The sequence below is a fragment of the Terrapene carolina genome, unplaced genomic scaffold (genome assembly GCF_002925995.2).
Source record: "Terrapene carolina triunguis isolate 2854851 unplaced genomic scaffold, T_m_triunguis-2.0 Scaffold96, whole genome shotgun sequence".
Taxonomy (NCBI): Eukaryota; Metazoa; Chordata; order Testudines; family Emydidae; genus Terrapene; species Terrapene triunguis.
Window position 1 is genome coordinate 36,609,070 of NW_020664447.1, and position 144,179 is coordinate 36,753,248.

The window sequence follows — 144,179 nt, forward strand, 5'->3', positions numbered from 1 at the left end:
AGCCCTGCTTAAACTACAGTAATATTTGTTCAGCTCAACATTCACTCCAGCGCTTTCACTAAAGTCTGCAAACTCCCTAAAATGATGATGTCAACTTACCAGCCAGCAGCGAGAACTTCCAAGCAAACCTATCATTATACAATCAATTAGGTTTCTGCTAAGCACAGGGGGTGCTTTACTGAGATTGCTTTTCTCCACTTCCCTTATTGTAGCGGGGTGGATACCTGCTCCTGCCCTGAGGGGTTTGGAACAGCCCTGGGAGAAGGCTGTTGCAGGGAGAAGCAGCTACTGGGCTGATTGGGGAAGTAGCTGCAGCTGGGCCATGCCCCAATCAGGCCCCAGCTGGCCTGTATAAAGAGGCTGGGAGCCAAAAGCTCAGAAGACTTTCTCTGTGTTCAGAGAGAGAAGGGCCTGGCTGCAGGGAGCTTAAGACAGGGTACCTGAGTGAAGCAGGGCTGGGGAAAGGCTGGGGAGCTCCAGCCTGGAAAGCCCCAGGCTGCGGCCTAGCATTGGGCCAAGGGTACTGGGGGTTGCAGAGGGCAGCCCAGAGGTAGGCCAAGGCAGCAGGTCCAAACCCTCCTTGCCAGTGATGAGTAGGCTGATACTGCAGTCTGCCCCAGGTGTGGGGCTAGATGATGACTGGCAGTAGCCTTACACTGAGGCAAGGTGGGATTAGTGGGTGAGGGTTCCCCTGGGAGGGGAGACCCAGTGTGTGTGGGTACTGCCAGGGGGCAGCACCCAGAGCAAGGGACACTGGGGTCCTGGTAGGGACATGGGGGCCAGTGTGAGGGATAAGGCGGATCACCGGCCTGCAGAGGTGCTCCAGGCTGGCTTGAGCCGATTCCCCAGACGACCAGCAGGAGGCACCGCAGGGGTGAGTCCGACCCCTTACACTTATGTTTAAGAACTGAGCAAGTCTCCATTTAATTAAAAAAGCAGGAGATTAATGTTATTTTATTAGCTGAAGCTGGATCAGATGGAGAAGTCTGGGCTCTTTCTCCTTAATCTGCTTAGAAAGCTGCTAGGAGTTTCCTCAAAGAAATATATTCTTCTCAAAAAAATTAAATGAGCTGTTCTAGCATGTGCCATCTGCTGGCTGCTCTGATGCTTTAGTAAATCAAAGCCTCCAAGGGAACTGGGTAAAGTACATGTTCACCTCTACACCTGATCTTGTATAAAGCACAGAGATCACATAAGAAGCTGTACTCCAGAATGTGTCCACCTTCCTTTTATAAGCAGAAAAATAATTACTCAGTCATAAAGTAACTCCCCAGGGTCCTTTTTCTGTGTATAACTCAGCCTTAGTGCCCCCACTCACGCTGCCTCTTAATCTAAGGTGCATACTCAGTAACAGATCATCCCCTCAAGGACCCTTCATCTACTAGAGCTGGTCAGAAAATGGACGCCAACACCAAGGAATTTTGAGTTTTTGCTGCTGCTGTGACTCATGTACCCATTCTTCTCTATAGGCTGTGTTCCCTCATCCGAATGCTTCTGCTATGCTGCGCCATGGCCTTGCCTCTTGGTGAGGGGAAGTGGTGGTTCCTGGCAGTCGCATTGCCATTGTGCATCATGGGAGATTATGGAGCAGGCTGCCCAGATGGACTTTGTGGGGAATGGGAGCATAAGGTACCCGAGCTACAACTCCCATGAGGCACCCCATAGCAGCATTTTAAAATGGAAATATTTGGGGGTTTGGGCATTCACATTTTTGATGAAAAACATCGTTTCCACAGGACACCTTTTTGTGAAAAATTTCATTTATCTGAACTGATTTAGAATTTTGTTTCAATTTTAGATGAAATTCAATTTTCCATCTAAACTCAACAGAAAACTTTCAACTAGCCCTACTCCATGCATTCTTGGGCTATATAACATCCCCTCGACTCCTCATGCATCACTCAACCACCCAGCATTTCTTTTTACTTTTGATGGAGAGATCCACCCAGTTTTATCCCCTTTCTGGCACACCCTAATGTTATAAAATCCTCCTTCTCAAAAGGGAGCTGGGTAACTTGCCTGCCCATAGGACCATCAGTGCAGCTCCATTAATTTACTAGAGAGGGCTGCCTGACAGTTGTATGAGATGCCTCCTTTCTCTAGGAGAAGAGTATGCTGCTAGGATTGAAACTCCGATCCCTACACATTTCCATCTGCCATCATAAGAGCAGAGTAAAGATTCTGAAAAGGCCTCTGCCACACAGCAGTCTGATGGGTTCAGTGAAATGATAGGAAGACCAAAGAAAGTTGTCATTAAAATTTAAAAAGTCATCTGCTAAATGTCACGATTCATGAACCAAGTGGGTTACTGCATTAGCCTTTTGACTCTGGACAGCTGTAGTCACGTTTTTGCTTTGTCATATGTAGAATAAGTAGAAGGATAGTCTTAGCTAATTCTTATATGAACATTAGCCTTAATAAAAAACAATATACAATTAAGCAGTCTGTTCAAAGGCGGTCCAGGATTAGGTTAGCAGATGGTCTTGAAGGTCAGAATTGAGCGGCAAAGGCAAAGCTGTACTGAGTACCAGGAATGGAACAGCAGTGGTGCTACATGTCAGCACGGAGGTGGATTTGCAGAATTATGTGGAGGTCCAAGACTGGAACAGCAGGGATGCTGCAGGTTTGAACTGAGGTGCACTGGCAGAGCTACATAGGGAGAGACTGTAGAGGCATACCCTGCTTTAGAAAAGTATCAGTTTTCTGCAGTCATTGTCAGAATTATGAGAGCCTGCTCAAAAATACTTGAAAAATGGAACAAAAACTCAAAACCTAAAGTCGATGATTCAACAGTTTTATTCAAGTCTCTGTGCTCTGTGTTGAGACAAGGCCTAGATCAGCATTACACTGTAATACAATAATTTTAGCCATTGAACCAAGCCTGCTTGGCATCCTTGGTTTACAATTTACAGTACATCCAAAAAAAGCAGAGAAACGAACAAAAAACTTGACAACATTAATTAGCTCTTTGCATCATTTAAATATTATTCTACAACAAAAGAACTTAATACAAAAAATAACTGAAATCCAAGATACACACAATACATTGAGATGGAACTGAGGAAAGAGATACAGTAGATTATACACAAGGGTAATCAGTTGATGTGTTAGCTACAGTGAAACAAACCAGACTGATATAATTTAACTACTTTTTTAAGCCCCAATGGGTCAGAGGCAACAGCTGTGTCACAAAGCTTTTTTTTTAAAATGAATTCAGTCTTATTTTCCCCATAGGCTTGCTGCTGAAAAGAAGTAAAGGAAGGCTCCAGTAAATCACTTCATTTAACAATAAGTCATCACACACACAAATAAGGAAAGAGTGGCCTCAATTATTTTATTTAAACTTTCAGGAGGAAATTAGCATTTGCAGTTTTGACCACTTTGCTGCTGACAAATATACTGTGTACTTTGGGCAAAGAACACCTTCCAGTAATGCTCCCTATAATGACAAATTTGTGAAGACCCTAGATAGGAGAGAGAAGCCACACTGCAAACTGAGGTAATTAGCAGGTCATAATAAAGGCCCAATCCTGCAGGGTGCATGGTGCTTATGAGGTGTCTAGCACCCTTTACTCTTAACTGACTTCAACAGGAGCAGAAAGAGTTCTGCACCTCAAAAGACTGAGCATAAGGGCATGATCGTACAACACTGAAATCTGTTTGCCTGATTCTGTTCTAGTTACTCCAGTTTAATGGTGTTAATCCATACTTACAGCATTGTAATACAGCAGAATCAGGTCAATGGGATTTTTGCCTTTGACTTAAATGAGAGCAAGATCAGCTTCACAGCTAGTAGATAAGGCAAACAGAGGAGAAATATACTGCATAAAAAGAGCAGAAAATATATCCCTGGCTGAGAAGATAATGACCTTTCAAATACACAGAACAGTTAGTATTTAAAAGGACAGTGATTTCCCTGGCCTACTCCTTAGATATAAACCACTCAACACATCACTCAGGCAAAACATCTCGGCTGCACCAGAAACATCCCCACATTTACAGTGAACAAATTATACACATCAGCAAATACTGTGCTGGACCAGCAGCAAGTAGCTGAAGGTGGCACAAGAGATTGATTAGCATCAGACCAAGAGGGTATTGACTGTTGCTGGGCTTGGCAACTGTAGCCAAGACAGAACTCTATCCTGAGTGTGTATTCTGCCAGGGGGTGGGGGAAATAAATCTGAGAAAAGGCATCAGGGTTACTGACACTTCTGTCCCCTCACCCACCCATGCCCCTTCACAGCTCACAACCAGCCCACACGGAAACAGCGCCTCCACTTGTGGCAAGAGAAACCACCACTTCCAAAAGTGCCTAGTCAAAGTAGTAAGAGCTAGCATCACAGCAGCAGTCAGCAGATACAAGCACACACAAGCTGGCGTTTTCTTAAAGCCTTGTTGAGGAACTGGAGGAAGGAGTCACCTGTCAAGTGACAGTCATACACAGCTATTCCTCTAAGGTTATGTCTACCCTGCAATTCAAAACCCACATCTGGCCCAGGCCAGCTGACTCAGGGTAAGGAGCTGTTTAACTGCAGTGTAGACATTCAGGCTGGGGTGCGGACCCTAGAACCCTATGAGGTGGGAAGGTCCGAAAGCTCATCTCAGGCTGCAGCTGGAGCATCTACATCGCAATTAAACAGCTCCACAGCCTGAGTCCTGTGAGCCTGAGTCAGCTGGCACGGGCCAGCCACAGGTATCTAATTGCAGTTTACACTTATCCTAAGAACAGCAGCCTGGTTAGAACATATAGGAGCACAACCCTCCACTTTAGCACAGAAGATCTCTAAGGCCGCACTTCAGTTCCATTGACTTCACAGGAAGTGGTTTGCTGAATGGGAATGGATGTATGTGCTCAAGAGTTTTGCAGGAACAGGGCCTAAAAGGGTCCACTCATTTCCTTATTGTGTGTATAGCCAATAGGTGGCAGAACCAGAGGAACATCTTTTCTACCTAGATGCTCCCCACTTAAATGATTTGCCATTGGGATGGTTCCTCTCTGAATTAAACAATGGCCTGCTCTCACCCTAAACTAAACTGATCCACTGGTGAATCTGCTTTGGAGTTCCAGGTGCTCAGGCAAAATAACCCTTGCATTAGAAAACTCATCCTCCAACCCCAAGATTTAAAACATTTTAGAGTTCGGATTAAATAGACCTTTAGTGCATTTTCAACTTCTAAATAAGGTGCCCAATCCTGAGATGCAGAGACATCTATTGACTTCAATGGGAGCTGCAGGTGCTCAACATCCTTTTTCCATGCAGCACCCTAACCTCTCCCCCAGATGGATCCATTTTAAAGAGGAACACCTTTCAATCTCTGCAAAGCAGAGGTCAAATTCAACTGGTACATGACAGTATGCAATACTGGAACCTCTGTCATGCTGCTGTTTTATTCTCCAGAGTCTAAGATTTAAAAAGGGGAAATGTCTACCTGTTAAGGTTGCTGAGACAGCCTTGAAAATGTGACCAGAGCATTACTGATGCAGCAACATCTGCTTGTGTTTAAGAGCCCGAAACAACGGTTCTGGGAGGCATTAACTATCCCATGCAAATACTCAGTGGTAACAGTGCTTAAAACTGGCTATTTCATGTCTCAAAGCATGTGGGAAAGGAGAAGAACCATATTATGAAGATCTCCACAATTTACTGTGTGATAGTTCATTCTGCTGCCACGAATGACTGGACTTGAGCTACTGCCATGCTTTCCCACCTCCATCAAGAAGCCAAACCCAAGATGCTCACTAGAGCATCTAAGATCCCCCTAAATGGAGAATCAAGTTCAAGAAGCCCAGTAGGGATAGGAGCCTTATCGAGGAGAAGTCAAGAACAAAGACATGGGTGTTTTTGGACTCAAGTGAGGAGCAGCCAAGCCCAAGGATCTCAGGGAACATAAGTGATCATATTCTGATCATCTGGTATGCGTGGCATTTCATTTGAGCTGAGTTTGGAATAGTTCTGTCACTTCACCCCCAACCCCATTTTCTTCCTTTACTGCAAAGACGCAGATTTTGGAAGGCAAAAGGATATGGTTGGGGCAGGCCTGTACCCACACTTCAGCTCTCTCTCCTACTACCTTAAGATGGGAAGCAGTTAAATCTTCCCAGACTTCATAATCTGCTCTTGGGAAGGTCCCAACCAGGAGATTAGGACATCTGCAGGTAAGCAAGCTGCACAAAGGGAGGAGAGGTTTAAACTACTCCCAACTGGGATACACAAAACACTTAGCCTGGTCTATGCTGGCATGTTGGCCATCAGTGTAAATATATCCCCTTAAAACTGGGATAAAGCTGCATCAGTGAAAATCGTGTTGCACTGGTATATATTGTGTACAGTAGGAGTTTGATCTATTGCAGCTACAGCGGTGGCTAAAATCCCAAAGTAGGCAAGGCCTTACAAAAGCATTTCTAGATGGTGAGGGGAGTATTTGTCCCAACATGAGACTGTATCTCGCAAAGAATTAAAATAAGCATGCCCCACTGGTTATCCTTAAACTTACATCAGATCCCCATTTGCTATTTGTTTGTCCAGCTGAATCATCAACTCCGGAGCTAACAGCGTAATTAAGCAAGAGTCCACATCTAGCCAACATTATAATTCCCATGAGGCACTGTGGCAGCATTTCAAAATGGAAATATTTTGGGGTTTGGGCATTCAAATTTTTGATGAAAAACGTCAACAGTTTCCACAGGAAGTCTTTTTGCGAAAAATGTCTTTATCTGGACTAATTTAGTATTTCGTTTCAATTTTAGATGAAACAATTTTCCATCCAAAAATTGTTTCAACAGAAAATTTTCAATCAGCCCTACTCGGCAATATAACATCCCCTTGACTCCTCATGTGTTACTCAACCACCCAGCATTTCTTTTTATTTTTGGTGGAGAGGTGAAGCTTTTTATAATATCCACTGCTTTGGGCACTAAGAATACATCATGCTTTCCTAATAGTTGCTGCCCTGGACTCTAACTGCTAGATACTGACACTCAGATGTTATGGTGATGAGTGCATTAGATATAGATAGATTAAAGGACCAGTATTGTAACTAGAGAAGTGCATCATGGTAATGTGCAGTTCTGCTTTAAAATACATTATATGGCATTTTTTTAATCTGCATGTTTATGTATCTGTATTATTAACAGCAGTAAAAGCCAATGACTGGTTGGACTGAGGGCAAACAACTATGCAGGTCATAAACTGCCAAGAAACATGCTGATTATTTTGGGACTCCAGCAATGGAAAAATAAGCAGAATCTTTTAAATAAAGCACATACATTCTATCTTATTTTACATCATATATCTGAATATCTGAGACCCAACACAATAAGTGTTATCAAGCTGATTTCTATCTTTGCTGTGCCAGCTCATAGCTCACTAGTCCAGTGTTCACTCAAAAAAAATCTTTGTGCCTTCCCCCCATTCTGATCCCTATGAATGGGTGGAGCTTCCTGTAAAAAGCACAAAGCCACTACACTGTCCTCCTTCAAATTCCTCCTTTTATACTCCCCTTTGCTGTGATGCCTACAAACCTCTCAACAACGATTAGGCATGTGGTATCTTGTGACTGCTTCTTACTGTACTAAACATAAATCATTTCACTATTGCCTGGTCCATCCCCGCCCCGTCCCCACACACAGCCTCCATGTTTGTTTTTCTCCATTTGTTGACTCTTTTTTATGCCTAAATTATAAGCTCCTTTAGGAGCTGGCACTATTATGTGTGTGCAATTTCCTGACCCTAAGGCACTACCACATTTCAAATAAATAGATAATATTAATAATAAATAATAAACTGATGAAGATGGGGGGGATGGAGCAAGCCATTGAAAGCAGAGATTTAGAACAATAATTGAGAGAAGGTAACTGCTTGCTTATTTTTACCCCAGTAACAGACGATTCTGTGCATGTTTCAGTTAATGGGAAGGTATAAACTCTGCAAGTCAGGTATTTGCTCTGACATGCTATGAAGCATACTACAGTACTGAAAGCCACAGTGGTGGTCCTTTCAAAAGAAACAAAACCCCAGAGAGTGGACATGTGAAATATAAAGGAACCTAGGATGCCAAAAAACTTCCTAATTATAAAAAAAGTTTAACTCTGGACTAGGCTTCCAAAGGAGGTTGTGCAGTCCCCATCATTGGAGGTTTTTAAGGACAGGTGAGACAGTCAGAGATGGTCCAGATATACTTGGTCCTGCCGCAGAGCACGAGCTGGATTGATGACCTCTTGATGTCCCTACATTTCTATGATTCTTTATACCTAAACCACACAGCATTTGTTCTATGCAGCTCACAAATCAATCCAAGGAACCTACATTGAGTAGGACAATGATGCTCCCAGGCATTTGGAACCAAAACAGTGAGAAATCTCTTCCTCATTCTTGGCAGGAGTTGAACTTCTCCATGTAGAGAGCTGCTGTGGCAGAGAAGCTTCCTTAGAAGGGAAAAGAACAAATCTTATTCTTTATTCTAAGGAAGCAGTATGGTTTTCAGGTGTCTGCAGCTGCCCCACCCGATCAGTGGCAAAAATTTACCTTGAAACCTCATATACGTGTTTTCAGACTGGGAGGGATCATTTAAAACCATAACCCGCTGTAGTTCATTTTCTAAAAAGCTATATTCATCTCTCAAAGGAATGGCAAGAAGGCTAAAAACAGATGATCACAAGATAAAGCAGAAGCTAAATAAATGCACATCATGGTTGCAGCAGATTTGTATCACTGTGCAATAATATTTTAATGCTGGTCGTTATATTTCCTAAAAAAAAGGGTATGCGTTTTTAGATTATCTCCAAAATTTATGAGCAGGTAGTGAGCATCTTTTTCTGGAAAAAGCAGCTCTAAAAAACCCAGGAAACATCAAGATTTCAGAGCTGGTCTTGATTATTCAAGAAGGTGGTAGGATGTCATGTGAGACTTGGGATGCAGTACTAGGCTTGATTCCTGAATCTTTGTCATGTATCTAATGTTGACTCTGACTACAAATATAAATACTAACACCGGGGGGGGGGGGGGGGGGGAGGCGGAAATCACACTACAAATGGAAGCTAGGTAATGCAAATAAGTCTTCAAAAGGACTTTTTAAAAAAATAAAATGTTCTAAATGGCAATGAACTTTGAGTTCAATTTTTATTCTTTCAACTACCTTAAGATGGCAAACAGTAAACACTTTGATAGAGTGAGAGGTTATCCAGTTTCTCTGTATGTTCTTTACGGGTCTCAACAACAGACTGAGATCTCCACTGTGAATGCTATACTGCCCCTATTGATCACAAGAAGATCCCGCAACAACTGTACCATGGGGGAGAAGGCAACTACTCCTAGGCCTGGTCTACACTAACCCCCCAAGTCGAAGTAAGGTACGCAACTTCAGCTACGTGAATAACGTAGCTGAAGTCGACATACCTTACTTCGAACTTACCGCGGTTCAGACGCGGTCCACACGGGGCAGGCAGGCTCCCCTGTCGACTCCGCGGTACTCCTCTCGTTGAGATGGAGTACCGCAGTCGACGGCGAGCACTTCCTGGTTCGATTTATCGCGTCCAGACCAGACGCGATAAATCGAACCCGGAAGTTCGATCCCCAGCCGCCAAACTAGCGGCTAAGTATAGACCAGCCCCTACACTTCTACTTCTATGGCCTGGTCTACACAGGGGCGGGGGGGACGGGATCAATCTAAGATACGCAACTTCAGCTACGAGAATAGCGTAGCTGAAGTTGACGTATCTTAGATTGACTTATAATCACTTACTTCACATCCTCGCGGCCACCGCTCCCCCGTCGACTCCGCTTCCGCCTCTCACCGTGGTGGAGTTCCGGAGTCGACGGCAGAGCGATTGGGGATCCATTTATTGTGTCTACACTAGATGCGATAAATCGATCCCCGATAGATCGATCACTACCCGCCGATCCGGCAGGTAGTGTAGACGTACCCTATAGCAATGAAAGGACATAGCCATCACAAAGTTTTGTTAAATCAGAACACTTTTCCCCCCCCACACAATGATGCCAATAGATTCATCTCTTAAAAGTGCTAATCTGCATGGTCAGCTAGTCTCAAAAGAATCTATCCACTGAGACTCCCTGTCCCATACACAGGAACCACCCGAGGCAACAACAGTATACTGAAAAAAAAATACCCTAAGAAAAATAATATTGTACTACTGATGTGGAACTCAGGGAGATGGGATGGGATCTCTTTGATGGCAGAGCAGGATCATCTAGCTGGTCTGGGAAGAGGCTGCAGCTACTACCATTCTGGTTTCTTACATAAAGGTCATCTCTCCAATAAAGTGTTTCAGTTTACCAGAGATTAAGCAAAAGAGACCTGTGGTTCTTAGGTTTTGGTTGTTCTGGTTGTACAGGATGAACAAGGAGAACAAAGGACAACCAAAATCTTCAAGGCACCATATTATAAGGGCCCAAGGGAGTTTTTTGATTTCCTAATTCAGCATCTCACTTTGTGAATTAAAGTAACAGAAAAGAGAATGAACTGATGCCACTGGGTAAGAACAGAAACAAAAAAAGAAGAGATCCGCAAAGACAAATGTGGGCGTTACTTTGAAAATGTTATTTATTCAATTCAATTCCTAGATAGCAGTTTTTTAAAAGAGTGGAGTTTCTCAAATGTAAATATATTCTCTCTTACTACCACTCTATTTGCTGCTGTTATAGCAGATACCAACATTTGCCATTCTTCCCCCCCCCCCCGCCCCTTCTTGGAAACTATTTTTAAACCTTAACACCTTTTACCCCAGTCTTTTGCCATTATTTTTGGACAACTCAAGTGAAACTCCAGCTTTCCCTTCCTTGCTTGGCAAATGGCACATGAATTATTCAGATGCCAAAGAACTAATATATTTACCTGAATGGTGGTTTTCCCATAATGAATTTACACTGCCCACCTTCCCCTCCTCAAGAATGATTGGTTAGAACGACACATTAATCCATTATTACATTGAATACTGGGACTGATCTGAGATTTCTCCATTTGGCAACATGTGGTCAAAAGTAGCAATGGGGATTTGTGCTCTTCCAATTGGCTCTCAGCTTCCTAGCACCTAGCGAATTGTACCTAAGAACTCTATTGGAGATTTGGAGCATCCCAGCTACTGACAAAAGGGCAGAAGAAAAGAGATTAAAGTAGGAAAGACATTAACCCAGGATAAAAGATCTAGGAGTAGGAAAAGGATAGGATAAAGAATGGAACTGGTTACGACTTTAGCTTAATCCAGATACATGTTTTCTACATGATATGAGGCCTCAGTGCCAGATCTGGCTCCCACGGATTTCGATGGAAGCAGGCCATTAGGATTACATACCTGATTTTCCTAGCATTGACAGGGTGAGGAAGAACCTCACTAATGAATACACTGAGTTCTTTCTGCAAGCCAAACATACTGTCTGGTTCCTAATGCTGATGGCTTTGTTATACATCATCAGTGTGGAGAGCTTGCTTTTGAGGTCACACAGAACTCAACAGAAAGAGTGAATTACTGTTCTAGCTACAGGTCCACTCACACAAAGGGACTACATTATAGTATATAAATTAGATTAGATGGAATGTGTCAGAGTTCCAGAAGAAAACTGCATCTGAGGAGCATTTAACAAAGAATTTATTAGAGACTATAAAATCCAAGCATGTGTAGGCCAGGTGCTTCTGCCGGGTAGATGCCAGACCAACCCTGCCATAAGAATGGGATTCAGTGAAGCAAATCTCCAAATATTTGCTATTTCTCCCACTTGGACAGCCTTGGGAAAATACCAAACACCAGTGCCTGATATAGTGTAATACTTGGGATCTCAGGATCCAGGTTAATACTGGGATATATACCAATATACAACATTTGTCAAGCTCTGTGAGGTCAAATACAGAGACTTTGATATGATCATTTTTGCTTATTGCCATTTCAAACTGCAACAACAAGATAAGGAAGACTACAGAAAATCCCCACAGCAAAAGTCAGCAGCTTTGAGTTGCCCAGTTACATCCAACTGCAGACAAAAATCAGACAGTCAGACAACACATTTTCAATAGAGGCAGCACCATTATATGATCTCAGTAGCATCGCTCCATTTTATCTGTCTTCAAAGTGCATTCTCAGTGCAAGTAGTATGATTGACTCTAAAGGGGCTTACTGCCCCCTAATGGATTTCATGCTAAGACCAGAACTCTTGTTTCAGTTCATACGCTGCAGGTTTGGTTGTTTTAAGTTCAGTTCTGCATAGCGGAACCGTGCTGTCCTGGCTCTGCCCCTCAACATCTATGTCCAATAGCATCCGCTCCTCTACAGGAATACCCACCTGGAAAGGAAGCAGAGCAGGAAGTCCTGGCCTCTCCTCTACGGTGCTGCTGCTACTAGCAAAGCAGGAGTCCAGATTGCTTGGGGTGTCGGTACTTGAACTGTTGGCAGAGGATTCACCCCTGGCTTGGCTGGGTGACACAAACCACCAGGGATCAAGCCGCTGCCGATTGGCTGAAGGGCGTGGCCTTGGCAAGAACTCCAAGGTCTTGGGTCTTTCCAGTGTGGAGTCCTGCTGTGCATTCCAGCGTCTTGGGGTTGGAGGAAAGACAAGGTTGGGGTCTGGCAGGCGAGGGACCTCATTTGGATCTTGGCTTGGGCTGGGAGTTTTTAATACACCTATCCAAAAAGAGACAGAAAGAGAGAGAAAAAAGACATCACTTAGATAGATACCTTAAATAGCTCCAACTTGACTTTAATGCCCAGATACACTAAAGGCATGTGCAAAAATAAGATAATATATCCAAAATTCAGAACCCCTCAGTTTTCATCTGAAACACTATATGTGAGGTAGACCACTGGGAGCTTGGGGGAGCTTTGACCCTTTCCCCCAGAAAATTTTGGTATTGCATTAATAAATATAGGAAACACTGAGTTGAGAATAGAAGTTCCAGTGTGGACAAATTATTAAAAGGGGACAAACATAGTTTTCCAAACAACAAAGAAGTCTATGCCCCTGTTGTATTGATTTGAGATAAGGGACTGGTCCACTGGCTCCTGGACTATTCTGGACACACTAGTGAGATACAGCTGCTCCAATGCTATATAATCAGATCACTTAAAGCTCGAGTAGGAAACCTTAATCTTGTCACTCAGTGGTTCTGGGATGCTTCACTCTATCATCTTAATGTTCATTTAATGTATTTTAATAGAATATACATAATAAGCATAATGTCTCATCATATGAATTTGTATATGGTGAAGAATTCCAAAGCAGAATTTATTGTTCAGTAAATGAAGTTTTAAGTTTTCACTAAAGCTATTTTAATGAGCATAAATGACTATGTTAACTTGTATCTCACTACAGACCCTGATACAATAGGCCATTGTCCTGGCAGGCTGCAGTTGTTCTAAGCAGCTACAGCCCCTTAGATCAGAGAACAATTCCAGTGTTTCTCCCCCCCGTAGCGGTAAGGAATTTGGGATGTTGTGGAGGCTCAGTCCCTGGTAAAGGTTTGGCGGCAGAGCACACCTTGTACTCCCCAACACGAACCCTCTTGCCAATGAACAAAAAGTGGCACCGGCTCAGTCCAGAAGGCCTCACGTCCATTTTTTTGTTGGCTTTCAGAATAGAAGTTGCCTTGAAAGCATAAGGGGAACTTAAGGAAGGGTAAAGCATGAAGGTGGAATCCTCAGGAACGAACAACGGAAGTGACATTATACTTGGATAATGCCTTCTGTCCAAGAAACTAATGTAGTAAGCCTCACAATACCCTTTGATGAGGAAAGAGAGAGAGAAAGGTTATGTGACTTGCCCAAAGTTGCACAGTGAATCAGTGGTGACACCAGGCCTAAACTGTTTAGAGCAGGGGTTCTCAAACTTCATTGCACCACAACTCCCTTCTGACAATCCCAGGAGGGGGAACCGAAGCCTGAGTCTGCTTGAGCTCTGCTGCCCCAGGTGGGGTAGGGGGGCCAAAGCCCCAGGGTTTCAGCCCTAGACAAGGGGCCTGTAACCTGAGCCCTGCCAGCCAGGGCCCCCTCAGATTTTGGCTTCAGCCCCAGGCAGTGGGGCTTGGGCTTTGGTTTCGGTTTCAGCACTGTGCCCGAGCAAGTCTAAGCCAGCCCTGGCGACCCCATTAAAGCAGGGTCATGACCCACTTTGGGGTCCCAACCCACAGTTTGAGAACCGCTGGATTAGAGTATTATTTTATTTATTAGTAGTATAAAGGTAATGCCTAGGAGCCTTTGCCACAGACCACTGTGCTAGGCGCTATATAAATACAGAGTATTCACTCTCTCAGTGAACAAAGGCACAAGAGGGAGGGATAGGAGAACCACTGCACTAACTGTCTGGCCTTCATTCTGAAGACTGAGAAAGAGAAGGAGGAGGAGAAACTTACCTGCGCCCAGTGCACCAGTTAAACAGTTACTGGAAGTGCACCCACTGGGAGAGCACCCATTGGCAACCAGTCCAGCCGCTTTGATGGCCCCATCAGAAGGGGTTCGCCTGTGCCTCCTTTGCTGGGCATGGGAAGAGAGAGTCACATGTGTGGGAGTCAGGGATTGGTTGGGGTCCTGCTTGAACCTCTCAATGCGTACATTGACCAGCGGGTTGGTAACTACTGTCAAGGGAGCCTTGACTGTCACAGGGCTGACGGGCATCTCATACACCACAATCTCATCACTGTCTGAGCGCAGCAGGGAACGGGTGGAGTTACATTCAGAAATGGAAGACAGGGAGAGGAGGGTCAGTGAGGTGGATGGCTCGCCCAGCAGCAACAGGGGGTCCTCTTTCTTGAAGAGCTTCCGGGAAGGTGGGCTGGTGCTTCTGCGTGGGCGCCCAGCCCGCTGGAAAATACTGTCGCGCTTCTTCTTCTCCTCCTTGGGTGGTTCCAGCTCATCCTGGATCAGCAACTGGCACTTGCCTACCTCCAACAGATCAAAGCCCAGGCCTGCAGCAGCCAGCACTGCTCCACAACCAAGCAAGGCAACCTCCCACCGCTTATGCTGGGAGCCACCCCGCTTAAGGCTATTGGTCGGGGTGAGCTGAGGGGTGCTTGTAGCAGAATTCATGGGGGTGGACTCCTCATTGGCATCACTGGGTGGGCCATCCAAGTCTCCGCTCTTCTGAAATGGGATGCAGAGGTACGATGGGGTGCGCCCAGGTGAAGGGTGCGCTTCGTCTCCATTAAAACACTCGCTGTCCTCATCCTCTGCAAAGCAAATGAAAAATACTTTGTGTTGGCATAACATTTTCACCAGAGAATCACAACATGCCTCACAAACATGAATGGATTAAGCTTCACAAAGCATGCAAAGGAGGAAATGCCTTCATCTAAGCACTAACTATTTAACCATAGTCAAATGTGAATAGGCTCTTCTGTCCAAGCTAGGCAATCCAAGACTGCACAAAAAGCTGGCCCTTGTGGATGTGAATCCAGCTCGCAAAGCTGGTGCAGGCTGGGAGCACTGAAAAGGTGCTGACCAAGAGTAGCATTTCTGAAAAGAGCTCCTCAGCCCTCCCAGCAGTAGATTTACACATAAGGACATGTTTAGAAAGGTAGGGAAGGAGACAAGAACCACTCCCACAGTACTTCCTGTAAGTGATCTATCCCTATATTGCAGCACCCAAATATCCTTTCCCAACAGCATTATTAACAAGAAAGATCACAAAGTTTCTAAGGAGTGCAGAGCTACCACAGAGGACAGAGAGCTGGACAGTGGTTTTGAGAGGTTTGGGGTAAGAACTGGTGAGCTGCAGAGTGTGGAGAGATGGGAAGGGAGTGAACACACAGAAAATCCAAAAGGCGAGATGAGAAAGAGGGCATTCCTTGTGGACATTAAGGTGAAATAGTGAGCCACCAAAGTGAAGACATTGGAGTAAGATGCCTTGGATGAAAAGAATTGCTTACGCAGGGATGTGTGCATGTGCGTGAAATAAAGTACGTGGTCTGCCCTTACCCATCTCTGCTAGGCTGGTGAATCCTGGCAAGGCAGGTGTAGTTCTCTGGACCTTCCTTAGGTTTGGAGCACTAGATGACCATTGTTTGTATCCATCTACCAGAGACTTCAGGCTGGAGGAGGAAAAGACAGGGAAAAAATATGTATTACACAAGACTAATATAACTGAGTTCAAAAAAAGAATTAAATAAGTTAATGAAGGATCGCTAATAGCCATTGATGAACCTAAGATAATCAGGGATGCAACCCCATGCTCTAGGCATCCCTGAACCTCTGACTGCTAGAACCTGAGACTGGGGATGGATCACTTGATGAATTGGTTCTGTTCACTCCCTCTGAAGCATCTGGCACTGATCACTGTCAGAAGACAGGCTACTAAGCTAGATGGACCATTGGTCTGACCCAGTATGGCCATTCTTATGATTCTTCTCCCCTACATTTCCAAATACTATTCTATTTAGGACTGCAAGCCTGGGCCAATTCATCTCCACATAGACAGAGCTAATGCCCTCCTGAAGTAAGACATTTTGAAACAATGACATGTTTCCACCACTAAAGAAAAAAAAATGAAAAAGCATCTCTCCTACTGTACTGACAGTGTGGCAAGTACAGGGATGTCTGCTGAGAGTCAATGATGTGTGGGGGTGCAGGACTTTACAAAATACCATTTTAGCAGAACATGCAGAGGCAATTATAGAAGATACAGAAACTAAGCAAAACTCAGTTCTTTTACCAAAATGTTGCAACTCCCATCTTAAGGCAGGTGCAACAATATATATCAAGCAAAGAAAATTAATTAATCTCCAAGAATATTTCAGCATAAAACAAAGCAATAATGAAAGCTGAAAATCACTGCAGGGAATGGGATGTGCCAAGGTCATGCCTTGTATATTTAACCCTTTCCAAAAAAACAATTTTAGAGCAACCAGTTAACAGTGATTATAGTCAAACGTGTAATACCAGTGCACCTTGGAATGACTATATTATAGACCCAACAGTCAATGCACCCATATACTGTATAATTGTATCATTCATTTTCTTCTAAATATGGGCCAGAACTAAAAGCTCTAATCCAAACTCAAACTTTAGGGGAGTTAGGATCTGCAGCCAAACTTTTTGTGGCCCAGATGGATCTTTATTTTCTATCCACACAAGCTTGTTACCATCACATTGTTTACTTCCTAGGGCCACTGTCAAGCCACTGAGAATGTTGGAACTTTCAGTGGTGCAACTTTTTGGCACATCAGCAAGGATATCAGCACCCATTAATTGTCTTGTACTATCTGGACTTGTAGATTTGAAATGACTCCCTTCAAACTTCTAAAGTTATACACGTCACAGCTTAGGTGAAAAGCTAAGACCCAGCTAAGAAAGTCAGAAGCTGAGAGAGAGGAGATCTAACCATGCCAGTAAGTCAAGGTCAGCAATCTCACTGTACTATGGATGTGTACAAATTAACTCAATGGGCTGGGAAAGAGCATGTTTAATGGTCAGAGAATGAGAATGCAGATCAGGAGATCTGGGTTATATTCCTAGCTGTGTTGTTAACTTGTGTGATCTTGGGGAAGTCACACAATTCTCCTGTGCTTGTTTCACAAATCTATAAAATGGGAATGATACTGACCTCCTTCCGGGGTTCTCATGAAGCTTAATTCATTACTGGAGGCACTCTGCACTTTTTAGTGCCTTTCACCTAGGATCTGGATCTCAAAGTATTATTATTACAGATTTCATTGTGGGAGTATGGATTTCCTTTACTCTCTAGTTAATTAAGGTGCTCCTGTAGTTCACTGGACAGAGGACTATCTTTTTGGAGCAAGATTGCAAAGTCTACACTTGATTTTGCACACGATCAGTTGGGTGATGACTGTTGTATTACCTTAGAACCACAAATATTTCCAATTTAGAGGCATAGTTTTAAATTACATTAAAAACATTCTGTTCTCATCGGTCTTGAGATGTTATCATTCTTCCACATTAATCACTCCCACTAGAGTGTGTGCAATATCCTGCCATGAGTTTGAATCCAGTCAGCGCAAAGTTGATCTTATGCCCCAATGGAAGGCGTCCATGTGACTTAGCAACAAGAGTGTGACTGATGGGGTGACCTACACAAGGACAAAATTCTATGTCATGATTTATTCATCCCAAGATGTGCTGTAACTATGTGATAAAACAACCTGGTAGCTTTAGTTATATTTAAGCATCCCATCTATATATACACCTGGATAAATAAACACAGAGAAGGAGACATTAAGGAATGGATAGATGGTGAATGCAAGCAAAAAGAAGAGGGAGCACTATGCTCACCCCAAGGGTAAATGCCAAGGTCTTTTATAAGGTATATAGACAATTAGTATGGAGTCTTTCTCCATGGAGTTGGAAGGGTATGTACTAGGTTCTCAATGTATACAGACAGTAAACAGCAAAACAGTGAATAATGCACAACTATTGTCAGTCTAGCCTTCACCTTCATCCTGATATCCCTGAAGATTACAGGGGTGTTCTGGGCTGCCCTTTGTGGCACAGCACGACACATCAACTTCTTCTGCTTCTCTATGCCTCCTTCTAGACACAGCTTCCTTCATAAAAAAGCAGAGGTCGAAGATTCATTGGCACTGAAAGTGAGCCTTACTTTGAATATGAAGACTAGGAGTGATCAGAATAATTCCAAGACTTTGCTGAAGTTGAGTAATTATTATTTTCACCTCATTCTTACATTCTTTTACCATTTCACTCCCATCCAAATTACAAACATTGCTACCCACAGTCCCTGCAGGCCTGACAAGGAGACTGCTGCACAACATACACGCCACTAGGGTGCGCTTGAAAGCAGTTCAATATATATATTCCACTTGCTAAAGCACATCACCTCTGGAACAGTACTAGTTGACAGCACTAGCAGCCAAACTACCTACTCCCCCCCCCCCCACCCATCCTGGCACCTTTTGCGCGGGGGTGGGGGGAAAATCTAGGTTTAGATTTTTTCAGTAGCCTATTTGGGTGGGAAAGTTGATAGGGTATTCATATATTTATGTTATGAGAAAGTAGTAACTACATTTGTCCTCCTCAGCCTCCCTTCCCACTAGAAAACCCATTATCCCTCTCCTTGGGAATTCCTACAAGCTCCTTCTTTAGCCTGTGAGTTGATTAGATCTCATTTGGTCAGTAAATTGCCAAACATGTAATGGGATCCTTAATAATGTCTCATCTGAAAGAGAGAGTCTCCAACAGTACACTGTCCTTTAAACACCATGCTGGGGCATTGGTACAGTCCTGACACAGGAAAGTGTGTCTGCTACTGAATTTCCAACACCACTTTTTGCAGGAAAAGGATTTTCTTTGAAAGTCCCTCATCTATGTATTGATCAGGTTATGTCCTGCTTGGCTTGCGAGATCTGAAAGGGATCACAGCTCAAGGGCCTATAGCTACCATAAATCCATAAATGTCACCTTCAGTCCAACAGAACATTAAAATCACACAAACACTAACAACCCAACTGCGGGTGTGAAAACCTGAAAGTGTCTATCCCTAGACAGAACAAAAATCTCCCATGTCACAACAGCAGGCTGAGGCCAGGTCACTATCAGCTGACTTGATGAGGTGGGGCTCAGAATTAGAAGACTAAGGGTTTCCATCAGACACCCTAAAGTAAATATCACAAACTCACAATGTAAATGTCATGACGCTGTTCCAAGTTATGTTCAGCCTTAATCAGTCCCTGCCAGTTCAGCATATCAGCCTGTTATCAGGTATGCATATCTCTGCAGTTCATAGACAAGCTTTAAAAGGATAAAAATAATCACTGTCATTTTTCAGTGACTGGCTTTATATAAACCTGAATTTAGAGTGCAGGTTTTTGTTTTTTTCCTTCCCCCAAGAGCTCTGGCTACCAGCCCCAGGTAGGTGGGGCTCGTGCAAAAGGAACATGCACACCCGGGAGGTGGGGATAAAAAGGACAGCCAGAGCCTCACCACCCAGGCTCAGGTTCTCCTTCCCCTTCCCTCAATCTCACAGGGAGGCAACCTGGGCTCTCCTTCTTCCCCCCAGCCAATCCCTCACCTGGAGGTGGCGGGGCTCCAGCTGTCAGCCCTGGGGTGGCAGCAGCAGCACAGAAGTAAGGGTGGCAATGAGGCACTAAGTCTGCTGTGAAAAGTGATATTGACAAATATCACTTTTCACATTGCCACCCTTACTTCTCTGCTGCTGCTGGCATGGCGCTGCCTTCAGAGCTGAGCACCAGTGAGCAGCTGATGCTCTCCGCTCTGCCTTCAGAGCTGGGTGGCGGTAAATGTATTTGTGTTGGGGGGGGGGAAGAGAGGGAGTCTAGCTTCAACTTCCAGCCATTGATATCTTTCACTGATAAATTGAAGAGCTCATTATCAAACATTTGATCACCATGTAAGTACTTATATGGTAATCAAGTCATCCCATAACCTTCTCTTTATTAAGCTAAAGAGATTGAGCTCCTTGAGTCCATCATTATAATACGGGTCTTTTAATCCTTTAATCATTCTCGTGGCTCTTCCCTGAACCCTCTACAATTTATCAACTTGTTACTGTGACTTGTTTTTTTTTTTAAATCCCTGTTGGAAAAGATATGGCAAAGGATAAAGGAGATAAGGATTCAAAGATGCCTTGGCAGAGAGCTATGTAGGCAACTGAAATGACAAGAATGTTGCTAGCCAGGATTAAAGAGCACTGGCACAGCTCTGTGGGAAAAGCTTCAAGGGAATTTTTCACCTATGTCTGGCACTTAAGTGAGTGAGCCTTAAAATTTACCTTTAACTAACCAAAAAGAAAATAAAAATGGGGAGTGTGCCTCAGAGTGACTGCAGCTTATTGCAGCTCTGTTTGCTTTAAAGAGCCTCTCAGTCTGGCATGATTTCAATGAGCAGCAAGGGTTCATCATATATTCACTTCATTGCCCATTCAGCAAAACAGTCACCATGTTCCAGATGCTGCTCTGTACAATGCTGTAACCTTACTGAGTTCCTCTGTAAGAGATGAGCAGTCAGTCACAGAGATAGCATCTCAGTTTTGCAGGGAACAGGATTAAGTTAATTTCAACCACTTTTAGCAAACTGGCAAATCCCATCCTCCTAGCTCCCTGTGCACAATAGATGCTTCACCCTTTCCAGCTGTTTTGCAGGGGAAGAAGTGGAAGAGAAGAAGAGGTTTTAGAATCATAGAATATCAAGGTTGGAAGAGACCTCAGGAGGTCATCTAGTCCAATCCCCTGCTCAAAGCAGGACCAACACCAACTAAATCAGAGTTCCAACTCTCTCAGGGTTCCAACAAAAGGCTTCTGGACTTCAAGGCAGAAGCATTTTTCTACCATCAACATTTTTTCCTCCACCTTTTAAATGTAATGCTGGTGAAAGACATGGGACTATGTGATAAATAAAGGAATTAATTCTCAAGAGTTATCTACAGAACAAATACAGCCTGAGCAGTGGCCATGCAAGCTCTCTCCACACTGCCCTGCTAATTTGCCTCAAAAGCCTGGGCTAGAAAGACCACCGTTTAAGGGAGATTGTAATTTAATTTCCATGGACCATTCAATCCTTGGCTTTTCTGCAGGGGGCAATCAATGCCAATTTTGGTGGGCAGGTTTGTTATATGGACACTTGTCTTCCAGGAATTTGGCAAACTAACAGACACCAGACTCATTTCAGATAGGCTACTGACCAGCTATCAGATTTTTTCCCCACTACAAATCTGGGCTGCGTCCAGACTAGCAACCTAGGGGTGAAAGGCTCTATATCCAAACTTCAAACCTAGGAGGCATCAAGTCACCTCAGATTTTTTAATCATATCATTAAAAATAAATACTAATCTTTTAAGCAGCATCACAAAAATGCTGAGGTTTGAATCCTGGTATACAGTCTTCACATAAGACTGGAACCACAGAGTAGAAATCAACAGCAGCAGACTTGGCACAACATCTCTACAAGTATACATATACTTTTTAAAAAGGCTGAAAAAATATCTACCTGGCTCCTCTAGTCCCAGCTTAATACTACTACACAAGAGAAGGAAAATATGTATTCAAAGGGTGTAAATATGAAGGATGGAGAAGAATATTTCAGGGTAGTCCAAAGGGGGTATAATTAGAAGCTGGAGGATATCGAGCTACAGAAAATTTAGACTAAATATCAGGAAAAGACAAACTACCCTGGACAAAGTACTGGAAAGCACACTGAAAAGAACACCGCTGCACTGGACCTCTGAGGATGGATTAGATGTGACTTTACCTGTTTCTTCTATCTCTAATGTCTGTGAGACAATGGATAAATAATTATTTCAGCTGAAAATTGTGGCAGATCTGCAGGACAGAGATGGAGTTTTACCAGGCAGCCCTTCTGAGAACCAAGTGCACATAAGCAGCTTTAAAGTTCAGAAAACTTTGGCCATTCACACTTCCCCCGGACCCAGTCCTATTTGTTCTTACCCATCTTCTCCTGCAGCTAACTCCTTATGACAAAGAGAACTTGGTCCCCAGGTACGCCCTTTCTTCTTCTGGCTTCTCTTCTCTTCCTCCTCTCCTTCCTCCTTCTGTAAGACTGAGTTGCATCCCCATGCTTTGCTGCTTTCGCCAGGTGTCACTATGGAAACCAATAAGGGGGGGGGGAGGAGAAAGGATGGGCACATAGGGCAGGAAAAACAAAAAATGCTGCCTGCACCTCTTGAGTGGCAATGTAGCACTCTTCAGCACTGGTGAAAAGAGAAGCAAGGCACAATGCTATAGACCCTGAAGGAAATGTATTAACACTACTTAACCAACCACCTGAAGAGTGTGAAGTGCTCACCAACATCAAACAATTTAGCCACACAACACCCACATGACACAGATAGATTTGTTTTAATCCTTATTTTAGAGATGGAGAAACTGGCACAGAGGTTAAGTAGCTTGCCTAGGGGTCACACAGGAAATCAGTGGCAAAGTAGGGAATAGAACACAAACCCAAAAGAGGTTTGGCAAAGGCAATGGCTGTGTAATCCTCCCTCATCATGCCTCAACTCTGAGCTGGAAAGAGCACCTGGAGAGGCCTTCAGAGCCTATTTAATCCTTGGATCCTCTTCTAAAACTGCCAACAAGAGAACAGAAATCCAACTCTCATGATGCTGAGACCCACACTAATCACTAGGCAACACTGCCTTCATATTGCCCCTGTAAGGTCTCCACTTCCTGGCTGCTTGTTATGACAGGGCCACATTCCCACACCAATTGCTTTCATTTTTCTTGAAATGTTTTTACCAAACAATTTCCATTCCTTTGCCACACACTTCTCTTTCAGCCTATCCAGCTGATCCACCTCAAAAATACATTCTGAACTTGCAAATATATTCCATACATTCAGTTATAGCAAACAGGCTGTATCCCCGAGAAATATACTTTCAATCAATCAGCAAGTGCCCAGAAACACAAACAAGTGAAGTTCAATTTCTGGGAGAAGGAACATTCCCCACCCTCACTCTCCACAGTTAGGCTTAATTCAGGAACGTTTATAATCCTTTCCTAAACAAGGCTCACAACACCCCACTGCAGCGCCTGCTAGACATATTATATTCTTCCCAAGTTCAATGTTATAGCAAGCTCCTTACACTGTATGGCCCTGAGTCTGGGAATGATGGTAGGACTTGCAGGAGGACTGGAACAACTACTGATCAAGCTTTTCCTTTTGTCCATGGTTGGAGATGCTTGTACAGTGAATTTGTGCTGGAAATCTGTTTAAAAAAAAAAAAATCACAATTAAAATACTCATTCATGAACCACAACAAAAAAAGATTATTAATTCTTTCTAGTACCTTTGCAGAATGGCACCAGTGTTTCAGTGCATCTTTGCAAGCACATAAACCCCCAATTTGCACACACACCTAACGCAGCCTGAAGATTAGCGCTTTGCATCTGGACATACAACTGCAAAGGACGCATATAAATGTGTCTAGTGGGGGACTGACATTCCTACCCATATGTACCTGCATAATTTTTCAGGTAAAATCCTTTTCATCTCATTTCCCAAAGAGACTTATGGGGCAAGCAAAAATTCATGAAACAAATGTTTACCATCTTATTAAAGATGGTTATTATTAAAAATATAGTCTACCACCATCACTCTCCCCAACTCTCAGTCTCCCTTCGGAGACAGAGTTAACAGTGCAGTACATGTTAAGAACCATCTATAACAAGGCTGCCGACTCTGGGTGAATTATATAATCAAACACATGCAGCTTTCTGTTTCTCGCCAGTTTGGAACTCCCCAAGCAATTTGCACATTCAGTACTCACTCTTATCACAATGGACTCACTACTCAATTGACAGCCATCCTCATTCTCCCACCCACTTCCCCAACTGTTGACCAACCAAGTGACATTTTCCATCCAGTCTTGAGGGAATAAAGCAGCAGTTTAATTCTGTATTTATGTGCTAAATAGTAGTGTTAAGAAGTTGAGTGCTGTAGTCCTCATAATCTTCCCTTAGCTACCCAACATGACTCTCAGAGTCCCAAGGTCATTTCCCACACCAGCAGTGCAATGGGCTATGGTTGCTGTTCTGATATCAAATATACCCATATCAGTTTTATTTAACAATAAGACGACCCCAGAGTAGACACTTCCACCATTTTCAGGTACTGCCTTCAATGAAAGTGGGCATTTGGGGTATTGTTGAACTAAATGTTGCATTGGTAGTTAAAATTAATATTTTGCTTTAAAGTGAACTTCCTGATACCAGCTGCAGACTAGTGATGTGTGCTATAAACACTCAAACATTCAACAATCCTCTTTAACCACATCCTTACCCTTTGGACAATGTTAGTCATAGTGCATCCTATTGTTACCATTTCCTGTGTTTTTCCCTATAACCACTGACCTTTAATTTCTTGATGCCAAAGAGGTTGGGATTTCTTAAGGCACATCTTGTGACCATCCAATGGGCCTTTCTATGATTGCAGGCACAAAGGAGCTACATTTAACAGAAACTCCTTTGGCACAAGAGGACCCTTCTACCACCCGGCACTACAGCATCACTGACCTGAAGGGAGGCTGATGCGATTGCCATCTTTCAACTTAAGACGGTTCTTCTTGAACTTGCCTATACGCTTCTTCACCCGAGGCTTCTCCTGGCACAGCTGGTGGATGATGATGTTGAGCTCCCTTTCTAGGATGTCAATCTCACGCTCCGCCAACTCCTGCTCCCGCCGCCGCAGCAGCTCCTCATGGTTCTTCTGCTGGAGTGCAGCACGGGTCAGCTCCTCCTCCCACGTGCGCAGCTCCTGCAGGGAGGAAAGAGAGAATTCCGTTTATATCCATTTGTTCTGATGCTAACATTGTCCCTTAACTTCAATAACTCCTCTCTCTCTTGTGTTTATCCCTCTAATGTATATTAACGGAACTGGCACATGAAATTGCCAGTCCTATAGCAAAGGATTTTTAATGAATCCATAAACTCAGGGGATGTAAACTATGCCTGGAATATTGCTAATATAGCACCTATTTTTAAGAAAGGAAACCACAGGCCCATTAGTTTGACCTCAATTTTATGCAAGGTATTGGAACAAATTTTTAAAAACAAAGTAGTTAAGGACAGAGGTAAATGGTAACTGGGATAAAATACAACATTGTTTTACAAAAGGTAGATTGTGACAGACCAACATGATCTCTTTCTTTGAGAAGATCACCAATTTTCTAGACGAAAGAAATGCAGTAGATCTAATTCCACATGCTGGGCTCCTGCTTCCCCCCACCCATTCCTGTATCCCCTTCTGTTCCCCATCCCTTCCTCTCCATGCCTCCCTCCTCCCAACAGGCACTCATGGTTGTAGAGGAAACAGGCTGGCACTAGGACCCAGGAGGTGGCGTTCAGCTGCTGAGGCAAGACCCAGAGCGCAGGGAAAAGCCGCTCTGTCCTGTTCTGTCCACTCACCATGAGCCAAAACATGCCAGTGAGCAGGGTCAGGGCGCATTTTTCCCAGAGTCCCCCAATTGGTCGGGGGCCTGGGGCCTGTCAGCCCAGTGGCTAATCTGCCACTGTGGAGGAGGACCGGAATATCCTACAAGATTACCTTGAAAACTGGAATAATAGAAATGGGATGAAATTTAATAGTGCAGAGTGCAAGGGCATGCCTTTAGGGACTAACTGCAAGAAATTTTACTATAAGCAGGGAATGTATCAGTTGGAAGTGACAGAGGAAGAGAAAGACCTGGGTCTACTGGTCGATCACAAGAGGACTATGAGTCACCAATGTGATGTGGCTGTGAAAAAGGCTAATGCAATCCTAGGATGCAGCAGGCGAGGTATTTCCAATAGGGACAGGGAAGTGATAGTATCATTATACAAAACACTGGTGAGACATCATCTGGAATACTGTTTACACAGTTCTAGTCTCTCACGGTTGAGACAGATGAATTCAAACTGGAACTGGTGCAGAGAAGCGCTACTAGGATGATCAGAGGAATGGAAAACCTATCTTATGAGAGGAGACTCAAGGAGCTTGGTTTGTTTAGCCTAACAAAACAAAGGCTGAGGGGAGATATGGTTGCTCACTACAGATACATTAGAGAGATAAACACAAGAGAGAGAGGAGTTCAACTGGTTTCAAGACTGAGGTCGGTAAGTTTGTGGAGGGGATGGTATGATGAGATAGGCCACATGCCATCATAGACAATCTGCAACTTCTAGAAGTAAGTATCTCCAATGGCCAGAGATGAGACAATAGATAGGGAGAGCTCTGAATTACTACAGTAAATTATTTCCCAGATATCTGGTTGATGGGTCTCGCTGATACATTCAGGGTCTAACTGACTGCCGTATTTGAGGTTGGGAAGGAATTTTCCCCCAGGTCAGGTAGGCAAAAAATCCCCACGGTCTCTGCCATTCTCTGAAGCATGGGGCTTGGGTCACTCTCTATTTGAATTAGAGTAAATGGTGAATTCTCTGTAACGAAGTCTTTAAATCATTATTTGAGGACTTCAGTAACTTATCTGAGATTATGGGTTTATTGCAGGAGTGGGTGAGTGAGGTTCTGCGGCTTATGACGTGCAGGATATCAGACTAGATGATCACCATGGTCTCTTCTGGTCTTAAAGACTGAGTCTATGAGCTCTAACACAAATCTACACAACAACATTCTCAAGAGAGATGAAGTAAGGTTTATTTGTTTCCTTTCAAATGTTCATTATATAGAGGTCATTCCTATCAACTCATGCTAGGGTGCAGCATCCCTGTGAATATGGAGGTCTTTAAAGTTAACTTTTCACCTTGCCCTTTGTTGATGAAACGGATCAACTGGAATTAATTGTTCCTGAGATCTCCAAATCCTTTGCTCTCCCCATCAAATTCCTTCCTTCTCACCACAAGGACAAAAGGTTTCAGAAAAATCACAGAATAATTATCTCCAGTTGGTCAATTTCACTGCAGAGGTAAAAGTTGAAGAGTTCAAGTTTAATTCCTTTTGGTTTGGAAGCATCCTGTTAAATTGTATGGATTTTTAAACTGATTCTCTCTCTCTCTCTCTTTCCTTTTCTTCTTTTTTTTGTAACCTCATTGTTATCTGTAATACCATCCTACAAGCTTGATAATAAGCTTTATTTAAAAAACAAACACTAGTTGTCAAAGTAAGTATTCTTCAAAATGTCCTTTTTTGAATGCTATAGAGGATTCATATTTTTACTTCTATAATAGTAGCACCAGAAGCTCCAATCAGGATTGGGGCCCCCCACAGTGCTATGCACTGTACAAACAGATAGTTCCTGCTCTGAAAAATTTATCAATTTAAGAAAAACTAAACATTTAAATAATTTTAAAATTTAATTCTCATAACTGATGGTTTTGTTTACTGTTTCATTTTCTGCCTCTAAAGCACTAACATAATGCTGTTGTACCACATGTACCAAAGGACACCACCACCAGAGGGAAGTGTTTATATGCAAAAAAAAAGTTCATGTAATTTAAAAAAAAAGTTCTGAACACATTTCTATTCACAGTAAGGGTTTTTTGGTTTTTTTTGCTTGTTTGTTGTTTTGTGTTTTTTAAAGAGCCCTTTCTCCCTCAACCCCTAAATTAACATTTGAGTCTAAAGCAAATTGACCTTTAAGTGACAATTTCATTATAGATAAGCTCATTGTTCCCTTAACCTTGGTTAGGCATATATCCACCAGCCCAACTGGTGGACCTATTAAGTCATTCCATTGTAATACACTGATGGGGACTTCCTCCTCTCTTCTTATACTGACCATAGTAAGCAGATGTTTTACAAGGGCAGTAAAGGAGCTGCTGCAGTTTATGTTCACTTTTCTGACAGTACACGAGAACTCCACCTCCATTCACTGAGCAGCCTTTATTTTTGGTGGCGGACATTGCCCATCCCCTTGTCCTTACTATCCTCCAATGCTGTCTCCACTTAGTCTGCTGCCACACTCAATCACCCAGTGTTTCTCTTACACTTACTAGACAGCTCAATGCCACTATTGGGAAGGGGAAGGAGGAAAAGGGAAGGCAAAGGGACCTGCTGGTGTCTTCCAGGAAAACAGAGAAAACAGGGTAGGGAGTAGCTGGGTGACAGATGCTTCAGTGGCTCCAGTGACTATTTGCAGCAGAGACCATAAAGAAAAGTATAGGAAAGGCAGATAGCTTTTTAGCGAGCCAGCCACCAGCTGTGTTTCTTTTTCCTCTTGCCCTGCATCAGTTCCAGACACTTGGAGAACTCCTGCTATGGGGAGGGGGCAAATCAGGGTACAACACCTCTGTCTACTTGAACTTCTCTTCTCGCTGATCCATCCTCTGAGGCTATTTCCATTTTGTCTTTACTGTTGCTCTTGCCTATTGGCAATCCCTACAGTCTAGAGCCTGGGGAGGACAGAGATTAGAGGCTCCATGTGTGTCACAATCTGGTTACTGATACTGCAGGCCATGTGGTGCAGCCCAAATCCAATACATTTTAAGTGTTCATGTGTATTTGACACCTAGAACAGCACTGCAAAATTTAGTGCCATATCAACTAAATCAGTCAAGTGGGAAACTCATATGATTTGTGAAAGAAAGAGGTCAATACCATTACTAGCATGATTATATCAAGAGACCCCTAAAAATACAGGCATACTGACATTTTTAAAAGCTTCCCGAGTACATGATGAGCTGAGGTAATTCCCTACAAAGAGTCAAATTGGGTTGGCAGATGTACCTTGTGATCCAGTATCTGAAATATAATTTTTTAAAAAAAATGTAAGTCTCTAGCCCTTGTGGTTGTGACCAAAACCTTGAAAAGATGACCATTGTGTAACCAATACTGATGTTTGCTTGAATTTGCAGGCAGCCCGAAAAAACAGCTCTGAGAATGTGAGCTGCCTCTTCCATATTATTTGGGTGTTGACATATAAGCCTAATGATAATGTATTTGTCACGATTGTTAACAATTTCGCTGCCAGGTGACACATGGAAAAATGGAGAGGAACTATCATATTATGGAAAATCTTCAATATTTGTGACTGGAGTCTCATTTTGATGTCACAAGCGGGCAGAGTTTAGGTGTGGACACAGCATGGAAGAGTACTACAACCTAATTTGTTCCCATTCCAACCCCTTTATGTACATATTAAAAATGCCAGTAAAAGAAACTAACACACAAAGATACCACCTGTTTAGGCTGTGAAACTAGACAAGATCACAGTCCAAGATAACATGAGAGTGGAATGTTTTTCCCTTTTTACCTTTTCTTTGGCTCTAAGCTGATCAAACATCTCCTGGATCTCATGCTTCCAGTCTTCCTGCAAGGAGTGGAAGGAATCTTTGGGCATTTCAAAGAAGCCAGACTCCTCTATGGTAGTGAGTTGGTCTAGTATACTGCCGAAAGATGGTCGTGAGTGTGGGTCAGAATTCCAACAGTCTAAAACAGGACAAAGGCAAGCAAGTTGTTAAACATTAGAATAAGTAGGTTAGAGACTAAGCAGGTGGCAAGTTGTGTTTACTCCTTCTGACTGGCTAAGAATCGTGCACTATCGCATTTTTGTTAGCCTGCCTCTCCCATCCCCCAACCTCATCCTCATGTCTTCTCTTGTAGACTAAGCTCTTTGGGGCAGGGACTGTCATTTTAAATATGTCCTGATTTGGTGGCTTCTAAATGCTACTGAAATATAGATGTTAAATACATAAAATAGTTAGAGACTGACTCAATTTATAGATAACTACACTACCAAGCTTGTTAAAAACCACACAGCATAAATATTTCACCCAAATACTTTGCTTTAAACTCTAATTGGTTATGGAGCAGAGACTGATTTTGCTGTCAGAGCATAGTGAAGCAAGGGTTAGTATAAGCTTCTTCTGCACTTCACTGGAGAGTTAATTTGGGTGAATGGTACTTAAGTTAGCCTAGAGTGGGTGTGAGCAGCCACAATACAAAGCCATACCCAAGTTACTGTGTCCTCATTGGTGCTGTGCTCCCCCATGTGTGCTGCTAGGACTTCTGTGAGCATGTCTCATAGCTCTTTGTGCTGCAGTTAGCAGAGCCACTCTATAGATTCTTTTCCAGTGAATTGTAGAAGAACTCATCTGTCCTCCTGCACACAGAAGGAATTGTGAGAAGGCTTGAAGGACTATCAGCACTCCTGTGATTTAGCCTGCAACCTCACTGCAAAGTGGGCAGGTTATCTGTCTGAGTGAAAGCAAAGCTGGGCTCTAACCCATACTCCCAACTATGCCAGCTAGTTGAGGTAAAAAGAACCACTTAACTCAGGTAAGAGGGCTGATTGTGTGGATGAAAGGGAGGTGAGGGGCAACAACTGAGTAAGAACCTGAGCTAACTTTGCAGTGAAGGTATATCCTATCCTATATATCTTCAATTCTGATCTGCAATATACCTTGCTATTCTAGTCCCAGGCAGACACCCAGTTGTGTGGTATGTGTTTGTTTTAGATGAGCAAAGAACAAGTAACTTTTTCCACTTAATCTAAACCAGATTTGAGCTGCTACGTTTCAAAAAGTGAACTCAAAATGCAGTAAATTATTCTATTATATAGCTCCCAAAATACAGAATTTAAGGCATCATCTTACCACAACATGTACAATTCTTAGCCGCTCCAAACAGGCAACAGTATATAAAAGGTGCTCAGGTACTATAGCAATGTGGGCCAGAGATATTAAATAGAGAATGGTGTATAATAAAATCCCAAACTCTTAAATTATCAAGCTCCTGCTTTTAAAAATACCATCATGTTAAGTGGATGATCTGAAACTCTCATGACCAGGAAAATCCCAATCATTCAATCCCCTCACCTCAAATGTAGGCCCCCTTCCTCAGCAAATGTCAGTTTTTCATTCTACAGTTTGTCTCCTAGTGCAGTCTTCATAGATTCCTGCCCGAGTGATACACTTATTCCCTTTAATGCTAGACAACTCCTGCATGCCAAGCCCCAACAGGAATTCAGATAGGAAAGGCCTATCACATGACCATAGTCCCAGAGGTGGCAGAGTAGAACAACCTCAACCCCACAGTTGCAGATACACATGCTGTAATGCAGAGGGCCTTCCCAATGTGTAAATGTAACCATCCCTTCTAACCAATACCTGGAGGGGCTGAAGCACAGGCTTCCCACATGGCCAAGGGAAGTTGTGCAAATTGTGCAAGAAAGTGCAATATTGCTTGCTTTTTTGAAGGAGAAAAAAAAAAGGAAGTTTAGAACATTCTAAGAACATTAATATTCTACTGATGCTTTATAATTTTAAAATTGCCATTTAGATTAGAGGACATCATGAGCCAAATTCATCCCTGCAATAATTCTATTAATTTAACACAGTTGCACCAGGGATTATTCTGAACTCCTATTTCTTATCCCTTTTGACTCTGCTGGGATTCTGATTTTGCATTTTTTTTTTTATTTTGGAATTATTGCAATTCTCCATTTGGGAATTTTGATACTGAGATTTTGTGCATCAGGATGCTGTTCTTTAGGCATCTGGTTGGGTCCCAAAAGCAACACAGGAATGAACATTTTCATGGCTCACAAGATGCTTCTTATATCTATGTGCAGAACCAGGGACATCCAAAACTGCTTTGTAGCCTCCCTGCTGCTGACCAATTAGTGATGATGGGCGATACAGAAAAATTGTCAGGGGCATAATCCCTGCCCCTCTATCCCAGTTTTTAAGCATGGCAAAGCAAACATGACCCAGTGTAAAACAAAGTGCTACAGCCAGCCAAGTGCATGAGTGAGTGAGCTTGATAACTATGCAGGTGGTCCATGGCTTTTATTTTCCCAGGCATAGAGCTGCCATTATCTGCACTAATGAGGACAGCTGTAACTTACGAATCTTTTCTGAAGAGGGCAAGTTCATGTTTGTCATCTCAGTAAAGACCACCAGAGCAGTAATTCAAAAGCAAAATCAGCATTAGGGGAACCAGAGTTCACCAGGAAGGGAAATGGTGTTTTTGACAAACAATTTTGACAAAGAGTGAGGAAAGTGATTGTTTTCTTATTCCCTTCCAGTTGTTCTCCCTGGATATCATGAAGCTAAATGTTCAAAAGTGGAAGTGGTGGTTGCTCTATGGTATTGGGTTGAAATATAGGGCATACAACTTTATTTCACACCCTCCAATATTTTCCACCCCACCAACACCCACGTTTGATTTTAAGAAACTCTGACCCCCTTCTCCTAAGAAACACGGTCAGTAGAAAATGCACTGAAACGATGACTGCTCCATGTTGTCATAAGCTCTTTTAGACTGAGCTTGCTGCACTGGATTCTTTGTGCTGTACTTAAATTCACTGGCATACAATTGGATTCCCATTGTTCCCATAGCATGTCCTGTGTATCTGACATGGGGAATCTCAATGAACAAGTTACATTGTTTCCATCCTCAGTGGCTACTATACTTTCAAGTGTTCATTTACAGTAATTTCTTGGTAACCACATCCACCTGACAAATTGCTCCCAATTTCGTAACCAGACTGTCACGTAAGGTCATAGTTGTAGTAATGCAGATGTATGTACTGTATCTGCAATTCTATTGTTTGTAATCCTATGGCTCATTGTTTTAGCAAAACATTATGCAGAATTCTAGATTTTTAATTGAACTGTTTGTAATCTGTATCCAAGGACAGAGAAAGAAAAGTATTCCAGAAGCAGACAAACCTCCCAGTGACACCTACTTAAGTCAAAGGCAAGTCTAACCCACTAGCAGGGGGAGTCAGATAAGCTGGGTTTATTTCCAGCCCTGCCACTAACTCATTGGGTGACACTTAACAAGTCACTTCACCTCTCTATGTCTCCGTTTTCCCCATCTGTAAAGTGGAGGTAATACTACCAGACTCACAGGAGGTTGTGAGGTTTGATTCTTTAATGGCTGTAAAGCGCTATGAGAGCCTCAGCTATAAGGCACAAAATAGAAGTTCTAAGCATTCTTTTAGAATTCTATATACATATTTTGATAAAAATTAAGAATTGGATTGAGTGGATGGCTCAGGGGACATTTGCAGAGTTAAAATAGCCAGAGAACCCATCTGGGCCATCACCTGAATTGCACCCTACAAAAGACTATTCCTTCCTTTGGTACTATATTCATACTATAACTCACCTCTGGAAACTGATTTTTTTTTTTTTTTTAAACAAGCCTTCAACCACCTGGGGCTTTTCAGCATGTCAAAGTCATGATTAAATCCCCCACAATTTGAGTATGACATTACCAGATTGATGGGGATACAGATGATGTTTAGCACTAGTACTATACAGAACTTTACATTTTGAGAATACTATATACACGTTAAGCTTCACAACCCTCCTTTTCCTTTGTGAGATAAGTGACTCATCAAAAGTCACATACCAGGCCCATTTCACCACCAGTGTACTGCAAGTAGCATTCATTTCAATACTGCAAGCAGATACTATTCCATTGATTACAAAAATACATTAATGTGGCCCACCAAGTCAATGGCACAGCAGGAATAGAATTCTGATCCCCAGCCAAGAGTTCAATTCACTAGACCAGTGGTCCCCAAACTTTTTACCTCGCGCCCCCCTTGCCCCATCTGTGCCCCCTCCCCCTGAGCTGGTAGTGGGGCTGAGGCTCCGGGAGGGGGGACACAGACAGGGGCAAGGGGACAGAGGCTGGGGCCACAGCTGGAGTCGGGAGCGGATCCTCGGCCAGGGCCTGAGGCCTGCAGCTGCAGCTAGGCGCAGAGTCCCGGAACCTTGAGCACGGGGCTGGCAGCCACAGCCGATCCCCAGGCGCGGGGCCAGGGAGGCACTCCCTCCCCACCCCCTGTGGGGGTTGGTGAGGGACCCAGCTGTGCCCCCCCAAATGTTACTCTGCACTCCTCTAGGGGGCACACCCCATAGATTGAAGACCTCTGCACTAGATCATTCTGATTATATATAATAGTGATAATAGTATTAGCTATCAATAGGCTCAAGCTGCAAAATTCAGAAGTAGACTTAGATTTCAAATACTCCAAATGTGGTGGTATTTGGATCTGGGGGTTTGGTGTAAGCTCATCACCCACAATCAAGACTGCAAGATGACAAGAACATCCCCTTCCCCTCTTCACAAAGGCTTTTATTTCTGCAGCCTAGAGGTCTTATGATACAGTAACTGTCATCGCAGACTTAGTATGGCTTCTGTAATAACATGGTCCACTGAGTAAAACCATCTAATTCTGTGGTCTGAGCTACTGAAACCTACAGAAACAGGCACTCATGGAAAGCACTCAAGAAAAATATATAAACACTATCTCTCCCACTACAATTGGCTCTTACCTTCCATGAGTTTGGCAAAAGGTTCTGGACATGTGGATGGGATCGGAAGGGCAAGTTTATTCATGGCAACTCCGTATGCTACTGCTAGACCATCAATTCCTCGGAATGGTACCTCCCCAGTTAGCAGTTCCCAAAGCAGCACACCATAACTATTGGGAGAGAGACAGAAAGTGTGTGTTCGGCTATAACAAACACTTTAATAAACCTCAAGCAAAAACAGGGCATAAGACTCTCTTATTTATCACGACTGCCTCACATATAAAGGATACTAAATAAATACGACATTTACAAACAAACAAAAATTAAATGGACTAGTACGTCTGTACACAGACCACCTGCTTTTGTGGGATGTTTGGCCAGTATTAATCTGTGCAGCTCCCTCTTCCTGAATTTAGTTGTCCTGTTTTGGCAAACTCCCTTTCCCTGAGGATGTGACAGGGCTCCTGATTTGTCAAAGTTACAGAAGCACAGTCAATATAGCAACAATTAGGGTTTTACTCTTTTTAAATGAACAGTTTACCATTTTCATTTTGAGCAGTAAATACTCTTAAGAAACCTTTGCACAATTTTTTTTAATTCTACCATCTAAACTCTCTAAAAATAGAGCATGTAGCAAAATAGTCTATGTGGATCTGTACAGAGACTGGAATTTTTTTCTTTAGACAGAATTTAGTCTTCCAAATATTTTCATTGTGCTCATTACTGTAGTTTTCAAGTACCTTCAATTCTAAATCACACTTTGATGGATTTCTGTACCTCTCCATCCCCCAAAAAGATAGCTTTTATATGCTTGTATTGATTTGGGATGGCTAGGTCAAGAAGTGGCTATGCTTTACTTTTTGCTCTGAAGGCAGAGCGATTTGTCGTCTCTCTGATCATTCTGGTTCACAAGCCTGTAGAAGTAATTTCTGTGGCAATTTAAAGACATGGACTGATCTATGATTAAATGTTGTGCTCCAGAAATAAATATTTTGTTATACCACTCCTGCAAAATACTTGAGTACTGATTATTTGGGGGATGTGTGGGAGGGATGCCAGCTCTTTCCTATAATACTCTACTGAACCTTAAAGAAGGATGTGTAGTGACAATCCACCCAACAGCCTAACGGGGTGGGGGGGTGGGGGGGGGTAATAAGCCTGCCAAATTATATTTTTGCATAAATTTCATATAACTGTATACACTCAGGTACAAAACTTCAGAACCAGATGCCACTCCATTTTAAAGGTTATGCTGTTACAAAAGTGCAACATGGAGAGCTGATTGTGTTTATGGGGAGCAGAGGGCTAACTAGATGTCATGTATATATAAATCTAAAAATAAATATGTACATTGACAAGCCATACTTTAAGTATTAGTCCTATTCTCTTTTTCATGACAATGAGCCCCAAGAAATGGGAAGGAGGAATGCTTATTAGTACTACCCTAGTTTAAGGATTTCATTAACTCTGAAAATGTCAATAAGAAATGCAGAAAGTCAAGCAGTTTTCAACAATACTGTGTTCTTAGACACCAGTAATGACATCTTAAGGACTTAGACTTGAGTCTGGAATTTTAAAAAAGCCATTACATAGAATATCAGGGTTGGAAGGGACCTCAGGAAGTCATCTAGTCCAACCCCCTGCTCAAAGCCCCAGAGAGATTTTTGCCCCAAAACCCTAAATGGCCCCCTCAAGGATTGAACTCACAACCCGGGGTTTAGCAGACCAATGCTCAAACCACTGAGCTATCCCTCCCCCCGTAATAAATTATGATTTATTCCTTCTAAGGAGTGTTTGCTTTCTGACAAAAATTCTAGCATAGTCCCTAGTAGTCAGCCTAACAAATTTCAGAGTGCAATGTGGATAGCTCAGAAATGTGAGGTGTTTTTCAGAAAAGGGGAGAAAAATATTTGCTTCGAATTAAGTCTTGTGAGAGTCTGGGTAATCTACATCTGGATCATTTAAATGATGAGAGAAGTTAGGGAAACAGAAGATGAGGACTTTAAAAACACTATAGTGTCCTGCCTGTTTTGTTGTTGCTAAATACAAATTATTTTCTGATTTCCTATTAAATCCCTCTGCAATGAACCTTGAGACAGGTATCGGGGGGGAGGGGGGAGAGAAAGTAGGGCTAGTAGCAGAAAAGGGAAATATGGCAGTGGAAAGGGGAAAAAATAGACTTGGCAGGTCTGTTGGGGTGCGATGGAGTGTTCCATCACACACCCAAGTGGAAGGGGTTAATGGAGGCCTTGGGGGCCTGCCACACCCCCTCCCAGAAAGAAGCAGGGGAGGTGAGTCCTCCTAGCAGGCTAGGGAAGCTGCATGGAGCAGCCAACCAGGGCCCAGAGAGCTAGTATCAAAAGAATACAGGGCAAAGGAGAGCGAGTTGCTGCGAGGAGCCTAAGGAGTGAGAACTGTGCAGGCTGCAGCAAAGGTAGCACCTTGGACAGAACAGTTGCTGGCAGGGACCAGGGGAACAAGGAGCTTCTTCTGGCTGGTTGCTGGGACTTGCTGGCTGAATGCCCTGAGAAGAGGGAAAAGAAGGTGCTGGGGCCACCGGGAAGTGGCTCAGTGAATTGAAGCACCATTGAAGGAAGTTAAGGAGACACAGCAGGAGGCTGCTATCTGCAGGGTCCCTGCGTCAGGACCCAGATTATTGGATGGGTCCAGGTCCCCCCATTCACCACTGGGGAAATGGCTTGACTACTGAACAGTAGTACCCATCCTGGAAGTGGGAAATACAGATGGTAACTCGGCCAGAGGGCCGAGTCATGAAGAGGACTTGGACTGAGGCAGGTTTGCAGGCAGAGAAGATGATGGGAGAGGCATCACCTGGAGAGGGCGCACTGCCTGGCAGAACTAATCCCCATGATGGTCAGCAGGAGGCACCACTGTAGTGAGTGGACCTCATCACTCTGAAAAATCTGACTTACCAACAGCTGTACTGGGTTTTGAACATTAACCATCATCTATGATGTTATCGCAAGAAAGAGTACTCCCATAAGAGGCACTTCTGCCAGCAGTGGTGACATATCAGCTAACCAGTGTTTGATACAGCAACTTTATTTATGGAAGTTCAGTTTTTAGAGGTTTTTCCCCATGCTGTGGTTAAGGAAAGACTTGGCAGTGAAACACCATCCCAGACCATATCCCCAGGCAAGCAGGCACCACGTTTGGAATAACCTGAAGTGTCTTGAACCAGGTAGATGTGTCTGTACTGGACATACTGACTCTCAGAATTGGTTTGTGCTCCACTATTGACACTAGTGAGCATGTGATACAACTAGGTCCTATTGTACATGAACTGATGTACCATTCACAATTTACTGTTTATTTAGCATTCATTCAGAAGCATCCCACAGCACTTTTCAAATTCTAGCTATTACTTCATCTACTACTGAAATATCTCTGGAATGAAAGAGGGCAGCCATTTAGCGCTGACAGCAACACAAAAGAAGGGAAGGAAGCACCAAATCCGATTTAAGCCATAAGGGAAATTTTTAAGTGATGTGAAGTTGGAATATGAATCATGTCCTGTTTTTTATTTAGCAACTGATGTGACATAATACAGTAGAAGGCAATACCAACCCAATATACCATACACTGCTCTGTCATGTCATTCAGTTTTATGAGACAGATGCAGAGGTTTAAGGAGATTGACAATGTCCCGTTGAGCCTCTTAATACTAAGAAGTAGTCTGTCTCTCGTTTCCCTGAAGGAGCAGCTCCAGCAACAGATCACACATGCTACTCTGCACATCGGTATTCCTCATCCAGGAGTAGCACCAGAGTGAAATTTACCAGGTCCCTCAACAGTCTCACTCTGCAGCTGCTGCTCCTATCAGTGCTGCTGGGCAAGTGTTACGAACATGATACTCCCTCTGAGGGAAATTTCAAAAAGCAGAGGGGGATGGGCAAATATGGGATTCCAGCAATCCCATGCTGAATTTAAATGCTTGCAGGAGACATGATTTTGATTCCTGCTCCCAATCCGGTCACCATCTCTTCTGTAGGGTGCTCAGAATTCTCTGGAGACAACGTTCTCAGCCCCAAATGGTAAGGGAAGGCTGCACTTTTCCAACTAATTAAGAAGCGATATTGATAGATATTGAACACAGTGTCTTTCAGCCCCTCTTAAGCAGAAGGTTGGTGGTCATAAAACAGAAACCAGAGGGTGGAAGAGGCTAACACACAGCATTCTGAAGTGTTGTTTGGACTTTAATTACAACAGAAACCACATAATACTGACTGTACACTCAAGTGAACCAACGTTCATATGAATAATTAATCATCGCCTAGTAATCCAGTAATCCTTTAAGCCATTTAACATCAGGTTCAATCCTACTCAGTGGATTTTCAGGGAGTCGGAGGGGCTATGTGATATTGCCACCTTCCCTGATGTCTCTGAACTTATTCAAAGGTCTTAATTTCCTCTCTGTTTTTTATTTTTAAATGTCAGTAGTGCCCTATTTTCCTTCTCTGCCTCCCCCAAGAGTCTGCACTTAACATGAAAAAGGAATTTCACCCCCTCCCAACAAGTGATAGCAAAGTCAGACAGGGGATCCAAAGGATGGAACCCCCCCAGCCCAGTTCCTTCACCTTCCCAATGTAAAACCCACTGGGAAAACAGACACTTTCTATCAAGAATGAAATCTCACTTCATTTAAAAAAAATCCTGATTATAATTTAGTGCTGACAAATAGTACTGGACTGAGAGCATGGGAGACTGTTTATCCTCGGAACAGGTATAGCATGCAGTGCTAGCTTCCCCCACCCAGCCCTACTCAACCCTGACCTGGAGGGACCACCACTGAAGCTGAAAGGGAAGTTTAACTTCACTACTGACTTCTTGGCTTTTCTGCTAAGGGCTTGGCTACACTTGCGAGTTACAGCGCAATAAAGGAGCCCCGGGCGCACTAGCTCACTCCCCGTCCACACTGGCAAGGCACGTAGAGGACTCTGACTCCGCAGCTAGAGCGCTCCTGGTACTCCACCTCGGCGAGAGGAATAATGTTTGCTGCGCCTTGGCTACAACGCACGGGTGTCAGTGTGAACGAGGTGTTGCGTTACTGTGCTCTGATCGGCCTCCAGAAACATCCCATAATCCCCTTAAATCAAGTGGCCATTCTTGTCATTGTTTTGAACTCCAGTAGGAATGCGGAAATGCCCTTTCAAAGCTCCATTTCTGACAGCCGGCATGCAAGCCGTTACTGTGGAATGCTGTGTGAGAGAGAGAGAGGTGTGGGGGAAGGGGAGGTCTGCTGGTGTCTGAACTTACAAGACAGCATGTTGACATGCTCTCAGCCCCCCAAAACCCACTCTCTCCCCCCACATACACACAACACACTCCCTGTCACACTCCACCCCATCCCTCCCCATTTTAAAAGCACGTTGCAGTCACTTGTATGCTGGGATAGCTGCCCATAATGCACCACTCCCAATGCCGCTGCAAGTGCTGCAAATATGGCCACGCCAGTGAGCTTGCAGCTGTCAGTGTGGACAGACTGCAGCGCTTTCCCTACTGCGTGCTACGAAGCCTGTTTTAACTCAAAGTGCTCTACATCTGCAAGTGTAGCCATGCCCTAAGACTGCAAGCAAAGAGGATAATTAGTGATTTTGAGATAGTGGCTGGACAGTGGTCATGTGATAAGTACCTATCCATTGGGATAGGAACTGCCACCACTGACTCATTTCACCTAGATTGCTGCATAGTCTGTTTCAGTCACAACAGACTTGGCTGGATTCAAATTTGCATTCTAAAAGGTAAGTATAAGCCTCTATATCCAATACCCAGCCTCTGAATCATCTCCATCTGCTAGTCAGACACGTCTAAATGATTCCAATACTCTATTCCCACAGGTGAAAATTTAAAATTCTGGGCAGATAACTGGTCTGAGAAGTGCCAGACATGCATCTTGTACATATTTAATTAAAGAGGCTAGGTGATATTGTGGCATCACTTCCTGCATTATGGTAATATCACTGACACGGATAAAGAAAAAAATTATTGTAAAAAATGTAAATGTATCAAAGTGAAGTACACGCAGCGGTTAGAAATTTCCATGAGAAAATGGAAAAAACCTTGCTATACCCCTATATGGCCTGCTGGACTTGCATTTCTCCTCATTAATAAAATGGCTCTCTGGGGAAGTGTTTACTTTGAGATTCCTCCCTTCCCCCAAACACCCATTTTTGGATGTTTCTAAAAAACAGCTGAGCATTCCAGAATGTGGGAGAAAGGAAAATGCACCAAGGAATAAATAGGGGTAATGTCCTATAAAACAACATTTGAATACTGAAGTAGTTTGCTGGGCATGCCCCTTTCCAGGTGAGCTACATCCATGGATGAAAGGTGCTATACAAGAGCAAGGTATTATAGATACCAGCAGAAACCACACCTACAAATAAAAAGGTATGAGCAGTGATGTTTGGTGGGTGGCAAACAACAGATAGGAATCACAATTAAGTAGTTACAGTACCCAGCTGATATCTACTTACTGTATGACCATGTACAAGTTGCAATCTCTGCGCTTCATTTTCACCCTTTGCAAAGTGGAAATAAATACCTATTTTACCTGACAGGGCTGTTGTAAGAATTACGTGTCTATAAAGTACATTGAGAGCCTCAGATGGAGGGACTGTTTGTCATGTGTTTGTACAGCATTGTCTATGACTGGGGCCCTTAGGTGCTACTGCAACATAAAAAAAAATAAGTGATAATAGTAAGGCATGCATGCTAGGTAAGTGCAAAATATTGTTTACCAGCAAGCCTAACTGGGGCACTGGTGGCAGAAACCACTCCTCAGAACATTGCTGTGGCCTATAATAAGCATCTTCTCCAACAGCTACCTGTGCATTTGTGCATCAAGGAGATGAGCTGGATAAGACCTCTGTCAAAAGGCTAGGACCCTCATTCAGACAGGAGCTCTTCCAATAAATTAAGAGACTTTTTAGGAAAGGTGTTGGGATAAAAGTTTGCATACCTCAGGAAGGGAGACAGCTAATTTTGTTGTTCTTATAGAGATTAATTGTATGGATGCTTATCAGTCAAATTCCAATCTGGCAGTGATTAGCCAGGAGAGTGGTGTGGGGGAGAGACATGTCTAATAGGATAAAAAAAGTCTATCCTGTCAAGGATTTGAACAGCATGCTTAGGTAGGAGTAGGAGTCTTTAATTGCGTCTGTTTGTGAAGAGGCTAATGCTCTCAAATGATAATATTGCCTGGGTGGCATTTGCTCCTCTATACGTGTATCTCAGACACCAGGTGGCCAGGGCCCAATGCCCAACTGGACCATGCTCTGTTCAACACACCTCAACTGTGATCCTACAAGTGCCAGTATCTTGTTGGCAGGACTAAGAATACCACAGAAGCAACAAATATTTCAGGCCTGTGGAGAAGCAGAACATTGTGGCCCTCTCACCAGCGAACCTCTCCAACTAAAGAACACCACAGATGGCTCCAAAGGGAGATTCATTCTGTTCTCTGTGAGAAGGCTGGTAGCCAGAAGACAGGACTTTGTAGTTGATGTGAAACAAGGAAAATGGGGAGAGAGGCTCACAGGAGGATTATAATACTGTGCATAGATATTATAGGTTCTCAACATGCTATACACATTCATTAAGGTCTTGTCTACACTGAGCTTTTTTACTCCTGGGGAAATTCTGTGCCACTGCACAAGATTTAGGAATGAAAGTAAGGAATATCATGTCCAGGTAAAACTCCCCCTGCAGTTTAGATAGACAGAATGTAATACTAGAGCTGGAATACTGCCAGAACATCAGCTGAATCCCTCACACTTGCAAAAATTAACTCTTTAATAATCACAAGTGGATAGGACCTTGATTTTGTGTCTTATTCAAAAGACAATTGTTAAGTAAGTGCACAGATTTTGTTTTATGTACTGCAGAGGAGTGAGGGTAATGGAGACTGGAAAAGCACACGTCCGAACTCATAAAGCAACAGCCAGTGTTCTGGATTCCTAACCCCCAAAGGAGGGTGATGATACAGCAGGATGGAAAGCTAGGGGACACAGAGCTTTAGTAAAACAGGAGTTTGGGGATTCGATTAACCAGGATTGGTACTGTATTAAGCATACAGTAGGTTGTCTGGCAGTCCCCAGCACTTAAATGTTTAGTATCCAAGTACTCAGTGCCAAATCAATACCTCCACACATCGCTGCCTTTGGAGAACATGGAGGAGCGGATGACCTCAGGAGCCATCCAGGCATATGTTCCAGCTGCACTCATTTTGGTGGTTTTATGCCATTCTCTGGCCAAGCCGAAATCCGTGATCTTCAATATCTTGTTGCTCAGGTCTCCATTTTCCACCTTCTCAAGTATCAATACTGGAGGGAAGGGGGAAAGGGGAAAATGAAACATGTAAAGTGAGGCTAGGATTTATCCATAAAGATCTCCTCCCCACCAAAGAGAAGCCATTTCCCAAATTTAAGTCTTGCCTTAGCTAATCTCTGCTTCTGAATGCTTTACACATTATCTTGCCTTGTAAAAGAAGTCTCAAACTGTGCCCTCAATCTGATGAAAAACAAAATGTCTAATTAATGAGTCCATTCCCATAATTAACAAACATTAATCGCAGCCAAGACCTGAAAGCAAGGATTTCAGAAGCAGAATTGGCCAAATCCTGAAATCCTTGCTCAGTTTTTACTCAGTCCTTACTAGAACAAAACTGAGGATATAGGGTTATAGCATCATATATGCACTTCTAGGATGCTGGAGATGTTGCCTTTGGTTTTTAATGTATCAGGATACCCAAGGTACAGGTAAATAGGACATAAGAACCATTTGGCGTACCGTGTACTGTTACTCTATGTAAACAATCCTCTGGTAAAGGGAAGTGAACCACTGTAACTTCTAGAAATCCAAAAAAGGGGAGGTGCCTCGTATATAATTTCCTAATTAATCCTTTCTGAGCAAAGCAACTATCGCATCTTTCTCACGAACTGCTAAGAATCTCTTCTAATCAAGGAGAACAACCCCATAAGGGTGGATGTAAACTTATATTTAAAAATACATTAAAATGGAAATGGCCATACGATAAACTCATCTTCAGGTCAGGATTTTCAAAAGTCACAGTGATTTTGGATGCTCAGCACTTCCTGAAAATCAGGCCCCTTTAAACTGCCTCATGTTGGGAACACCAAAATTGAGGCACCCAAAAATCACTAGGCACTTTTGTAAATCTTGGCCAACTGAATAAGTTACATGTGATGTGTCACAATGGAGTGCAGGGAGGGAACAGGGTTGAGGCAGGAGCAAAGAGAGAAACTTAAGTAGTAACAAGACTGCTACCAGTTAAACTGAGCAAACAGATGAAATGTGTTTAACGGTATTACAGTTCTACTCCAGTATGAACTCATATTTAAATCCGCCTTGGCCATTATCTATGGACAGGGCTCAGAGTATGCACAATCTAATGCCAAATCCAGGCATGGAAGTACACTCTAGATTCTTAACTTTTTAAAAATTTACAATTCTAGTTCTTATGGTAGCAACGAAAAACAAAGCCTACCAAATGTAAACCAACATAATGTTGTCTTCCTGAGTTTGTAGACAGCCTGAAATAGCTTAAACAGAAGTCTGAACCACTTCATTCATCTTAATGAGTTAACACTGAAATTTAAAGATGACAATTTAAGTGAAACAGTTAATGTTGACATTGCTGATCATTTTAGCACAAAAATCCAGCTAGTGTGATTATTCTACAATTCAAGACCCCCTTCAACAGCTTCCTAGGTGCCAAGTGGACACTTTCTCATGTGCCAAAACTTTCATCTTCTATTCTAGCAACTTTTAAGATGTAATTATGCATTGTCTGCACAAAAATCTGTAGCATATTTAAAACAAATGGTGCAAACAGCAAAAACTACATTGGATTTAATATCAAAATGAGCACGACAAGGTCTATTGTACTGATTTTATTATTCATTTTCTTACTTAACTTTACAGCACTCCTTTTTTATTTTAAATAAAGCTGCCACAGTTCCTAGTCTGTTGCAGTATGATACAGCAATAAAAGGGGTCTTTGCTACAGAATTAATGTGAGTTTACTATAGAGTACAAGAATCCTTGTCTATAAGAAGCATGATGCCTGTTTCTCCATTGCCTTGCATCTTGTGCTGTCATTTACACCACTACAAAGTGAATACAAAGTGGATTTAAAACACTACCATTCAGCTTTAGTAACACTTTAATGTTAAATGTCCAAGCTTTCTTAGGAGCTAAATATGTAAAACTTAAGTCTGTGTTGTAGAAAAAGATAGGAGAGAGGCTAGAATAAGATGCAAGGAAATAGGCAGGCATATACAGTAACTTTACATCCAAATGCAAACCCTATAAAACAAGGAGCACAATCACCAAATGACCCACCTGTAACTATAGCACATGAGCAGCAGTATCATTAACGGTAACTATATTCAAGGAATGGTGCATAGGAGGAATGCTGGGTTTGTATTACTTAGGATTCACTGCATATGAGATTTTTTGTTCTTGACCCAGAACAAGTATTCATTTGTACAACTGTATCAGCCCAAATAAGGGCACATTTTTGTACTGCAATTTTTTCTGCAGGCTTTAGAATCCCTTCACCTGTGTGGGATTGGTTGGCTCAAGAAGTTAGTAATGGGATATTGTGCCTTATATGGCTCCTGTAGACTACAGGTTTATACAGAATGAGGTTGGCTCTGATTGAAAGTAATCACAATCAGACAGCTTTTCATTTATGTAGGATAAATAAATTGGAGCTCTCAATCTAGTTCCAGTGGATAGGTGTCCATACAAAAAGTCTTTGCGCACAATCTCAGACTGGCAGACTAAGAGCCATGAAGAATGGCCTCTCGGGGAGTTGGGGAGAGGGGCATTAGTTCAGGGTTGAGACATGGTGGCCAGGCAGCATGGAAAACAGAATTTCTAAACCTTATGAAGGCAACAGTAACTTCTGCGGTGTAACTTGTCAGCTGAGGAAAATAATATGATGGCCATTTCCTCCAACAGCTGGATCAACAGAAGCCACATTTACTGTATGGATGCGTGGTTGGGGTGTGGGGTGGGGGAGAATCAGACTTTTAAATGTATAGTCACAGGGCATCTGTATTATGACTGAAGCCTAGGAAAACCATACTTGGGAGAATCTAAGGGCTTGGCTACACTTGTGAGTTAGCGCGCAATAAAGAAGCCCCATGCGCACTAGCTCACTCCCCGTCCACACTGGCAAGGCACGTAGAGCGCTCTGACTCCACAGCTAGAGCGCTCCTGGTACTCCACCTCAGCGAGAGGAATAACGTTTGCTGCGCCTTGGCTACAACGCACGGGCGTCAGTGTGAACGAGGTGTTGCATTACTGCGCTCTGATCAGCCTCCAGAAACGTCTCATAATCCCCTTAAATCTTGTCATTGTTTTGAACTCCTGTAGGAATGCGGAAATGCCCTTTCAAAGCTCCGTTTCTGACAGCCGGCATGCAAGCCATTACTGTGGAATGGGGTGAGAGAGAGAGAGAGGGAGGAGGGAGAGGGAGGTCTGCTGCTGTCTGAACTTACAAAACAGCATGCTGACATGCTCTCAGCCCCCCAAAACCCACTCTCTCTCCCCCAATATACACACACAACACACTCCCTGTCACACTCCACCCCACCCCCCCATTTGAAAAGCACATATCCCAGCATGCAAGTGGCTGCAATCTACCACAATGCACTGCTCTCTGTGGCCGTTGCAAGATCTGCTAATGTGGCCACGCCAGTGAGCTTGCAGCTGTCAGTGTGGACAGATTACAGCACTTTCCCTACTGTGCGCTACAAAGGCTGGTTTAACTCAAAGCGCTCTACATCTGCAAGTGTAGCCATGCCCTAAGATTTCCACACCACCACCAAGTCGAGCTGGTGTGGTTCTCCAGGCTTGAGGGCTGCACACAGTAGCCAGTCTATAAATCACCATGGGTGGGGAACTGTGTGTTCAGTTTATCCTGCTCTCCCAGCCCAACAGTAAAGGCAGCTTACAAGGCCATCTGCAACTGGGGGGAGGTATACTTACTGCCAATCAAGCACCAGGAATAAGCTTACTCCAAGTGCACTGAGAGTCATGGCATTAGCAGAAAAACAGGCTAAAACTCCCTAAAAACTGCTTCTGTATTATTAGCTGACAGCATGGTTAGAGGCAGAGCATCAACACTCCGGATCTTTGGAGCTACTCATTACCCCAATCAAGCACAGATTCATCAATTAATAGTGCATTCTCCACAGACTGGTCCAGCTCCTGAGTAGAGATCAAGGCAATCCTAGTAATTAAAGAGACTTTTCAGACCTCTGCCTAAAAACACAGCTCTTTTCTGAAGACAGGAAAAACTTCCTTTTATATTCCACAGAGATACAAGAAGTCTCAACTGCTAGGCTGGTATTCATGTGGGAAAACAGTGTGTTAAGTATCAAGTGCTTGGGTTGGGTGGAGGAGTCCTTCAATTATTCCAAAGTTTAAACTTAAAGCAGGTGCTTAACCTCATTGACCCTCTCCCATAGGAATACAATAAAAACTAAGGCAAAAGCTAAAAGTAACTTTTCAAGCACCCTAAGCCACAGGCACCCCTTCACCATTTAAGAAATCTTCAATTTGGGGTTTTTTTGTTGTGGATTTTATTTATGGCACTTTCCTCCAGTCCCCAATAGTACCCAATCCTGGGTATTTGCTACCAAAAAGACACTGATGGAAGAAGGTAGCTTGGAGATGGAATTTTGTCTGCTGCCTAACTAACCAAATGAATACATACATCTTCCATTGTTTCTCTACTCAATTCAGTGACTCGGAGCAGGGAAGAGATCCTAACTGAACTATAAAAAGGTTTTGAGGACAGCTAGTCAGGAATAAAATTTCCATTTTGCAGGAAATTCTGACATTTAAAAAAAATTAAAAAAAAAAAAATAAAAAACCCACACCAAAACTCCAACTGAACAAAAAGCCAAAATTTTGAGATTTCAAAAACACCCAACCCCAGAAAACTCAGATTTCTGATTCAGGACCATCAAAACTCTCATTTCAACTTTATCAATTTGATTCATTTTGTTTAGATTTTTATAATATTTGTAGGATGATACATTCGATTTTTATGTCTCTTATAGTTAATATAATATAAAAGTCAAAGCAAAACATTGACGACCCCCCCCAATTTTTGTCAAAAATCGACATTTTTGTGAAACATTTCAATTTTGACAAAAGTGCATTTTTCTACAGAATGGTGTTCAAGTTTTTTTGACCAGCTCTGGTTGTGGGTGTATGGGAGCCAGCGAATGACCTCCTAATTTTTGGTACTTTAGAACAGGGGTGGGCAAACTACGGCCCACGGGACGAATTCGGCCCCTCAGGGCTTTGGATCCGGCCCGCGGGACTGCCCCCCATGGTGCCGTGGGCCCCACACGGCTCTCAGCAGTGGCCAGCCCAATGTCCCTGCGGCCCCCAGGCCCTTGCCTCCATGCACCGCCCCCCGCAGCTCCCATTGGCTGGGAATGGGGAACCGCGGCCAATGGGAGCTTCGGGGGAGGTACCTGGAGGCGCAACAAGGGCAGAGCACACGGAGCCCTCCGCCCCTCCTCCCCCAAGGGCCGCAGCGCTTCCTGGAGTGGCGCAGGGCCGGGATGCAGGGAGCCTGCCCTGGCGCGTGCCGCTGCCACCCCGGAGCCCGAAGTCCTCCTGCACCCCACCCAACTCCCTGCCCTAAGCCCCCTGCCTGCACCGTGCACCCCTCCTGCACCCCAACTCCCTGCCTTGAGCCCCCTTGTACACCCTGCTCCCCTCCTGCACCCCGCCCCCCAACTCCCTGCCCTAAGCCACCTGCCTGAACCGTGCACCCCTCCTGCACCTCAACTCCCTGCCCTGAGCCCCCTGCTGCACCCTGCACCCCCAACCCCATCCTGAGCCTCCTCCCACAGTCCACACCCCTCCTGCACCCCAACCCCCTTCCCTGAGCCACCTCATGCACCCCGCACCCCTCCCCGAACCCTTTCCCGCACACCGCACCCCCTCCCGTACCCCCTCCTACACACCGCACTCCCTCCCGCACCCCAACCCCCTGCCCTGCATACAATTTCCCCACCCAGATGTGGCCCTTGGCCCAAAAAGTTTGCCCACCCCCGCTTTAGAAAGTTCCTGAATCAATAAAAATAATGGACAGGATGGGAGATAACAGACTTGAAATTCCCTCCATAAAGTCGCCTTGCTAATGCTGCTGAATTCCCCATTTCCTCCATGTTTATAATCTGAAGAGAAGAGAAAGGATGGCTGGAGCCCTAATAAAGTACTGCCTGGCTCCCTCCCACTGAGCTTCATTGAAGGAGCACTAGCTAAAATGCAGCTGAACAGAACTAAAACATCCTTCTCTTATCACTGCTGAATATGGGAGTAGAGGAAAGCTACTCCCTGGTGTGGCGTTAAGAATGTAGAATCCATCTCCCTGGGAATGGAAGTACATGTTGCTAGAGCCACAATCTTAGGCACGGCAACTGAGGCATCCTCAGAGAGGCTTATCCTTGGTGCCCTTGAACAGTGCCCAGCTCCCAGCTGACCTAAGCTGAGGGATAGGAGCCCTACCAGCTGGATGATCACCACCAAGTGGAAGAAAGTTCCCAGAGGATAAACACACAGATCCCTTATGAACTCCTGGAGTGCATCTTCTATCTCGGTTCCTTTTTATGGCACATACCATTTCTAGCCTCAGAAATCCACTTCAGTTCTATTTTGAAGATGAAAATCAAATTGATTTGGCAAGTGCTGTTGCAAAGCTCTGGAGAAAGGTATGACACTTCCTCGCAGCTGCTGGAAGCAGAACAACTGTCAGGCTCTTTGGAAGGGGGAATCATACCCCTATGTCTGTGATTCATAGGTCTGGTTCACCACATTGCAGCAATGGAAAGGCAAGAGACATTGTTAGGATCCACGGCCCATCCTGGGTAAGAAATCATCTAAATCTGGTTGCTTAGTTTACAGTGTGTTCAAAAAGTTACCTTTCTTTGTATTAAGGTCTAACAAAAGAATTGGTGCTCACATGTTTATTTAAGTATTCAAACACTTGGTCCTTGTTTCACATGCAGACTAAGCCAATGAGACACAGTCCCATGACAAAGGCCACAGAGAAAGACCATGTACAAGCTGACATTATTAATTCCCCATTCACATATTTAAGTCATTGGACTACACTCTCCTTCCTCACTAGAACTGCTGTGCTTCATGCTACTGCAGCCCAATCTTGAATCATTGATTTTTACAAATTAAATTCACCATGCATCCCCCTTGTCTTATAATAGCTAGTCACATTTCACAGAGCAGTGTCATATGTCTATCCATCTCTTAATAGCACTAGTCAGTATGCTTAGGATAGAACCTACAGCAAGGAGGTGAGCCAGCTGAAGTGAGATCCAGAAAAACTGATTTGCCTGCACAGGGGATGGTTTATTTCTTAAGTGTTGTCTAATAAAACTATGGGGGAAGTATAGGAATAGGGCACCCATACAACCCATCTCCCCCAAACCCATCCATTAACAGGAAAATTTACCTTCTGCAGGTCTATTAATTCAACAGGATGAAAAAGAAAAATGAGGGCAGGGTCAAGGTATAAACGTCTTTCGAAGTGTCACTCCCATCTTTAAAAAAGGAACTGGTTGGCAGACAAGATGCAGGGCCTGGTCTTCAACCACACTGCACACAAGGAGAGCTGATTCAGCAGGAACATCTAGTGTGTTAGCTTGTTAGTCATCAATCACTGCTAGCCTGCTCCAACCTGCTCTATGCAAAAATCTATTCCTGTGCATACAGACAATACCACTTCCCTTCCCCTTCCCCGTGCCGTGGAAAAGATAAACTGTAGACATGCAAATATGGGTGGTGAAGTGGATTAAATATTAATTACAAATAAAAATAAATGAAAAGAACATTAAGGTCACAGAGTAAGATTTTTTGGATGTAATTTGTTAGGTTTTTATAAAAGCAAAATGAAAAGCTCCCAGAAAATTTCATCATGTGAAATATATGGACACCCACATAGATCATGAGCAGAGTTCAAATCTTTCTATCCACACCCCATCTCTTTCCCACTTGAACAGAGTATTTGATAGTAGGTTTGTCATCCTCTGTGAGTCAGCCAATAAAGGAGGACAACAATGCTTTAATAGTGGGTTTCACAGCTATCTGCTGACAGTAAAGGAATAGAGAGACACTGGGATCTTGAGTTCTGTTCCGGGTTCTGAAGGAGGGTGTTCCAGTGACATGATCCTTTTGCTCATGTTCCCTGAAAGCCTGACACCATCAGTCCCTGTCCCCTTTCACCCATCTCCTTGTCTGCCACCCCACAATTCCCATCTCCTTGTCCTATTCACAAACTCCACACCAAGGCAGTCCCAGTCTCCAGCCTGCCAGGCTCCTCATCCCAGTCACAGTCTACCTCCCCTCCTCACACTCATTACCTTCAGTTTCCTCCCCCTGGGTCTTCAATTTCATCCCCCCCCCCCACCAGCTCTTTGTCCCAAACTATTCCCTGCCCTCCCCATCCCCCCCAGACCCTGGTCCAGCTCATCACCTCTGAGTTTGAGTCAGGCAAAGTCCTTCTTATCCCTGGGATGGAGCAAGCACAGTGGCTCTGTGGGACTGGCACCTGCACAGTTCAGACAGCACAAAGGAACTGAGGGCCTGGAGTGGAGATGTAGTCCTCAGAGAATTTTGCTGCCCAACTCTACATTCTACACATAACATTCCTGTAGCTTACCAGCACACAAATATTGACTACCAAAAAGGAACAGGAGAAAAACTGGTTCTTGGCTCTTGATTCTCATTCTGTCATTATACAATCCAAAAATAATTAAAAAAAAAAAATCAAGCAAGCACAGCTGGAGCACAGGATGGGGAGTCAGGAAATAGTGGTTCTGTCAAAAATTTCCTGTATGTCCCTGATCAACTTGCTTAGCTTCTAGGGATCTTAGCCTTCCATCTATAAAAACAGAAAGACGGGCGTAGAGTGCTTTGAGGTTTGGGGACAAATGGAAACATCAACTATTACAAACATATCCTGGTTCAGTGTTAGTGAGTCAATGCTAAATGGTGGTAGGAAGTAACAGTTGTCCAAGTTACACCAAGCTAAATGGTGGTAGGAAGTAACAGTTGTCCAAGTTGTCCAAACAATAAATTGTTAATTTTCTATTGACAAAATATCAGTCATCCCTGGTTATTTAAAAAGGTAATTCCAATTCCACCTTTTCTTACCCATATTGATCACACCAAGAAAATTCCCACTGAATTTAGACTTCCTTATTTAAGGGCCTGATCCTGCCAGGTGCCAAGAACTGAACTCCCAGTGAAGTCAACAGGAGCTGAGGGCACTCAACAGTGTACAGGGCCACACAGAGCACAGCTCTGGGCCTTACAGACTCAATAACTGATTTAGAGTTAATACCTCTTTACCCAGAAAACCTAAAAGATCTTCTGTACAGTTTGAGTATAGGGTTTTGAGCTGATGAATAGATACTTTGCACAGAGCATTTGAAAACTTCCACTTTAGAAGTAGCGGACTCAGTTTGACAACTTTTGCTTTTCACCTTCTGCCTTCCAAGATAATGCAGGATAACATTCTTCCAAACCCATTAAAGCAAGTGGAATGGTATGGGTGGAAATAAGGTCTGCAGGAATAGCCAGCTTGGACATCAGAAAATCTCCAGCACTATCACCACAGTGCACATTCTTTCTGTATGACCAGGTTTCAAGTTACTGATACACAAGGAAGATTGCAAGTAAGTATTTGCCACACAAAACAATCTTCCAAATAGAAAATCCCATTAATTTAGGAACAGGTAAAAATAATGGAAGTAAATTGTTTGAAGAGTTTAATTGTTCAATTTTTGCCAGATCCTCTCACTATCCTGCAAATTTTAAACTATTTTTTTTTTAAAGTGTAAGTTAATAATTTTTGCCATTCCAAGGGAAGTTACCACAATGGAAGCCAACGTGACGATACTGTTACCTGAGCTGTGCAGAAAGTTATGTCAAGGCCCACAATAGCGGCTGGAGGTTGGAAGTCATTGCTTCACATCCCATTCACCTTACTATTTGAACTAATTCAAACTGTATGTGATAACCTTAAAATAAATTAATGCAAAAAAAAAAAAAAAAACCCAAAAAACAAAAACAAAAAAAAACCAATTACGGCAGAAGGCCTAGTTCTCAGCAATTAAGCAACATCATTTTTGCAGTTTGCAGCCAATTACTCTGATTGTAAATACTAGATACTCACATGCACAACTGGTCAATTATAGCCATACTTGGACTTTTGTATGAATGTAAATTTACACAACTGTGCATACATTTATATGTACAACTCCATGCTTACTTTTTCAGAAAGCAGGCCCTTAATGCTGTCAGATTGCAGATGTACACAACATAAGAAAATAATGATGTTCATGGTGTGGAAGATTGTTCAAATGTAAGAAGGCATTGTGAGACTGATGGGGTAGAAATTGTAACATTCACTGAAGTATAATCTATGAAATTTATACTCTAGTATACATAAAATAGCAATATAAGAAATATAGAAGGACTGAGTTCCATTTTCAATAGTACAAAGTTTACAAAGTTGTTAAGGAGCACGTTCACCAACAGCCTTCACTAATAATTTCCAAACTGTGTTTAACCCTTGCAATTATAACACTCTTTCACAGCTATGTTGATAAGCAAGGAATAAGATTACCACAATAAGAATTTGGTTTCGGAATATCCTTATGTCTACAATAATTGTGGTGTGTGTGTGTGTGTGTGTGTGTGTGTGTGTGTTAGTGGCAGCCGAAGAGCAATGAGTTGTGCATGAGGCACTCTGTTACTATGGTAATGCAGGCCATTATAAATAACTAAACAGACACTGGATGGGTTATACATGTACAGGAGTGAATGCAGAGGAACAGGTGGCAATATGTGTATTCTGCTTTGGAAAGTGTTACATCTGCTGCAGACTGAGAAGGAAGTAATACCTGCTCTTCATCATCCCCTATTAACTGGTAGCTTTAGAAAGGTTTCCCTCTTTTCTTGGCCTTCCAGTCTCCTTCCCATCATGCTCTGAATTGCAATGCAGAGTACTTACAAGTTGTTTATGGATCAGAAACACTGGTAACACTTTGAGCTTGAACACAGTGATGCTTCAATTTGGGTATAGCCATTCAGGCCTTACCAACTACTCAAGGTGGTACAGGCATCCTAGGACAGAGCAGGAGGCCTCCAGACTTGGAAGTGTGGCTGTTCCATATGGAGAGTGGTGGGGAAGGAGAGACTCCCTTCCCTCCCCCCCCCCCACCAGCCACTATGCATAAAGGTTTATTGGATGTTGGGTGTGTTCAGAGTAGGTTTGGTGCATGGGGGATAACAGGAAGTGGAAAAAGACCTCAACAGCTGTAATAGCAGGGAAGTCTCAAAAGGAAAATTATTAGGCCAAGTGCAGGGAGAAGAAACAGGCTTTTAAAGGACAAAACCACTTTTCTTTGCTCCTATATCCTCTTCATACTCCTCCACTGGAGCTGGAAACCTGATCTTTCAGCCATCACCACTGGGAATTTAAAACACCAGCTAGAAGCATGAGGCAGACTTTCTACCATCAGTCACAAGGCCAGCCTCATCACTTGCAAAGTCAAAAGTCTTTGGAGGGGAAGATCAGATAGAAAATTGCATTTCCACTTCACAACATCTCACTGCCTTGACCAGGCAAGGAAAGGGGCACAGCAGGAAAGGGTTCAAACCACACTGACCTACTGCCAGTGAGAAGGAAGAGGCCAGCAGAAAGGTGGAAAACTGTTCCTCATCTGATTGCCAGAGCAACGCTAGAAGGCAGCAAAACCTGGTGAAGTGCTGCCTCTTTTTCTGGTCCCACTGCTTAAGGAAGACACTGAATCTTTCTGTGAGCAACAATCCCGAATGGGGCCTCAAGCAGCCCCTTGCCTCGTCTGTGCTGAAAGCTGTGCATAACCTCTTGCAAAGAGAGTGAGGAAAGAAGGGAGCATCCCAAATTGATTATTCAGAGTGAAGCCCCTTGTCATTAGCATCTTCCCCATCCTCACGTGCAGTTTCCATCCCACAAAATACAGTACTAACTGCCTGTCATGGCAGCACCTCCCCGTTTTGGTGGGTTCAGCTCCTTCTAGTGGCTTTAGAGTTGGCAGCTCTGAATTAATTCATAGTGCACTATAAAATAACTGAAGACTAAATTATATTTTCTGAGTTTGAGGTGGAAAAGCTGACTGACAAAGCACCTTATCAAAACAGCTAATCCAATTGTAAGCACCCTTGTTTTCACCCAGGGTCACTCTGTTTCTGAGTACATCACACTACTGCTAAATTTACTAACCATTAAAGATCTGCAACACTTCACAGAACACTAACCCTATCAGATGCCATCTGTCACCTGAGAGCAAAATAGCCCCTTTCCAGAGGGAAGTAGCCAGCTAGGAATTGCACCCATACCACACTGCCATCACCAATGCCAGGGTTCAGTGTTTAATTTCCCAGACTTTCTCAAGAAGTATTCGTTATTTTATTAAATCAGAGCTTATAAATCTTTCTGAGGCTATTACTAGAGAATGTTTTAATATAGGCCTTTTACTCCTTGACCTCTTATCTCCTTAATTTCCTTAACCCTAATTTCCCATAGATGCCCACTAGTAGAAGGCAGTCCAGCTTTCCACAACCCATTCAAGAAGTGTTTGGGCTTTCTTTCAGGAATGAGAATATTTAATTGACAAAAGCTGTTTTAATTAAATGGCTTGTGTTTCAGGATGGTACATTTCTAAAGGGAAAAGAGGAGGAGAGGAGAGGAAAGAGGGAAGAGAAAAAGAACAGGAAAAGTAAAACACAGAAACATATGTGAACACCAGCAGTGCAAGCCTGAGCTGGTGAGGGAAAGAGATTGGAAAAATGGAGATTCCTATAATGCAGCAACACTTGTGGGAACAGGGGAAATAGACCACAGTGGGGAGATGTGTAAAACAAGGGGAAATGTGATGCTGCAGCACAAGTCAGGGCTGGTAAGAGTTGAGAAAGTAAGCCAGCCAGCCCTGTAAAAGAGGTCTGGATCAGATACTCAGGCCTGGTCTACACTAGGAGTTTATGTCGAATTTAGCAGCGTTACATCAAATTAATTCTGCACCCGTCCACACAACGAAGCTATTTAGTGCGACATAGAGGTCTCTTAAATTCGACTTCTGTACTCCTCCCCAACGAGGGGAGTAGCGCTAAATTCGACATGGCCATGTCGAATTAGGCTAGGTGTGGATGGAAATCGACGCTAATAGCTCCGGGAGCTATCCCACAGTGCACCACTCTGTTGACGCTCTGGACAGCAGTCCGAGCTCAGATGCTCTGACCAGCCACACAGGAAAAGCCCCGGGAAAATTTGAATTCCTTTTCCTGTCTGGGCAGTTTGAATCTCAATTCCTGTTTCGACATCGTGGCGAGCTCAGCAGCACTGGCAACGATGCAGAGCTCTCCAGCAGAGATGGCCATGCAATCTCAGAATAGAAAGAGGGCCCCAGCATGGACTGATCGGGAAGTCTTGGATCTGATCGCTGTGTGGGGCGATGAGTCCGTGCTTTCCGAGCTGCGATCGAAAAAACGGAATGCAAAGATCTACGAGAAGATCTCAAAAGCCATGGCAGAGAGAGGATACAGCCGGGATGCAAGGCAGTGCCGCGTGAAAATCAAGGAGCTGAGACAAGGCTACCAGAAGACCAAAGAGGCAAACGGACGCTCCGGATCCCAGCTCCACACATCCCATTTCTACGAGGCACTGCATTCCATCCTAGGTGCGGCCGCCACCACTACCCCACCAGTGACCGTGGACTCTGAGGATGGGATATTGTCGACGGCCGGTTCCTCGGACATGTTAGCGGACGGGGAAGATGAGGAAGGAGATGAGGAGGACGAGGCAGGTCGACAGCGCTTACAACGCTGATTTCCCCGACAGCCAGGATCTCTTCATCACCCTTACAGAGATCCCCTACCAACCGCCCCCAGGCGTTAACCCGGACACAGAATCAGTGGAGGGATCAGTCGGTAAGTGTTTTAAACATGTAAACATTTATTTTTAACAGAACAGGAATATTAACAATATTAACAATGGGTTTTTCATGATTACTTTGCCCTAGGCGCTTAACGTTTCAGTCCTTGGCAGTGCAACTACTGAAAAAAAATCTAACAATGTCCGGTTTAGCATGATTGGTTTGCCCTAAGCGCTCTACTGTTTAGTCCCTGCCAGTGCAGCTACAGTAAAATCCGGTCTATATGTCCGGGGATAGAGCAGAAATCCTCCTGGGACATCTCCACGAAGCTCTCCTGGAGGTAATTGGAAAGCCTTTGCATCAGGTTCCTGGGGAGAGCGACCTTATTGGGTCCTCCGTGGTAGGAAACGTTTCCGCGCCATGAGACAAGCAAGTACTTGGGGATCATTGCCTTGCAGAGCATGGCGGCATACGGCCCTGGTCTTTGCAGGCTTTCCCGAAGCATCCTTTCTTTCTCGGTCTCTGAAATCCTCATCAGAGTGATGTCGCTCATGGTGACCTGCTTTGAATTAGGTAGGGGAATGTTAGTATTGGGACTGCTTGCCTGTTCCTTTACAGAACTGAAACCGGCGGTTTACAGCCACGCGGTGGAGGCGGGAGAGGGGCAGCATACAGGGATCTTTCCCTGGGACAGCCGCAAGGGGGTGGGACAGGGGCAGAGTTCATGCTTGCCGGATTACTGGCAGCAGGGATTGGCATTGCTTTGAACGTGAAAGGAGGCCAGTGCTATTATTAAAGTTTTAAGCAGCCACAAGTCTACGGCTTACCATGTCAGCCTGCTACCCAAATTCCGCTGTCCTGCCCCGCTTGTCTGATCTGCACTGCAAGACCCCAGGCACTGAATGCGAAGGCCGAAAATTCGACCTTGTCTTGAGTGCGCATGTGATAGGTGCTGTGCATGGTCTTGTTCACAGATAAAGACTATGTTCTTTGTTCACAGCTAAATTTATCTTTCTGAGGAATTCACTCCCTTTTTCCCATCCCACAGCTGCGACTGTCTCCCGACCTACCCTGGCATCACACTCCCAGAGGCTAGTGCAGATTAGGCATAGGAAGAAGAGGACACGGGAGGACATGTTCTCGGAACTTATGGTCTGCTCCCGAGCCCAGGTAGCCCAGCAGACCCAGTGGAGGGAGAACTTGTCCCAAATCCACCGATCACACATTGAACGGGAGGAGAGGTGGCGGCAGGAAGACCAGCAGGCGACTCAAACGCTGCTTGGACTAATGAGGGAGCAAACGAACACGCTCCGGCACCTTGTGGATGTTCTGCAGGACCGGATGCAGAAGGACAGAGCCCCGCTGCAGTCTCTCTCTAACTGCCCTCCCCCACCACAAAGTCCCATACCCCCCTCACCCAAAGTCCCAAGAAGGAGGGGCGGCAGAGTCCGTGAAAACTCTCACTCCACCCCTGCAGACTGCTCAAGGAGCAGAAGGCTGTCATTCCCCAAAATTTGATAAGTCCTTTCCTTCCCGCCTCACCCAAGCCCCCGTCCCAGTTTCATCCCCCAGTTTCATGTGTAGTTGCTAATAAAAAATACGTTTCTGTTAATTACTGTTTCCATCATGTTCTTTTAGAGGAGAGTCTGTTTGAAGGGGGGAAAGGGGGTTGGTAATTGGACAGGACAGTGACCTTTACCAGGGTACAGACATGGGGGCAGGTTCAGCAGCAGGGCACACACACATTGCAGTCACTAGTTACCCTGGTCAGTCTGGGAGGTGGTTTTCATGTTCTGGGGCGGGGGAGGGGGCTATGTGACTTTGTGGCGGGGGAGGGCGGTTAGAGATCTTATGCAGCGGTCCTTATCCTGGATCACAGAGCCACGCAGCAGGGGATCTGTAACCGTCCTCCCCCTGTCACAAAGTCACATAGCCCCCACACACAGAGTCCCGAACAGGAGGGGTGGCAGGCTCCGTTGAAACAACCAGTCCACCAGTGCAGGGCCTGTCATTCCTCAAGTTTAGAAGCGTCCTTGGCATCACTACACTACACCCGCTCCCCACCACAGTCTGCGTCCCAGGCTCAACACTTTACTGCGAAAACAGTAATAAAGAAAACGGTGTTCATTAACAAATTTCAAGTGATTTTATTTTTAAACGTGTGTTGGAAGGGGGGGAACGGGGTGAACGGGGTATGTAACTGGAGAGGATAGTGAACATTAACCGGGTAAAGAAACGGGGGCAGGTTCAGCTTCTCTGTAAACAAACTTAATAGTCACAGGTTACCCTGCTCAGTAAGCTTCTCCATCTCCCCTCGAGACGTCCAAAAGCGCACTCCACCACCATTCTGCATTTGCTCAGACGGTAGTTGAAGAGTTCTTTTTCACTGTCCAGGGCGCCTGTATAGGGCTTCATGAGCCAGGGCATTAGCGGGTAGGCTGGGTCCCCGAGGATCACTATAGGCATCTCCACATCCCCAACAGTTATTTTGTGGTCCGGGAAGTAAATACCTTCCTGCAGCCGTCTAAACAGACCAGAGTTCCTGAAAACACGAGCGTCATGAACCTTGCCCGGCCATCCGACGTTGATGTTGGTAAAACGTCCCCTATGGTCCACCAGTGCTTGCAGCACCATTGAAAAGTAGCCCTTTCGGTTAATGTACTGGCTGGCCTGGTGGTCCGGTCCCAGGATAGGGATGTGAGTTCCATCTATAGCCCCACCGCAGTTTGGGAATCCCATCGCGGCAAAGCCATCTATGACGACCTCCACGTTTCCCAGGGTCACTACCTTTGAGAGCAGTAGCTCAACGATTGCGTTGGCTACTTGCATCACAACAACCCCCACGGTAGATTTGCCCACGCCAAAGTGGTTCGCGACTGACCGGTAGCTGTCTGGCGTTGCAAGCTTCCAGAGGGCTATGGCCACTCGCTTCTGGACAGTCAGGGCTGCTCGCATCCGGGTGTCCTTGCGCTTCAGGGCAGGGGACAGCAACTCACAAAGTTCCAGGAAAGTTCCCTTCCGCATGCGAAAGTTTCGCAGCCACTGTGATTCATCCCGGACCTGCAGCACTATGCGGTCCCACCAGTCCGTGCTTGTTTCCCGGGCCCAGAATCGCCATTCCACAACAGCAACATGACCCATTGCCACCATGATGTCCTCGGCGCGGGGTCCTGTGCTTTGTGATAGGTCTGTGCCACTCTCAGACTTCAGGTCCTCACTGCGCTGCCGTAGCCTCCTCGCCCGATTTCTCAGCATCTGCCTCTGGGAAAGGTGGATGATAAGGTGCGAGGTGTTGACAACGGCCATAACTGCAGTGATGGTCGCAGCGGGCTCCATGCTCGCAGTGCTGTGGCGTCCGCGCTGTCACTGACCAGAAAAGTGCGCGAACTGATTTCCCGCCGGCGCTTTCAGGGAGAGAGGGCGGGAGTGACGGTTGGATGACGACAGTTACCCAAAACCACCCTCGACACATTTTTTTCCCCCAGAAGGCATTAGGGGCTCGACCCAGAATTCCAATGGGCAGCGGGGACTGCGGGAACTGTGGGATAGCTGCCCACAGTGCACCGCTTCCAATGTCGACGCTTACCCCGTTAGTGTGGACTCACTAAGTCGAATTACTGTCCTTAGTGTGGATACACACGTTCGACTTTGTAATATCGATTCCACATATTCAATTTAAGTAAAATCGAACTACTCTCGTAGTGTAGACATACCCTCAGATAAATGTGTTTTCTCTCCTGTTTTAGTTCATCCCTTAAATCTTTTCAGAATGTTCTCATTCAGGATAAACCTCAGAAATGTTTGTCACTGACAGTGTTAGCCTTTGGTTCCTGTACCATTTGAGCACTATTTTAAAAACACAAGCCCTTGGCTCCCCTAAGCAGTTTCTACACCTATCCCACTAAGCTCACTGTATTTTGAGCTTAGCAACTCCTCCACACCTTTATGCCAGCAGCTAGATCAGTGCTCCCTATCCTCTCTTCCTGGAATGTACATTCTCTCACAAGCAGGCTAGAGATGGCAGAAAATCCTGCAAGACAGCTAGTTTCTAGCACCCTCCAGCTTACACTTCACTACATCTCATCAGCCTATGCATGATGTTGCTAAATGAATCTGGCACATGAGGACCGGAAACCTAGTTGCTAATGCAATTCAAACCTGCATTCATCTGGGACTAGCTAGCAAGCATCAAATAACGGCCCAGTGCGCACTGTGATGTCAGCAGAGGGAATGCACTAAAAAGGATGGGAAATTGCAAGGTACAGGAAAGCAAAGAATAATAGTTTTCCTCTTTTAGCATTCCCTTCTGGGTTGCTGCCAATGTTTCTGGGGCTATGGGATGGGCTCCTAATCCCTACCCCTGACAAAAGTGTATTCAATTCGCTGTGTGTTAACTGCTGGCAAGTACATGAAAATTAGTCCAACAGGCATGAGCTTGAAGAAGCTGGTCTTCAAACACTTGTGAGATATGACTATGCTATGGGCACAGGAAACAGTTAGAATTTACATAGCACCTTCCATATTAGGAACTCAAAGCACTGTACAGGACTGGGGCTAAGTGTCTAATTATTGTATTACTACCATTTTAGAGATAAGGAAATAGGGGTTAAGTTACTTGCCCAAAACAAATCACTGCTGGAGTCAGAATCCAATCATCACTCCTAGCCTTTAGACTATGCTGCCTCAGACATTTTTATGGATATGCATAGCTTAAAAGAACCCTCTTTCTTAAAGGAATCAATATGAAGTCCAATAGATGCTGAAGAGTAGGAGATGGCCGCAGAGCTGTTATCTGCAGCACAGCAAGGAAAAAAACTTCCAAATGTAAGGCCATGTCTACATTACAAAACTATGTCGACCTAGATTATGTCAGCATACAGCCACCGCAGTTATTAAATCACTTGTGTGCACACTTGGCTCCTTGTGTCAGTGGTACGCATCCTCTCCAGGAGCGCTTGTATTGACTGCATTGTCAGTGTGAGGCACTGTGGGACAGCTCCTGGAGGCCAGGAACAGTCAACGTAAGCAATGCAACATCTACACAGACACTGTCAATTTCATTATATCGACCATGACTCTAAGCCGCTCAGGAAGGTGGTGTTACTAAATCGGTTTGGAGAGGCACTTACTTTAGCAGGAGCCAAAATTAAGTCAAGACACTTCCACAGCTAGGTTGATCCAAAGCAGCTTATGTCAACTTAACCATGTAGTGTAGACCAGGCCTAAAAGGGTACACTATGTATATACACCTTTATTTAAGCTTTATATAGCTTAATATTTTCAGATTCTTATTAATTGTAACACCTTTAGTATATTAGAAAATAGTGAATGATATATCACTATTTACTAGAGAAGTAACTTTTTGTTCATGATTTGGGTCAAGCTGCATAGGAGGGTAACTGGAATTTAAACAGCATATAAAATGTATTTTTATTAAATAAAACAACCGTCAATGTTTTGTATATATAAATTTATCAAATATACCTATGTGAAAGTGACTGGAGGTTAAGTTCCTAATCACCTAAATCTCCTGAAAATGAGAGTCTCCCCCAAGTTACTTTAGCTGACCTTCAAACTTTTACAATAGAAGATCTCATCCCCTCCCTCCTTACAGACTGGAAGACAAAAAAAAGTTGTCCTGCTTTTTCAACTCAAATAGATTTCTCAACTTTGAACTAATTAGACCAAAGGAAAAATATTCTGTGCCTGTAGATGAGGCTACTGCTGTCAAAAGCTGATTTAGCACTTCAATAGATTCTGGTTCCAGGTGCTTAACTAGTGATTTCCACCAGTTCAACAGTGTGACTTTAAGACACGTTCAGCAAACATGTATTGCCTGAACGGTTCACTTCCAGCCCTGAAATTTATTATGGTTGACAAGACTGATGGGGGATTATTAGATGCCTATGTCCTCGCAGCAGCATCTTCTTTGGCAGATAGACATCTACCCTGGAACTTGGGGTTGAGAATACTGGCAAGAGAATTAGGTGGAGTAAGTGCTTGATCCATCTGTGTCCTCAGTGACTGCAATTTAACTTTGTTGGGTATTTCTTCAACGACTCTTGAAGTTCTCTCCAAATTCAGTAGCATCAGCAATACAGCAGCAATCTTTCTGCAGTTCATCCAAGGCTATGAAAATATGCTGTATACTGAAACTTATCTTCTACATTTCTCTTTAGTCCAATGTTGACTACTTTGACTGTGATAGTTCCTTCTATTCTGTCAGGATGTTCTGCACCAATTGTCATCAGAATATGCCAGTTCTTAATAAATAGCTCAAGATAGTCAACCCTTGAATTCCATATACATCTTGGAAAAATTAGTATGGATCCTCCTCCCCTCTTCAGTGAAGCTGATGCAAAGTGATTGTTACAGAAGTATTTTTGCGATTTCAACATTTTCCTGTATTTGTGGAGTTGTACTTTAGTCTTTGGCTAAAAGATGCATTAAATGAGCACTGCACTCATATGTTGTAAGTTTCAGGTTCCCTTCATTATATTCTAGATTTCTTCTCATCTTTTCTACATTTGTGACAAAGCTATGTGGACAAGGCTTTCATTTCCCTACACTGAAAGACTTGGCCTAGTTATTCTAGCCAGCTTTTCAAGTACTGAGACACTTACAAGCCAGTACAAGCTTAGTTCATTGCATTTGATCAGTGACCATTTAGAGCAGGGGTCTCAAACTCAATTTACCTAAGGGCCAGTGCCAGATCTCAAATCCTCCCAGCGGGCCAATAATGTCACTGAAGATGGTGTTCAGAAAAGAAAACATTTATATTGTATTTTTTATTTCGAATTTCTTAGAAATAATAAAACTCTCATACAACTTATACAATTCTTCACCTGCCAGAGAGTTTTTAGTGTTTGCCAGAAACCTGGCAACACTTCAGTTCTGTCAGTTTGTTGATGTTTTGCCTCAGTGACTGAGCAGCTGAAACCTTCAGGATTGCAGCAAGGTGTACATCAGATAGTTGTGTTCAGTATTTTGATTTGTTTATATTTATTGTGGAAAAAAGTGACACTGCCTCCATGGCTGACTCTGCCTGGCAACTAATGATGGTATCTCTGTCCCTCTCCCCCAGCCATTGCTGGCAGCATGGCTGCATGCGTCTCTCCTCCGCGGGCCACAGATGGCCTGCGGGCCGGGACTTTGAGACCCCTGATTTAGAGGAAATAAGAATAATCCTGAGGTTAAGACATGGCACTGGGAGTCAGAAGACTTAGCTGTCTTTGCAGCTCTCCAACAAGCTCGGGGCAATCCTGGGCAACCTATTAGAACGCTCTATTCTTGTTTCCCCAACAAAAATATCTTTCCTCACCAAGTTATTGTTAAGTATAATTCAATGTTTGTAAAGTGTTTTTAAGGTACTTAGATAGGTGCTATGGAAACTACAAGTATTAACCATAGCACCATACTTGTGGGCCATAGAAAATGGTATAACGGTTTTCACTGATGGGGAAAGAGCTGCTGGGTCAAGTGAAAAAACAATTTGCAGGGGAGAGGAAGAATCTTGCTAAGTTCTACTGCAATTCTCCCATAATCCCTCATCCAAACAAAAACAATTCTATAAAAGCATATTGCAGCTCAGATGAGGGGGTGCAGAAGTCATCCCAGACATTCATGATGAATGCCGAGAATTAATCTCTCTCCATGCTACACTGTCTGAAATATACAGATCCTGAAAGCTAAGTAAGAAGTCTACAACATTGCTAAAGAGACAAAAAGCAATAAGTATTTAATGGAGGTGGTGGGGGATGAGCTTGCCAGCTGTTTATACCAGTGTTTTCTAAGTTTCATGTAGCATAATGTCTTGAGTATGAAACTCAGTTTTGAGAGATAATAGTTTGAAAGATTGCATCCAAAATAAGTTTTTATTGCATTGCACTGGTTTACTGAAAAACTTCATCCCTTCTCCAATTTTCAAGTACTCAGCCTACATAATTCTGCTTCATGAATGACTGAATCACTTCCTTGAGCAATTTGTTCTTGGTGACCCTGCATTTAGGAAAGAAATTCTTCCAACTACTGTACATGAAGTAAGTAACAGACTTGCATATAGATTAGGTTTGGGTTTCCCTACATACTATATGCATACTCTCCCTCATTACATCATTATAGGCCCTGTCACCACCTGCTGTGCTGGATACTTTGCCACTAGTTTCAGTGGGACTGTGTCTTCTTACACCAGGTGTGAATTTAGCCCCACAAGTTAAGCACTTTAAAAGATTCTGTAGCAAGGACTTCACTGACCACCCTTGAAATTCCACAATTTGGAAAGAAAAACCACAATGTGAATTCTGATTCTGCTAACAAGCAGATATTCTCCCACCCCAACCCTATCCAACTTCAGCTATATTAAAAGGGGGAACATATCTGCCTAGATCGTGGAAGCAAAAGCATTTTAATTATCAGACATGTGAGTGTCCAGCAAAGCTCACCAGCTGTCCCATTCTATCAGTCTGGAGCATGTGATGGATGTGACAGCACAGCTTCCTGGAGTTTAAGCTGAACTGTACGGTAACACTAAAGAGCTAATACTTAATGGGGAAAGGGGACGTTTAGGCCTCCAGAGCCATGATATATTTAGAATTGATACATTTCACTCAGCTAGGGTGAAGTAAGTCTCTTTGTTTTAGTGGAAAAACATCTTGAATGTTTGTGAAAAAGAGAACCCTGGAAAAAAAGTGGAGTTTCTCCTTTGTGGATTGAGATTCAATTCCTGCCAATTGCTTGGTTTAAAGCACCTTTCTTTTTTAGGCTTGAATTAGCCTGCACTTTATAATCATTTAAGTGCTCTATGGGAAATAATTAAGTCTAGAAGCCAGCTCAATTCTTCCTCAAATCACATCAACTTGGAAGTTTGGGGATAAAGGGACTTCCTGGAATCAAGACAGCAAAACCAAGAAACATCAGCAATGTTATGGGAGTAAAAACTGTCTATCAGGTAGGAATCACATGAATGGCATTTTGTTAATTAGGTCCATTAAGACTTTTTGAAAGTTTAGGCCTATTATAATAGTGTCTATATATATTTATAATATTATGACAAAGCTTCAGCAGGAGCCACCTCCAGCTGGGAATATAATGGTAAAATGGAATAATTTTGATGCTACATTTGCAATCACGTTTCCACTTTGTGCAGTTTTCTTTTAGTTATATGCAGCATGAGATCTCTCTCCTCATCCCCCTTCCCTCACCACAGCAAGTGGGTGGCAGTATATCCCCATAGCTATGAGTAGGGCCCTACCAAATACACGGCCATGAAAAACACGTCATGGACCGTGAAATCTGGTCTTTTGTGTGCTTTTACTCTATACTATAGAGATTTCACAGGGGGAGACCAGCGTTTCTCAAATTGGGGATCCAGACCCAAAAGGGAGTTGCGGGGGGGGGGTCCACAACGTTATTTTAGGAGGGTTGCGGTATTGCCGCCCTTACTTCTGTGCTGCCTTCAGAGCTGGGTGGCCGGAGAGCGGTGGCTGTTGGCTGGGCGCCCAGCTCTGAAGCCAGCACCCTGCCAGCAGCAGTGCAGAATTAAGGGTGACAATAGAATACAATGCCACTTTTACCTCTCTGCTTCTGCCTTTTACTTCTGTGCTGCTGAAAGTGGCGGCTGCTGACTGAGGACCCAGCTCTGCAGTCAGCAGCACAGAAGGCAGAGCCGCCACCAGCAGCTGCACAGAAGTATGGGTAGTAATACTGCAACTCCCCCTACAATAACCTTGCAACCTCCCCACAACTCCTTTTGAGTCCTGACCCCTACAGTTACACCACCATGAAATTTCAGATTTAAATAGTTGAAATCATGAAATTTATGATTTTTAAAATCCCATGACCATGAAATTGACCAAAATGGACCATGAATTTCATAGGGCCCTAGCTATGAATATAAGTGCACTACCCCAGAAGTTAATATTCAAGTCAAAGTTAGATTTAGATATTAAACAGAAAATGGAACTAACTCCATGCTTCTAAACAGTTGCTACAGAGAGGCTCACAGATCCATGATGGACACCAAACTACAGTTGACAGTACTATTAGCACCACCACCTGACTATGTGCTACAATTACAAAAAAAAAACAACACACACACACACCACACACTCAGATCCCAAGGCAGGAGAGGCAGCAACCTGATGGGAGTGCACAGAGTTGATCCTACCTATTACCAGGAAACAAATGAGGGTTCTAGAAGGTAAAACGCTTCCTGCCACAATGCACAGTCAGTTCCCCCCTTAAAGGTTACTCTGTCTCCTCCCTTTCATACCACAAGCACACCCAATAAAGAGAACCAATAGGAAGCCCTGTAATACAGAAGAGGTGGTAGAGTGAATCACCTAGATCCACCACCCCAATCAATATATCTATCTCTCACCTGGTCTCGCTACACACCAGTTATCATTAAGTCATAATCTATCAACAGTTATTATACAGCAGAATCTCAGACCCTGCAGCAATCAGTTATTAACTAGGTTTAAAAATACAACCTTGTTTAAATATGAACGGAATTTTCACTCTTCCAGTAGGTAATTCTATTTCTGCCCAAAGAAATAAGAACCTCTGTTTGCTCAGTATTGTCTTATTAATATTTGGTTGTTTTACTCAGACTGTTCTCATGGGTATCACATACTCCATATGGTCTCTGCATTTTGAGCATGTGACTTAGAGTTTGTATAAGATAATATATTAAAATATTGAACCAAAAAACTTTTCAAAAGGAAAGTAACAGCCCCCCCTTAGATCGCAGAATTAGAGTAACAACTGCCTTCAAAGTTGTATAATTGAAAACAAATATCTGTATAATCTCATTAAGAAAAAAAAGTGCCACTAATTTAGACAAGTTAAGAAAAACAAAGAACCAAGGAAAAGGCCTGAACTGAAAACTTTCCCACTCTCTTGAATGTCTTAACGAATGGATTTTCCAATACATCAGTAGCAAAAATAAAAAAGTTAGCACTAGCATATCATTGCATGCAGACAGGGAAATAACTCCTCAGGACCAATAACCCACGTTGTGACTGATGAATGGGCAGTAAGTGAAAGACTTCTTTTTGGCAGAAAATAATGCAGGAGTAGAGAGCCCACCACATCCTGTATATTTCTAGCAGCATTGTACAATGTATCCACAAAGCCTGGCAAACTGACAAAGGACAGAACCTCAAAAGGTGAGTCTACAATATTCCTCAAGTTGGTCACAGCTCTCCAGAAGTATATATTCTTACTCACCTTTATGATCTTAAAAAATACAGGACTAGTGCTCCCTGCACTCCCCACTGAACCTGCATGTATGTGTGTAAAATTATCATGCCAATTTATTAGCTAGAAAGTGACAATGCTCCCATCTCTCACCTTCCTGTTGTTGGGGGGCACCAATCTCTATGCCCAAGAGCAAATAACTCCGATTACCTCATAAAACAGCCTCTCTCTCCTTATATAGAAATATTACCTTTTTAAAGAAAGTAGTGTTGGTGACCCAGTTCAATTCTGATGGAAGATGCCAGATTGAAAGCCCGGGAGATAGTCAGCGGTTTACACACACACACACACACACACACACACACACACACACACACAATGCAGACTTCCATGCTGCCCTGCCAGTGCACCATAATCTTGCCCTGAATGGATCCAACTCTGGGATTGTGGCGGTTGGGGGCGGGAAGAGGGGAGAGAAAGGCAGTGGTTTGATGTCCATTCAGTTTTTCCCCTCTGATGAGACTGTCAGGAAGAGGGCCAGTTGTAACTGGGCTATGCTATACCTAGAAAATTAATTGAGGCCACCATTTCATAGAGAACTATGAAATAGTAACAATTTTCAGTCACTATTACCCTTGAGCTGGATTTAAGATACTTACCTGGAAGTAAAGGTTAAATGCTCTGCACCTATTTTTTTTAAATCAATTAATATTATGAATTGCTGGGTCAGCTGTTCAGATTCATGCTGAAGTTAGTTGTATTTGGGAGTTTTTGGAAAGGAGCTGTGTTTCACAGTTTTATAGAATGGGGAGCCAAAAGCATGGCAATGATGGGAAGTCATTAGAAAGCGGCAGCTTTGAAGTATCAATATGGATATTTCAGACTCTACACAATACACCAAAAATTGCTCACTTAGAGAGCATTATCTTTTAGATTCAAGACACAAGATTGGAGTCAGAACTCCTGGGTATTATTCTCAGCTCTGCCCTTACCACACAACATCACCTTGACCATGTCACTTAATCACCCTGCACTTCAGTTTCACTTTTTGTAAAATAGAGACTGACTTTTGTAAAGTGCTTTTAAGATCTTGGATTAGTAATATCTGAAAAGTAATCCCACAATATATTGCAAAAATAATCATGTTTTACTGAACCAACCAAGAGAGTGCAAGTATCACTTGCTGGCTGGCTCCCTGCAGCATCAGTTAACTCGCATTATTCCTGTGCTGCCATCTCTAAGGCTGATGCACAAGTAGAGAAGTAAACAAGAGCAGCCATGTTAATTTCTTTATTCCACTAGAAACACAAAAGGGGTAGAAATAAGAGATGGTGACTGCTCAGTATCTGAAAGTCTTGGCTAATTTGTTTAATTCCTTAGGCTGGATAAATTCTGAGCCTCTCAAACACTATGCAATACAAAGGGACCATATTAATCACATACCGGGGGGGGGGGGGGAAAAACACACACACACACACACACCTTTCTCCACTTTTCTCCTTTAAAAATAAATAAATAAAGGCATTGTGCGGGGGATAAATCCCAAAACAGCTGCTGTACTTACCCAGTCACATAATTGGGATTATACATCCCATTGAAGGAACCATTAGAAAGCTTGCCTAACAGATTCCAAGTCTGTCCATTGCAGTACAATTGGAAGTCACTTGGCAGCAAAATATCATTATGCACCATAAAGTACAGCACACACCTCTCAAAAGTCATGGGTGCAGGGTCAGCTATCTTTAAGGATTACATTTGTTTTCTGACACTCTCCGCAAAGCAACCAAACCACTCATCTCAGATCCTCAGAGCTCCCAAGGATGGAGATTTTCTGCTCCAGGTTTAGATAATTACCCCAAACCTAAAAGCTTTAAGACACTGTTCTTCTTATTCCTCACCACATGCATCTCCATGGGCATCACGTTTCAGGAAGTGATAAGAGGATGGAAAGAGGAAAAAAAAAGTGGGAGAGATGCCTGAGCTAAGATGTACAAGGAGCTACAGGCACCCTTACTCGCTTCCCTTTTCATTTAAGGAAAGAAAGTATAGAATCTATTTTGTAGGCTGCATCTCAACTACCAATATCTTCAAGAACAGAAATCATGGAACCTTTAAAAGGGACAATTCAGCTGTGTTCCCCCCTACAAGATGGAATGATCTCCTGTGACAGTGTTGCTGTCCTACTTTGCTCCCTTCCACAGGGGCTAGATCACTGCCCAGTTTCCACCAAACTGTGGCAGGATTTCCCCTCTACAGTTACTCCTTGTGACCCACTGTGGCACTATTCACTCTGCCTCAGTCTCCCCCGCAGGAAACTCTCCCAGGTAGAAGTGTCTCTCAGTATCATCCAGCAAGGCACCAGAAACAAATTTGACAACAGTCCAAATACAACATAAACAAAAGCATTTTCTATCCCTCCTGAGCTCTCAATTCTTTCCTCCTCTCTTACAGAGTGCTGACTCAAGGCTTTCCCCCTCTAGCAGTTTCCCTTCTTCCAGGACCAATCACAGGAGCCAGCCTCCCTCCTGCAACCCTGCTCAATTCTCCTCCAGACGATCTATCTATCTGGGAGTTACCCTTCTACAGGAGCTACCATAGGAGCCAACTGCCCTTCTGCAGTTTCCTTTCCCAACTGAGCTCTTACAGCTCTTTTGTAGGCAGCCCATGACCCCTTCTTAGTTAGGCTAATTATCAGATGGCCCTATCAGAATCAGCTAGGAGGGTAGCTGATCTGTCACAGGCAAGGGTGGGCCCAATACTCCTTAGAGGGTCAACCAACCTGTGACATCTTCCCAAAGAAGAAGTCCAAGCCCATTATTTTCAAAACCTTTGGAAGATATAGAAATAGGATTCTACTCTAAAAAACACAGCTTCTCCAGTGCCTGCCAATTAAACCATTCAGTCCCTCAAAAATATTCCATAATTTTTTTCCAAACTTGTTTGTTAATATCTACAGAGTATACATTCAAACACGAACTCTTAGTAAGCTCTGAGGATCCGAAGGTCATACACCATGCATCACAGGAAAATAAAGTTTCCAACTTGATTTGTGTCCTCAATGCCAATATAATCTGGGAATTTAAGTATTTCATAGATACAGCCAGAAGAGAGTGTACATAAGACAATAAAAACAAGGTCACTCATTGCAATTATATAGTTTGATAGATAAACTTTAAAAAAACTAAACAATCAAGCATCTCTGAACAGCATCTGTACTACGCTGAGTCCATAGTTGTAGTACCAATTAGATTGTTTCCATATTTGCAAAATGTGGGAGATAAAATAATGGAATCTTATTATAGATAATCTAACACCCCTTCCTCAGCTACCAACCTTGGCATTTAGTTTGTTTACTATCCTGCTGCTTTCTGCAGATCTTGCTGGGTTAGAGCAGAAACTTTCCCCCTTCCAATGTTCCTGTATTTTTTTTCTGATAGCATCTTTAACTCACAGTCCTTGATGGAGTGCTGCTGGGCAGGCTTAAGTGGCACAGCATGTGGTGCAATAAATTCTCAGCCTTTCCCCTCTCAACAAGAGAGGCCTCTGGACTTGAAAAAGAATTTTCATATTCACTTTGCCTTAACCTCATCCAGGAACTCACTCATTTCCCCCCCTTCCCCTAATACTTAATGTATTGTTTCTTCCCAAATCGGGTTGGGTGGGATTTTTGAAAAGTTATCTAGCGTCTCAGTCTGACTCCATCTGCAGTGGAGCAAGCGCCACTAATTTACTTTGCCAACATTTACTGTTGCTCTTCACAGCACGGACGGTACAGATAAGCTATAACATTTTGCTTCTCTATCCCAACCAGAACTCCGTGCTTGGCTGAGGAACTTAACTTATCATGCAGCTTGCAATACTCTAAATTTTTAGACTCAACAAATTCAAAACGAAATACACCGCTACCTCGATATAACGCGACCCGATATAACACGAATTCGGATATAATGCGGTAAAGTGGTGCTCCGCGGGGGGGGGGGGGGGGGGGGGGGGCGCTGCGCACTCCGGTGGATCAAAGCAAGTTCAAGATAACGCGGTTTCACCTATAACGCGGTAAGATTTTTTGGCTCCCGAGGACAGCGTTATATCAAGGTAGAGGTGTATGCAGACAAAAGGAGTTTTAAAAATGAGTTTTATGCTTTATGGTACCTTTCACTGAATAATTCAAAATGTTCTGTAAGTGTTAATGAATGAAGTCTCACAGCCTCCTTATGAAATAGGCAAATAAGTGTTTTCTTACAGATGCAGAAAATAGGCACAAAAATTCAAGAATAGGTCAGCATCAGAGCTAGGACCTACTCTGGTCAACTCTTCACTTCAAAGCATTTACTAACATGCCTTTAACACATCCACAACACAGAAGGGAAATGAAAATTTTTAGGATTCTGGGAAAAATTTAAAAATTGGGATTATTTACTTTAGAAAAGAGATGAATAAAAGGAACAATGACAGCAGTATGTTACAGAGAAAGTTGGTTGAGAGCTTCTGTGCTCCTTGTCTTGAAACACAAGACCAGAAGGACATTCAATTAATTAAAAATGTAACAAAGACTAAACACTTTTTCCATACAACTCATAATTCAACTACGAAACTCGCAGTCACAGAATTTCCCTGAGGCTAAAAACTTAAGACTCAAAAAGGGATTGGACATTTACAGGGATGAGGCTATCTAAAGTTAACAGTTAATGCTAACAAATTTGAAAGCAACATTATGCTTCAGATCTTAATCTAAATCTCTAATTATAAGGGATTAGGTTGAGAGTAGATCATTCCACACCTGCCAAATGTGAGGTTTCTTGTATTTTTTTCGTCTTCAGCATCTGGTGCTGGCCACTGTTAGAAACAGCATACTCAACCACAACTGGACCACTGGCCTGATCCAGTAGGGCAATTCTTACGTTCCTAATATTAAGTATTACTTACATTTACCTCAGGTTTACCTAGTCTCATTATTCTACTGAAGGATAATGCAAATTTGCATTTTAAGTTCAGTGGTACTTTCCTACATACTGATATATGCTGAAGTGACTCAATTCAACTTCTTTTGAGATCTCAGGAGTATTAGTTGTTTGTAAGCAAGTATGTATATTAGCTCACTGTACAAATATGTTTCCTGTTGGGGAAATATTGTCCTTTAGTGCATGCAAGCAACTTGGTTACCTCTGCAAAGTACACACGACTGACACTGTGAAATTAACACTTGCTCTAAGTCTTTGTTTATAAGATGCTTACCACCATGTTGCTGAGAACTTAGCTTCCTTGCAACACTCAGTTTTCTTATCCCCAACAGATTGCTCTACAAGATACAGTGGTTCACAACACAGGATTTAAATTAGCAATATTCCTCCTTCCTTACCACTTCCTTTCAAAACCCAATCCCAACCCTGGCTACACAAGGCATAGTACTTACTGTTGCTGGACTTGAGGTCACGGTGGATAATAGGAACAATCGCTTCGTCATGCAGGTAATTCATTCCCCTGGCAATCTGGACTGCCCAGTTCACTAGTATGTCTGGGGCGATCCTTTTACCTGACAGCACCCTATTTAGCGACCCACCACGGGCAAACTCCATGATCAGGCAGAGGGTAGGTTCCTTCAGACACACTCCCCTGAGGGCAATGATGTTGGGATGCTTTAACATAGCAAAGAGCTTGGCCTCTTGGCGGACATTCTCAATGGTCTGGCTGATGTCCTCATCAGGGTCATAACGAGCTGCCTTGACAGCAACCTCATCTCCTTCCCAAACAGCTCGATAGACTTTTCCAAAGCCTCCTATGCCAATGATTTCCTCCAGAGCCAGCTCTGAGAAGTCAATCTCCAGTACTAGGGAGAGAGAAAAATAAATGTTAGACTGTTCTTAAGAATTATCCAACCACTAGTTCATACATGGAAAAGTCTGTGATGCCCAATGCCATCCTTACAAAATAAGTCAACCTCTAGTAAGTAGTTCACTTATGGCTTCTATTAGACTCACCCTTAAACAGTAGGAATGAAAAAGATAACTCTGTGCCTCCCTCCTGTGATCTGAGGGATCTTCTGGGGGTTGGCAAATTTTTATAAATACTTTGTAAAACCCATCATGAAAATTACTCTTGGGGGAATTTGGCACTGCTGTGCATACACAGAATTTATATCCCCCTGCAGACTTCTTTACTTCCCCGCAAAAAAATGACTTTCTGATGGGAAAGCAAAGGGAAGCCACAAGAGCAGTCATGCGACCTTCCCCAGCAGTATGTTTTGGGTGCCCAGGGCAGCCAGCAGAGAGGTAAGTCACTGTAGGAAAGGGGGCAGGACTGGGGAAGACCCAAGTGGTGGCTCCTACCCTGTGCCAGGCTCAGCTGCTAGTCCCGGCTGGGCTGGGGAAGACAGGACTTCCTCTTCTCCTGCACAGCATCTGGTCTGGGTCAGACCCACCCCAAGATTTCTCCCCAGGCTGCAGGAAGCTCTGCAAACTGCACCCATCACTTCCTCAGCTGCAGGGGGAAGGATCACTGTATGGGGAGCTGCTCCCCCATCCGTCCAATCCCCGTGCATCCAGACCCCCATCATACCCAGACCCTCCCTCCTAGCCTCACCCCTCCCTCCTGCACCCCAACCCCCAATGAACCCCACTCCCTCTGCACCTGGACCAGCCCAACGAGCCACCCACAACCAGATCCCCACCAAGCCCCACTCCCCAAGCATCTGGACCCCTCCATACCCAGACCCCCCTGCCGAGCTCTATCCCCCCCTCCCCACACCCAGACCCCCCCCCCGCTGAGTCCCATTACTGTTGCACCCAGAACCCCCCGCAACAAGCCCCTGTGCATCCAGATCCCCCCTGCACCTGGATCCCCCACTAAGCCAGCCACACCCAGCTTGCCCCACACAGAACCTTCTCAACCCACACCTGGATCCCCCACACACTAAGCCCCTCCATGCTTGGATCCTGCCTGCCCACACCTGGTGCACCTGGCATGGAGGGGCAGGGCCTTGGGGTGTTTCTGGGGCAGATCCGGTACTTGAGCTGTGTCAGGGTTGGGTGCAGCCTCACTGCTGAGTCCATGTTCCGGGGCAGGATTTGCAGAGTGGTCTCCCACCTCTGTGCAGCCAGTGGCCTGTGCTCCCCAATGCCATGCTGGAGCCTCCACATTTATTTGACAAAAAAAAATTACAAAATTTTGCAGAATTTTAAGACATTGTGTGCAGAATTTTTATTTTTTTTGGCACAGAATGCCCTCAGGAGTAGAAAATGTTCTCCATCTGCACATGAGTTCATTGAACTTTATCTTCAGGCAGTGCATTTAGTTTGTGATACACCTTTATTAAAACATCCACAGTTTGACATAAATAAATGCTTTTAAACTATTTTTTTATTTCCTGACCCCATCACATGATGTGTCAGGATTACACTCTATTCACATAGTAGCCACTGCTATAGACCTAGTCAAAAGCAAACAAAAATTGCATTTTTTTGCATTTGCTCCTTCTGTGTCTATGCTTATTCAACTGCTACAAACATGTTTTCACTCCTGTTAAAATCTAGTTTGCGCCCGTTTGGCTGTATAGGCTGCAGGGCTCTCTCACCAACAGGTCAACAGAATTATCAGCAGAGTTCTGATGTCACTGACATTATTTGAGAGACAGCACAGTGGGATTTTCAGACTGCACACTGAGTTTGCAGAACTGATAATAAGAAGAGTCATCTTTGGACCATCACATAATGTGACTTTGATATGGAAATATTTAATATGGAAAACCAGAGGGTCATCATTTTAAAGATTTATTTAAACACACACACACACACACACACACCACAACTGAACCTTAAATTGTATATACTGGCTCAGACTGGTGATTGCACAAAATTAAGTTTGTTTGTAATTTTGGTTGACTTGTTTCTGACCAAGATCAAGGAAACATGGATTAGACACAAGCAAGACAGAGAGATGCTATAATTAGGCTTGGAAGGATTAGATTTTTAATCAGCACATGTTAGTAAACAGCAATTTCACCAAAGACCCACAAACCCACAATAAAATAATTCCATCAATAATACTCAAACTTTACAGATGGGTAAAGTAAGAAAAATGCTGCTTGAGTATTTAGAGACTGATTTAAGGGTATTTGCTTTGTATATTTTCATGTGCTGTTGATAATTTGTGTTTTAACAAACATAAAACTTTAACTTTTTGAATCTCAACATTTCATTAAATAATTGTCTGACCCACTCCCAAATTTCCCACAACTGAAAATTTAAACTGAAAAAAATGCTTTAAAACATCAATATGCTTTAAAATTGTTAATAAAAATCAAACTCTGCCAAGCTTAGCTATAAAGCTTCCTCACACAATAGTACCAGCACAAGAGAATCCTCACCTTCAACACCTCAACTATTTTATCTAGCGTTACACTGCCTTTCTGCAGCACCAGGAGTTTTCACCCGATACAGCTTTCTTGACTCCTGTGACTCTTCCAATACAAGAGACCAAAAAAACCACGCCTAAAACAGGGGAGCCCAGGTTACACTTGTCTAAGATCTATTTTGTCTTCATGTAATCACCCTGTTGAACAGAGTGTGACGGGTTGGATCACAGAAACCCCCTTGGGAGCTGCCACCCGATGTGCAAAGACTACCCCTGCTTCTGTTTTCCCTGCCAGCTCAGGACTCCAGCACCCTGTCTTGCTGAGCCAGACACTCCAGTCTGCTCTAACACAGACCCAGGGTCTGAATCACTTGTCCCAAAGCTGCAAGTTTACCTGAAAACAGCTCACAGTAGTGTGCTTGTCTTTAGCACTCAGATGCCCAACTCCCAATGGGGTCTAAACCCAAATAAATCCGTTTTACCCTGCATAAAGCTTATGCAGGGCAAACTCATAAATTGTTCGCCCTCTATAACACTGATAGAGAGATATGCACAGTTGTTTGCTCCCCCAGGTATTAATACATACTCTGAGTAAATTACTAAATAAAAAGTGATTTTATTAAATACAGACAGTAGGATTTAAGTGGTTCCAAGTAGTAACAGACAGAACAAAGTAAGTCACCAAGCAAAATAAAATAAAATGCGCAAATCTATGCCTAATCAAACTGAATACAGATAATCTCACCCTCAGAGATGCTTCAGTAAGTTTTTTCTCAGACTGGACACCTTCCAGGCCTGGGCACAATTCTTTCCCCTGGTACAGCTCTTGTTGCAGCTCAGGTGATAGCTAGGGGATTCTTCATGATGGCTCCCTCCCTCTCTCTGTTCTCTTCCACCCCTTTACATATCTTTTGCATAAGGCGGGAACCCTTTGTCCCTCTGGGTTTCCACCCCCCCTCACTGGAAAAGCGCCAGGTTAAAGATGGATTCCAGTTCAGGTGACATGATCACATGTCACTGCAAGACTTCATTGCCCACTTGCCAGCACACACATATACAGGAAGACTAACAGGTAAACACAGCCATCTGCAGACAATGGTCCTGGTTAATGGGAGTCATCAAGATTCCAAACCATCATTAATGGCCCACACTTTACATAATTATAATAGGCCCTAAGAGTTACATTTTATATTTCTAGTTTTAGATACAAGAGTGGTACATTTATACAAATCAGATGATCATACTCAGTAGATTATAAGCTTTGTAATGATACCTAACAAGAGACCTTTTGCATGAAGCATATCCCAGTTACGTTATACTCACTTATTACCATATTTTCTCTAAAACTATCCCAGTTACATTATATTGACTTATTATCAAGTTTTTATAAAACCATATAGACTGCACAGCGTCACACAGAGCTGGAAAGCAGCCTCTTTCTCCTACTCATGGACACAGTGTCACTCCTACAGTAATGGCACTTTGGTGTTCTAATATTGGTCATCTACATGACTGCAGAAGTCACAGTACCAGTTTCTGACCAAAAATATTAGTGATATTTTAAATCAAGCCTTTCTAAGACAAGAGCAATAACTGACATGAGCCCAATTATTTTGGCACTGAAAGCATCCAAGAGGCATTATTACAGTTATGATGAGGCCCTCCAGTGAAGTACCAGCCCTGGTACCTCTTGTTAGAAGATTCAAAACAGGAAACAGTGCCCCTCTTCTACTTTTTGAATCTTTCAAATGAATTCCAGCTGTTGCACTATTTCCCTATACCCTGCCTCTAGAGAGAGAAAGGGAAGTTAAAATGTACTTTATGTGCAGATACACAACTATAAAACAAGCTTTATGGACCCAACAATCTACCCTCTGAAAATGCTTTAGAGAGGCTGTTGATCATAGGATTTTTCCATAAGTACTTTAGCTAATAAGCTAAAAAGATAGAGGAAAGGAGTGCAGAAAAGTGATGAATTAGTGCTGGCCTGATGTTAATTGGTTAAAGAACCTTGAGACATAGCAAAATCTTTACATCCAGATTTGATATCAACATACACACTCCAGTGAAAAGGTATGATTCTGATCCCAGGGGTGCTGAATGGACAGTTCCTCTAGCAATGCATCTTGTAGTTAATGGCTCGAAAGCTAGGGAAGGAATAGAATGGCTCTGGATGTAGTAATAAAATTCTTCCAGATGCTCTGCTCCATTACAAAAGCATACTCTAGTAACTGACATACAAAAGAAACACAGAAAATGTAGAAGGAAGTGCTGGGGATGGAAGGAAGAAAGGGGTTATTAAAAAAGAAAGCCAAAGTATGACAGATTCTCCACAAGGAAGGGGAAAGACAGAACTGCCATGTCTGTATCTTGTAATTCAATCCTGATTTGCAAGCAGGGCCGGCTCCAGCGTTTTTGTCGCACAGAGTAGCGGAAAGAAAAAAAAAAAGCCGCGATCAGCAGCAGCTCTACTGTCACTGCTTCGTTCTTCGGCGGCAATTCGATGCCCGGTCCTTCCCTCCGAGAGGGACTGAGGGGCCTGCCACCGAATTGCCGCCGAAGAGCCGGACATGCCGCCCCAAGCACCTGCTTGCTGCGCTGGTGCCGGCCCTGTTTGCAAGTTATACTCTCATGCTGGAAACACAATGTGATTTTATGCCCAGTGATTATTTGAGGTTTTGTACCTCCACAAATAAGCTTGCATCTCATAGCAAAACTTCATTTGTAGTTAGAAATTAGTTAGTTTTCAGTTTCACTTGCAGTTTGTATGTTGCGTTCAGGTAAACTGGGATAGCAACCTCACAATCTTCCTTCACCCATCGACAGTCTAATCAAAAAAATCTAAGGGAATAACTAGGAGTTTACCTTTGGAGAAATCAACAAAATCTAAGACAATAATAGAATCAGAACTGGAAGGGACCTTGACAGGTCATTTAGTCCAGTCTCCTGCACTCAAGGCAGGACTAAGTATTATGACTGATTAGATTCTCATTCTTCATATAGTTACAAAAATCCACTGGGTGAGATGTATGAGTTGGTCTAATGTAGTGCAAGGGCGTAGAAGTGCACAAAAAACTACTTGTGTTACAAATCCTCATTTTTCTTCACCTTGCTGGAAGTACTAACCCACTTTCTAATTTCAAACGTAATGTGTAAAAAGTAGTGTTCTCCTGAACTGTAAAAATTAAGGGAAAGATTATATTTTAACAATACTTAAATCCCAAGACAGTAACATTACTAATAATTAACAGAGAAATCAAATAAACTGAAGTAGATGAAAGCTATACGGATTCCTCAAAGGACTGGTTGCAGAGCCCATAGATCATTGATTCACACCCAAATTAAGTTGAACGTGAGCATAATTACCATTTCATCCATGATTAGTTCAATTGCTAGTGGACAGGAGTCCACAATACATATTGGCATTCACAGTCCTTCAGCACCCCTGCTGGCAGCCTCAACGAAGAGGCCATGGATTAACAGAGCATAGAACCTGAACTATCTGTTCACCTCTTGAGGTAATCTGTCTAAATTAGGACTGAGGCACATTAGCTGAGTGGTGGAAGAGAATGTCCTGCTATTGTCCACACTATTCCAGCTATCTGCATGAATGAAGTTGCCAGGACTTTCAGTCCAGCACCTTTCACAAGCATTAAGGTAAAAACCCAATTCAACAGCAACCACACACACAACAGATGGGTATACAGCTTGATCAAACTCCATAACTTCTTCATAACAAGCCACTAGGGCACACAAAACCCCTAACGCACAGAGGCAATCCTATCAGCAGGAAGTGCAAAGAGGCCCTATACAGCAGAGGCACTGCAATTCTGCTGTACAAGTGGAGCAGCAGGATTTGGGGCTGCTGGAAGGGGTGTACTCTACAGCAGCCCTCTGAGCACCAACGCACAGGGAATGGAACAGGGTTGGAGAATCCATTGATATGTACATTTCCCCTGCACTCCCAATAAAAAGTTAGGGCCACAGGATCTTGAGCAGTCTCAGGGAAGCAGATATGGCTCTGTGATGGAGGGATTCCTTTCCACACTCCCTCAGAGATATCTAGCATACCACTTACTGGTAATATTTGGGCTGTTCCCTGCATGGAAAGATTGAACCATACAACTGCTGAGCAGAGGAGGGCAGAATCATTGATCCAACACTCAGCTTTAATGATCGGAACAGTGTCTGTTTCTTGGTGCTCCTACACCAGGATTCTCCCATGGGCAGCATGATTTACTATTTAATCCTAGTTACATACTTTTGAGCATACAGGGAGCCAGATAGAAAAACATTAACATTTCACGGATCTTCCTCGAAGGAGTTTACTGTCCTATATGAGCATTTTTGTATACTCTACCACTGCTTTAAACAAAATAAGCTTATTCAAAAAAGAACATCTTAATTTTGGCTTTGAATTCCCAGCATTAATTGAAAAAGATATTAATAGAGAAGCCAGAAACATGTTCTAGATGCAGACATTCTAGAATGTTTTGCTTTCCACAACTATAGCTCGCAGTTAATAAACTGAGAGACTGTGAAATGGCTTCAGCCTACAGAGCAACTAATGGCCCTAATCCTGCAATGAACTCCATAGAGAGAGATCTGTGCACGCCTTCAGAGACCCTCAGAAGTCAACAAGGCTCTGAGTGGGCATAAGAGATCATTACAGGATTGGGCCTAAGTATCTTATGTCAATAAGACTCGTGCACATATCTGAGGGCAGAGTTTGATCTTGAGGACAAAGGGCTGGAAAGCAGCCTGAGCCTTTTAACATACAACATCTTAGGTTAGGAAAGTACACTTTTTTTAAAAAGTCAGTTTTAACAAAGGAATATATGGAATAAGTAGCAGCAGTACACAGACATGTCTAATTAAGAATTAACTGGTCTTTTTCCAAACAACCCTTCCCTAAGTGTATTGGGAGAAACACCAAACTACATAAACAATCCTGGGAGCTTTAACCCTGAAATTTTTATTGTCATGCATGAACATACCAAACTCTTGAAAACAGGTTAGTTTAGCAAAAGGTGATAGATTAAGGTTAATGAAATAACAATGTGATGACCTACATCTAAAATATAGGCGGTGTAGTTCTCTGGAAATTAGAGAAAGATGTGGAAAAGGAAGAAACGTGTTAGGATAAGGAGAACAGTGACATTTGGTGGAATAGGATATGTAACGTACTAGTAAAGAAACTGAATTTTTTTACCGTGATCTCTGCACATCTCAGATGGGACATGATGGATTGTATACAATACTTCGTCCGCATCTCATCCTTTCACAAGTTATTGCTAAGTAAGGATCTTAGAACCTTAACTTCTAGCTTGCAAGCTCCCTGCTGCGAGTGACAGGATAAATAGGTCGAAAAAGCTGTGTCTGTGACCTCCAACCCTGTACCAGATTTCAAAAACAACAAGGAGTCTGGTGGCACCTTAAAGACTAACAGATTTATTTGAGCATAAGCTTTCGTGGGTAAAAACCTCACTTCTTGTTTTTACCCACAAAAGCTTATGCCCAAATAAATCTGTTAGTCTTTAAGGTGCCACCAGACTCCTTGTTGTTTTTGTAGATACAGACTAACACTGCTACCCCCGATACCTGTACCAGATTGACACTGTGCCCCACTTGGCCTAGATAATTCCACCACCAATACCAAAATCCATGGGGTGGGTGAGGAGTCAGTGTAGACACTTTAAGGACAAGGTCATTATATATAAATCATACACTTGAGCTGCAGGAGGCTGGCACTGCCTGACCAAGAAGCCCCACCCGGGGCTGAGGAGCTACCTCCCAACCCACCCCCTCGCAGGCTCCTCAGCACAGAGAAGGCAACTCCCTGCTGTCACTTACAGGCTAAAATTAAAAGACAAGAAATAGTGACAGGCTAGGCCGCCCCCCCTTTCCGCCCCAGTAGGACCGGGCCCACCCCTCAACAATCCCCACCCCACCCCCAGCCAATGGCCCGCTGCTCCCTTACGGTGTATGGCCGGGGGCGGCGCGTAGTGGGGCCGCAGCTCCTGGGCGCCCCCCTGGCGGCGGCTGTGCGCGCTGCTGCTCACGTAGTTGCTGGGGAAGATGCCGACGCGCTGGTCAATCCGCCCGGTCCACCAGCCCTCATCCCCGGACACGAGCGAGTCCCGCGACAGCACCTGCACCACGTCCCCCGGCCGCAGGCTCAACTCGTCGTCGCCGCACGCCTCGTACTCGAACACTGCGGTCCAGAGCGGCCCGGCCGGAGCGGGCTCCTCTCCCGGGCTGCTGCTGCTGCCGCCGTCGGCCCCTGCCTCCGGCTGCGGACTGGTGCTGCGCGCTGTGAAGGGCTCCATGGAGCGGCTGCTCCATAGGGGGAGGCGCCCGCAGAAGCCGGGCGCCGCCGCCGCGTCCACTGCTCATACAGCCGGACCCGGGGCGCCTCCAGGCAGCGCAGCAGGTACGGACAGGAGTCAGCGGGGACTTCTTTAGCCCAGTCTAGGAACGGGCAAGTGTCGGGCACCCTTGAGCCGCCGCATCCCCCACCTCCTGCTGCCGCGCATCCTCAGCCACCTGACTCTCCGCTCCCGCAGCTTCTGCTCGGAGCGCGGGCCCCGCCCCCTCTGCCAGATACTCATCTCTATTGGCTGATGAGGTTGTCCATCAGTACCTCCCCTACCTGATTGAAGATATTCAGCCACGCCCCTCCCAGAGAAATCCCCGCCCACCTGTTCCTGATCTCTCGAGCTCACCGGCGTTCTCCCAGTTGGCCCTACGCCCCATCAATGGTGGTTTTTCATTGGCCTGATGGCCCACGTCAGTTAAACCGCCAGAGCACCGCCCCTTCTGCTGCTTTGCGGCGGAGGAGTCTATTCTCTGTGTTGCTCGTTTCATTGGCTCGGAGGGTGTGGGCGTGTACCATGAGATTAAACGCCTCGTTTGGATTGGGCAATTGTCCCCGCGGAGAACGTTTGTTTGTTTGCCATTGGTTGGGAGGAGGGTTCAGAAAGACGCTGGCGTCCAACTGCCGCTTTAGCCGATGTCACGTCTGTGGGCGCACCTGCTGCGGCGTCGGAGCGGCAGAGTCAGCAGTAACCGCGGCAAGTGGCGTCTGGCTGGTTGAGCGCGAGGCTGAGCCGGTGGGTGGCACTGCCCCTACTCACGGCTCTCGGGGGCGGTGTGAGTCACTAGCGAACCCATGGGACGCCTCAGGGGTGCGAGCCCGCGTCTCCTCAGAGCGGTCACAGGCCTTCTCCCTCACTGCCCCTGCAGCGTCCGCGGGGTGCAGCACGGTCTACGGCTCGTGAGCTGCTGCTGTGCTGTCTAAGCCAGCTGCCCTACACCGCCCCAGCGGCGGCAGCCTCGCAGGAGTAGGGGCCTGGGGTTTCTACAGCTGTAGGGCATCCAGCCACAGCCATCGAGAGCTTCACGGCAGTCACTGGGTCACAGCCGCTGGCCCTTCACATAGCAGCAGCTGGACAGAGCTCATGTCCCTCTGCTCTGGGAGTGCAGGCCCCTACCAGACTTTAAAAAGAATTGGTTAGCGGTGTAGGACCTATGACAATAGATGAGCAGCCTTCGAGTAGCGGTTGGGGTAGGGCCTTCCTCCCCCACACACCACTTCGTTATTATAGCCTAAGAACTGTGATGGTTCTAGTGGAGAGTAGCAAAGCATTTCTGTTGTACAAAGAGAAAACTGGTTCCTTTAATTAAAAAAAAAAAAAAAAGGGCAATTTAAACTAGGGAAGTGAATACAAATTAATTGTGCAATTAAAAATTTCTATTAATGGTGTGATTAATTGCACTGTTAATAATATAATACCATTTATTTTAATATTTGGATGTTAATATTTTCAAATATATTGATTTTAATTACAACAATATAAAATATACAGTGCTCCCTTTATATTTTTATTACAAATATTTGTGCTGTAAAAAATAAGAGATAGTACAAGTACTGTAGTGATACCTGAACTTACAGATGTAGAATTATGTACACAAAAATGCATTCAAAAATAAAACAATGTAAACTTTAGAGCCTACAAGTTCACTCAGTCCTACTTCTTGTTCAGCCAATTGCTCAGACAAACAAGTTTGTTTACATTTCAGGCAATAGTGCTGCCCACTTCTTGTTTGCACTGTCACCAGAAAGTGAGAACAGGTGTTTGCATGGCACTGTTGTAGCCAGCATTGCAAGATATTTACATGCCAGATGCGCTAAAGATTAATATGTCCCTTCATGCTTCAACCACCATTCTCTGGAGTACACGGGCCATGTTGATGGTGGGTTCTGCTTGATGATGGTCCAAAGCAGTAGTCAGAGCCGGCTTTAGGCCGATTCAACCGATTCCTCTGAATCTGGCCCCGGACCTAAGAGGGCTCCACGCCCAAGCCCTGGTACGGCGTACCGGCAAGAGCCGGTGCGCCGTACCAGGGTGGCTCGGCTTTCCCGGGGGCAATTTAAAAGACCTGCGGCTCCCAGCAGGGGCTGGAGCCCCCGGCCCTTTAAATTGCCACCAGAGCCCCACTGCTGGAGCCCTAGGGTAGGGCTGCGGAGCTCTGGGGGCTATTTAAAAAGTCTGGGGCTCCTGTTGCTTCTACCGCTCCGGCCCTTTAAATAGCCGCTGGAGCCCCTCCACTTCCCCAGGGCTCCCTTGGCTATTTAAAGGGCCGGGGCGTTAGAAGCAGCGGAGCCCTGGGCCCTTTAAATAGCCCCCAGAGCCCTGGGATAGTGGGGGGCTCCGGGGGCTATTTAAAGGGCTGGGGCTTCAGCTGCTTCTGCTGCCCCGGTCCTTTAAATAGCCGCCGGAGCCCTGCTGCTTCCCCAGGGCTCCCTTGGCTATTTAAAGGGCCGGGGCGTTAGAAGCAGGGGAGCCCTGGGCCCTTTAAATAGCCCCCAGAGGCAGAGCCCTGGGATAGCGGGGGGCTCGGGGGCTATTTAAAGGGCCTGGGCTCCAGCTGCCTCTGCTGCACCCCCTGCCTGCACCAGCCCCGCACCCCCTGCCCGCAGCCAGCCCCTGTCTCCAGCCAGCCCAGCACCCTCTGCCCACAGCCAGCCCCTGCTGCACCCCCTGCCCTGCCTCCAGCCCCGCACCCCCTGCCTTGCCCGCACCAGCCCCTGTCTCCAGCCAGCCCCGCACCCCCTGCCCTGCCTGCAGCCAGCCCGTGTCTGCAGCCAGCCCCGCACCCCCTGCCCTCAGCCATCCCTGCCGGGGCCCCGCCAAAAATGTTCGAATTGGGCCCCGCACTTCCTAAAGCCGGCCCTGGCATAAGTGACCGGCACATGTTCATTTTCATCATCTGAGTCAGATGCCACCTGCAGAAGGTTGATTTTCTTTTTTGGTGGTTTGGGTTCTGTAGTTTCTGCATTGGAGTGTTGCTCTTTTAAGACTTCTGAAAGCATGCTCCACACCTCGTCCCTTTCAGATTTTGGAAGGCACTTCAGATTCTTAAACCTTGGGTTGAGTGCTGTAGCTATCTTTAGAAATCTCACATTGGTACCTTCTTTGCATTTTGTCAAATCTGCAGTGAAAGTGTTCTTAAAATGAACGTGCTGAGTCATCATCCGAGACTGCTCTAACATGAAATATATGGCAGAATGCAGGTAAAACAGAGCTGGAGACATACAGTTTTCCCCCAAGAAGTCACAAATTTAATTAACACATTTTTTTAACGAGTATCATCAGCATGGAAGCATGTCTTCTGGAATGATGGCCGAAGCATGAAGGGGCGTACGAATGTTTAGTATATCTAGCACGTAAATATCTTGCAATGCCTGCTACAAAAGTGCCACGCGAACGCCTGTTCTCACTTTCAGGTGACATTGTAAATAAGAAGTGGGCAGCATTATCTCCCATAAATGTAAACAAACTTGTTTGTCTTAGCGATTGGCTGAACAAGAAGTAGGACTGAGTGACTTGTAGGCTCTAAAGTTTTACACTGTTTTGTTTTTGAGTGTAGTTATGTAACAAACAAAAAATCTACATTTATAAGTTGCACTTTCACGATAGAGAGATTGCAGTACAGTACTTGTATGAGGTGAATTGAAAAATACTATTTCTTTTGTTATTTTCTCCATCTTTTTTTTTCTCCCTTTGCTCTTGTTTTCTCCCTGGTTGTTTCTTCTCTTGTTCCATCCCTTTTTCTTTCAGCTTAATGTCATTATATCTTGTTGTGCTCTTGCTCACTTTACTGAGCTGCCTCATAATGTTTCTTCTCTGACTGTTTCCCAATCTCTCTCCCTGGGGGATCTTGCTCCTATCAATACATTTTTTCTAAACTTGCTTCCTTCTACTTGCCCAAAGCCAACTATTTCTGACTGGCTCTCCAAAATGCCCAAATCCATCTGTCCAAGGTATTTCTACAGATACCATTATCTTAGTATCTAATGCAGTTCCCAACTCTCATGCCAAATCCAATTGTCTTAGAAACTTTCTGATTCTGTGTCTGTTGCTGATAAAGGCGCACCAGCCAACGTGCTTTGCTTAAACAGAAGGAAAAATCATATAATTCCTTGTGCCCCTTTTTACTCCCACTCAGTGGCTATATTGAAGTCAGTGGTAAAGGCTGATTAAATTAATCCCTTACTTCATTCTCAAGAGAGTGCATAGACCCTGAGTTAGGTTCCAAATTTACCTTCTTTGGGTTTGACTTTATACCTAACTCAAAAACATTAATATAACGTAAGATTTGCCTTCCCTCTGAACCTGGGTTTCTTTCAATGACCTCTCTAAAGGACTGCTCCCTGCTTCCCTTCCATCCAAAGTGGAGTCACTTTGGCCTGGTGAGTCAGCAGACCAACAGCTTTATGTACCCTACCACCTGCTAATGGATGAGTCAACCAAAGAGCCTTGTTTCTCTTTTACATTATCATTATAACATCATGGCAGTATCACTACAGTTCAGATGCACCAGGATTTCTATATTATCTGTGTTTTGAGTTAGAGAATTATTTCAATATGTTTATTGTAGATTGGGAAGTGCTTGAATTTTCTAGGATATTTTTTAGGAAAAACAACCAGTTAGAGCTTCATTATAACTATTTCAAAAAGAACCATAGATGACCAAAAATTGTGCATTGCTTTTCCACAATCTTCAGAGCTCTTATTACTGACCTTGGAAAATGAGAGAGTTATGTGTAGCATTTTTTATAAATGTCATATGCCCCTCAGTTTATCTATTTGATATTAACCTGCCAGAGTGCTAAGAATTGAATCAAAGAAGACTGTAAAGGGGAAAACTGACAGGGGAAAAACAGTGGCAAAAATAAGAAACCATAGGTGGACCTATCGGTTGAGGAATACCCCTTTGTCTGGCTCTATCTATGCTATGGGCTTGCTCTTCCCAAGGCTGAGCCTGGGATCAAAGGGGATCCTAAATCCTAGGGGGGGGAAAAGGAGAGGTTGGTTGAATGAGTAACCAGAGGCTACCCAGAGCGTGTCACTGAATGCTGAGAGATGGACTGAGACACACAGAGACAGGGAGCCTGCTGCAGCAGGACAGGCTGCTTTTCCCTACCAGAGATGGAATTAGGAAAATTTACAAAAGCTGGCAAGGAAAGTTTGTGTAAGTAAGGCCCATGCATGTAAGCCTTTTAGTGCTTTTACCTAAACAAACATTTTACCAATGCTCTAAGTGCTTAGTACCTTTCAGGAATGAATAAATAATGCTTTGTTTTGAAGACACTTTCTGTGACACTGCAAACTTTATACAGACACAGGCTCCTAAGGGAAACTATTACAGGTCAAAACCAAGTCATGCCCAATGAGATCCAATCTAAGAGTGGTTGAACTATGTGGTCTATCCAGAGCAAGGTCCAGGAAGCCAGGCATGTCACCGATGGGGTGCACTCAAGAGGAATAAAAGAGTCTAAGACACAGTTCACCCTGTAGTAATGAAACTGACCAGGACTTCTCGGACCTTAGATTTTACAAATAAGTTAAGGAGAGGTTACTTCAAGAAGAGTTAGAAATAGAACCTAGATTTTTAATGACACACGCAGGTGTGGCATGTAGCTGCAGTGCCTTTCATACTGAATATGCCAAATAAATGAGCTTTGTTTATCCTAACTGTAAATAGGTGCCACATTCCACTGCCAGAGCCAAGGATTGAACTCAGGCTACCTGCTCTCCAATGTTCTGCTATCTGACCCACAGGCAAAGTCTGTATCAAATCCTCCTTGAGTGGCTTGTATAAAAAAGGGGCTAATAATTACTCTTGTAGTTCAAGTGGTAGAGTCATTAGCTGGGGCTCTAAAGGGCCAGCCACCCAATCCTGCTGATGTTCCTTGGGGAAGTGGTATTTTACAGTTGTATACAATACATTTTTTCCAGTTTTCTTTTTGGGAAAAAAATTGGCTTGCTTAAATCATACAATAAGAAAACATCATTCAAAGCAGGTTTTGTAATTAAAAAAAATCAGTAAATCATCAGTAAATTATGTGACAAACTAAGTACAGATCATCCACCCTTCTGTCATTCTTCTCATATTTTGACTGCTAATGTTACACATTGGAAAGTTTGAAGATTCGGAGGTATGATACAGATGACCCAGGTTTACTTAGTCATTTACTATATCTAACTGCAGTACTCTGAAAAACAATAGACAACTCTGCCACCTTGCGGAATTGCTTGATACTGTAACAGACTTTCAGCTGCAGGTTTAAAAAAAGAGATGTTTTCTTGGTAATTAGGTAAATAAAGTGAAAGGTTCTTGGAACTAATATTTCAGTTAGAGTAAAACTCAGACTAGCCAATGGGTTCCTGCCAATGGGAGCGGGCGGTGCCTGCAGGCGAGAGCCAGGCGCAGCCGCTTGTGCACCTCCACCTAGAAGCCAGACCTGCTACTGGCCGCTTCAGGCGTAGCGTGGTCCGTGGTGCCAGGACAGGCGGGAAGCCTGTCTCTGCACCCCAGGCCCCAATTCCTTGCCCCAGCCCTGAGCCCCCCCCAACCCAAAGCCCCTCCTGCACCTTAAACCCCTCATCCCTAGCCCTACCCCAGAGCCTGCACCCAGAGTCCTGACCTCCCTCCCAACCCCCTGCCCTGAACCCCTCCAAACCTGGAGCCCCTCCTGCACCCCAAACCCCTCATCCCTGGCCCTACCCCAGAGCCTGCACCCAGAGTCCTGACCTCCCTTCCAACCCCCTGCCCTGAACCCCTCCAAACCTGGAGCCCCTCCTGCACCCCAAACCCCTCATCCCTGGCCTTACCCCAGAGCCTGCACCCCCAGCCCAGAGCCCTGACCCCCTCCCCACCCCAAACCCCTCTTCCCCAGCTCTGTTGGATTGCGGGCATCAACAGTTTTCTTCACCTGGATCCCCAGAAAAAAAGTTTGAAAACCACTGATCCAAGGAACTGTCCCAGACTGAGGTGTCAGTAGAAGAGGTTTTGGAACAAATTGATAAATTAATCAGGAATCAGTCACCAGGACCAGATGGTATTCACCTAAGAGTTCTTTGAAGGAACTCAAATATGAAATTGCAGTGTGGTATGTAATCTATCACTGAAATCAGCTTCTATACCAGATGACTGGATGGTAGCTAATGTTCTTTTAAAACAAAAAACAAAAACTCCAGAGGCTATCCTGGCAAGTACAGGCCAGTAAGCTTAACGTCAGTACCAGGCAATTTGGTTGAAACTATGGTAAAGAACAGAATTATCAGATACACATAGATTAACATGATTTGTTGGGGAAGACTCAACACAGCTTTTGTTAAGGGAATTCATGCCAAACCGATCTACTAGAATTCTTTGAGGGTGTCAACAAGCATGTGGACAAGGGTGATCCAGTGCATATAGTGTACTTGGACTTTCAGAAAGCCTTTGACAAGGTCCCTCACTAAAGACTTTTAAGCAAAGTAAGCAGTGATGAGATAAGAAGGAAGGTACTCTCGAGGATCAGTAACCGATTAAAAGACAGGATACAAAGGGTAGGAATAAATTGTCAGTTTTCAGAAGGGAGAGAGGTAAATAGTTGTGTCCCCCAGGGGTCAGTACAGGGAGGAGTGCTGTTCAACATATTCATAAATGATGTGGAGAAAGGGGTACACAGGTGGCAAAGTTTGCAGATGATACAAAATTACTCAAGATAGTTAAGTCCAAAGCAGACTGTGAAGTGTTACAAAGGGATCTCACAAAACTGAGTGACTGGACAACAAAATGGCAGATGAAATGTAATGCTGATAAATGCAAAGTAATGCATATTGGAAAACATCCCAGTTATACCTACAAAATGATGGTGTCTAAATTAGCTGTTACCACTCAAGAAAGAGATCTTGGAGTCATTGTGGATAAGTTCACTGAAAACATCGCTCAATGTGGAGCAGCAATCAAAAAAAGCTAACAATGTTAGAAACCATTAAGAAACAGATAAGACAGTAAATATCATAATGCCACTATATAAATCAATGGTATGCCCACACCTTGAATAGTGTGTGCAGTTCTGGTCACCCCATCTCAAAAAAGGTTAGAAATGGAAAAGGTACAGAGAAGGGCAACAGAAATGATTAAGGGTATGGAACAGCTTCCATGTGAGGAGATATTAAAAATACTGGCACAGTTCAGCTTCGAAAATAGATGTTTAAGGGCAGAGGGTATGATAGAGGTCTATAAAGTCATGAACGGTGTGGAGAAAGTGAATAAGGAAGTGGTATTTACCCTTTCACATAACACAAGAACCAGGGGTCACCTAATGAAATTAATAGGCAGCAGGTTTAAAACAAACATAAGGAAGTACTTCTTCACACAATGCACAGTCAACCTGTGGAACTCATTGCCTGGGTATGTGATGAAGGCCAAAACTATAATTGGTTCAAAAAAGAATTAGATAAGTTCATGGAGGACAGATCCATCAGTGGCTATTAGCCAAGATGTCAGGGATGTAATCCCATGCTCTGGATGTCCCTAAGCCTCTGATTGCCAGATGCTGGGGCTGGATGACAGGAGATGGATCACTTGATAATTACCCCGTTCTGTTTATTCCCTTTGAAGCATCTGGCATTGGCCACTGTCGGAAGACAGGATATTGGGCTAGATGGACCATTGGTCTGACCCAGTACAGCCATTCTTATGTTCTTAAGGAAAATAAATCCTCTTTCTTCACAAAACAGATGACCTGGAAAACACAACAAGAATGTGAACCCTCTGGATAGTAGGAATCCTGGAACTAGTAGAATCTGGGAACCTCAAGCAGATTTCACAGAGAGACTTTACTTTTAAATTTAGTTTGTATTTGTTTTGATAATAAAACATAGCAATGATTTTAAGAGTATTATTACAGGTCTCAATACACTTTCACATGGGCCACATAACACAAAGGTCTGATAAACGTAGCGGGATCCATTAAAAATAAAATGAAACAGGACTTTTAAACAATTTTTTTATAGACTAGCTGTGATACATCTAGCAGAAGTGTTGCTTTGTCCTGTGTTCAGTGGTAATTGTAATAACTTCCATTTACATACACACTCTCTCTATTCTCCAAAGTGCAGTACAGACCATATTTATAGGTATGGTTTCACCTGGTACTGGAGTGTAGCCACCTTTGGAGAGGAACACAGAAACACAAGCAACACTACATAGCAGTTTAGTATAGGATGTGAAGAACAACAGAATAGTTCAAACAGAAAGAGGAACTTAGGCCAGCAGAATATAATCACCCCCACTGGAATTTGCCTCAGATACTGGAGCTACTCTTGGGAAAAGAGCCATAGGATCTTTAATGTCTACAAGTTGTCAGTATCATCTCAATTTTATGTTTCATCCGGCAGCACATATCCCCTAACACAATGCTGAGGCCTTGATTCAGCACCATCTTAGAGTAAAACATAGCAGCTAGAGTCACCTGGGTTTTCCTTGGAGGTCTCATATCCAAGTACTAACCAAACCCAACCATGGTTTGCTTGTGGGAGCTGATGAGATCTTGGCCCATCTGAAGGCATGAAGTGAAAAACTACTTGATTTTATTTTGTTTTAAAGTTTGTCAAGCAATTTGATTTGTGATTTGGAAGAATGTTTGGGCCAGTATTCAGCTTGCTCAAACCTGTTTACACATCCCTGTTACCTACATATCTCAGAAATACAGGTCAGCACAGACCAGAAGAACACTGGATCTGAACCCAAAATTTTGTCTCAGAACCACTTTTATAAAGTGGATCCAAACTGTAACCCTGACTGCAAAGCCCCGTGAAATTAGGGGCAGTTAAGAGCTGTACTTGGTACCCGTAAGATGGTGTCTAACTGGAACACCAGAACCTGCCAGTGTTGTACTCTGAAAAAGTTTGGATCAAAATCAAAGTTCAGGCTAATCTCTTCTCAGAAATACATACGAAGTTATGAAAAGAATAGAAGTAGTTTCTCCTTTTGGAACCAAAGACACTTTCTGATGATTGAGTCTGATTGTCTTTTTTTTCCCTAAAATGTCCCCAATGGGTTAACTTACTATACAGTAATAAACCTCAAGCGAAAATAAAATCAAATAAGTCAGTGCAGTCCTAATTATTTTTTCCAGATGTCTTGAGGGAACAGACAGCATTTGCCTGATGTCTTCTTTTATTTGCAATCACAGTTGAAATCCATAGCAGCATTAATTAGAGCAGTCTGAAAAAAAAAATGTATAAATCTTTACTGGAAAGTTTAAAAACCTGATATTCCTATATAGGGATGCTTTATCTTTGCCTGATGACTAAAATCAAATATGGTACTGTATCCATTTAGTATTTGATACATCCTCTGTCAGGGGACTCTATTCTACACCTGCAGGGAGACAGAGTCAATTATATTTCTGTCTTTTCTGTTTCTAACTACTATGAACTTGTATATCGGAGGAGAGGTTGCCTTTTGTGCCTGCTGTCTAATATTTATTATTAATAATAGGCCAAACCCCTTATGCTTCACTAGCATCAATTCTGTCTTGCCTGGTTTCACCTTTAGCGTAACACAACAAAGCTCTCCATGTTCATGGGCAGAAAATGATGCAATGTCCTTGTGATGGCAATTGTTAGCAGCGGCAGCTCCACTATCACAGACATCAAGATGCATCAATCCGTTAAGCAACATGCAAATGTGATTTGAGGTGTTTGCCCTTCACATTCCAGAAGTTTCATATTTGCTGCTTGGTTTCCCCTACTTTCTTTCCCTAAGTGTTTTCCGGGCAAAGTATGGTTCTGTATATCTGGCACTACAGTCTGAACTTCTGGGGGAATTCTCTGCTACTGGGCACATGCATAATTAATGAGCCACACATATTTCTTTTGTGTGCAGAAAAAAGCTTCTGCCAAAATGTTGCTGCAGTTCCGTCTTTTGCCCACCAGAGCACTGTGGCGCAAGAACAGCAGCAGCTCCCAGCAGAAAATAACTTCTGCAGTTCCGCCTTTTGCCCACCAGAGGGTGCTGTGGTGATAGAACACAGCAGCAGCTCCCGGCCAGCAAGGGAAGAGAAAGAGCCTGCCTTCTTTTCAGTGCTTGTCAGGCCAGGTCAGGAAACAGGGGCTATGGGGAGACAAACAGTGTGGGGCTGCTGGGGGGGGTCAGACAGGGGCTCATAAGGGCTAGTGGGGGAGGACAAACTGGGGCAGGGGCTGAATGGTAATGGAGGCACAGGGCCACGGGGGAGGGAGGTGCAGGGCCACATGGTGATGGGGGAGGGGGTGCAGAGCTACATAGGGAGAGAGGAGTAGCTGGGTGGGAGCACAGAGCCACATGGGGGGGGTGTTGAGCCACATGGGATGGAGGGACTGGGTGTCTGAGTGGGGGTGGAGGGACATGTGGACAAGGGGGTTCAGGGACACATGGGGGTGCAGGAATATATGGGGGCAGGGGCAGATGTGCCTGACCGAATGGGGGAGGCTAGGGGCTAGCCACCGTCTGCATGGGGGGAGCTCCCTAACAATCCCTCCCCACCCCACAAAAAAACCTGTTCCATACTTTTCCCACCTATACCCAACAACCCTCCAAGTTCACATCCAGGCTCCTTCCCAACAATTTACCTCCCTGTCCCTCAGCTACTCAGTTACCCCTGACTCCCCCAAGCCTTTGCACTGCTTCTGAGGGGTGCGGGAAATACGGTTCTGTACTGTAATTTAAATGAATTATTATGAAGAGTTCTGTATTAATATGCCTAGTAAGGAATCTATTTGTCAAAAAACATTTCCTGAATCTTTTTTGTTGTCTGTATTGTTACAGACATACTTGCTGAAATTTAATTTTATTTAATTCATTTATTTTGAAATAAATGACCAAAAATAATTGAAACTGGTGTGATTATATTGTATTATTTTGACAAATAAAATATGCAGAATTTTGCAGAATTTTTAATTTTTTGTTGCAGAATTTTTATTTTTTGGCACAGAATTCCCCCGTATATACTGGAGTAAACAGTGAGCTGTATTGTTAAAGCTTTTATGAGCTCTGAAACAAGTATGACACTTGGGCTTAGCCTGCTTAGATGGGACCTAATCTTGCAAAGTGCCGAGCGCCCTCAACTCTAACTGAATCCAGTCCTGTTCCCATTTCAGTCAATGGCAAAATTCCCAGGGGCAGATCTTCTGAGATATAATAATTTTCACCTGCTGAGGATCTGTCCTCCAGAAATGAGGATGTTCAGCACCTCTTTCAGGATTAGGTCTGTGATGGGTTTGGTCACAGAGACCCCCTTGGGACTGTCACCTGATGTGCTGAAATTCCCGTTTTCTTTGCCAGCTTGGGACTCCAGAACCCTGCTTTGTTGAGCCAGACATGCTAGCCTACTGCAGCGCAGACCCAGGTCTGAACCACGCCCCCAAAGCTGCAGACTTTAACAGAAAACCACTCAGCAGGTTACCTATCTCCATCACCCAGGCACCCAGTTCCCAATGGGATCCAAACCCCAAATAAATCCGTTTTACTCTGTATAAAGCTTATACAGGGTAAACTCATGAACTGTCCACCTTCTATGACACTGATAGACAGATATGCACAGCTGATTGCTCCCCCAGGTATTAATCACTTACTCTGGGTTTGTTAATAAACAAAAGTGGTTTTATTAAGTATAAAAAGTAGGATTCAAGTGGTTTCAAGTAATAACAGACAGAACAAAGTAAGTCACCAAGCAAAATAAAACAAAATACGCAAGTCTAAGTCTAATACATTAAGAAACTGAATACAGGTAAATCTCACCCTCAGAGATGTTCCAATAAGCTTCTTTCACAGACTAGACTCCTTCCTAGTCTGGGCCCAATCCTTTCCCCTGGTACAGTTCTTGTTAGTTCCAGCTCAGGTGGTAACGAGGGGATTTCTCATGAATGACCCCCTTTGTTTTGTTCCACCCCTTTTTATAGCTTTGGCACAAGGCGAGAATCTTTTGTCTCTCTAGGTCCCCACCCTTCCTTCTAAATAGAAAAGCACCAGGTTTAAGATGGATTCCAGTACCAGGTGATATGATCACATGTCACTGTAAGACCTCATTCTCCATTCTTTCAGGGCTGCCCTGCACGTACCCAGGAAGCTTTGCGAGTAAACAGAGCCATTCACAACCAGTTATCCTAGTTAATGGGAGTCATCAAGAATCCAAGCCACCATTAATGGCCCACACTTTGCATAGTTACAGTAGGACTTCAGAGTAATACTTCATATTTCTAGCTTCAGATACAAGAATGATACATTCATACAAATAGGATGAACACACTCAGTAGATTATAAGCTTTGTAATGATACCTTACAAGAGACCTTTTGCATAAAGCATATTCCAGTTACATTATATTTACACTTAAGCATATTTCCATAAACATATGGAGTGCAATATCATAAGGTCCAATGGGAGTAGCAGGTATTTTAACACCTATCAGGATTTAGCCCTCACAGAATAAAGTGGGGGACAGACCAAGCAAATTAGAGGAAATCAAAGGCCCTTGAGGGGCATATGTCATGTCCTGATGGAATGTCTGTCAAGTATGTTCACTGTGGTCATTACTTTTGCCCTAGGCTGGATGTCAAAATAAAGGCAACAGACAATAAGAATGAAGGTTTTAAAATGACAGATTACTTTATTTGCATTCTTTGGTGAATACACAGCAGGAGAAATTGCACTATTTTTTATTCTCATGTATACTGTTGTGCAGGTTTTATGAAAGGACATATATTAATCAGTTTAAAATGAAGATAACTTTCTTAATTTTTACACCAGGGTCACTGCCACCACCATGTTGCATTGCATGTTTTGATGCATGTGATTGTCTGATGGGACAAACTCATGCATCACACATTCAGTACAATGTGATAGTGTGATGACATTTTATGGTAAGGGACTAAGAATCATAGGCCAAATTCTTACCCCATTTACATCTATGCATCCCTATTAATTCCTGTGGTGTAAAGTAGCATGGAAGTAAGTGAGGAGAATTTAACCCTTTACATATATGTGTGTGTGTGGGGGGGTGTCATACAAGCATATACATGAACTATTCAGACACTTTTGACCTGTCCTCTACCCATTAATCCATCTGCCCAGGAATTCTTACATTCCAATCCCCTGAACAGCTTCAAAAAGCTATCATTTAAAAAAATCAACCTATCAAAGAAATTTTTCTCTTTCTTCCCCAACATAAGGAATGTTGCCTCCAGATTACACTGACCAGAGGCCCCAGATGTGCAAGTTTCAGTGATGTGCCAGTGACAGATTTTCTATATATAAATATGTCGGAGATTTAAAGTCTGATTCTCCTAGTCCATTAGTGCTAGAAATTTGAGCTTTATTCAGTTGGGAAGAGGAGATTCCCAGCATCTACATGGAAGTTCTCTGATAATAGCCTTTAAAACTGTGACACTTTTATGTATAGAAAAGCTATTTTAGGTAATTTGTAGAGGTTTTTATTGCTCCCTCTGAGCCCTGCACAATTGGAGTCATGGTAACTAAGGCATGTGGCTTTACAGGAAGAGGGATCTGAAAAATAACCACAATACATACTTTTGAAACTCTTTACAACATTTGTAAATATTTTTTCTGTAACTTGTTTGGCAAATACAGTTTGTGTGGGTGGTATAAAGGTTTTATCGCCACTCATTTGGGATGACCTGTATAATTCACTCATGGCCTCACTGCCCATAAGTAATGCACTCATCTCAACCTCATGCCAATAAAACCTTCACACCAGCATATACTCTCTATAGACTTGATCCTGCTCCCATTGAGGACAATGGCAAAACTTCCACTGATTTCAGTGGTGCAAGAACAAACTCTTAATCAGAAGTGAGCAACTAACTGGTGCTGTAGGCAGGTCACCCATGGGGCTAAAACTCTGCATTAAATTCATAGCTTTTTAACAACATTCGGGAAAACCTAGGCTATATTGACATTGTTAAAATCCTGATGCTGGACTATGCTGTGTTGAATAAATGTGTAAAAATGTTATAGTTAGACCATTTCATCTATTCTTCAAGGCTTTTTGGGTTGTTATTTCCCTGCATTATGAGGGGCACCTGATCTCTCATACTTTATAGTGTAGCCACATGAGAGCTGGAGTAAACTGGTAATAAATGCGTCTCCTATTTGTGGATTATTATTGTCTGTAGTATTCCCAGCAGAGGGCATATGTCATCATATTTTCAAGGCAGTGGACAAATTGTACTGTGTTTTCAAAAATAGGTAATAAAAAGTTATAGAAAGTTTAAAAAAATGTTGCAGCTGTCTCTTGGGTGGAGGATCAATAATCAGGTAGGACTCATTAATGTCACACACACTGAGGAGCTGCAGTGTCTGTCTTTGGACATGCAGCCTTTGCGTCAAGTCACCTCTGGAAATACAATACACAGCATGACATTTACAGTAACCTTCAAGCGCTTATTTTGGTCATTGTTATTAGTGAAGCAGAACTTCAGATCACCTAAACAGCAGGAGTTTTAACTAATTGGCATTGGTATGTATTCTCACAGGTCCTAATTAACGCAGCAAAAGACTGAAGCCTTTTGCTTGATGAGGGGGAGAAAGTCACTGACAAGAGGCTGAGGAAAGAGCTAGTTCTTTACCTCATGTCCAGTCTAACACCATGCATTTATGGAGTGGATTTGCCCAACCTTGCAGTGAGTTTGGCCAGTTTGCCTTATTTTTCTTGTGCAAATCACCTGTATACATATTTTCTTTGTTCAGGTGGTAGGACAAAATGATTCAGAACTCTGGACTCAGAGTATCATCTAAACCTACTGCTTTGTATTGATATGATGACAGCTGCACAGCATGTAAATCTTGCAGTGGAGTTCACTTGGTGAATGTTATGCTCACATACAATATGGCATTTCTAACAATTTATAAACAAATCCCTTTAGATCTTGCCCTGATGTTCAGGTAGTTGGCATATTACCAGTGGCACCTTCTCCTCATGCTACATTTTCTTTTGATGTAATTTCTCTTTCTGGAAGAATTTTTTGTATTACCTCATTTGAAGGAAGAGGAAAAGGACAATACTGGAACTCAGGAGTCCTGAGTTTTATTTCAGCTCTGCCACAGATTTCTTGTGTGGCTTTGTGAGAGACACTTAACCTCTTTGGGACTCCGTTAACTTGTCTGTAAAAAAGGGGATAACAATATGATCTGTCGCCTCCCAGGAGTGTTTTAAGGCTTATTTCATTAGCTTGCCTTAAACACAATGAGATTCTCAGATGGAGGACATCATAGAAATTCTAAATTATACTATTGTATGTAAAACTTTTTAAAAATTAAAGCAAATGTGTATCTTTATAGAAACATTATTCAATAGATCCTGCTAGAGGTCTTATGTTTATTTAATTATAACAAACTTAAGCATATCATTGGGATCCAAGCCTTGTGATAGGCATCCATTTTCTACTGCTGCATTTTAATTCATCTTCAGCCATACCACTTTGGGCTATGATGGGGTCAGTTCTCAGAAACTAAGCATGATCAGGACTCATCAAGAGTTGTATGGGAAACTTCCTGAAAACACACACAATGTTCTTTTGTTCCAAGCCCAGATTCTCCTCTGTTTCTATTTGTTTTACTAAAATCTGTTCTAATGCCCATGTAGGGTGGAGAGAGGGGACATGACTCTGGTGCACTGAATCCAAAGGGAACACTTTATTCAGTCTTCTGGACACTGGTTCTTATTTCCCTGATTTGCTGAAATAGCCTGCACTTCCTACAGTCACCACATGAAGTCTCCCTAAATCTTGGCCGGAACCACTGGAAGCTACTGGATGGAATATCAGGCCTGTTTAGGTGTGTCGCTGTGTGATCATGGCAGATACTGGTGGCTGCTATTACCTGTAATGGGGATGCTTCTTTAACTCATGTAACAGGGGCTTGGGATTTAGAAAATGAAAGCCAGGAAGTCCTCGTGACCACAGATGTCTTAAAATTAGCACAATTGTGTGATTTTAACTCCTATGAATCCTGAGCACTCAGAAAGAGCATCATCTAAGTGACTGTGTGTGTGATAATTTTGCTGGTGTACTATATACCACTGGTCCTCAAATTCTATAAACCCTAAGGCTATGATACTGCAGCTAATATAGATTCTCCTTTAGCTCAGACTGTAGGGGCCATGATTTTATGAGTGGAAGATCTTGAGTTCCGCCTCTGTGACTCATAACACCATGCATTCATGCAGTGGACTGCACATTACTTTATGTCTGCATCAGATCAGGTATTCATTCCCATTAGTTAGATATTACCTTTTATATATATAGTTTGTTTTTCCATTGTGTAGTAACTATGAAGAAATTCTCACACAGGCTATTTTTGAACCTGCTGGAGTCACACATTGTTTCCTTAGGGCTCCAAGCTTATTGTTTTTTGTCAGTTACATGAAATAGCTGCAGTCTACGTAAGACTTATTTTTTTCCCAGTTCCTCAAACCATTAGTACCCTTTCACGTTTCCCCTTAAGAAAAAGGACCTTTGAAACTCTGCCATGTTGCATTATTTAATTTCCTGCATGTATCTGATGAAAGCATGGCCAAAGCAGGCACTGTTACTGAAGGAAAGAAATAATAGAGAGAATCTGTAGGAAAACCTTAGTTGCCGAGAAAAATAAATTACAGAATGCTGAAAGAATAGGGTGGAAAGAGTGCTGGTGAATGACAATACATATGCTTCTGGAATGTTAGTTTATTTTTTTATTTTCTAAAGCCAAAATGTTGGGATGTGAGAGGTTTTTAGTTCATGTTGTACTTTTGCCTGAAATCTGAATTAATCTTATTTGGACACAGTGTACCATTAGGACTCATGGGTTCTATTCACAGCTCTGCCACTGACTCATAGCAGATTCCGGATGACAAGGTATATATCCACACAGGAATTAATACCATTCCCAGTAGCAATAACTCCTGCTCCATGATTGTATTCCTTTCTCAGGAAGGAGGTTATTGTGCAGGTGGAGAAGCAAATAGAAGTGTGGCTCCTGAGCATGCTGTATTGCCAGTGAGGAAGGGGAAGCCAAACATCACCATGGAAAGATAACCCTTCAATACAGCACTGCCTCATTTTTCTGTGGGGTTTATACACCACACAACCTATTAGCACTGCCACCATCAAAATTCCCCTCCAATTAGCATCAGTCAGAAGCTCTGCTAAATTAATTTAATGCAGATTCCTGGGGCTTCTGTCCAGTGGTTCTTAACCTTTACTGCAGCCTGCACCCCTTTGGTTCTCAAAATATGTTCTCTCACCCCTTATCAAAAATTGTTGAAGTAGGTCAGTTCTTTATTTATTTTAAACTAGATATATTTTTTGTTTTTATATTACAGTAATTGTTAAAAAATGTATAATGTTAATAAATACATAGGTTTGATGAAACAAAGTAGATGTACTTACGTGCCTGTGCTTAATTTGTGTTTTCGATGATTTACCTTCTAAAAAAATCTGGCACGTCTCACACCCCCAGAAAGGGCATCTCGCGCCCCCAGGGGGTGCGTGCACCCCAGGTTAAGAACCACTGCACTAGTTAATCCCTTTCACCCTTGACTTGCTCTTCCCCAAAAAGAGTAAAACGTGACTTGTTATTATTTTATTATTAAAACCGTTCCGTGGTGGGAGGGGATTTACTTTTTGTATCCATGAGCTAAATCTGACAATGCTGACTACCTATTTCAGAGTTTATGGGTCTGTGAGTTAGAAAGCATCTTTGTAAAATCAGGATGCAATTAGCCAGTGAGAATAGTGTCATTATGGAAGCCCCTAGTTGACCTGCAGATCACAGAGCAGTCTCTGAGAACATGTATGCTGTTTCTTTAAATCTGTAGCAGGAAGTCAGGCAGAAGGGAGGTATGTATTTATCTTCACACCACGCCTCTAAGTGATGGCAATGCTACTATCCCATTTTACAGATTGGGAACTGAGAGACTACATCGCATAAGTCATAACTAGTCTGTAGAAGAGCTAGTAATTGAACCTCCATCTCTAAAATCCCAGGATACCACTTTAACCACTGGGTTCAGAAGGGAGGGTAGGGAAGGTTAAATTATGGAAAGGTCTGAAATGTTACCAGCTAAGATCCAGATCCAACAAATCCTTTCAATAGAGTAATTTTATTCATGTGAGTAGTTCCCCTAATGCCAGTAGGAATATGGCCATGCAGAAAGATACCCTTGTGTAGAAGGCTTACAAGATTGGGCCCTAACCTTAGGTCTTTTATTTAAAATGCCTTGGTTGGCATTATGTGACATGACCATTTAAGGAAGATTTAAGAGCCAACATTTAGCTGCGTTGACATTGACAAAAAGATGAAGTGGCAGCATGTGCCAGAGGTCCAAAAATAAGTCCAAGTGACAAAATATTTAGGACATGCTGTGCTGTTGCCACATAAAGGTTGTTTTCCACATAATTTGTATAGCATACAGTATCGAATTAAATCTTGGAAGTACATTTTCTATTGCAAAACAGCTTTGTGTGTTTCAAGGTTGCTTGCAACAAAAAAATATTCTTGTCATGTCACTTGCCCAAATATTGGCCAATAAAATAAAAGAACTCAGAATCTAACTTTTTAGCTGCTATAAACTTTAGGACAGGCAAATTGATTTGTGGTATCTAGATTTAGGATTTCAATAAAGACTTGCAATAAATTTTATATTTATTGTCTATCTGTCAATGGATTTCTGATGTGACCATCATTGGAATGTCTGGGGTCTATAAACATAATGAAGTGAAGCATAATTTTCTGCGAAGGGGTTGCCTACTCCACTCCTCCTTTGTTTTGATGCCATTTGTGTTTTGTGCTTTTGGAGTTATATTTTAAATGTTAGATCATTTCCATTGTTTGTCTCCAGGAAGGTGTTTCCAGACCAGTCTGCAGTCATTGCACAGACCTTCCCACAATAACAATGAAAAAAGTCTTACATTTCGCATTCAGATATAGTCACAAATATGTGCAGCTCACATCACTGTCAGATTCATATATCCGATGTCAGTGTTGTGGAACAATCTTTTGCTAGTTCATTTGTATTGCAGATTCCATCAAGGATTTCCCAAGGAGCTGGCTAAGCCTCAGCATTCTGACAAATACTAAAGCATGCACTTATAAAATAAATACATTCATATTTTTAATATGGGAAGTGGGACTGGGGAGAGGGACACATCAAGGGCGAAAGCAGAGCAGCTGCAAAGCCACAAGGCCTCCATATATATGGCCCTGAACTCCTGCAGATTCCCCAGGATCCCTACAGATCTGTGCAGGGCCGGTGTAACCACTAGGCAAACTAGGCGGCAGCCTAGGGTGCCAAGATTTGGGGGCGCCAAAAAGCGGTGTCCAGCGTCACGGGAGTCAGCTGAGCAGGACAGGGCGGGGAGCAAGGCCTCCATAACAAACCTGCCCCCCCAGCGAGGGGCGCCGCGCAGGACAGTGGGAGCCTGTGGCAGAGCAAGGAGGAGACAGCCGGCTGGGTGCAGCGACCAGCGCGGCCGAGGGACAGAGCCATTGGGGGAGGCAGGACGTGGTCCTGAGCTCAGGTGAGCTTCGCCCTCCAATGCGCCACACCTGGGGAGGGGAAAGGGCTGGCACAGGTGCTGCTTCCAAACACTAACACCCCCCCGCCGGTGGCACTGTGTCAATGCGGGAAGCTGGCCCTGATCCCCAAGGAAATCCTCACCTTCTCCCTGGGAGAGCCCGGCTCTGCCCTCCTTGCCCCTGGGTCCCCCTTGGAAGGCGAAGTATTCAGAGCCTGGGAACGTTTAGAGACCCTGCAAGCTGGAGGCATTCGCAGCCTCCTCCTTGCTCATAGGTTCCCCCGGGCCAGAAGGGACCGTTGTGTTCATCTCCTCTGACCCCCTTGTATTAATTCTAATGAACAATGCCACATTATGCAGTATTCATTTTTGAAAGTTTATAATAAGCGATGCTCCAGGGGGAGAGGGGGCGCAAGGTGGAAGTTTTGCCTAGGGCGCAAAATATCCTTGCCCTGGATCTCTGAGGATCTGCTAAGTTTGAAGGCAGAGTTTGCAGCTAATCCATGAGGGGCAAGCCCTAACTCAAAACAAAATGATCAGGGATGAAATATGCCAGAAGATGCTCATGGAGTTTTTCCATACGTTGGGATGATCCTATAGCCCAAACAGTCATTATGGGAGAACCTGCTGGTTCGCTGAAGGTTGAAATGCAGCTGTTTTCTGCATTTCTATGAGCTTTGCTACAGCTTTTATTCAATATCTGTTCCTGGTCAAACAATACCAGGAACAATGTCATATTGTAAATAAATATAGAGCAGGAAGGAATAATCTGATCCTGGGTCCGCTGATTTGTCTCTCAAATGAAGAAAACCACACTCCTAGAGTCCATATATGTTCTGACCCTCTCAGAAATTGTGACAGTATACAGATACGTTCTAGTGTTGAAGGCAGTGTGTCCTAGTGGCTAGAGCGCTGGACTGGCACTCAAGAGACCTGGGCTCCATTCTTGTCCCAGCCCTGCCACTGGTTTGCTGGGTGACCTTGGGTAAGCCACTTCGCCTTCCCGTGCCTCAGTTTCCCCATTGGGTAAAATGGGGATAATAACGTTCTTTGAGATCTGTGGATAAAAAGTACTATATCAGGGGTAGGTATTAATATTTATAATTAGTGACATTTACTAGGCTGCATTGCCTTTGAGTTTTCAAATCTATTATTAGTTTAATTTTTGTTCAATGCCCAGAGTCTTTCAGGCCTGGGTGCTGATTCACAGTACACCACAGAGTTTAGTGAAGAACATCACATCTCACCATCCCAGATGAAGGAAAAGAGTTGTGACGCAGGTAGCAGGTAGCATGTGTGCATGGGTGTAAGTATAGGACAAAACAGAATTTGGTTCAGTGAACAGGTTAACTAGTCACATGCTGATACTCCTGAAAGATTATTTTTGTTGTCTCACTGTAGTACTCTCTGAGAGTGTATCTTGATTCACCTACCTATAGTACACCCACCAGCATTATAACTAGAGGTAAGATATACCAAAATCATTACCAAGAAGATGCCCCTTGAAAGGTAATGTCAAACATATTACTTGTAGGGGCATTCTGCACCAAAAAATTAAAATAATTGAAACTGGCATGATTATGTATTGTTGTTTTGACAAATAAAATAAAATTTGCAGGGACGTACTGGCCGCCGCTTCCAGCAGCTCCCATTGGCCTGGAGCAGCAAACCACAGCCACTGGGAGCCACGATTGGCCAAACCTGCGGACGCGGCAGGTAAACAACCCGGCCCGGCCCGCAAGGGGTTTTGCCTGCACAAGCGGTGGAACAAGTTTGGGAACCACTGACCTAGAGGCTCAGACTGCATCATATGTGTAATAAGAGACAGTACCTGCCCCAAAGAGCTTAAAGAGATGCAACAGCTGGCTGTAACAAACTAATGGAGAAAGGGAGGACAAGGTAAGAGTAACACAAGTGTGTTTCGTTGACAAATTGTTTGTGCAGGTCATAGGTATAATGAGTTTATGAGTAATCACCATCTTTTGCTAACTTAATTGAAAGATCACTGGAGTAGCACTGTGAAGTACTATGTGGCTCTACAGAAGGAGAAACATAGATGATAGGAAACAAACAAAATAATGAGGTATTTTCCTGGAACAGCTTACAATCAAAAGGTATAAATGTGTAAATTCCAGTTAACTTATTTGTCTATTATGAAACGGAATAACTTGCTTTGTCTTTGTGCCCCAGTGCAGTTAATGAACTTTCAGTGGAATTTGAAGGTGATCTGCAAAGGTGTTCTCCCCTTTCTTCCTCACCTTATGATTTATAAAGGCTTAAAAGGGAAGAAAAAAACCCACTTTGTTCTTCACTTAAGGGGAAAACTTGACATTGCTGGTTTTAACTAGATGATTCTATGTGTATTCAAAGAGGTTCTGTATAGGCACAAAGTTCATGCTTGTATGGATTTGACTGCAGGATCAGGGTCCTAGACTTTAACTGAATGGCCAGAGGTGTGATTCAATCCATAACACAGATCTGTTCTTCTTCCAAGTGTTTGAATTAAATAGTTATTAACAAAAATCCCCAAAGGAATACCCTAAATAAAAATCACTTTCCCTCTCAATTAATTTATGAAATCTCCCTTGCTTGGTTTTTCTAATGGCCTAAATTTATTAGTGCTTTAATGAGCCATGGTGTCTTCCAAGGGGAAAAAAAGGGGTAGACAAGACCTGAATCTCTGATGTCTGGGGCAAGAGGAGGAGAGAAGGTAGCAGGAAAAGAACTCCAATTGAAAAAAAGAAAAAACTTTCAGGCCTTTTCTTCCTTTGCAAATCCCCTCTATTGGACTTCATGAGCTACTCCACCTGTTTTGTCACTACTGTTAGATCAAATGGTGACACTCCATCCTTTTACAACAGTTTCTTGTTTTTTAATGTAACATTAAGAGATACTTAAACTGCAAAGTCAGAAAACAAAAAAGATAAGGTTTTCCTAATAATGTGAACCTAACTACCTATCACAGCTTGTATTTTTGTGGTTAAAAGTAGAATCTATGGCATACAAAATGTGACTAGGTTTACGTAATTAGGAGAGCCTTACCTTTTTTGTTTCTCGAACTTTGCAATTTTTAAATTTATACCTCCATTTGTTCTCTTAAGTTTTCCTTTCTTCATAGTGATTTTTCTTCTGCAAGTTAGGCGTCCTAGGCAGTGGAAATAAGAAAATGCCATTAATTTAATTTCAGAAGTCTCAGTCTCCTATCAGTGAAGAACCAGATTATTTGACTGAGAAATAATAAAGCTTTGCAAAAGATCTGGAATCCTTGGCTAGGTTCAATGACATAAAATAGACTATTCCTTGTATTCTATTTCCTCTGAATCCAGTCCTGCAATTGGATCTTTGTAGGCAGCCACCTTTGCCCATGCAGAGCCATGCTAACTTCAGTGGGGCTCCATACAGATGCAGGGCTCTGCCCATGTGCATCTGATTGCAGAATTGGGGCCTATGTTCATAACATCAAAGTCCTGCTAGATATAGTGAGAATCTGATACTTAGCATATATTAATTTCAACAAAGAATTAAAAAAAATAGTCAAGAAGGTACTTGTTCTTCTTTGAATGCTTGCTCATGTAGATTCCATGTTAGCTGTGTGCATGCCGACATGCACAGTTGTCAGAAACTTTTGCCTTAGTGGTATCCATAGGGCCGGCTGTGGGGCTCTCTGGAGTGCTGCGCTCATGCGGCAGTATATCAGGCGCTGCCAGCCCTACACCCTCTCTGTTCCTTCTTACCGCCCGTGACAGTTGTTTGGAGCACCTAGTCTTGTTTAGGAAGAGCATTAGCAGTTCTTCACTGTTCAGATCGTTCTCCTTTGTTGTTTAGTCAGTGATTAGTTAGCTGTTAAGTGTTTTAGTAGTAGTTTAGTTGTTAGTGTCCCAGCTGGGACTTTGTCCACTCCCCAGGCTTTAAGCCCTGTTCTGAGTGTAGCCGGCAGATGCCCATCAGTGACCCTCAGGAGAGTTGTCTGAAGTGCCTGGGGAAGTCCAATTGAAAAGACAAGTGCCGGATCTGCAAAAAAAATTATCCCTGAACTCAAAAAGAGTGGGACATTTGATTAAGAACCCTCCTGATGGAGGCTGCTCTGCGCCCAGCATCGGAGCCCTCGGACACCACACCTGGTACATCAGCATCGGCAGGCAGTGCACCGCCGGAACCGGGATCCACCTGGCACTGTTCCCCCTTGCCGGTACCAAAGAAGCAGTCTAAGTCGTCTGGTCCACAGACACCACACTAGGAAACTTCGGGCAAAAGACCTGAGCTAGGCCTCATGCCAGCAATGGAGGCTCTTCAGGATATCACTGTGGTCGGACCCCCTAGCCCAGCCAGGGACCGACTTCCAACTCTGGGGAGTGGTAGGGGGTCCCAGCCCATCACAGGGCCATTTGTGCCTGAGACGGGCCCGGCGGCCAAAGAACAGTTAGGCCAGCCAGCACTGCAGACGCCTGGCTGCATGGCAGATCCCGCCAAGACACCAGCTCAGATGACCAAGCTGGTGATGGGACCACCCTAAAGGCAGTGGAATGTCCCCGGACGGCAACAATCGTTCCCCTTCGCCATGGTCAAGGACCCCAGTACTGCAACCCCAGTCTCCGGCCAGGAGGCCCAGATCACCGACACCACAGTTTCTGCTTATAAGACACCGGACTCTGGAATCGCGACGCCGATGCCTGTATTCTTGGTACCAACAGTCCTCCCACCAGAGATCGCCAAGGCACCGGGCGCCATCACCTTGCAGGTCTCCTAGGCATTGGTCCCCTCCAACATGAGATCGTTCCTAGTCATGGTACTTGTCACCGGGGCCCCGGTACTGTTCTTCGGGCAGGCACTGGCCCTCACCTTCCCCGTACCGGTCACCAACAAGAGTCAGTCGATGGCCCCACCCTGGTCACCAGAAGGACAGTGGTCCGGGTCGGAGGGACAGTTTAGCCCTTCCCCTGTACAGGGCAAATCATCTCCCAGCCAGAGGCCCACCTGCAGCACTGGCATGAGATCAAGGGCAATGGCCCGCCCATTGGCAGCACTGGAACTCGTGGGGGGTACCTGTGATGCCGGCACCATACTCCCACCGCTCCTCCCAGGCGGCATCGGACAAGCTACCCCCAGCCCAGCTGGCACTGGTGTCGAAGCAAGGGGCCCAATCCGAAGCAGTGACCCCGAGGGAGGTCCCAGTGACCGTGGAGTGGTCCCCGACACAGCAATGGGACGTCCCCCAACCTCCGGCGGTGCAGTCATCCTCATCATCCCTGGATGAGGCGGTGGAAGGGCCCTCGCAAACTGGTAGCCCCCCCGATGACTTCGGGGAGCAGGGCTTTGGAGCGGAGCCCGGAGCTGGAGCAGTGGAGCTGCAGGTTTTTTGCCAGGAGCTGGAGCGGAGCCAGAGCACAGCTCCAAAGCCCTGTCAGGGAGCACTAAACCCTACTTAGAAGGGTGGTGGCCAACCTGAACTTGGAAGTCGAGGAGCTAGCTGAGGAGCCCGATGACCTCTTCAATGTCATTCCCTCCTCTGCCCCAGCCCAGGTCGCACTGCCCGTTCATCCAGGGGTCCTAAAGATCGCCAAGTCGATGTGGCAGACCCCATCTTCCATTTCGCTCACATCCAAGAAGGCGGAAAAGAAGTACTATGTCCCCGCAAAGAGGTTTGAATACCTATACATGCACCCTCCTGCAGGGTCCCTGATTGTGTCTGCCATCAAAAAAAGGGCCAGGCGAGTGGCACCCCCAAATATAAAGAGGCCAAGAGGATAGACTTATTTGGCAGAAAAAATTATTCCACAGCAAGCCTCCAATTTAGGGTCTCTAACCATCAGGCCCTACTTGGCAGATACAATTTCAACCTGTGGGACTCTGTTGGCAAGTTCAAAGAGAGCCTCCCACAGGATTGGGCGCAGGAGTTCACCACTCTCATAGAAGAGGGCAGGGAGGTAACCAGAGGTGTCCTCCAGATGGCCTGTAACGCCACGGACTCAGCATCTTGGGTGGTTGCCTCTGCAATAGCCATGAGGCATAGCCCCTGGTTACAGACCTCTGGGCTGTCCCAGGAGATGCAATCAACCCTGCTGGACTTCCCGTTCGAGGGAACGGGGCTCTTCTTGGAGCTCACTGATGCTAGGCTCCATGGCTATAAAGACTCCTGGGCCACCTTCCGCTTCTTAGGCGTACATACTCCTCAGCAGGTCAGAAAGCCATTCTGCCCTCCGCCATCATCGAGGTCTTGGGATTCCCCTCATTCCGGCTCCTACAAAAAGAAGAACAAAGACAGGGGTTTTAAGAGACGCCACCAGTTGTCGTCTCGTCCACCTGCCCAGCCTGGTCCTTCCAGGAATCAAGGCAGCCAGAAGCAGTCATTCTGCGGATGCGCCTGAGAACGATGCCCCAGTCACTGCACCAGATCCATTCCCAATCTTTCTCAACCGCCTCCACCTTTTCCGGTCGGCCTGGTCCCATATCACCTTGGACCGCTGGGTGCTTGACACTGTCTCGTCAGGCTATACCCTGCAGTTTGTAGCCGACCAACCCTTCCATCCCCCTTCCCCGTCCCTCTTCAGGGACCCTTCTCACAAGCAACTCCTCGTTCAGGAGGTCGAAAACCTCCTGAGCCTAGGGGCAGTGGAAGAGGTTCCGCAAGACATGGAAGGAAGAGGATTTTTCTTCCAATACTTCCTCATTACGAAGGCAAAAGGAGGTCTCAGACCTATCCTAGATCTGCGCCGCCTCAACAAGTCTCTCAAAAAGTTGAAGTTTTGTATGGTTTCCCTGGCCTCCATCATCCCCTCCCTGGATCCGTGAGACTGGGATGCCACTCTCGATTTAAAGGACACTTATTTCCATATTCCCGGGGCACCGGCGTTTCCTCCATTTCACATTGGGCCAGTGCCATTTCCAGTTCACGGCGATGCCCTTTCATCTCTCGTCGGCCGCAAGGGTGTTCACAAAGTGTATAGCACCAGTGGCCGCTTACCTGCAATGTCGGGGAGTCCAAATCTATCCATACCTTGACGACTGGTTTAGAAGGGGCCGGTCCTTGGATCAGGTGCAGAAGCATCTCGATCTGGTCTGTTCCACCTGCCACGACCTGGGCCTAATAATAAATGACAAAAAGTCGACCCTCACCCCAGTGCAGTGTATAGAATTCGACTCCACTCGAGCCAGAGCCTTCCTCCCCGAGACTCTGTTCCAAGCTATCATGGACCTCATCTTGTCTCTGTGTGCCCAACCACTCACCACCGCCCACATGTGCCTGACACTGTTGGGTCACATGGCAGCATGTACTTATATGGTCCAGCAGATGCGACTCAGCCTCAGGCCCCTACAGGCGTGGCTGGCGTTGGTCTATGTCCCCAACCTGCACAGTATGGACCAGGTGATCAGGATTTCAGACCGCATACTGTCGTCTCTTACCTGGTGGCAAGATCCCGCATCGGTGCTGGAGGGAGTCCCCTTCACAGCCCTAGTCTCGTTGGTGACGCTTCAGACCTGGATTGGGGAAGCCCACCTGGGCAATCTCAGTACTCAAGGCCGTTGGTCCAGTCACGATCGTTCCCTGCACATCAACATCAGGGAGCTCAGGGTGGTTCGCCTAGCCTGCCAAGCCTTTCAGCCTCACATACAAGGCAAGGCGGTTCAGGTCCTAATGGACAACATGGCCATGGTCTTTATATCAACAAGCAGGGGGCAGCCAGGTCTTCTGCCCTATGTCAGGAAGTGCTCCGGATTTCTGCCTGCAGCACAACATCCATCTTGTGGCCGCTCACCTCCCAGGGGCCGGAAATGCTTGGGCGGACCGCCTCAGCAGGACATTCTTGTCTCATTACGAGTGGTCCCTTTACCCGGAGGTGGTCAGTTCTATCATCCGCAGATGGGGAACTCCCCAGGTGGCAGGGCCAGCTCCAGGCACCAGCAGAGGAAGCACGTGACTGGGGCGGCACATGCTAAGGGGCAGCATTCCGTCCATTCTTGGGGCAGCACAGTCCGGGTGGCTTTTATTTATTTAATTTATTTTTTATATTATTTATATATATATATATATATATATTTGCTTTGGCAGTTAGGGCGGCAGTTTTTTTTTTTTTTTTTTTTTTTTTGCTTGGGGCAGCAAAAATGGTAGAGCCGGTCCTGCCAGGTGGACCTGTTCGCATCCAGGCAGAACAGAAAATGTCACGTCTTCTGCTCGTTCCAGGGCAGGGACGGGATTCCTGTCGGGTGTCTTCCTGCTCCCATGATCAGGGGCTCTGATGTATGCCTTCCCTCCGGTGCTGTTGCTGCCCAGGGTCCTCATGAAGATCGAGCAGGACAGGGCGAAGGTCATTCTCATAGTGCTGGCATGGCCACGCCAACACTGGATCAGCACGCTGCTGGACCTCTCAGGCCTGGTCTACACTACGAGTTTAGGTCGAATTTAGCAGTGTTAAATCGAATAAAGCCTGGACACATCCACACGACGAAGCCCTTTTTTTCGACTTAAAGGGCCCTTTAAACTGGTTTCTTTACTCCACCTCCGACGAGGGGATTAGCGCTAAAATCGGCCTTTGCGGGTCGGATTTGGGGTAGTGTGGACGGAATTCAACGTTATTGGCCTCCGGGAGCTATCCCTCAGTGCTTCATTGTGACTGCTCTGGACAGCAGTCTCAACTCAGATGCACTGACCAGGTAGACAGGAAAAGCCCCGCGAACTTTTGAATTTCATTTCCTGTTTGCCCAGCGTGGAGAGCACAGGTGACCACGCAGAGCTCATCAGCACAGGTAGCCATGATGGAGTCCCAGGATCACAAAAGAGCTCCAGCATGGACAGAACGGGAGGTACGGGATCTGCTCGCCATATGGGGAGATGAATCAGTGCTAGCTGAACTCCGTAGCAGTAAACGAAATGGCAAAATATTAGAAAAAGTCTCAAAGGCCATGAAGGACAGAGGCCATAACAGGGATGCATAGCAGTGCCGCGTGAAAATTAAGGAGCTAAGGCAAGCCTACCACAAAGCCAGAGAGGCAAACGGAAAATCCGGGGCAGAGCCGCAAACATGCCGCTTCTGCGTGGAGCTGCATGCCATGCTAGGGGGTGCAGCCACCACTACCCCAATCGTGTGCTTTGACTCCATCAATGGAGAATCACGCAACAGGGAAGCTGCTTCGGGGTATGAGGAAGATGATGATGAAGACAATGAAGATAGCTCACAGCAAGGAAGCGGAGAAACCGGTTTCCCCAACAGCTAGGATATGTTTATCACCCTGGACCTGGAACCAGTAACCCCCGAACTCACCCAAGGCATGCTCCCAGACTCTGAGGGCACACAAGGGACCTCTGGTGAGTGTACCTTTGTAAATATTACACATGGTTTAAAAGCAAGCATGTTTAATGATTAATGATTAATTTGCCCTGGCAATCATGGCCAGTACAGCTACTGGAAAAGTCTGTTAATGTGTATGGGGATGGAGCGGAAATCCTCCAGGGACATCTCCAGAAAGCACTCCTTCATGTACTCCCAAAGCCTTTGCAAAAGGTTTCTGGGGAGGGCTGCTTTATCCCGTCCGCCATGGTAGGACACTTTACCACGCCAGGCCAGTAGCACGTAGTCTGGAATCACTGCATAACAAAGCATGGCAGCATATGGTCCCGGTGTTTGCTGGCATGCAGACAACATCCATTCCTTATCTCTCTTTGTTATCCTCAGGAGAGTGATATCATTCACGGTCACCTGGTTGAAATGGGGTGATGTCATTACGGGGACATTCAGAGGTGCCCGTTCCTGCTCGGCTGAACAGAAATGTTCCCCGCTGTTAGCCACGCGGTGGGGGGGAGGGGTGAAGTGATCATCCCAGAGAATTGGGTGTGTGTGTGTGGGGGGGGGGGTAGTTGGGTTTGTGCTGCATGTTAACCCGGAAACCGCAGCCCCTCCTTTTACATTGCAAACCCATTTTAAATGGCCAACCCAACGGGTGCTTGGTATGGGAAATGAGGGCGCTACTGTTTGAAACCATTCCCACATGTTAAGAAGGTTAAAAAAGCCAAAAGACTGTGGCTTACCATGGCTGCCTGCAAGCCGAAATCTGTTGCCTGGCACTGCATGAGTGATCTCTCACACCAAACCAACAGGCCCACAATATAAGAGGAAAAATGCGACCTTGTAACGAAAGCACATGTGCTGTGTAATGTGAACAGCAAAATTTAACGTGAAAGAGTGTACCCATTGTTCTCTAAAATGTGTCTTTTTTAACCACCTCTCCCTTCTCCTCCACCAGCTGCAAATGTTTCTCCTTCACAGAGGCTAGTGAAGATTAGAAGGAGAAAACGGTGGACTCGGGATGATATATTCTCGGAGCTCCAGGTTTCCTCCCACGCTGACAGAGCACAGCCGAATGCGTGGAGGCAATCAATGTCAGAGTGCAGAAAAGCACAATATGAATGAGAGGAGAGGTGGTGGGCTGAATCGCGGGCTGAAGAGAGCAAGTGATGGGCTGAAGAGGATAGGTGGCGTCAGCTTGCTGACAGAAGGCAAGAGTCAATGCTCCGGCTGCTGGAGCATCAAACTGATATGCTCCAGCGTATGGTTGAGCTGCAGGAAAGGCAGCAGGAGCAGAGACTGCCGCTACAGCCCCTGTGTAACCAACAGCCCTCCTCCCCAAGTTCCATAGCCTCCTCACCCAGACGCCCAAGAACGCGGTGCGGGGGCCTCCGGCCACCCAGTCACTCCACCCCAGATGATTGCCCGAGCATCAGAAGGCTGGCCTTCAATAAGTGTTAAAGTTTTAAAGTTTTAAACTGCAGTGTGTCCTTTTCCTTCCCTCCTCTCCCACCCCTCCCGGGCTACCTTGGCAGTTATCCTCCTAGTTGTGTGATGAATTAATAAAAAATGCATGAATGTGAAGTAACAATGACTTTATTGCCTCTGCAAGCGGTGCTCGAAGGGGGGAGGAGAGGGTGGTTAGTTTACAGGGAAGTAGAGTGAACCGGGGGGGGGGGGCGGAGGGTTCATCAAGGAGAAACAAACAGAAGTTTCACACTGTAGCCTGGCCAGTCACAAAACTGGTTTTCAAAGCTTCTCTGATGCCCACCGCGCCCTGCTGTACTCTTCTAACCGCCCTGGTGTCTGGCTGCGCGTAATCAGCGGCCAGGCGATTTGCCTCAACCTCCCACCCCGCCATAAATGTCTCCCCCTTACTCTCACAGATATTGTGGAGTGCACAGCAAGCAGCAATAACAATTGGAATATTGGCTTCGCTGAGGTCTATCCGAGTCAGTAAACTGCACCAACGCGCTTTTAAACGTCCAAATGCACATTCCACCACCATTTGGCACTTGCTCAGCCTATAGTTGAACAGGTCATGACTACTGTCCAGGCTGCCTGTGTACGGCTTCATGAGCCATGGCATTAAGGGGTAGGCTGGGTCCCCAACGACAACGATAGGCATTTCAACATCCCCAACGGTTATTTTCTGGTCCGGGAAGAAAGTCCCTTCCTCCAGCTTTTGAAACAGACCAGAGTTCCTGAAGACGCGAGCATCATGTACCTTTCCCGGCCATCCCACGTTGATGTTAGTGAAACGTCCCTTGTGATCCACCAGGGCTTGCAGCAGCATTGAAAAGTACTCAGTGCGGTTTATGTACTCGGTGGCTTGTTCTCCGGTGACAAGATAGGGATATGGGTTCCGTCTATCGCCCCACCACAGTTTGGGAATCCCATTGCAGCAAATCCATCCACTATGACCTGCACGTTTCCCAGAGTTATTACCCTTGATATCAGCAGGTCTTTGATTGTGTTGGCTACTTGGATCACAGCAGCCCCCACAGTAGATTTGCCCACTCCAAATTGATTCCCGACTGACCGGTAGCTGTCTGGCGTTGCAAGCTTCCACAGGGCTATCGCCACTCGCTTCTCAACTGTGAGGGCTGCTCTCATCCTGGTATTCTGGCGCTTCAGGGCAGGGGAAAGCAAGTCACAAAGTTCCATAAAAGTGCCCTTACGCATGCGAAAGTTTCGCAGCCACTGGGAATCGTCCCACACCTGCAACACGATGCGGTCCCACCAGTCTGTGCTTGTTTCCAGGGCCCAGAATCGGCATTCCACGGCATGAACCTGCCCCAGTAACACCATGATTTGCACATTGCTGGGGCCTGTACTTTGTGAGAGGTCTATGTCCATGTCAATTTCCTCATCACTCTCGTCGCCGCGCTGCAATCGCTGCAATCGCCTCCTCGCCTGGTTTTGCTTTGGCATGTTCTGGCTCTGCATATACTCCAGGACAATGCGTCTGGTGTTCATAGTGCTCATAATTGCCGCGGTGATCTGAGCGGGCTCCATGATCCCAGTGCTATGGCGTCTGAGCTGAAAAAAGGCACGAAACTATTGTCTGACGGAGGGAGGGGCGAGTGACAACATGGTTTACAGGGAATTAAAATCAACAAAGGTGGCTGTGCATCAGGGAGAAACACAAACAACTGTCACACAGAATGGCCCCCCCCAAAGATTGAACTCAAAACCCTGGGTTTAGCAGGCCGTTGATTTCACGGAGGGAGGGGGAAGCAAATGAATAAAAAAAAATTTAAAAAAAAGGTTTATTTAATCCACACAGTGAGGAAAAACAGGCTTTATAGTCAAAGACCATTCTCTATTATTTATGGCATGATGTGCAGCAGATCATAGGTTTTTCCCCATTGTATTAATTTGTCACACATTTCAGTTGCTTGTGTTACATGTTGGCAGTTTTGAAGGTTGAGAAGGATGACAATGGAACTTTTTAGACTGTTCTCAGGCACTTCTGACCAGTGCGAACACAACAGTTTATGTGGACTTTGCTTTAGTCCATATATACATATTGTGTAAACAGGGCCGCCCAGAGGATTCAGGGGGCCTGGGGTCTTCGGCGGGAGGGGGCCCCGCCGCCGAATTGCCGCTGAAGACCCAGCACTTCGGCGGCGGGTCCCGGGGTGGAAGTACCACCCGCCACGGGTCTTCAGGGCACTTCGGCGGTGGGTCCCGGAGCGGAAGGACCCCCCGCCGCCAAACTGTCGCCGATGACTCGGAGCGGAAGAAGCTCCAGGGGCCCGGGCCCCGCAAGAGTTTTCCGGGGCCCCCAGAGCAAGTGAAGGACCCCGCTCCAGGGGCCCCGAAAAACTCTCGTGGGGACCCCTGCGGGGTCCGGGGCCTGGGGCAAATTGCCCCACTTGCCCCCCCCCCCCCCAGGGTGGCCCTGTGTGTAAATTAAATTCTTTAAACTGATCTCAAGCACTTTTATCTTCTCTCTGCTGTTCTGTCTCGGAAATGTTGTTGAATGATTTCTTGGGATGTTTCGTCTTAATTTTTACTTTCCATTAGCATAGTGTAATATTACTGGAAATCACCAGAAAGTGCTTTTGCAGAACTTGTAAGACTTTCTGTTTAATTGAATGAATAAGCAGAGCTGGAAGGAATGGTTTCTGTTAATTGTTATGCAATTTTTTCTAAGAAGCTGTTTGTATCTCGTCTAAGTTTGCTTACTGATCAGGGCCAGCCCTAGACCAAATGGCGCCCCAGGCGAGGAGCATCTTCGGCACGTGCCTCCCTCCCCATTTGTTAAAAATTTTAATACCTTATTTTTTTTTATTGTGTTTGTAGCCCATTTCATGACTTTGCATGATTTGCATGCATGATTTATCCCTATAGTGTAGACCAGGCCTGAGTTAGTGAAGTTGGTCCTTTTAGCTGAAACAGTTGACTCATGATTTTTGGGTCCAGTGATTCCAGGTTTAATCCTGGCAGATAACCCACCCCAGGAGTTCATCACACAATTCATAGAATTACAACAGAATAATGTGGTCTAGGAGCTAGGAACCTCTTAGAGTTTAAACTCTGTGACCTTGGCTAAGTCACCTACCATCTTTGTGCCTCAGTTTCCATCTATAAAATAGGGATAAATATTTGCCTACTTCACAAGGATGGTGTGAGCATAGTTTAATGTTGGAAGCACCCTTTCAAGACAAGTAATATGGCTTTTTGTTTTATACATATGGATCTGATTATTTAATGTTGTTCTAGTTCGCCATATTGTTGACTGTAGCAATGTAAACAATTGAAATACTGATTTTTTTTTATTTCAGTCATGAGCCAAAATTGATATTTTGATGTAAAAATACTTGCAAACAAACTTTAATTGCTGTGACAGTTATTTCCAGTTTCCTGTAAGTCATTCAACTGTAATCTTACTTTGTGATGTCTAAACAATAAAAGTCCTGTTTGGCAAGGGATAAAACAGTTAATGCATTTGTCATTGTTACATCTTTCTCCCAAACCGCTCATCTGGTTTTGTCTAACTTCTATATCCACTGAGCCTGGTGTACCTCTCAGTACCTAACTTAGAAATGATAGCATCAGATGGTTCCATGAGGAAGGCTGACAATCACATAAAGGTCTCCTTTTTAAATTCCAGGAATGGTGCAAAACATACTGCGGTATCACACTTGTAAATGGTAGTGTGTTCAGGCATTTCTGTAGTACATAGTAGTATTTTTAATTATTGTGATTTACTTTGTGGTTTTGTAATATCCCCTCTGACTGAGTTGTTGTAGAAATTCATCTGACCAGTCTGCATTTAACCACATCTGATCTTGCCCTATTTTTCCAAAACCCACATTCCCATGGGTTTAGAGGGCATGCAGTGAAGAAAACTGTTGTAACTTATTGCAAAATCCACTCTTAGTTTGTTTTACGTCACATTGGCCTTCTATCTTTTAGTATCATGTTGTACACTGACAGACCTCATAAAATTCTCAGTCCGCCACAAAAAAAAGAAAAGAAAAGAAAACCCCAGAGAGGTTGGTTGTGGCAGGAATGTGAGAAGACCAAAATTATATCAGCTCTCTTGGAAAAACAGGTCTATAGAGTAGTAGAAAGACCTGTATGATTTTCCACAAGCTTGGGCGGCTACAGTATCTGAGTTCTATTCCTAGCTCTGCCACAGATATATTGTGTGAGCTTCAGCAAATTGTTTATTTTCTGTGTTGTATGCCTCAGTCTTGCTCTACGTAAACAAAAATGCAATCACAGGAAGAATGGTGGTTTTCAGTTACTTAAATTAATGTCCCCCCACCGTAAATACAGCTGCAAGTATTATGCACTTTTATTACTGTTCCCCTATCAGCTGTGATATAAAGTGAGGGTAGTATCTACTTCACTGTGGTGTTGTGAGGCTAAATTAATTTTGAGATCCATAGGTGGAAGGTGATTAAAGATCGTCTAGAAATGATGGTGGGTGAGGACTTTGTTTCACAGCAAGGGGTGCAAGTTCATTTCATAGTTAAGGATACACATACTGGAATCCTTCCCCAAATGCTATTGCCATATATGCAGTGCAGAGCTTTGCTCTCCCTCCACCCCCAAAAGTGATCTTTGGTTTTGGATCTCTTCAATGGGTGACTGTAGCCATGCCTGCTACCAGTTACAACAAAAGTTTTGTAATGGCCAGGTATCTTTCATATACGGTATCATTTATATAAACTAACTGAAAAACCAATGTTTCTGTAATGGATCACTAGTAATATAAAAATTATACTAAAAATGCATCCTTCGAAACACTTGCCACATTGACAGAATTAAGACCACTGTTCATTATTTATACTTGGATTTTGTGTTTTACTTTTGGTACTGCTCTTTATGGTACGTCCCTTGATCTTGGAAAATGAAAATTGACTGATCACACCCATTTTGGTTTAGTGAGTTTTACTTTTCGGTTCTCAAGTAGCAAAATGCTACTGTTGATTCAGTTAATGCTCCAGGAGAATAAAACTTTTCATGGAGAATTTCTGAAACTAAACAGATTTTTTTCTTTCTATTTCTATTTCTCTCTCTCTCTCTCTCTCATATATAGATACAGAAATATATTCAATACTTAGGAGCATCTCTGCACAACCCAACCATTTGACAAGGTACTGCATGTTTATGCGCTACCCTACAATAAACTTAGAACTGCTGCATCCCACCACACATGAGCTACCCTGCAATGACCTTGTGGGTGCTCGTGTGACAGTTTCTAGCTATCAGGGTAGACCTGAGCAGGTAAGTGTTTTCCTGCCAACAGTGTTCTATGATTAAACTATATACATGCTGCTATTTCCTCTGAGTAATATTTAATTAATTTTTAATCAAAATAATGTTAATAGTACTTTACTCATTCATAGGGCTGTAATGGCAATATCTTCCTGTTACCCACAGTATTACCAAGCCTAAGTGTTCAAAAATGCTGAATCAGGTCCCTAACCACCTCCTGATTTTAATTAAAGAGTGTTTCATTTTTATTTTTTTATTTGCCTTCTGGCTTTTGAGCTTTTTACAGTGCATTTGAGTCATGGTTTTGTTTCAAGCTTTTTCTCTGTAACCATGAATGCTATTCATTTTATTGATATATATATATATATAACAGTAGAGATTCTCTTGTAATTACAAGACTCCAGAAGTTGGTACTTTAAGAAAACATCAAAGCATGTGAGACGCAGCATTGCCAACTATGACAATTTTATGATGAATCTCCTCTTATACTCAGATTGTAAGCATTAAGCAATATGTTTGTACAGTGCCTGGCACAGTGGGACATGGCACCAGGTGCTTAGGCATGTTGTGAAAAGACCTTTAATCTAAGTTGTCCAGAGTAACAAGTCCAGCTCAGGCTTTTAAATAAAACTGTTTATGCAAGTCAGCAAAAATTGGAAACACACAGACTGGTACAAACTGGGTTGTTAAGGTTTAAATAACTGTGAGTGAGAAGGGATCTTCAAGTCTCTGGTACAGTAATCATAGATATGTAGAGCTGGAGGGGACCTCAAAGTCATCAAGGCGCACCCCCTGCACTAAAGCAGGATCAAGTATCCCTAGACCCTCCCTGATAGGTGTCTGTCAACCTATTCTTAAAAATCTCCAATGACGGATTCCACAGCCTCCCTTGGAAGCCTATTCCAGTGCTTAACTACCCTTATAGTCACAAAGTTTTTCCTAATATCTAACCTAAATCTCCCTTGCTGCAGCTTAGGACAAGAAGCAATGGGCTTATCTTCAGTGGACATGGAGACCAATTGATCACAGTCCTCTTTGTAACAGTTCCTAACCTATTTGAAGACTATTAGGTCTGTCCTCAGCCTTTTTTTCTGAAGACTAAACATGCCCAGTTTTTTTTACTTTTCCTCATAGGTCAGATTTTCTAAATCATTTATTTTTTTGTTGCTCTCCTCTGAACTCTCTCCAGTTGGTCCACATCTTTCCTAAAGTGTGGTGCCCAGCATCAGACACAATACTCCAGCTGACACCTCACCAGAACTAAGTAGAGGAGGACCTCCCATATGACACTCCTGTCAATATACCCAAGAATGATTATTAGCCTTTTTTGCAACTGCATCACATTATTGACTCCTTCCATTTGGGAACCAGGATAACCCCCAGATCCTTTTCAGCAGTACTTTCACCTAGTCAGTTATTCCCCATTTTGTAGCTGTGCATTTGATTTTTTTCTTTTCCTTTCCAAGTGCAATACTTTGCACTTGTCTTTACTGAATTTCATCTTGCTGATTTCAGACTATTTCTCCAATTCATTATAGTGTTTTTTGAATTTTAATTCTGTCCTCTAAAGTGTTTGCAACCCCTCCCAGCTTGGTTTCATTGCAAACTTTATAAGCATACTCTCTGCTCCATTATACATGCCATTAATGAAAATATGTTGGCATGACAATAAACTGAAAGATTAGAGAAATGGGAGGAAATGTTTACAGTTTAAAATAACTGAAATATGTTTTGATTGGTTAACGTTGACCAACTGAGGTTGCTACCCCTTATTGCATATTGACTGTGGGGGTTGGTATGGTTACTAAATGTGAGGAGGAGGGATATGTGGACTGGAAGGTTCCCACTTCAACTGTCTCCTGGTAGCATGGTGTATTGCCACCCTTACTTCTGCACTGCTGCTAGTGGCGTCACTATCTTCAGAGTTGGGCACCTGGCCAGCAGACACCATTCTCCAGCAACCCAGCCCTGAAGACAAAAAAACAGAGAACCACTAAGTTACAAGAAATTTGTCACATACGGTCACATCACATGATTTGGGGAGGGGGGGGGGGAATTCAACTGCGAAATGCTATAGAGAACAACAGATCTTCCTGTACATTGTAAAAGGCACCACTTCCAAGAGCTTGTCTCTTATATCTGCTCTATCCAGCTGGTTTAATACAATGGCATGAGAAAGTATCATTTATAGATTTCCTTTCCTTCTTGCTGGTCTGTTATTGCAGAGTTAATATTTTAAAACAAACAAACAGGATAAAGACTTATTGTACCCATTTTGTTTTTGTATTTGTAATTTACTTCCTATTGTTTTAAATCTAAAACAGCAGTATACTCTTTCACGCATTCCTGTAAAATAGGATGGACGCTGCTTCATCTACTACAGGAATTTCTACTATCCATAGCTATGGAATTAGTCTGGCAAGAAATTAAGGCTTAAAAAACTATATTCACAATAACCAAACAGAACACAGAACATTGTTACAATTGTATAACTTAGCAACTTCTGGGTTAGCTAAAAATACATAAACAAGTGCAAAAACTGTGCCATAAGGGATATAAATTTTGGACTTGGACATACATTGTCTGCTATTAAACAGTCTTTACAAAAATAATTTGATTAGGCTAATCAGTATTGCAAAAGCTGATTCCAGTGCTTATTCTGAAGAAATTATCTTTATTAGGAACTAATTTGTAGGGAAATTACTCCTGTGAAAACCCATACATTGTAGCTTTAACAGTATTACACATCTGCAATGTCTGTCAGGGAATCAGCAAGAAAACCATGCTTCATTTCACAATACGTGCTATACATAGCCAACAGGAGTCTGACATATGTGATTTTATTTGAGGATACAAAGACTATATGGTAGAACACAGAATCATTCGTTATTCCTCATAACAGAAGCAAAACATTAAAATGTTTGTAGACAAATCAATACAAATATAGAGCTGCTCTAAAACTCTGAACAGCTGAGCTACAGCAGCAGCTGGGGACAGATCCTGCAACCTTCATGAATTCAATGGGACTTGGGTGCTGGGGGTGCGGCAGTTCCTCCTGGTCTGAAGTAGTAATAACACCTAAATACATGGTAATAGCTTTCAGGACTCCCACTATAAAAATTGTTCCAACACCTATGCAATGGGATTAACTGTATGAGTAAGGACTCCTTGCAGAGTAAAGATTTCAGGATCAAATCTGTGGCTCCTGCTGATAGGTTTCTGAAGGCTCCCAAGAATAAAGTAAAGGAAAGAGAAAACCCAGGAAGACAGAGGGGGAGATGGACCCATCTTGTGCTAGTGCAGAGAAGCTGAGAGTTAGTAGTCACTGATAAAATTGAGTGTGATTTCAGGCATCTAATCTGAGGTGTATGTCTGAAATTATTTGTAAAATACAAAATAACAATGAGTAACTCCTTGTCCCCTAACCTCTGCACTCATGTGGGGAAACTGACCTGGATGCACAGAGCGCCTGGCATTGCTGCTCACTCCCCCCCTCTAATGTTTCTGAGTGCCCCTCCGGGGGGCTGGGAGGGGGAGAGTGAGCAGCAACGCCAGGTGCTCCAGGTGTTCAGGTCAGTTTCCCCACTTGGGCTACATCAGGGGAGGGCAGGAGAGCAGCTCCTGATGCTGCACAGCCCAGGTGGGGAATGTGACATGGATGCACAGAGCATGGGGCATTGCTGCTGGCTCCCACTGTCCCCTAAAGGGGTGTGGGGAACGTGTGTGTGGGGGAGCAAGCAGCAATGCCAGGCACTCTGTGCATCACTGCTTGCCCCCCAAACGTTCCTCCGTGGGGAGGAAGCAGGAAGAAATCTGTGTGACCCTCATGCGTTTCTCCTTCCCCCACCCCCAAACTCTGCCCAGACGCTTCACTCCCTGCTGTCAGTCACTGCTGTGGGTGTTCCCCTGCCTGCCGGGAGCGCACACCTCTGTGCTGTATACAGTGGTCCCTTGACCACGGCGCTCTGGGCAGTCACCCACAATGCTCACCCCTAAGGCCAGCAGCCCTGCTAGTGGTTTTCAACTTTTGGTGCACAGACCATGTCTAAGTTTTCTGAAGGAGTCCGACCTCCATTTGAAATTTTTTAGGGGTCCGCAAATGAGAAAAGGCTGAAAACCGCAGCTGTAGAGCAGTAAAGGTTTGTGCTGCCTTTAGCTAACCAAAGGGTTGGCAGGCTAAGGGGAAGGATTTCTCTACACCCCCTGGGTGTACACACACACCTAGATTTCCCCTGCACCCCCCCCCCCCCCCCCGTTGTCAACTAACTGTATGCAGTGTTGCCAATTTAGTCATTGATTCGAAATTTGAATTGAAATTGAAACACTAATACACACTTTTAAAGCATATACAGCAGTGGTCACCAACCCGTAGATCGCGATCAACTGGTCAATCCTGGAGCCTCTGCCTGTCGATCGCGATCTGCGGCCGCTAAAAGTCTGGCGGCGCAGCAGGGCTAAGGCAGGCTTCCATTGGCCGGGAACAGGGAACCGCAGCCAATGGGCGCTGCGGGGGTGGTGCTTGCAGGCAGGAGCAGCGCGCGGAGCCATGTGCTTCTCCCAAGGGCCGCAGGGGTGTGTTGGCCACTTCTGGGAGCAGTGTGGGGCCAGGGCAAGCAGGGAGCTTGCCTTAACCCCATTGCGCTGCTGCCTGGCAGGAGCCTGCACCCCCGCCCTGAGCCCCCTCCCGGAGCCAGCACCCCATGCCCCCTCCTGCACCCCAAATCCCCTCCCGTAACTCTGCCCCAGCCCTGATCCCCCTCCCGGAGCCAGCACCCCATACCCCTACTGCACCCCAACACTCTGCCCCACAGCCCACACCCCTTCCTGCACTCCAACACTCTGCTCCGGCCTGGAGCCCCTTCCTGCACCCAAACTCCCTCCCAGAGCTTACACCCCTCACCCCCTCCTGCACCTCAACCCTCTGCTCCAGGCTCAGCCTGGAGCCCCTTCCCACACTCTGCACCCCTCGGCCCGAGCCCAGAGCCTGTACCCCCCCCAAATCCCAAACCCCTGCCCCAGCCCAGTGAAAGTAAGTGAGGGTGGGGGAAAGTGAGTGACGGAGGGAGGGGGGGATGGAATGAGCAGGGTGAGGCTTCGGGGAAGAGGTGGGGCTTTGGGGAAGGGACAGGGTAGATCCTGGGTTGCACTTAAATTCAAAATGTGATCTTGTGCGTAAAAAGGTTGGAGATTACTGATATACAGTATATGATAAAATACTTGTATCTGAAAAAGTGTAATAGGTTTGAAAGGTATGAACAAAGACTAGCTTCCTTACACAGCTGTTTTTTTGTTTTTGGTTGTTTGTTTTTGACAATGTCAGTGCATTCGTTTTGGTGATGTTGGCCAACTTTATAATTTCAAATTATGATCTGTAAGCAAGGTCTGAATAAGCGGGAGGGGTGGGCTGAGGGGGGGAGTGGAGGGAAGTCTTCAGGACCAGACTGTATTTACATGAACACACTTACTCTGCCTAGGTATCCAGCAGACAGAGCTGTGTTGCCCACATAATCAATTTTGGCTGGTGTTGGGTTACAAATCACTTTAGTATTGAATGTGGGGGTAATGAAATGTTGTTATCCTTATTGTATGAGTAAAGGGCATCAGAACTGTACCTAGCCTGTCATGATTAAGGGGGTCACCCTCAGTGATTAATTTTTGCCAAGTCTGAGCCCCTGGCACATCTAGGTTTGGCAGTTCATAGCCCCGGGACCTCTGGGATTGCCACATCAGTTATGAAAGTCAAAAACTTGCTCAAGCCCTGGCACCTAATAGCTTGAGCCCCAGCACCTCTTTCATTACAAATTAAGCACTGGTCACCCTCAACTGAAATGCATTCACTAAGCAAGGGGTTTGGATGGCAGATCCCAGTGGAGAGAGAGAGAGGGTGGGGACAGGTGTTTTGCTTGGTGGTGTGAGCTCTGCCTAAGAGTCACAGGCACTATTTGATCTGCCCCCATCCCCTGTTTAAAGATAGGGCTGATTAGGCTCCACTGAGAGTTTTTTGTTTTAAGTGACCACTAGAGCTGAAATCACTAATAATTAGGTCTAAGTGCTTAGACCTACTGCAGGACAGCGTTTCTGTGGAAGACCATGCCCAGCCTGCACTAGCAATGAGGTTCCCCCAGAGAGCTGATACCGCTGATTGCTGGGTGGAACCTTAGGAGACTGACTCACCAAAGTCACAGTGGCAGGCGCCAGAGAAGGTGATGGCGCAGGGTCATCGGTGATGGAGCAATGGAGTGAACTGAGCATGACGAACAGCGGCCAAAGCAAGCGGCCAGAGCGAGCAGCGAGTGGCTGGAGGAATGAGCAAGGTGCCTTCACCCCCCCCCCCCACCCGCCAGGGTGGGAGGTGAAATCACGCAAAAGCACCTCTGAACTCTGGGTCTCCATTGACCAAGGACAACAACTATATGTGGGGGGCAGTGGAGGGAGAAGGGAGAAGCATGTTAAAGGAACATTTATTTGTTGGACTATATTTTAATGACTTTGCTCCAGAATGCTAGATTTGTGACTGGGAAACTTATATAAATATACATTTCCTAGAAGGCCAAGATTTTCAGAATGCTTTATTTGACAAGATCATTATCACATATCATCGTTGTCTCAAGAGGTCATTATCTTGGGGAGTTTCTGTATTAAATATTTTTATTTTATTATATATTATATATTATAATTACTTTTTGCATAAGAACATAAGAATGGCCATACTGGGTCAGAACAATGGTCCATCTAGCCCAGTATCCTATCTTCTGAAAGTGGCCAATGCCAGGTGCTTCAAAGGGAATGAACAGAACAGGGCAAATATCGAGTGATTAATCCCCTGTTGTCCACTCCCAGCTTCTGGCGAATAGAGGCTATGGACACTCAGAGCATGCTGATGCATCCCTGCCCATCCTGCTAATAGCCATTGATGGACCTATCCTCCATGAACTTATCTAGTTCTTTTTTGAACCCTATTATAGTTTTGGCTTTCACAACATCCCCTGGCAATGAGTTCCACAGGTTGACTGTGTGTTGTGTGAAGAAGTATTTCCTTTTGTTTATTTTAAACCTGCTGCCTATTAATTTAATTGGGTGACCCCTAGTTCTTGTGTTATGTGAAGGAGTAAATAACACTTCCTTATTCACTTTCTCCAGATCAGTCAAGTGTTAGAAGAAGGAGCAGGTTGACCCAGAGGCGGATTTGAGATCAGGCTTCTTTATTGTGATACTTGTTCACCTCAACCCAATTGTCAAGTAAGCACTGGATTAGTTACAGCACACTCTTTTTATTTAAGTTAGTATGTAAACGCCTACATCTGTTACAACCCCAAAAACCCTTATTAAGTAATAGAAACACCCATACTACGATTATACCCACCCCTATTGACTGATTACAGCATTACGCATATTATACACACATTTTTACCTTGACAATACATTTCTTTGCAGTAATTGGTTGCCACAAGTTCCCTTAATCAGCAGTTCTCTGTGGAGGGAGGGAGGGGCCATGAGCAGTTGTCGTTTATGTAGCTGGGAAAGGAAGGGATGGGGAGATAACACTTCTTTACACAAAGGTATCCTTTAGACAACTACATTCCTTATGCAGCTGCAACATTTATTTATCCCCCAACAAGCTGAATGGGAGGGTGAGGGATGACACCTATCTATCAAGCGAAGAAACGGTGCCTGCCTGTGCCTCTACTCCCTAATACCATACCAGCACACCAGCAGTCTCCCTGGTCTCTACTTAACCTTACATATCCCAACATCAAGATTTTATAGACCTCTATCATATCCCCTCTTAGTGGTCTCTTTTCCAAGCTGAAAAGTCCCAGTCTTTTTAATCTCGCCTCATATAGAAGCTGTTCCATACCCCTAATCATTTTAGTTGCCCTTCTCTGTAACTTTTCCTACTCCAATATATCTTTTTTGAGATGGGGCAACCAGAACTGCATGCAGTATTCAAGATGTGGGCATACCATGGATTTATATTGTAAAAGTGGAGGAGCTTGGTTTGCCAGACTGATCAGCAAACCAGTGCTGACAACCTATGTGAAAAGGCTGCAAAACACCAAGCCTCTGGACTACCTAGACATGAAGAAAACTTTATAAGCCAGTCACTGTCAAAGCCTATTTTAGAAGTACTTTATGAGGCTGTTAAGAATGCTGGAGAGACAACACAGTTTATGCAAACAAACATGGCTGTCACATCATACTTTCTATTTAAGCAAAAGATACCAAACACTACAAACTGGAGGCCAATGTTAAGTGTATTGTCACTTGTTAGTTGGACACTGGTTCTGACTAAGCCCGGCAAATGCTCACTATCTTTCTGCAAGAAACTCAACGGACTGGTTAGAAGCATGCAGTGCAACAGTGAAAGACTCACAAGTTAAAAAAGTGAAGGACTTTCTCACTGCATTCAGAAAATGTGCATACATGGCTGACGAATGCACCGATGCAAACTGGCATCAAGTATTAAGTCACTGGGTACATTATCTTGATGTCAGTGATAGGCCAGTAGATGCATTTCTAGATGTTCAGGTTATAGAAGAAACATTGGTTGCATCTGTGACAACCCACATTTTAGAAGAGTTAAATGCTTGTAAATTGAACCCCAGACAGATGGCTGCTTGTGCATTTGATAGAGTTGCAAACCACTCTGGAAGACATAGTGGAGTAAAAGCTTTGCTCAGAGAAAAGTGTAACCCTAATCTCTCCTATACACACTGCAGAGGCCATCTACTCCAACTAGCACTAGTATGAGCTGCAGAATCTTCAAAAGACATTAGAAAAAACATATTTAAATTTCTTCATATACTCTTTTTTTCAGCAAGAGTCCAAAAGGACTGAACGTCTTGGAAAAAATAGAAGATACACTGAGGCTGAAGTTCAAATGAGTCCAACATAAGAACACCTGCTGGCTTTCTCATAAGCGATCCTTGGCTGTTGTCTTAAAATTACTGCAACCATTATTATTGGCTTTGGAAAGTATCTACCAAGATGGGATGGATCTAAGTAGTGAGGCTGGCGGACTACTTTTGCTACTACATTCAGGGCATGTGTACACTTACTGTGGATCGACGCTGTGGTGATCGATCCATCGGGGGTCGATTTAGTGGGTCTAGTGAAGACCCGCTAAAATGTCTGCAGATTGTTCTCCCCTCGACTCCGGTACTCCATTGGAATGAGAAACATAAGGTAAGTCGACAGGAGAGTTTCTCTTGTCGATCCAGCGTGGTGTAGACACCGCAATAAGTCGACCTAAGCTGCATCGACTCCAGCTACGTTATTCACATAGCTGGAGCTGCATAAGTTAGGTCGACTAAATGCCGGAGTGTAGACCTGCCCTTAGAAAGGACAATTGTCATTCTCCCTCTTGAAAGTCTACTGTTGAAAACACTGGGGTCATTAAACAATGCCATCCAGGCATCTGCTACAACAGTAGTAGATCTTTGTCCAGTAATAGAAGCTACACTTGGATCAATCAGAGAGAGAGAGAGAGAGAGAGAGAGAGCTATTGAAAACATACTGGAAGAAGCAAAGACTTCAGGTCAGAAATTGACTAATTAAAGCACTTCTATTGACTCCTTAAGTGAAGATGACAAGAAACATTTGTTAAGCCATCTGAAAAAGTACACAGACTTGATTATTATAAATCTACAACAGCAACCTTTGGATTCTACTGAACCTTTACAGAGCTTTTGCAGATGCCTGTCTTATAAAACACCGCCAGTTTCATGGAGTGAGGGACTACCAGCAATGGGGCTGCTATATGATCAGGACAGAATAGAGAATTTGAACACAGAGTGGAATATCATACAACAAACGAATGAAGATTTGACTTCAACTTTTTCTTTATCATCACTAGTGGTTCAGCCCAAACTTTGTATTATGTTTCCTACAATGAAAGAAGTAGGAATTTATCTCTTTCTACTCCCAGTCCCAACAGCTACAGTTCAGCGTTCTTTTTCCTCATTGAATATAATTTTGTGTTCTTAAAGGAGTCACCTTTTGCCTGATCATGAGCATATCATGAAGGACTGGAAATACTGGACACATAAGAAGCCACCAACGCTGAATGCACTGCATTTGATAAGTTCATTAATAGAGTTGTGCAAAAGTACAAGAAACCAAGAAAGATGTAGCGCTAGTGCTTCATAGGAGGCTTGGCTTTGTGTGATGATTTTAAAATATGAGTTAAACCTAATAAAAGGGTCATGAAATATTTTTCAGTTTTTACTAGGGTGCCATACAGCGCACCTTTGCCCTCATGATCTGACCCTTCATCAGCTGCCTGTCACCCCTCCTGTAGATTTAAACACCCCCACCTAATTTCAATTCCTGGGGAAAACTGCCACTAACCAGACTCCTCCACCCCTGGGCCTCTGCCCACCTTATGGCGGTGACCAAGGGGCCCACGACACCCTCTTGTCACGCCCCGCCGGCAGCTACTGCCAAGTGGCTCAGGCACGGGGAGACGTGGGTACTGACCCGGCTCTGCTGCATGGTCTCCTGGCTCAGAAGTGCTGTTCCTGCCTCCACGCCGCACGGGGGCGCCCCAGGCGGGGCGGGCTTTGCCGGGGACGCCGCTCTCTCAGGCAGCGCTGCTCGTTGTCACTCCCTGGCAGCGGGCGGCTCCAGCCGCAAGGGCTGCCGGTCCAGAGGCGGCGCGGGGGCGGCCCGGACCTAAGATGGCGGCGGCGTTGGCGGGGAGGAGGCGGCGTTGGTGGCCGCGGACGTGCGGGCTGTCGCGGGGTGCGGGCGGGACGCGGCTCTGGCCGGGCTCGCAGGGCGGATAGAGCGGGGCCAGCGCGGCGGAGCGGGGCCGCTATGGGCTCCCAGGCGCTGCAGATCCTGCGCCAGGGCGTGTGGGCGGCGCTAAGCGGTGGTTGGTACCAGGACCCGCACCAGGGCGTCGGGGTCAACGCGCTGCACCTGTATCTGTGGCTCTTCCTGCTGGGCTTCCCCTTCACTCTCTACATGGTGAGTGCGGCCCCCACCCCTCCGTGCTCGCGTGCGGGGCAGTGGCTGCGTGTGCGTGGGGCGCTTTTCCCCCACCCCACCCCGGGGGCTGCTGCCCCCGAGCTCTTCGGCCTGCTCCTGCTCCACCTGGGCTGAATCCGAGCCGAAGCCTTGTGAATATCCCAGCCGGGGGGCCGGGAGTTTACGGCCCCGTCCCTGCCAGCTCCTGCGGGGCCCTTCCTGCTTAATTTCAGTTATGGTTAAAAGTCCCGGGGGGAAGACGAGAGAGACCGCTTGGATTTACTTTAAACTTCCTGCTCTTTCTGTGGTACCCAGAGCCAGCGAGGTGCTCTCCTGTGCCAGCTTAGGTAATAAGGGCCTGAGTTTCCTATAGCTACCATAGAAATGTCAAAGATGAGACAGAGTCCTTAGGTTTGTAATGCACATCTGAATTGGTTTAAACTGATGGTTGCTGTTATAATGGCCGAGAATAAAAGTTTCATATATTATAAATTCCCACAGTTATAGAGCAGCAGACTGGGACTAAGGAAGCCTGGCTTCTGTTCCTGACTCAGCTTCTAGCCTACTGTGGGAGACCTTGGGCAGTCACTTTACCTCCCTGTGTCCTAGTGTTCCCCATCTGTAAAATGGGAATAACATGGCTTATTTCCTTGTTTAAAGTACTTTGATTAAAAGTGCTATATAAGACCTAGGTGGTGGTGGTGGTGGTATTATTATTTTATTTTCACATAAACGTTTTCTTTGTCCTCAAGAACCTTTGGATGAGACCTTGACCATGGTTTTGTGTGGTCTAATTGCAAAGATTCTTTGGCTCATCTCTTAAAATTAGAGGATATGCTTCAAAGATCATAGTCTAAAGGTCCATTCATATATTATGTGCACTGTGTGCTGTCTGCTCTACTGTGTTATAATAGTAAGGGATGGCATTCTTATGCCTTGCAGCTTGTAAGGTACTTTAGGATCCTTGGGGGGGAAATAGGTGCTGTAGGAATATAATCTGCTATTAAAGGTACCTTTCTATTTGACATCTTGTTTTGGTTTTAGGTTTTTTTAAAAGATTGACTTACAAATCTAAAAGCTCCTCTTAATTTTTGATGACCCTTTGTTTGTTCCCCCTTGCCCTCCATCCAAAAAAACCTTTCTAAATGTTAATATGTTGTGTTTTGGGTTGTGGGAAGGAGGGCAGGCAGGCCGGCCGTGTGTAACTTCCCATTGTACACTACTCACCACTTTATCTTTTAGCATCAAATTCTGACTTGTATGTCATCTGCGAAACAAATTAATATTTCAGCTCATGGATTTCTCAGCAGTTGTACAGTGTGATCACTTAGGTGTGACGTGATTGGTCTCTGGCACAGTCAGATCTAATCTGCAAGTGTGGGAAATCAAGATGCTTTGACAACTTAAAGCAGAAGCTGACTTGTGAAAAATGTATGTGGATTAGTGAATGAGTCCCCAGGGTAAAATCCTGTGTGAGTTTGTAACGTAGGCAAACTAGAGGTCATAGGTCAGGCTGCTAGATTCATTAGCAAACACTACAGTTGGTGGAGGAGGAGGGTAGACCTAATATCAGTAATTAGAATATATTAAGAAATTACCTAGGTGGAGGAATCATGTAAAATTTTAAGACTTCAGCCCTTTGAGATTACCTCTCCTTTTGAATTTCGGTGTTCTTTGGAAAATGAAAATGGCATTGCACGTTATTGAAACATAATACATTCCTGGCAAGGAAACAGGAGGCTGTTAATTAACAGCTGCCTCTCTTTAAAAAAAAAAAAAAAAAAAAACCTACAGTGTGTAATAGATGAGCAGTCTAATCCAGTTTACAACTAAATGGATGCTGTATTGGGAATCTGTTTCCATGTAAAGGCAGGAAGAGCCTTTCGGAGTCTTCTGTTGAGGTGCAGCTTGTTGGAGTTTGTTCTGTCCTGCATTTTTATGGTAATTTCCTATATCTAGTCATGCTTGACAAAATAGATTATTTAATTAGTAGCACCCCTAGGGCTTGCCATAAACATTGTAACAAACAGCAAGATGTCAATTCAGGAAACTCCTTTGGAAAGGATCTTCTGTCCTTTTCTGATAACTGATGAAATTGGAGTAAACACTTGAATCTTGTGCAGCTTTTGCAGCAGGAGTTGGTGCTTTAGGGGCTCTGCCTTGAGTGAAACTTTAAGCACTATTTCTGCCTATCTATGTGCTTTGATACAAAAGAAAGAAAAAGCAGGCAAAAAACCAAACAAGCTGTTTCTTTTTGAGGTAATTAGAAAAAAATTCTCCATTGCCCTGGACAAGAAAAAGATGCAACAAGAAATGCCAAATGCTCCGAGAATAAGTAGGAAGATTAGTCACAAGTTAGAGCAGATTGAATCATATTTGGCTGTTTTCCCTTTTCCACCCTTTGCCGTTTTTAAGTGTTGTCTAGACATAAACTAAACAGACAGAATGACTATGGTCATCTTAATCCTGAATGTCTCCTTTATTTATTTATTTATTTTAACATTTACTGTTGATATTCTGGAACTGTATCTTTGCAGGATTTGCGCAGTTAAGCAACATTTGTTAAACATCCCTGGAGGAAGCCAGGTTTTTTTTGTTTTTTTGGAGTGTGGCTCATAACTATGTGTAGGAGAGGATTTCTAAACTAGCTTCAAAGTAGTTTTTACTGACAAACAGCCTATGTTATTTTTAAAACAAAGATGTCAAATGCTGGGAGATCTTATTACATTTAACTTTGTAAAACTTCATGTGTTTTCCCACAGTAGGAAATTCTAGGAACAAATTCCCACTTGTTTTGCTGTGTTAGGTTAGCAACGGTTGGGACATATTTCTAAAATGTGGTAGGAAGGCCACAAAGTCCCTCCAGTGCTTTGCTTGTAGCAAGCTCTCTGAGGGTAAAGGTGACTTAAGTTTTTATAATCAAGTTACATTCAGTTGTAACTCAGTTTTTAGGCAAGAAATACTTTATCTGAGCGGATGCGCCTTGTCCTTCAAACTAGTAAGTTCAAATATACCTCCGTTGTCTAAAGATGTAGTTTGTTGTACCAAAAGTCTGTGTGAGTGTTTCAGTTTCTTTAGCATCAGCTGTTAACATATTCTGTTCCCACAGATGTAGAGCTACTCAATGATCAGTACACATACAGAAGAAAACAAAACCATGTTAATTTCAACTCTGTTAGATTCCTGCGCCTCAATCCAAGTATATAGGCCCATTGGCCCATGCTCCCTCCTGGAGACACCACATGAGGCAGGAACCTCCACCTACTGTAGGAGGGAGGCTGGTGGGGGGCAAAGAGGGCTGGGCTGGGCCCACCTTCACCCTCTTCCCCCAGGGGCACCACAGAGACAGGAGCTCTTCAGACTCCCTGAGAGGTGGAGACAGTGGAGCTGTGCCACTGCAGCATTTTAAATGTATACAAGCCCTGAGGCACAGGAAGGGGAAGTGACTTCTCACAGCATCATCTAGCAGGACATGCCAGAGCCAGGAGTAGAACCCATGTCTCTTGAAATGAATATTCTATAAATGCTAACTGTTATTCCAGTAAATGTAGTATTCAAATCACTGCCCACATTATTTTAAACTCACCACTCCCCTATCCAAAACAAACAAACAAAAAAGCACTCAGAAATGAAATAGGGTGAAATCTTGGCTTCCCTGAAGTGAATGGGAGTCTTGCCACTTACTTCATTGGAGCCATTATTGCTAAGCGTGGGACATGTTTATGGAATATGTCCGTATCTATAATGGCAAGATCTCTTTAGATAACTGAAATCGATATAATAGCCAGTCATACATAGGTCACTTAAATGTAATGCAGTGTAGAAGTGTGATATGGTAGGACCTTTTTAGACAAATAGGTATGGTTCCATGATTACAGCCAGGAAGCCTAGGCACTGGAATGCGTTTCAATGAGATATTTTCCCTGTGACTTTGTGCTTACTTTCTCTAAGTGGTACTTAATGTTTTGTTGTTGTTGTTCCCAACTAGATTTGGTTTTTCAGAAAATCCCATTATTCCTACTCTTTATTGTAACTTAACAGTTGAGGTCATAAATACATTATACAAAAAAGAACTAGATAAATTCATGGAGGATAGGTCCATCAATAGCTATTAGCCAGGGTGACAGGGATGATGTCCCTAGCCTCTGTTTGCCAGAAGCTGGGAATGGGCGACAGGGAATGGATTACTTAATGATTACCTGTTCTGTTCATTCCCTCTGGGGCACCTGGCATTGGCCACTGTCAGAAGACAGGATATTGGGCTAGATGGACCTTTGATCTGACCCAGTTTGGCCGTTCTTATACTTAGAGGATGTCTTCTCAGATTTTGAGAAATGCAAGTCAAAAACCTGGAATTATCTTGGGCTTAGGCCCAGCTTTTTTTTGTGCTTCAAGTATTATCTATTCTTTAAGCTTTAAATAAAACTGACAACTAGATGCAACATACAAAATGTGGGACCTTGCTTCTTGCAATGAATATTATTGCAGTGTCTTGTTCTACAGGCTTTCTAAAAACATTCAGTATTGACTCCAATTTGGTCAAACTTCAACTCAAACTGTAGCACTGTGCATATTACTGCAGAGGAAATGTCATAAACTTCCTGTTAAATCTCCTAGGACACCCAAATGCTTCAAAGTCAGAAGTTCTTAAACAAATATTTTTTCAGTTTGGATTGCCTGAAGCTCCAGTATTGGCTGTTCCTAAACAGAGGTAGAAAACTTTATGGAGAAATCTTTAGTTGAGCACCCTGAATTTGCATATTGTGTCTAGCCAGTATTAAAATATAAAACAAATTTTTGCTGAGTTGAATTAATTCGTAAATTTAAAAAGCTCTTCTCCACCTTACATCTAATGAACAAGCAGTTCTTGCATTTTGTCTACTTGATCTTTTGACGTATATCCTACCAACAATTAGTCCCTTTAAGAGGCAAGTCAGTTTCTAGTACCTGCTTATGATTTTTATCTGTACCACATACTAGAGCTACACAAATATTGTAGAATAAGAGATGTGCAACAAACTCATGAACAGGATTTCTCTGAGGTTTAAAATAAGATATTTATACAAAAGAGGCAGAGTGACAAAAGCTAATAAAACTAATCTAATCTCTCTGAAGTAGCACCTTTGTTTCAGTCACAGGTGAAAGTGAGGGCTTGTCTACACTGGCAATTTACAGAGCTGCAACTTTCTCGCTCGGGTATGAACACCTCCTCTCCCCCCCCCCCCCCAGCAGCAAGTTTCAGTGCTAGAGCTGCGCCACGACCACATAAGGCACATTAAAGCGCTGCTGCAGCAGTGCTTTAGCGTTGCCAGTGTAGACTAGCTCTTGGTTGTGAAGTCATTGTTAGACTTCATCAAAATTTGTTCTTGTTATAGGACCATAATGAATTAAGCCCAACTGGCAGTCTTCTCAGGAAAGGCCCAGGATTATAATTAAAATTTTTATTAAAGTAAATGTTTAAAATCAAATTTACACAAGTTAAGAGGGAAGGTACTGTACATCTGGGGTCAGGCTTGGGTTATGAGGGATTACAAGTATCGGTTACAAGGTTCACGAGATACATAGCACATAACCAGCATAGACCCAGATTGGGGTGCGGGAGTTTTTAAAATGTCAGTGGATAAGTGAGCTCGGGTACACTACCGCTGGAATGTATTTAGAGTCCAAGTCAGTATTGGTGTAGCGCATAAGTACATGGGTGGGGTGTGTCCCTTGGTTCATCAGGGAAGGAAGGAAGTTTATTTCCCAGACGGGCGGTCTCGATTACTTGACCTAATACTGGCAGTGTCCTGTGATGTGCTCTGTGTATATGTCTCTAGACCACCTGATGGTGTCGGACACCATGAGCTGGGCATAGCGTTGACCAACTCCGCATGCTCTCAGCACCGGCTCGTTGTGGGGGTCCCACGCACCCAGGGCTCCCATAACTAGGGCGTGGATCTGGACCTTGTAGTCCTGGGCTCTCAGGGCATCGGCCAGCGGGGTGTATTTCAGCACCTTCCGAGCTCGGTCCTCGTGGAAGGCCGGTGACCTGTTTTTGAATGGTACCGTGACGTCCACCATGAGGATCTTCTTCTTTTCCGTGTTGGTCACAACGCTATCGGGTTGCAGTCAGCTGTCCGTTCTGGGGATAGTACATGTGCTTGTAGGTCAAGATGAAGTTGCAAAATTGTGAGTGTGAGATCTGTTCAGGAAGGCTCATGCAATGCCTGTTTCCATCAAGCATGGCTTTAACCAGTATAAGGCATTTTTATGAGCACTACTGTTCAAACTTATAACTATTACATTGCATAGCAATTCTTGGAGATAAAGGATATCTGTGATGATTGGATTCTATCGGACTGAAATAGACCATCTTAGTTATCACATTTGGTCATGAAACACACTTCTTGTCTTCACCTCATTTCAAATCTATAACTTTCTTCCTTGGCTAAATGTGTTTAATCCAGTGGTCTCTGTTACTGAGAAACCTTAAGTTAGTTGCCATACGAATGGCCATATGGGGGCAGAAAAATGGCCCATCTAGTTCAGCATCCTGTCTCTGACATTGGCCAGTACCAGATGCTTCAGAGGGAATGAACAGAACAAGACAATTTCGAGTGATCCATCCTCTGCCATCCAATCCCACCTTCTGGCAGTTTGGAGTTTACGGACAGCTGGAGCATGGGGTTGCATCCCTGATCATCTTGGCTAATAGCAAATAGGTACATAAACTGATCTATTTTTTTTTTAACCCAGTTATACTTTTGGCCTTCCCAACATGGCAATGGCAACAAATTTCACAGGCTGACTGTGTTGTGTGGAAAAAGTACTTCCTTCTTTTTTTTTTTTAAACCTGCTTCCTATTAATTTCACGGGTGACCCTTAGTTCTTGTTTTATGTGAAGAGATGTGTAATACTTGCTTACTCACTCAATCCATACAATTCATGATTTTGTAGACCTATTGTATTTTCCTCCCTCCCCCTATAGTTAGCTCTTTTCTAAGCTGACCAGTCCCAGTCTTTTTAATCTCTCCTAATGATTTTCATTGCCTTTCTGCACACCTTTTCCAATTCTAGTATATCTTTTTGTGATGGGGCAACCAGAACTGCACCCAGTTTTCAAGGTGTGTGAGTACCATGGATTTTTATAATGGCATTACAATATTTTCTGTCTTATCTATCCCTTTCCTAATGGCTGCTAATATGAACCAATAACTTGTCCTCTAATTCAAAGTAGAAAATGAAATGTATTTCCCTATGGATCCTGCTTCTAAGATTTGTTTGGCTGATCTTTACAGGCCTGCTTAACCAGAAGTATATTTAAGTCTGGCACAGGCACAATTATTTTTTTTCCCCCCAGGGCTTCAAGAATCTAGCTCAAAAGTCAAGTATATTGGCTTTGCAAATCTATTTTTACAAGTAGTCTTTTTCTAACTGAACAAAAGCACTGAATTCCATGGCGTGGCTTAATTGATCAATAGATTATGATAGTGACGTGTTAGTGACTATGATAGTAGCTTCGTTAAAGTAATTTCTGGATAAGTTTATTGAAAACACTTAAATTTTGATGTCTTGGCCTAAATCTAAGTTCTTTCTTTCTCTTGCCTCCATCACCCAAAAAACCCCCAAACAAACAAAAAACACCACTTTGGACCTCTACCTAAGCTACTCTGCTTCAGAAAAGTTTAAAATATTTTGAGTTAGTGAATCAATTTCATGGTAAAATTTTCTTTTTGACCTGTTTTGTTTTGTTTGCAAACATTTAAAGCGAGTTTATCAACCACACCTCTAACTCCTGTCTTGCTCTAATTGGGACCTGTTGATGCTTGCAGTTACAGTTTAAAGTTCTTGCGGCATCATCACTACCAACATGTATGTAAATAGGAAAATCTTGTATTTGTTCCCTTGACTAATTACTTACTGGTAGGAAGTTCCTAATTCCTCTGCTGATTCCAGCACCTCTTACTGCTGCTGAAGTTCTACTGGGTCTGTTAAAGATTTAAAGAGCTTCAGCAAGAGCAATGAGGCAAGTTAGAAGTCAAAAACTTGGGGGTGGGGAAATACAAGTTAAAGAATAACAAGCAAAAGTAACTCTCCAGAGAGGTGAGGGTTGGAAGTGCTGCAGAAGCTGTGATGTATCTCCACTGCAGAGGTATTCCTCTCCTCTCTCTTAACCACCTTTTGAAGCATGCTCAAAAGAGACATCAGGTTGTGCCAGGACTTCTACCAGCTCTTATGTTAGACACGGCCTTGAGAGATGGGGTTAAATCTAGAGGAACACCTTTGCTCCTTCAATTAGAGTCAGAGTTCCCTGAGACCTCCTATTGGTCTTTCAGCAAAACCTGGCAAGATCAGCTCTCATTTTTCATCCTTAAGTTGGAATAAGTTGAAAAAGTCAGGCTCTTTTACACATCAAAATAAAGTGTGTGTGTGTGGTGGTGGTGTGAAAAATCCTTTCCAGGTCACCTTTGTTGTGCTTCCACTTCCTTCTGGGCATGTATAGCTGTTTCAGCACAAATGTTCCTTGAACCATTCAGTCTTGCAGGTTAATTTCGGGTGAGCCTTAGGTGTTAAGTCTGTATGATATAAACAAACTTTCTGCATAGGCAGGAAAACATGTTAGGCTGCCATGATACTGGCATCTAGCATGTGGGAGTAGCTGTTCTGTACTGACTTGATTTGTCAACTTATCTAAACACGATCTTTTTCCTCCTCCCTCACCCCGCCCCCAAAACTCTTTCCACACTTCACTTGGGGTCACTGCTTTTCATTGACTCTAAAGCAAATTGATCATGAGACCTTGCTGCCCAGTCATCTGGACAGTGGATATGGGAGGGGTGGGCAAACTTTTTGGCCTGAGGGCCACATCGGGGTTCCGAAACTATGGAGGGCCACGTAGGGAGGGCTGTGCCTCCCCAAACAGCCTGGCCCCGCCTCCTATCCGCCCCCTCCCACTTCCTGCCCCCTGACTGCCCCCCTCAGAATCCCCAACCTATCCAACTCCCCCTGCTCCTAGTCCCCTGACCCCCCTGAGGCCCCCCCACCCCTAACTGCCCCCCTGGGACCCCACCCCCTATCCAACCCCCCTGCTGCCTGTCCCCTGACTGCCCCAACCCCTATTCACACCCCTGCCCCTGATAGGCCCCCCAGGACTCCCGCGCCTATCCAACACCCTCGTTCCTCCCCCCGAACCTCTGCCCCCTGTCCCCTGACTGCCCTCTGGGACCTCCTGCCCCTTAGCCAACCCTCCCACCCCATTACCATGCTGCTCAGAGCACCAGGGCTGGCAGCCGCGCCGCTCGGCCAGATCCAGCCACGCCACCGTGCTGCCCGGCAGGAGCTTGCAGCCCCTCTACCCAGAGCGCTGGCGGCACGGCGAGCTGAGGCTGAGGGGGACGGCAGACAGCAGGGGAGGGGCCAGGGGCTAGCCTCCCTGGCCGGGAGCTCAAGGGCTGGGCAGGACGGTCCTGCGGGCCAGATGTGGCCCGCGGGCCGTAGTTTGCCCACCTCTGGGTTATGGAGTCCCCACTCCAGGTCTACTCTTGGCACCCTGTAAATTGATTCCCACCCGAGTCCCCTTTTCAGGTTTGAAAAAACTAGTTGAAACAAGTCTTACATGCTGATATCCTATGTGTGTCTTTTTTATATCAGTTTTGGGGAATGATGAAAATGTACATGGCACAAATAAAATTCTGTTACTACACTCAAACAATTTTATACATGTTTGGTGATCTAGTCTTTAACATCTCTTGAATCCACTTCATTTTTTTTTTTTTAATTTTCCTTTTGAAAGGCTCTTCCTTCTTCAATGGTGATAGTAGCAGTCTACTGTCCAGTGATAGCAGCTCTCTTCATTGTTCTGAAAATGGTGAACTACCGTTTGCACAGGGCATTGGATGAGGGAGAAATTGTGGAGAGGAATGCCAATGAACATATGGACAGGGGTGCAAAAACTGAACAAGGCAATACTTCAACCAGGAGAACAGACAGCAATGGGCCCAGGTAAGAGAGCTTCATCTGCTTATGTGGTCAGAGTTGTTTCTGCACGCACTACTTACTTATAACAGTAGTCCTCATCAGGGCTGATAACTGGTAAATCAAGGTAATGTGAAAAAACTGTGGGGATATTAGCTATATCTGTAACTTTGGATGTTTCAGGGAATCAAATGGCTTTTTAAAGTCAATCAGGAAAAGGGTGACCAGATGTCCCGATTTTATAGGGACAGTCCCGATTTTGGGATCTTTTTCTTATATAGGATCCTATTACCCCCCACCCCCTGTCCCGATTTTTCACATTTGCTGTCTGGTCACCCTAATCAGGAACAACAGTTGCCTGAAATGTAGCTTATTTCATGGCATTTTGTGAGTTTGAGGGTGGAGTTTAATATGTAACACCATACTTTCCACTTCCCATCTGGAAGATCCACAAGTTCTGTGCCTCTCATAGTGGCCCTCTTCCCAACTCCATGCAGGGAAACGTTTTTTGGGGGGGCGGGGAGGGGGGAAGGGAGAGTATGTTTAGGTTTACTCTTAACTGAAGTTCAAACTAGTGATGGTGGTGCATCTCTTTAGAGATGGCATCATGTTGTAGCTTTCTTGCTTAATAATAGTTCCAAAAAGCACCTTCTTTCAAATGTAGGAAATCAGTTAAACACTCAACTCTACCAGTGGATTCTAGATGGCTATAAGTGTATCTAATCAAATGGGAATTTTGGTTAAGGTTCTGATTCCGCAAGTACCTTCTAATGATGATTATACTGATAATGATGTAATGGTCAGGTCATGAATGACAATAATTGGTGTATATATCTGTTACAACTTACAAACATTGGCTAGCTAACCTTCACAACCTCCTTTACAGTTGGTAGGTATTATCCCCCTTCTACAGATATTTGGGATGGGCACATGGGGAGGGGATCTACTTGGTCAAGTAGTAAGTGACTTGGCCTAGGCTAAAAATGGAGTGTGCATAAGAGCTGGAATTAAATATCTGGTATTCTTTGATTTAGTGTGCCAAACCAGGCCCCTCTACCCATATGCCCTTTGTTTAAAGGGACAAAATACAATCCAGAAAACACTCTTAATACTTCTTCAAAAATTAACATGCTCTGACCTCCTTCCTTCTGAAGTTTGTAGCTGGTTTTTGCAGACTGGCACTGGCCTGCTGCATACTGTTTGCTGAAAGTGAGCATGTAGAAAGAAGCCTGTCAATCTGGCCGTATATTTGCTGACAACAGCAGTTTACATCCTGTTTCCATTCAGAATCTGGAACTTGGAGCAAAAACGGTTTTAAAATTCTGACTTAACTTCTTTGTGTGTTTGTATCTGTAGCAAATTAACTGCAGGGTCTGTCTTTTATGGGGTGCAGATGGATTGTCAAATCCTTTTCTTGAACACCCCTTGTAAATCTGAAACTTGTTTAAAAAAAATTCTGCCATAGCACTCTTCAGCACAAATCAGTATGAAACACTTGCTTTTTTGAAAAAGCTTATATTCTTTGGAGATAATTGGTCAAGGAAGTTGCACACATGACATTGTGTAGACTGTAGATAGAGTTACAAAGAGACAGTAGCAGATGAGTACTAACTAATAACACATTTTGCACCTAGTGTGTACAGTTTCCAAGTCAGAAGGCCAATTTTTTAAAATGACAGATTGTCAATTCACTTTCATGGACCTAAACTGGTAACTTCCATATCAGAAAATTGCTGACTTCTTCAATAAAATTGTATTTTGGTTTTTCGTTGGAAGTGGCTTTACTGTAATGTTTAGTTAGACTACTAAGCTTTCAAGATCTTATTTACACTGTATTTATGCTTTAATTCATTGTTACAGTCACTAGCTGAACTCTGTTCCTAGCCAATTTAAATAAGATCGTGGTAGTTGGCATTGAAATAACTGCTAATTTTTCCTAACATTTTCAAATTACTAACTCCTATCTCATGACTGTCTCACTCCTTAATCTTGAACTTCTAGTCTCATTGTTACTACTTGTTGTGGACATAGCTTTTGCATTAAGTTTTCTTCCCATCTGTGTATGATAACTTTGTCTGCTTCTGTGACTCTTGTTCTGAAACTGGCAACTTCTCTCACTCAGAATTCACTTGCAGAAGTAAACAGATAAATCAGAAATGGAAAAATTCCAGTGTTTCATAGGGAACAAATGAACATATAATTCACCCAAGATTATAATTGGTTGTAAATTGAAGGTCTGAGTTTTGAGGAGTTGCAAAATCCTTTTTAGATGCCATGATCTGAGTTTTGAAATCCATACTTCTTCCTATGCCTGCAAAACTAATGTTTATATATTCCTAGCTTCAGTAATGCTTTGTCAGTCTTTTATATTCTGCTAGGAATGACTGCTGTACAACTCTAGGTTTACTTGTATGGGGGAGCCTTAGTGGAGTGAACTATTCCTCATGCTAGCTTTTTTTAGATCATTTAAAAGAAAACTGTGCCAATTTTGCTCAACCCAGCCATCTGAAAATTCACACTGAGAAGTAATGTGCATGCTAATATTTTAAATGCATGCAACATTTCTGAGTATGCTACTCAGTGGGGGCAAAATAGGAATATTTTTGCAAGGCATTATTATACTAGCACAGTTGCAGCTGTAAGGTATACTGTAATTAAACTGAAATGCTCATTTTAACTTCATTTATTTTAAAACCATTTAAGGAATATCCACCATTTTAGCTAAAACTGAAGTTAGTGAGCCAGAATTCAGTGTTTGCTTTCAACCATTGTTGATGTTAGCAGGAATGCTTCAGCTTAAGGAATAATTAGTTACTTGTTGCTATATACTTTACACTGTTGAGCCATGCCAAAATGGGGTCCCATTTTCAAGTATTTCCTAATTTGTTGGAGATGGAGCATATTTATCCCATTCATAAACTTTTGTTGCAGAAGGCTCTAGCTTTGAGTCTATGTAGGCTGGCTGAAAATCTGTTAATTTTAGTTTAAACAAGATTCAGTTTATCCTGCTCAAAATCCTCTGGCCCTAATTCTTAGCAGCTGCTGAGTTTTGCCATCTTGGGAGGTAAGGGAAGGCTCAGATTCAGGAGGTGGCTGGGGATCATTCTAGTTCCCAGCATAAATTAGAATGTGTTCAGTGACTGCTTTGCATTGTCTCCAAGAGCCATTACACAAGTCCAAAATAGCCAGATTGCTGTGTGACCAAAGCCTCCTAGCACAGCATATGGTAAGTGAAGTAGAAAATGTCCTTTGGTATCTATTTGTTCACATACCTTGAAGTTTTTAAAAAAAAAACCAAACCCAAACAGCCTGTATTAAATCAAGACTTGAAACATTGTGCCTTTTGAATTACTAGCAAATATGAGTAAAGGTAATGGGAATAGTGGTTTTAAAACATTGTATTGTCTTTGTACTTTTTATTTAGTGACCCTGGTGGAGGGATTGAGATGTCTGAGTTCATACGAGAAGCCACTCCCCCAGTTGGCTGCAGTTCACGCAATTCTTATGCTGCTCTAGACCCAAACAACCAGGTAGGAATTAAAGCTAATCCAACTACTGCTATCTAATCATTACTGTAGTCTTTGTTGCTGTTCCCAGTAAGCTTGCGGTCCCCCGTTTTTCCATCAAAAGGAAAGCTTAAACAGTCTGCTCTGTCACCCTGTTCTTTTTTAGTTTCTTTGTAAAACACTTCTTCAGTGCCCTAGGACCAATAGTTGAAATGTCTTTTCTTTCCTACTACTCCATTAGCTCTACAACTTAATTTCTTTGAGAACTTCTTACCTAGCACTTCCATATTAAATTCACCTTTTTAATTACCCAAATGGCAAATTTCATTTAAGTTGCTAAGAAGATTGAATGGAAGTTTCTTCCTAGGAAGTTTTTTTCCATTACTACCTTGTGTGGCTTTTTCTTATTGTGCTAACTGGCTTTTTTGAGAGACATTACTCTTGACATATCAGGGGCAGTAGTCATAAATGTTGGCTAAAGGGAACAGAGCAAGATAAGCTGATGGGAATGGAGAGACACTAAATCTCTCATTTCCAGAAGAACTGTGCCAGTGTCCCAGTTACTTTGATCCTCTGATATGTTTTTTGGAGGTTTGAGGGGAAGCAGGGTGGGGAGGGGAGGG

General features: G+C 44.0%; 2 protein-coding genes across 3 annotated transcripts in view; one reads left to right on the plus strand and one right to left on the minus strand.

Annotated features, from left to right (window-relative positions):
• Positions 1-12,152: 12,152 nt before the first annotated feature.
• MAP3K9 (mitogen-activated protein kinase kinase kinase 9) lies at positions 12,153-82,537 on the minus strand. Its single transcript, XM_024218808.2, has 11 exons — positions 82,189-82,537; positions 73,273-73,686; positions 42,815-42,995; positions 34,672-34,820; positions 29,631-29,806; positions 24,958-25,198; positions 23,529-23,651; positions 22,375-22,528; positions 15,920-16,032; positions 14,359-15,171; positions 12,153-12,634 (listed from the first exon to the last, which is right to left on the minus strand). The coding sequence occupies exons 1-11, from the start codon at positions 82,535-82,537 to the stop codon at positions 12,153-12,155; spliced, it is 3,195 nt and encodes a 1,064-aa protein (XP_024074576.2).
• Positions 82,538-129,826: 47,289 nt separating this feature from the next.
• PCNX1 (pecanex 1) overlaps positions 129,827-144,179 on the plus strand; it is a 129,691-nt gene continuing 115,338 nt past the window's right edge. For both annotated transcript variants that reach the window (XM_024218807.3, XM_024218806.3), the window contains exons 1-3: positions 129,827-130,093; positions 139,869-140,077; positions 143,475-143,580. In XM_024218807.3, coding sequence (XP_024074575.2) covers positions 129,941-130,093; positions 139,869-140,077; positions 143,475-143,580 — 468 coding nt within the window. In that variant the 5' untranslated portion in view covers positions 129,827-129,940. The remainder of the gene's footprint in view (positions 130,094-139,868; positions 140,078-143,474; positions 143,581-144,179) is intronic.

Coding starts and splice junctions, on each gene's coding strand:
- MAP3K9 (XM_024218808.2), bottom strand. CDS start 82,537: ATGGAGCCCTTCACAGCGCGCAGCACCAGTCCGCAGCCGGAGGCAGGG. Junction 29,807..34,671: donor TTTTGCCAAACTCATGGAAG/GTAAGAGCCAAT, acceptor GTCCTGTTTTAG/ACTGTTGGAATTCTGACCCA. Junction 15,172..15,919: donor CACCAGCCTAGCAGAGATGG/GTAAGGGCAGAC, acceptor TTTGCTTTGCAG/AGGATGAGGACAGCGAGTGT.